Source organism: Mesoplodon bidens, assembly GCF_964165515.1.
Source record: "Mesoplodon bidens genome assembly, chromosome: 17".
NCBI classification, from domain to species: domain Eukaryota; kingdom Metazoa; phylum Chordata; class Mammalia; order Artiodactyla; family Ziphiidae; genus Mesoplodon; species Mesoplodon bidens.
Window position 1 is genome coordinate 3,465,546 of NC_138174.1, and position 144,179 is coordinate 3,609,724.

Genomic DNA, 144,179 nt, shown 5'->3' on the forward strand with positions numbered 1-144,179 from the left:
ATTCCATAGGCTATGTGTGCTCAGGTTTTTTAAATTGTTGGTCTTTCCTATACTTCCATTCCTTTAATGGAAAACTTATATAGATAAAGAGTTTCTTTTCTTCCTAGTCCTAAGTGCAGTCTGCATCCATGGTCTCTACTTACTCTCTCCTTCAACTACAAAGCCGCTGAAATCTGATTTCTGCCTCTGCCATCTGATATTGAGACTGCTCCTGCCAGATGACAATGGCACAGAGAATTTCTACTCCTTAAATTAAACGACCTCTATGTGGCATTTGACACAGTGAATAACTTTCTGAAACTCTTCTCACTGGAGCCTGTCTCTCTTTGGTTTTCCAAAGCGTGATCTCTCCCTCTTGCTGTGTTTCCTTGGGCTCCTGTTCTTCTGTCTGCTTCTCAAGGTGTCGTTCTCAGATCTGTCTCATGCTAAGACCTCCCGATAAATTGTAGACACACCCTTAGCTTAATCCTCCACTACCAACCAGTGGCTTCCAGGCTTCCCTCTCTAGTTGAGGTCTCTTCCCTTCATACCAGTCCCATGGTCCAATATTTATAAAATATCTCCACTTGGATGTCCCATTTCCAGTGTAATATACCTAAACCCAAGAGCTTCTTTCCCCCACACACCTGCTTCTCCTCTTCTTCTCCTTACCTGGGTGAGTGGTGGTCCCCTGCAACCCAGGGACCCTACGAGAAATCTGGAAGTCACGCTGACTCACATCTGTGCACAGCCCGGGCCCTCAGCAGGCCCTGCCTCTCCCAGCCCTTCACCTGCTCGGCCCCACCCGCTCCACCATCCAAGTCTTACCTCAGGCCTTCATAACTGCTCTCCTGCGTGATCTCAGCAGCCTCCCTTTGACCCCCTCCAGTCCAGAGAAATCCTTCTGCAATGCCAGTCTGACCTCATGTCACTCTTCCTTCAAACTGCCTTTCCATCTTCGCCAACATAACATTCAACGTCACCTCTTTACTAGTCTCTCTCATCATGATTTTCATTTCGCTCACATTCTGAGCTACTTACAATTCCCCACAAAAGCCATGATCTCCCGTATTTCTGTGCTTTTGTTCTAAAAGGATAACTTTTTTCTTGACCCGGCCACAACCTACAGGTTCACCCCAAGCCTACTCCAGTGCACAAACAGTTCAAAAGGAAGCCTTTGACGACCCCTCCCCAACCTGGGTTAGGATTCCTCTAGGCTGTAACGGTAATGATTTGCAGCAGCTGCAGCAAAAAATAACAAAACAACAACTAACATTTACTGAGGGCTAATCAGTCCCGGCGGTTCTCAGACCTAAATGTGCCTAAGAAGCACCTGGAAATATGTTCACTTCCAATGTTCAGACTCATCCGGTGTGGAACTGGGATCTACCTGTTTAACAATGTCGTCTGAGCGGCTCTGACGCAGGTGATCCAGGGACGATAGTCTGAAAAACACTGAACTCCTGGCTCCCCTGCAATTCACTCAAAACGGTGCCGCCTAATTGATATTCATGAAATAGCTTTTGTAATTTTAAAACATCAAGTACTTGGCACCAAACGTGCTTCACACGTACCTGTCAACTGTGTTAAACCCAGTGAGGCTGCTATTATCTATACATAAAGGGACAAAAGATTACAGAGATTAGCTGGATCAGACTCACGCATGGGAATGACAGGGGCCGAGCCTGGGCCTCGTTGCAGGTTACCGTCTTGGGTCATTCACTCCTATACGAAAGCAGTAACCAAAACTTTCAGTGCTGTCCCCATGACAGTCAGCTGCATCAAAGCCTTGGCCTGATGGACATATATACACTACCAAACATAAGGTAGATAGATAGTGGGAAGCAGCCGCAGAGCACAGGGAGATCAGCTCGGTGCTTTGTGACCACCTGGAGGGGTGGGATGGGGAGGGTGGGAGGGAGGGAGATGCATGAGGGAAGGGATGTGGGAACAGATGTATATGTATGACTGATTCACTTTGTTATAAAGCAGAAACTAATAAAAAAAAAAAATCCTTGGGGCTTCCCTGGTGGCGCAGTGGTTGAGAGCCCGCCTGCCGATGCAGGGGACACGGGTTCATGCCCCGGTCCGGGAAGATCACACATGCCGCGGAGCAGCTGGGCCCATGAGCCATGGCCGCTGGGCCTGCGCGTCCGGAGCCTGTGCTCCGCAACGGGAGAGGCCACAACAGTGAGAGACCCGCGTACTGCAAAAAAAAAAAAAAAAAAAAAAAAATCCTTGGCCTGGATTTGAAGACCCTTAAGAGGCTGCCCCTATGTGATAGTTCTTTTTTTTTTTTTGCAGTACATGGTCCTCTCACTGCTGTGGCCTCTTCTGTTGCGGAGCGCAGGCTCAGCGGCCATGGCTCGCGGGCCCAGCCGCTCCGCGGCATGTGGGATCCTCCCAGACCGGGACACGAACCCGTGTCCCCTGCATTGGCAGGCGGACTCTCAACCACGGCGCCACCAGGGAATCCCCCGTGATAGTTCATTTTATGTGTTAACTTGACTGGCTAAAAGATGCCTAGATAGCTGGTAAACCGTTATTTCTGGGTGTGTCTGAGGGTGCTTCCAGAAGAGATGAGCATTTGAATCCATGGACTGAATAAAGCAGGTGACCCTCCCCAGTGTGGGTGGGCACCATGCAATCCGTTGAAGCCAGAATAGAACAAAAAAGTGGAGGAAGGGTGAATTCACTTTTTTTCCTTCTTTGAGCTGAGACATCCATCCTCTCCTGCCCTTGGACATCAGCTTGGGCCTTTGGACTCAGACTGGGACTTACACCCTCAGCCTACCTTTCCCCCTTTCTCAACTGGGACTTACGGCCTCAGCCTACCTTTCCCCCTTTCTCAACTGGGACTTACGGCCTCAGACTACCTTTCCCCCTTTCTCAACTGGGACTAACGGCCTCAGCCTACCTTTCCCCCTTTCTCAGGCCTCTGGACTCGGACCCAATTACACCACTGGCTTCCCTTGTTCTCCAGCCTGGAGACGACAGATCTTAGGGATGGACATGTCAGCCGCCATGACGGTTCTGGTTCTCCAGAGAAACAATACAGATTTTGGTACCGAGAGTGACTCTAGAGGATCAGAATTTTAAGGATAAGTTTTCTGAATTGGTTCTTAGGATTCTGGAATCTTCTCTCTAATCTGACTAGATTTAAAGATGCTAATGAGTCTATTTCCGGTAGTAAAGAGAGCACTGAGGGTCCATGGGGTGAACTGTTTATAGAGATATGCAAAGTGCCTGCATTGCATATGCTTAATCAACCACTTCTAAGAAGCAAGGAGCTAAACGGCTGTACATGATACTTTCAAATATGTTCGGAAATCCAAGGAATGTAATGACACTGGCGGGGTCCTCCTACTGTCCAGGCAAAGTGGTGAGAGAAGAAGATGAGGTCCTTCATTCCCAGCACACCCCGCCCTGAATGCCCTCTGGTAATTCTCTCATCCACACCCCCTTTCCTCTTATATTGTAAATCTCTTCTCTAATGCCTTCTTAACTAGCACAGGTACTCAGCTCTTCCTTAAATAAAATCCTAAGATCTTACAGCTATCGGGTACTTGGTAAGATGGCCCTTTACCTCATAGGTGAGGAAACTGAGGCTCCGCGCAGGGAAGGGCCTTACCTGGGGGCACAGTGGCCGAGCCAGGACGAGGTCCTGGTTCTCCTGGCCTGAGGCCAGGGCCCCTTCCACACAAAAGACAGACTCCCTTCACTAAGCTAACCAACAAAATAAAATGCCTTGCTCTCCCTGAGGAGGAGATGTACAGAGCGATGGGAACGTTCTACGACCAACTCGATAAATTTCCTGAACATCATTGAATTGTGGACTTAAAACGGGTGAGGGCTTCCCTGGTGGTGCAGTGGTTGAGAGTCTGCCTACCGATGCAGGGGACACGGGTTCGTGCCCCGGTCCGGGAAGATCCCACATGCCGTGGAGCGGCTGGGCCCGTGAGCCATGGCCACTGAGCCTGCGCGTCCAGAGCCTGTGCTCCGCAACGGGAGAGGCCACGACAGTGAGAGGCCCGCGTACCGCAAAAAAAAAAAAAAAAAAAAAAGCTATCAAAAAAAACCCGGGTGAATTTTAGAACAGGTAAATTGGGCCTCAATAAAGAATGGAAGCTCACCCTAGAGAGTGGGGCAGACCGGGAAGTGAGTGCAAGCACACGGAAGGCAGACAGCCATGAGCCGCAGTTACCATGACTGCTTCCTCCTCGAGCTGGGGGTCCCCGTCCTTCCTGTCGTGTCGGCCCTCTTACTTGCTGCACTGGAAGGTAAGCTCCCTGAGGGCAGGGTGGGGACCCTCTGGGCCTCGTCCTCTCCCATCTCCCCAGCTGCCCACGGCAGGCCCTTCGAATATTTGCCAAATGAATGAATGCATGGGAAGCACGCAGCCTGTTTCTTACCATCCACTCGTTCCGGCGCAGAGAATCTGGCTTCTCCCCCCGGCAGGGGCTGACGGCCTGCCCAAAGTCCACAGATGCGGAGGGGCTTCGGGGCGGAGCTGGGATCCTAACCACTGCTCTCCACTGCCTCCCATAAGCCCCGAACGCATGTTAGCTGGTGTCATCACCAAATCTGCAAATAGCTAGACTACCTGCATCCCAAGAGACAGCCAAATTAATTTGCATCATTCCTTCATTTAAGCGAGGCATGTGTACATTTTTTTCTAAAGCATAAGAAGGGTTTAGGAGTAACAGAAAGAGTGTGGATTTTGGAATCAGAACACGGAAGTGTGAGTCCAGACTGCTTGGCCGTGTGACGGTGGGCAGGGTCCCCAACTGCACAAAATGAGGAAAACGCCACCATCCTCGCAGGCTCACCGTGAGACTTTAAGGGAACAATGCCTGTGACGCACCCAGCACCCGACCTGGCACGCACCCCGCCCTGGCACTCAAGAAGGGCCAAGCGAGACCCGGGGGAAGTGCATCAAAGGGGAGGAAGTCAGAAGACAGCATGGGTGAGAAAAGGCAGGGAGAGGGGTAGAAAGTGGGCGGAGTACATCTGTGTACGTTTAAAACACACACACACACACACACACACACACTTGAAGGGCGAGCATCCTGAGAGGCACGATAGCTGCATTAAATGGCTGCTTTGCGGGGACTGGAAGGAATACAAGGGAGATGAGAGGGTCACACAGAAAGAGACCGCGGCCTGTGTGAGCAGCTGGTGACGTGCGACCCCACTCACCACCCCACAGAGCTCTCGTTCGCGCGCACACGCGGGCAAGGGGGAGGGAAAGAAAGGCCAGCCTCTCTGCCCATCGACTTCTGTCCCCAGACTCCCTGATGTTCTCTCTCCTGTCTACCAGCTGCTCACCCACTCTCCCCCCGCCCCCACTGGCTCCCACGGGCCTAAGACCCTCCGCAAATCCCCCCGGCCCTCATCTGCCACAAACGACCCAGCCACGGCCCTCCTTCCCCTTCAGAGGCCAAGACCGCCTGCCAAGGGCTTGTTTCTTGACAGTCTGCCCGAAGTCTGCTATTTCTAAAGACCGTGTCATTGCACAAACTAAAGGCTTCAGGATGTACACCTTCCTACAGGAACTGTCTTACGGTTGGATCATGTAAGAACAGAGGGCAGGAAAGCGATCCACTTCATCTGGGAAGCTTTGGGAAAGTAAACAGAGGAACAGATCTGGACAAGCGAGACCCCACTGCTTAGGTTTCTGCTGCCCCAAACAGGGAGGCACATGTGGCTCTTGAGCACGTACGGTGCGGCAAGTCCAAGTTGGTAAGTGCTGTAAGTGCAAAGTATACCAGGTTTTGAAGACTGAGCACCAAAAACTATGTTAAATGTCACATTTATGACTTTTACCTCAACCACTTGTTAAAATGATAATATTTTGGATACACTGGGTTAAATAAAATATATCACCCGTTACTTTTTAAAACATGGCTTCTTAGAAATACCAAATCCTTGGCTCACACTATACTTCTATTAAAGAGCACTGGTCTGGACCCCTCACCACTGTCTTCAGTCACTGCTTTACCACAGGAACACCCTCTGATAGACACACAGGGCAATCTAGAAATCTGAATAACAGCTTCCCTCTTGCCCAATTTCATACCCATGGTATTCAACACGTCTCCAACTCCATGTCTTTTACAGTATTCTGCCTTTGCTTTCAGATGGCTAGAAAGAGTCTAGAATTTCTCATGTATTTTACATGACCCTTTTAGCCAAATTTATTTTAATTTTCACATTTTTGGTAACCACATCAAAAGAAAAATTTAAGATGAGCTGAAGGATGATGGCTCGGTTTATGAGTCTGAGAAACGCTTTTCTGTCCTCTTCCTCGCTGGAGTGTCAGGTTTTCATGGTGGTCACTCTTCTAGTTTACCAACGCATGTCAAAAGTCAACCATAAACAACAGCTGGGCCAAAGCCAAAGACACGGTAAGAAAAGAAACTACAGACCAATATCCCTTATGGACACTGATGCAACAATCCTCACCAAATACTAGCAAACTGAGTTCAACAGCACATTAAAAGGATTATAGACCATGACCAAGTGGGATTTATTCCCAGAAAGCAAAGATGGTTCAACGTACAGAAATCAATCAATGTAATATACCACATCAACAGAAAGAAGGAAAAACCCACAGTCAATCTTAATTAATGCAGAAAAATCATCTGACAAAATTCAACACCCTTTCATGATAAAAAAAAAAATACACAACCAATTAGGAAGAGAAGGAAATTTCCTTAATATGGTAAAGGCCATAAACGAAAAACCCATAGCTCATACCGAAAGATTGAAATCTTTCTCCTAAGATCAAGAACAATATAAGGATGCCTGTTTTCACCACTTCTATTCAACATAGGGACTGGACATTCTAGCCAGAGCAATCAGGCAAGAAAAAAGACACAAAAGGTATCCAAAGTGGAAAGGAAGAAGTACAACTATCTCTGTTCACAGGTTACATGATCTTACATGTATAAAACCCTAAAGATTCCACATACAAAAATGGTTAGAGCTAATAAATGAATTCAGAAAAGTTGCAGGATACAAAATCAACACACAAAAATCTGTTGTGTTTCTATATGCTAAAAATGAAAAATCTGAAAAGGAAATTAAGAAAATAATTCCATTTCTAATAGCATCAAAAAGAACAAAATACTTAGCAATAAACTTAACCAAGGAGGCAAAGACTTGTACTCTGAACACTATAAAATGTTGCTGAAAGAAATTTTAAAAAACACAAATAAATGGAAATTCCTTGTTCACAGATCAAGACTGAATATTAAGACATCAACAGTATCCAAAGCAATCTATTGATTCAATGCAATGCCTATCAAAATTCCCACAGCATTTTTGCAGAAATAGAAAAGCACATCCAAAAATTCATATGGAATTCCAAGGGATCCTGAACAACCAAAACAATCTTGAAAAAAGAAAAAAGTAAAAAGGCAACTACTGGGGGCTTCCCTGGTGGCGCAGTGGTTGAGAGTCCGCCTGCCGATGCAGGGGACACGGGTTCGTGCCCTGGTCCGGGAGGATCCCACATGCTGTGGAGCGGCTGGGCCCATGAGCCATGGCCGCTGAGGCTGCGCGTCCGGAGCCTGTGCTCTGCGACGGGAGAGGCCGCAACAGTGAGAGCCCTGCGTACCGCCAAAAAAAAAAAAAAAAAGGAAAAAAAAAGGCAACTACTGGGATACAAATCCAAATATATAATTACCAAAAGAAATGTTCTAAAATATTTAAAAAACAAGACTACATAGTAAGAAGACAGTAATTATACAAAGTTACACTAAATATACTCATAATAAAGACAGTAAAATATGGCAGAGCTGGGCTTCCCTGGTGGCACAGTTGTTGGGAGTCCGCCTGCCGATGAGGGGTACGCGGGTTCGTGCCCCGGTCCGGGAGGATCCTGCATGCCGCGGGGCGGCTGGGCCCGTGAGCCGTGGCCGCGGGGCCTGCGCGTCCGGAGCCTCTGCTCCGCAACGGGAGAGGCCACAGTGGTGAGAGGCCCGCGTATCGCAAAAAAAAAAAAAAAAAAAAAAAAAAAAATATGGCAGAGCTAACACCAGACACGAGTCCATGTTGATTATAAATGAATGAATTGAAATTTTGATAAAATATATCAGCACATTATATCATAGGGAAAGGGTTAGTCTCCCTAAAATATAAAAAAAGATCTTAAATAAAGAAAAAAACCACTACCACCTGTTAGGGAAAATGAGAAGACATGGACAGGCAATACACAGAGAAAGTAAAAATGACCTTAAATATATGGAAAAAGAAAAAACAAAATCGATGCCTTACCCACCAACGCTACAATATCTCCACCACACACACATACACACACACACATATATTCACACACAAATACACACACATTTTGAACTATTTGGGTAAAAACACAAATTAAAAAATCACAATTTTGGAACACCCAGTGAAATAACTGATTCAGGCAAATATCAGTGGATAGGTTGTCAGGGAATAGGATATCCATTTTGATGCCAAAACATTACGCTGCAGAGCATCTGCTAACTCCAAAGGGAAAAAATGTACCTTTATATTGGTGAGATCAACCAAGCGACCAAATTCAGCACCCTAAAAGTGAGCAGCCTGGCATGATAGCCTCCTGAGGGGTTCAATGTGAAGTACACGGCATTTTTCCTGAAACGTTAATCTGAATCTCATCTCGTGCCTACTTTACAGGAGGTACAGCAGAGAGAGAAACGAGCTAAACCACACCACGAGGAAACAGCTAGACAAGCACAGAGGGCGGGGTGGTACTTCACAGCTGGTCTGGCTCAAGGAGTCAATGCCAAGGGGCAAAGGGGAGGCGACTGTTGGACATAAAGAGAGGAAAGAGCTCTGGCCAAACACGATGAACCGTAACCAGACACGAGTGCGAGCGCAAGGAACAGGCCACCTGAGGACAGTGAGGGACTGGTCTTCAGATGAAATCAGATTCGTTCCCCTCTTAGCTGTGCCCGTGGTTTCATCGTTCAGGATGGATGGACCAGGTTACCCACAGTAACAAACAGCCCAGACTCTCAGTGGCTCAGGACGAAGGTCTATTTCTCACTCCCACCCGTGAAGCACCGTTTCAGAAGCAAGATGCTCCCCATCTACTGCTCTTCATACAAGACAAATTCAGCTTTTCCTTTGAGAATGAGAGATGCCTACTGATCAGGGCAGGTGGCTGCAGGCAGGGCGCCTCAGAGAGTGATTCTCCTGCCATTTTGCATCAGAATCTCCAAGATATTTTAAAATGCAAATGCTTTATCGCTATGTAAATGCTTTTTTAACCCCCCGAGTCCCAACCAACACTTGCTGAATCAGAAACTCAAAGCTGGGGCCTCAGGAGTCTACTACTAAGTCTTACAGCTCCTGAAGGCTGCTTTCAGTTACACATCCCACTATTTTATAAAAGTTGCTGTGCAAAGGATATTTTACTTGCTCAGTGATAACTAGAGTAGCATTAATACTGTTTATAAAAATGGCAGAAATTCGTGTTTTTTTTTAAATAAGACGGCAAGCACTATAGTATACTCTTTTAGAGATAATCAACCATTCTAAATTAGTCTTTTTTCTAGTACGGGTTCCTAAACCATATAGTGACTTTTTTTTTTTTTTTGCTGTACGCAGGCCTCTCACTGTTGTGGCCTCTCCCTTTGCGGAGCACAGGCTCCAGATGCCCAGGCTCAGCGCCCATGGCTCACGGGCCCAGCCGCTCCGCGGCATGTGGGATCCTCCCGGACCGGGGCACGAACCCGTGTCCCCTGCATCGGCAGGCGGACTCTCAACCACTGCGCCACCAGGGAAGCCCTATAGTGACTTTAAAAAAAAATTTTATTGGAGTATAGTTGATTCACAATGTTGTGTTAGCTTTTGCTGTACAGCAAAGTGAATCAGTTACACATATGCATGTATCCACTCTATTTTAGATTATTTTCCCGTATAGGTATAGTGACATTTTTAAAAAGAGGTTCTACATTTTATTTAATTAATCGAGGTATGCTAATGCCAAATGGACAACTACACAGAGCAGCTAACAAAATAGCTCAAACCTGGGTCATGAAAATGGACCGCTGTCATTAATAGGCTGCAACTGCTCTGTGTGGAACTGCAGGTGACTGCAGGCATTTCATCCAACTTGGAATGCCAACTGGAAATTGTCCAGTATTCTGAAGCTGACCTTCTGCACAAGGAAAAGAAGTCAGAAAACACTGGTTATACATCCATAAGAACGGCCAAAATCCGGATCACTGACACCACCAAATACTGGTAAGGGTGTGAAGCAGCAGGAATTCTCATTCATTGCTGGTGGGAACGCAAACAGTAAAGCCACTCTGGAAGACTGATCAGTGGTTTCTTACAAAATTGAACACACTCTTACCATACAAGCCAGCAATCATGCTCCTTGGTATTCAGCCACGCAAAAATCTGAACACAGATGCAGATGTCTATATAGCAGCTTTATTCATAACTGCTAAAACTTGGAAGCAACCCAAATGTCCTACGATAGGTGAATGGATAAATAAACTGTGGTCCACCCAGACAATGGAATATTATTCAGAGCTAAAAAGAAATGAGCTACCAAGCCACGAAAAAACATGGAAGAACCTTAAATGTATATGACTAAGTGAGAGAATCTGTAACCAGTCTGAGAGGTTACTTACTGTATGATTCCTGCTGTATGACCTTCTGGAAATGGTAAAACTATGGAGGCAGTGAAAAGATCGGTGGTTGCCAAGGGGTGGGGGAAGGGGAAGGATGGTGGAGCACAGAGGACTTTTAGGGCAGTGAAAATACTCGGTACGATACGTAAAGGTCATTACACGTTTGTCCAAACCCACAGAATATACACCACCAAGAGTGAACCCTAAGGTAAACTATGGACTTTGCGTGATTCTGATGTGTCAGTATAGGTCCACTGATTTGAACAAATGTACCATCTGGTGGGTGATGTTAATCATGGGGGAAGCTATGCGTGTGGGGGGCAGGGGTATACAAGGAAATCTCTGCACCTCCCCTCCCATTTTGCTGTGAACCTAAAACTGCCCCCAAAATAATGATCTTTAAAAAAAAAAGATGCTAACCTGACACTACCCCCTACCCTGCCACCCCACCAAATAAATTTAAAAAAAAAGAGGTCTTGCAGCCATCTTCATTTAGCCACGATTCCCCAAGCTACTTCTAGCCTAACCAACTTGTTCAAATAAACCCCCATAGAAAGTCACACTCTTCTCTGCCAGGCAACTTCCTGTTCCTGATCATATCCAGGCCTGTCTCTGGAGAGACACTGCACCTTAAGTGTACAAATTCGTTGGATACCACCTTCTATCAACAAGTTGAGAAGGACACAATAAAATACTGATACAACAGCAGGAAGTGACAGGATCACACGAAAATGTAGTGACATTATCAACTGCATCTGCTGAACCTTTTAGCGCACTATGCTTCTTTTAAATATTTTGGTAATTACTTCTGTATAGAATAGTGATTATTTATCAACATCCCCTTTTGAAAAATTAACTGCTCAAACCGTATACTGTGATGACTGGTGTCATGTGCAGGTCCATTTGCCTATGTGAGGGAGAAAAAACCCCACCACAACTGGATCCCATTTGTTTTTTCAAATAATAAGAATAATAATAATAATTCAATGTAAAACATGAACATTTAATGACCTTTAAACAATGTATGTAATAATGTACATGCTATACAATCCCAAACACACCGAACGCAAATGCGATCTTATAAGACATATACACAACCCACTTTTTGCCAACATATACCCTGTAGGTCACTTAGGATGTTAGCTGATTTCTCAGCCCATGTGTAAGCATATAAACACACATATATATGTGCCTCAAACTGAAGATTAAGATAATAAACCAAAGAGTTGAATGTAAGAAGTTTGCCGTGGAAGATGCTAAAACCACAATCAGAAACTGGAACCAAGTAACAAGGCACAATAACTTCCCTTTGTGGTCACAAGGCTTAAGTTTCTCGTCCCAGTGCTTAAATATGGAAATAGAAGTGGCTAAATCACAAACTCTATTTTATAGTGCATTTCCGTCACTGTTTAAAAAGAAGTCTTTTTCTTATTACATAATGCATTACAGAAAAGCATTGGAAAAATAAATAGGATAAGCTCATACAATAAAGCCTTTTTTTCCATTTGAAAAAGTTATTTATGTTCAAAATTAATATAACAGATGTAGGTGTAATAAAAAGCATAAGGGATCCTATGCAGATTTCCTAGTACCCTTGAATCATATCTTGTGCCACCCATGTTAAATTGTCCATTTTAAAGCCAGCTGGGTGATACCGTCAACTGAAAGTCATTTTCTTTCTTTCTTTTCTTTCTATTTTTTTTTTTGGTGCTTTAATAATATGTACTAGTACAGAGAATAAAGTTATCAATAATGTGGCAAAATGAAACTCTTCCTAGCATTTAAGTTTTTTTGTTAAACATTAACTTTGTATTAGGCTATCCTTAATTTTCCTTTTTTTCTTCTATGTTAACAGAGAAGAAAAAAATGTTTCACAGAGAAAAATTCATGCAACCAAGCAAAATCTAAACTATCCGTATTCCCTTTTTTTAACCCCAAAATTCTTGGGTAAATTGAAAGTTTATTCTAGGAAGAACAATTCATTGAGAGATAAAACAGTTTAAAAATATACATATATGTACTATTCATTGTTTCTAAGAACAGTTTAGAGCTTTAGCTTCGTAAACTTACATAGTTATCAAAGGAATAAAGCCAACCCCAAAATAAGGATCAACAGGATGCAGTAATCCATTCATAAAAGACAGTCAAATGTGCTTACACATATACAAGAAATCAACAATGTAAGTTGTAAATAATAAGTCGTCAAACGTAGCACTCAACAAATTGTAACCAGAACAAAACCATCAGTTTCGTTATTTTGACCATGAATGTGGGACCAGCCAAACCTGAGCTTGGCAGTGCCCTTCGACCACCGTTTTGTTTCCACAGTGGCACTGCAGCATGCAGCTCCTGCGGGGACCAGAGCAGCTGCTCACAAATACAACCAGACTGACCAAGGGAAACACAGAACCAACCATCTTGCTCTAGGCTCTAAAACTGAAGAGTAATGTAATGAATAAACTGAGACTTTAAGGCTTTCTTAGAAATATTTTTCATGGCACTTCAACAATAAACACCACTAATAGGCAAAATTTGCAAATATTCATAGTTACACAGTTACATAATTGAAAGTACATGCCATGTCAATTGTTAAGTAAGGGACCACTTTGTCAGTTTTGTTTTCTGGCAATCAAATTATACTTATGGAAGGCTATTCCTATTTGGCTGTAATTAACATGTAAATCATAGACATGTCAGGTCACTAGTGTACAGTACAAACTGGCTCTGGAGTAAACTGGCCAGTACCACGTGCTTCTTAAAGAGCTGAAGGTCATTCATTTCTTGCTAGAAATGCAGCTAAACTGCCTTCTCTCACAAGAGCAGTTAGCATCCTGACTTCAACTATCAACCTACTGGTAAACTCTAAGATCATCATCAGGCAAATTCCTTGGGTCACGCACACAGACCGTCCTCACAATAATCCACTTCTCGCACCGCAGGCAGCCAGAAAACTCTCTCTGAGTCTAACACGTCATTCTGGCCACGCCATACTCTGAGCTGACCACAGCAGGCTCCGCTTTGGAAAACTCGTCCGCGTACTCGCTGTAGCGGTTATCTGCGGGGTTGCTGCCCTCTATAGTTCGGAGAGCATCATTCACGGGCAGCAGAGTCTGCTCCTTGAGACTCAAGGAGGTTTTGAGGGCAGGTGATTCAGGACGAACCGAATTTAACAATTCCTTGGTGAGAACTCCATCTGTCTGCTTATTTTTATGTTGCTTAATTTGCTAGAAACAAATCCAAATTTGAAAAAAATTACAAACTGTACACGCTACATGTTCAATATATGTTAGATGAAAGTAGACAAAAATCGAGCTTTTGCAAATGTTCTCTTTATGTACGATGCAAAATTAAATCTCAAAAAATTAAAATCTAGTGTAGGTGAGACATGGTTGAGAATCCCAACTGTTTACAACTTTTGTGATGGAAAACATATTTGACAGAAGATGATCACTAGGACTTCATATTTGAAAAGCACATACATTTCCTAGAAAATTTAAAAAGTAAACATTTTATAATGAAAGAAATATATATGTGAGACAGTCACCCTGAAAACATAGCTATATAATGTAACAAACACACTCATTTAGTTGAAGGTGTGACGGCCTGAAGAGCTTTCTTATGTGGTTTTCCTACAATGGTTTGGTAGGTGAGCACGACAGGCTATAGAATACAACAGAATTTTTTTGATTTTAACAGATTTTAAAAGGATTCTTTGGCAGAGTTCCACACTCTCCAGATCCTTGGACTGATCTCCAGACAACCTTCTTGTACCGTCTATATCTTGGGCTTGCCTCTCCTACAGGTCACTCAGGCAGTCATGACCTCCTTATCTGAGAGGTGACCAGCAACACTCCTGTCTGAGAGGCAGACAGGACAGTTTCACTGAGTTATAACAATTGGCCAGGATTCTTTAAAACATGTACTTACTGATCCTTTTTGTTACATATAATGGTAAAGAAACGTCTTAGGGTGGAGAAGGATTTCTTAAACAAGATATACAAAAAGGCATAGGGCTTCCTTGGTGGCGCAGTGGTTGAGAGTCTGCCTGCCAATGCAGGGGAGACGGGTTCGTGCCCCGGTCCGGGAAGATCCCACATGCCGCAGAGCGGCTGGGCCCGTGAGCCATGGCTGCTGTGCCTGTGAGTCCGGAGCCTGTGCTCCGCAATGGGAGAGGCCACAACAGTGAGAGGCCCGCGTACCACAAAAAAAAAAAAAAAAAAAAGGCATAAAACATAAAGACTGATCAATTTGACTATATTAAAATTCACAGTAACTATGTGAAACATACCATAAAGAAAATGGAAAAGACAAGAAAAGACTGGACAAAGCCATTGGTGATACATTTAACTAAATAAGAATTAGTGTGTGGTATATAAAGAATTCTTATAAATCAGTAAGAAAAAGGCAAATCTGCTAACAGAAAAATGGTTTGAATAGGCCATTCACAGAAAGGGAAAAGCCAAGTGGCCAAAAAGCATGAAAAGTCATTCAACTTCACTCATCATGGAAATCCGCTGCAAATAACTGAAAGGTCTAGCATAGCTGAATTGAGGGACTGTGATACAGTCACACAAGAGAATACGATACAGTAGTTACTGATAAAACAGATGAATTAAAGCTACGTGTATCAACGTGGATAAATTTCAAAACAATGTAGAGCAAAGTGAAGCATGACAGTGTGACAGCCTTTGTATAGTTTTAAAACGTGGTTTCTTAAGCAGAGTGAAGCGTACCTGGGCATTCGTGTTGTTTGTTGCCCTTTACGTCTTATACATAACTACTTTCTTTTGTATTTTTTCAATATATAACAAAGCTAATATTTCAAATCATATGCAACAATATTATAAATTATTTGTGGATATAAACATATACAGAGGAAGTATAAAAATATGCACAGTTGGGCTTCCCTGGTGGTGCAGTGGTTGAGAGTCCGCCTGCCGATGCAGGGGACACGGGTTCGTGCCCCAGTCCGGGAAGATCCCACATGCCTCAGAGCGGCTGGACCCGTGAGCCATGGCCGCTGAGCCTGTGCGTCCGGAGCCTGTGCTCCGCAACGGGAGAGCCCACAACAGTGAGAGGCCCGCATACCGCAAAAAAAAAAAAAAAAAAAAAAAAAAAAAATATGCACAGTAATGACTAACACCAGATTCAGTGCAGCAAGTGTAGTGGGGAAGACTCAGTAGGGCTCACAGGGTCTGCAAATAGATCGATAATGTGTCTTCCCTTAGAACAGAAACATGAAAGGTCTGAATCAAATACCGTAAATCTTAAAACCTCACAAAGCTAGGTGGTGAACACCCTGATATTATATCTCCATTTCTCTCTATATTATACTGCAACTAGTTCAATATATTTTAAAATTCAGAGAAAGCGATTTAAACTGACCTATCCAAAGCAGAGGAGGCCTGATTTTGAAGCAACCATGAGTACTTACAAGATTTCTATTGATATGTATACTACATTTACACTGAGAGCACAAGTAAGGAAATAAACTAATTTAATATTCCAAATATATTACATTAGATACTTCAGAATACTTACAGATTCTAAGTCTTTGACATCTTTCTGTAACTGCTTATTTTGCTCATTCATATTCATAATTATATTAAACACAGACTGTCTAGGATGCAATGTTCGATCAAATTGGTGGTACATGTTTCTCCAAAACCTTTATGACAAAAAAAGACAAAAAAATACTTCAATAAATTGTGTTGGAGAAAAATTGAGTATAAATACTTCAATAATGCCAGCTTACTTAAAATTGAAAGATACTGTATTTGGCTCCAAAACTGCCAATTTCTGAGATGCAGAACTGTAGAGAGGATTGAAGTACTTCTTCTGGTCATCCAAAAGGAACGGCCACAGGGAGTAAGTCTTCTCCTTTAACCTAATGTGATGAGAAAAACATGAAGATCTTTCCCAGAGATGCTAATGCTCGCTTTTATAAAGCAGGCAATCACTTCCCATGTAGATTTAAGTTTTAGTTTTTACTTCTATTCACAGTCTAGCCTCACCTCTGAATTCTTCACACTTACACTGTACATACTTTTCTGTATGTATGCTACACTTCAAAACAAATTTTAACTATTAACCCGAGAGTGTGAGGGGTACTCAGAGCATACTCAGCTTCAGAAAAACAGACAATAAAATCTTTACAATAAGACTCAGTTCTATATCATACTGTCAAGATAGTTTAAGTTCAACTATGATTTATGTTAGACCTCAGCTAAATAGGAAAGAAGAAAGCCCATCTCAATCAACTGTCTTACTTGAGTTCTTCTCTTTCCTTCTGACAATTTCCAATAAAGTTTCCAAATTGGCATGAATGAATATGTTCATGGATCTGAAGAAGAAACGCTTCATTGAATTCGAAGGCTTGTGGAAACTGTTCAGTCAAATGCCACACACATTCCAAGAACTGAGTAAACACCGGTGAAACTTCCTTTGGGTCACCATCCAAATGGCCACACCTAACCCCCCAGAAAGTACAAGCTTTTGAAAATGCCACTGAAAGAGGTCAACTGTTTGGGTATTGTTAAATTTAAATATATATCCCCCCCCAGAAAGTACAAGCTTTTGAAAATGCCACTGAAAGAGGTCAACTGTTTGGGTATTGTTAAATTTAAATACATATCCCCCCCCAGAAAGTACAAGCTTTTGAAAATGCCACTGAAAGAGGTCAACTGTTTGGGTATTGTTAAATTTAAATACATATCCCCCCCCCAAAATCCTAAAACATTGTTACATTGGAATTAAAAAAAAAGACTGTCATGTTTTTATTGAAACAATTTACACCTATGAGGTTTTCAACCACAATTTTAACGGGTCTGTTACATTCTAACTACTACAATGCACACAAAAAGGAAGGTAATAAACTGCTATGAAAATTAACAAAAGTATCAGACTTGAAAAAAATGACAGAAAAAGAGTTAAATCGGTCTTCATACAAAAAAACACCACTCTCACCTCCCATCAGACATGGGAGTTCATGAAGAACAGGAACATTCAGGTACTCTAAATTAGTTCTACTAACTTTACAAAGTACCTAAATGTATAACTGTGACTCACCTCTCCGAATATTTATGTCCAAAGGAGATCCAATCTTTTTCTATTAAAACCTTAATGAGAAAAAGTAAAATCCATTTTGTAACCACAATTCTTTTTTTGTTTAGAATGGATTAAATCCTATTATCTTAAAAACAGCATTTACACTTTTAATATATGGTGGCAAACAAAATGAAATTTTTTAAATTACAGGCAAAAGACAGCAAGAACCTGGGTTAGAGGCTGGCTTAACAAGGAGTGAAAATGATACATAAAAAGAAATACGGTAGTCTTGTGACTTAAATTTACTTCAGTTGCATTCATTACATTTTAAGTGAAAAGCGCATGTTATAAAACACTATTGCATTTACATTTTTTGTATGTATGATGATATATGCACAGAAAAAAGGTTAGGAAAATGAAAATCAGAAGGTTACCAGTGGTTACTGGGTGGCAAACTGGGGTGGATGTTTAAACCTTTTGGCTTACTTGTACGTTACTTCTGTAATACTTTAAAAAAAAAAAGGATGGTAAAGAAACCAATGAAAAGTTTATATTCAAATTCAAATGTTGATATGCAACCTCCTGAGTGCACTCTTTCCTGTTACAACTCTACTGAAATAATAGGTTTCTAATTATTTTTGGTCTAATCTAAAAAACATTATCTTCTTAGTATTTACTATACTTTCTAATTTCGTTATATAATCACCAAGTACATTCTTTCCAATGTCAAAATTGCCACTTTTAGCTCCTCTGACTTTGTCTTGAATCTCTCCAGAAGGTCATGGCACGTGTGGGTAAAGACGCAGATTCTGGAGTCACAGTGCACGGGCTCAGACCCCAGCTTCCCCACTCCCACACAAGGCAACCTTGGGCACGTGGTCTGGGGTGCAGCCTCGGCTTCTACCGTGGGCCCTGTGCCATCCTGCCACACACCCACGTCTGAAACGTAACTCAACACCGCTCTCACTCAACTCACTCCGCCGCTTCTCTCAGCACGGTCCATCCTGGCAACTGCGCGCAGAGCCTGGAAGCAATCTGAGAAGAGGCCTCTTCTCCTCCACCCACACCCAGTCCGTGAACAACTCTTACTCCACTGTCTCGCCCTCCCTGGAGGGGCCCGTCGCCCACTCCTCCATCCGCGGGGCACTGCCTTAGTTCTGGCCCTCTTTTCTCTCCTAAGTCATCCTAACGGCTTCTATGCGGGTCTCCTAGCCTCCATTCCCACCCCTCTGCCTTCCAGACACCATCTTTTTAAAAAGATGAGCTCTGAGCATGTTCCCGTTTCCCGCGTTTGAAGCCTGTTGCTGGCTCTCACCCCCCAGGAGGGGGACGTCCAGTTGCCTGCCAGACTTCTCCTCCTCGGGCCCTAGCCCACCCCGTTCTTCTGTGCCAGCCTCACCCCTCACACAGCCTGTACCCTACCCATCACCCGCCGGCTGTAGTTGCCTGCAGGAGCCACACTTTAGTCCTCACCGTTCCTCTAGGCTGCGAGGCTCCCACACGGTCGCCGGTCACTTACTGCACGCTTTCATCTGGACGCCCGCCGGACAGTGAAAGCCAAACATGGCCAAGGAAACACCCCTATCTCACACGCTCAAGGCAAGCGGAACCTTACTTTATTAGAAGCCCTTGCATTTGACCTGTCCCAGATGCAACATGCTGGCACCACGAAAACAATGGTTCTGAAAGGGGTCTGGCTGTGTTAAACCTTCCCCTGCTTTAAGACAGCACTGTGTTTCATAATTCTAAACTAATAAAAACTGCCTACCAGCTCTTCATTTATTTCACCTGCCCTGAGTTAAAACATAAATTGTGAAAACAGGAGTTAATCTGATCATGCTCATGCATTAAAAAGCACACAAAACCTAGGAGCCGGGGCTTTAGCGCCACAAAGCAGGAAATCTGCTCAACTAGAAATTTCATCTTCAGATTTAAAACATGCTCCCTAAAGTGTAGTTACAATTAACAAGTGAAGGTGTTTTAAATAGAAAGTTTCCTCTAGAATATAATTTATAAGTACTCTTATCTATGTCCTGTCTTACTACATTATTTACATTTGTTAGGTTAAAAATGAGGGAGAAATACTGAATATTTCTATTGCAACATTTTACGGGGGGAAAAACCTTTTAATCTAAAACTTTTTGTCAAAGAGATGGCACAAGTGGAAATTAATCTAACTCAGAGTTTCTCAACCTCAGCAGTACTGACATTTGGGGCCAGGTAATCCTCTGTTGTAGGGACCGTCCTGTGAGTTATAGGTTATTAGCAGCTGGCCTCCACCAGCTGGATCCCAGGTACACCCTTTCCTTTAGCTGTAACAATCAAGATGACTCCTGGGGGGGACAAAATCACTCCTATTTGAGACCAGTGGTCTGGCCAAACAAGCCCTTACCATGAATCCTCTGATTGTCCTGTAGTAGGGATCCAACAAGAGAGAGCCCAGGGAACAGACCTGGGAAGTCCGGTCCCAGCCATCAGAGCAATGTACCAACACACTTGCGTTTTCAACCATTATCGCCTGAAAAGAAAGACCACACACTTCGATTCTAGCAAAATCCATTTTAGGTAAATCAGTAAGTGCTATTTACTCAAAAACCAAAGTAGCAGGTATTGCGTTATAAAGAAGAGCTAGGATTGCAATGATTATGTTGTCATAGCATAATCTCCAAGGAACCGGACAAAACACAAAGCGAACGAACAAAAAGCACAGACAAACATGCTGTTTCAATGTGTCGGGGAATTTCTTTTGAAGTTCCTACATTAAGTGCTACATGATATTTTCAAAGTTAAAATTAAAGTGAACCTCATTAAAGAGGTAAAACATAATAAAAGTTATCTGGCAGGAAAGGATACCAGCACCCGACAGAATAAACCCATTCCTTCCCGACCAGTGAAAGCCCAGATCAAACATGAGTGAAGAAGGGTTACTTTGGCTAAGAAGATTGCAGCGTCCATAACGGCTTTGATATGGCGCAGCCATCCTGCGTTCTCCAGACCCGAGTAGAAATCACTGACGGAAAGCCCTTTGGTACCGTTGACTGCAAGGGGAAAGACATTTCAGTTAGAAAGGAGCTTGAGTGCCCACTTCTATTCAAGAGACCCCGAGGGGAGCGAGGTGGGGAAGAAGACAAGAGGACAAAATAAACAGGCAAGACTCTATACATGAACACGTGCTATTAAAAACTCAATAATGGAGTTTTAGGTACATTTCTCTGTCACTCCTCGTGCTTAAAAAAAAAAAAATTGCTCCAATACCCTTTTTAAAAAAATTTTCAACACAAATGTGTAATTAAAAATAGTCTGAGGGGCTTCCCTGGTGGCGCAGTGGTTGAGAGTCCGCCTGCCGATGCAGGGGACACAGGTTCGTGCCCCGGTCTGGGAAGATCCCACATGCTGCGGAGCGGCTGGGCCCGTGAGCCATGGCCGCTGAGCCTGCGCGTCCGCAGCCTGTGCTCCGCAACGGGAGAGGCCACAACAGTGAGAGGCCCGCGTACCGCGAAAAAAAAAAAAAAAAAGTCTGAGATTTCAGTTTTTTAAATTCCACACCAAGACTGGAAAGATAGCTTAATATTTAAATGGAACACTGTCACAAATTAATCTTCACTGTACTGACTAATCAAGAATATCTAACAGGGCCCGTGAGCCATGGCTGTTGAGCCTGTGCGTCCGGAGCCTGTGCTCCGCAACGGGAGAGGCCACAACAGTGAGAGGCCCATGTAACGCAAAAAAAAAAAAAAAAAAAAAAAAAAAAAAAAAAAAAAAGAATATCTAACAATAGCAATTTTTTGTAAAACCAGTAGAATTATACTGTCTAATAAATATAGTAGCCGCTACTGAAATACAGCTATTAAACACTTGAAATGTGGGTAGTCCACAGTAAGATGTAAGTATAAGAGACACACTAGCCAATTTCTAGGATTTAAAGGAAAAGAAGCAAAATATATCATTACTAATTTTTTATACTGATTACATGTTAGCATGTTTTTAATACATTAGGTTAAGTATATTATTAAAATTAATTTCAACTGTTTTTTACTCTTCTGAATGTGACTACTAGACAATTTTTAATTATATAGTTTTAAATTTTATAATGTGACTAGCATTACATTTCTGTGGGACAAAGCTGCCTAGAAGGTAAGCAACAATCGTACCTTCCAATAATTTCTGAAGGCTGGACCGCATGACATGAATATTTTCAATTCCAACAAACTGAAATCTAATATTAGAATAGTTGTCTTCATTTTCATAACCTTTTCCAGCTGCTCTGTTGGCCATTGCGTTCAGCTAAAATTTTAAATTTTAGAAATTTAGAGACAAATTGCTTTTATCTTTTAGTTTACCAAAATATCATGAAAACACTAAATAAACCACAATTTAGCTAGCAGAGTTTAAAGGAACTCATCAAAACTGAATATACTACCATTTTTTAGTAAGTGAAAAGTGTCATATGTTATTCATAGTACAGAAGGATCCTATAAAATAACAAAATGATTGCTATATAAGAATCAGATAAGAAGTTCCCCACATATAATTCATGAAACTAATTCACGTATGTATTTAGTCAGTTTTCCATATGTTTGTAATATTTTAAAATTTAAAAAAAGAAAGAAATGTCTCCTGTCCAAACCCTATATGATTCAGTGTTGAGCAGAGCTGGGGAGTTTTTACAGAATGAACTTACAAGATTCACTTCAGAACAAGCCTAGAGCACTTAATCATTCAGAAAGCCACAGGGACCCTGAAAAATCACATCTGAAACATGCATCAGATTGTTCCAGGTCCTCCATATTCAAGGTTACTGGAAGCCCACACCCTATACGACACAGCATATGATGAGCTAGCCTGATACATCTCCAAGAATTTGGTCAAAAATAGCCCAGTTTCTAGGGAGAGAAGACTGCCTATAGGCCCACGGTCTTTGGTCTATTAGATCAAATGCTATCAGAGGTTAAGATTTGGCATGTTTAATTCTTTCAGACTAGGATTTCATATGGTACGTCATGATAATTTGCTAAATAGTCTTTTGAACTTGGATGAAACAGAACCTAAGTTGGAAGAAAAAGTTGCTTTTCATGCAGTGGATTGGGGCCCAGGTTGGTAAGAAGAATAGTTAAATTGTGTCTACTGACCCACGGGCCATTCAGCACCTGTGATGGCTAAGGCAAAAGTTAGGTGTTTAAATGCTTCCACATTATTACCACTTCAGTTTAACTAGTAAAACGAACCAATCAAAGAAAGATCTATTTTCTGTGTAGGAGTCAATTATTTAAGTAAGAGATATGAGGGCCTGAGAAACAAATCACCCTCAGACCTCATGTTCAGAAAGTCTTACATTACAATCACCTTTTTATAGCTAGTATTACCTAAAAGTAGTTCTAAGCAATTAACCCACCCAGATTATACAAGGAAGTAAACTAAAATTTTTCTTACAAGAGGTATCACCAACACCCTTGAATTCTAAGAAAGTCTTTTTTAAAACAAAAGAATATCAAATTATCAATGTCTAATTTTTAATACTTCTTAATTTATGCAGATTAATCTTATCTTCTGTTTTCTCCATTATCTTTTGTGAAATTGCATAATGATGAGAATTACTTCTAAAAACAACTACCATTCCTTTCAACAAAGCTGCCTAAAATTGTGTTCTGTATCGCTCACTCGCTTTTTCCCATCGCTTTCTCTTATTTTCTCAACATTCCAGATTTTTGAAGAAATTCTCACTATAATTCTGCCAATGTCCTTTTGTGTAGCCCACCAGCTCTGCATGCGATGCTATAATAAAAATTAAAAGTAATGTTAGCTATTACCGTTGAGGATTTTAATTACTTTAGTTTCAGTATCTTACATAAATTGGTTGTTTAACTATGCTTACAAAAAGAAAAAGGGATTCTAACATTTGTTCCAATGATAAAAATTTATCCTGACATTATAGATACCTAACAGAACAACTATTTACTGTTCACTATTTATAATTCCCTAGTTCAATATTTCCTAAGTTAGCTCACTATCTATTTTCCTTATTTTCTTGAATATTCCAAATTACAGTCCATTATTTTAACAGCGTTTTGCCAATTAAAAATTCCACCAGAAAAAGTAATAAGAATTTCTATTTTTCACAACACATACTATTCAGTATTTCTTCACAATAACATAAGGCTTATGTATCATCTAGAGCTCCCAATAGAAAATTCAGGTTTCCTAAATTTGTATATATATCAGAAGACATAAGAAATCACCACCTGGGTTATTGGGAAATTGGTCTCCTAAGTTGGTATCCTTTAAAAGATTGATTTCCTTAGTATCATTAGCCTCGGTTAACTTACAACTAGGATTCAGATATGCTAAATATGGACGAAGTGATCAGTTCCCTCTAACTGAATTAGCAGAGACAAGTGAACTGGCAGACCATTCTAGACTTAAGACACATACTCTGGGCCTGGTGTCCATGACATACATGTAGCGGTTGGCTGGGTTGGCTTTGCTGATGGCCTGAAGCAAGTGTTCGTCCTCCAGGCACCGGGCACTGAATCCTGAAAGCGGTTGACTACATCGACAAATGGCAGCCTAGTTTTAAAAAGGGAAGAAATAGATTATCCACAGATGTCTAAAACATGCCTCAAAGACATGCTTAAAGGAAAAAACCCACAGTTAAAATTAAATGTGCCATCTATTTAAAAGTCAGGGAACTAAGATCCCGCATGCCTCACAGCACAGCCAAAAAACCAAAACCAAAACAAAAACAGAAAGCAAAACAAAAACAAAAAAACAACAAAAAATGCTATAGCAAAAATAAAGGAGCCGGGAGATGGATTGGAGATATGGTTGAGGGAATCTTTTAGAATGAGATAAAGAGGAGAGAATTTAGAGGGTAATGGTTGAGGGAATCTTCTAGAATGAGATAAAGAGGAGAGAATTTAGAGGGTATTAACTTCCTAGCATAGCAAGTTTATGCTAGGAAGCCCACTTGTCCACATACACACACAAAAGTACAAAGAAAATTAACACAAGAGAGGAAGCAACCAAAGAAATAGAGGGGCAATTTCCCAAAACTGAGTCCTGAGTTTCCACGTAGAATTTAAAACAACATGCCAAGGCCTGAAATCACTGTGAAATTTCAGGACACTGGGGGAAAAGAAAATTCTAAAACCCTCTCAAGGAAAAAAATCAGGCCACAAAAGACTGGGAGTCAGAACTGGCATCCATCCCTCAAGTTACCAGCTGTGAGGACAGGAAAATGATTCACCCTCTCTGAACCACAGCTTCCCCATTTGAAAGGTACAGGGAATACCCAGAGACTACCTTATAAAGTTATATGAGGATCCCATGCGTATAAGGCATTAAATATGCAGTACCTCCTGGCCTTCTGTGGAGACCACAAAGGTAAACTGTACCCGGACAGGCAAGCCCAATTACAGAATCTCAGTGAAAAGCCTCCTCCACCTCTTCATACAGCAAAGATCCTTCTGATCTGAAGAGCTGACTATTAAAATGCGAGCCTGAAACACCCTTGGCTCTCTCCCTTTTCTCAATAGTTGGCTTTTCAAAACTATCTGGTTTCCCCCAAAACAAGCAGGATCAAAAGAGAACCACGAGAAAGGAAGAAGAATCTATCTGTCCACAAATCCTGTTATTTTCACGTCACTACTAGAAGGAAGGAAGGAAAGGATGAGAGGGAGGGGAGGAAGATCACAAGTATGAAAGTTTCTGTGTTTCAGATAATTTTGTTTTAAAATTTCAAAAATGTAATCAAGGTTTTGAAAAGCTAGCCTTTCTCTATCGGCAACACTGTAACAATGACCTCTAAATGTAAAAATGAGTGTTCTTTTGGACACAATCTGAAGAGGGGTTACACTCCACTTGTAAAATCAAAAGACAGCTTCCTACCTCCTTACTCTGATGATAGTAGGAGAGAACTGGGAACCTTCCCTTGCTCCGGAACTTGGAACTACCAACAATGATCGGTTTGCTTGCTATTCGGGGAACATAAAGTTCTCTGGGATAAGTTTCACAAATCTGTAAAAAATCAAATAAAACATAACCATTCTACTCATAGTTCAAAAACCAAGAGGTTAAAAATCACCTTTAAAAACCACTAAAACTTATTAAATGCAAGAACAGTGCTTGGCAGTACATAGACAAGTCACTGCCATGACGGTCTCTGACCCTCCCCGCTCTAGTATGTTTTCTGAGCCCCTCCAACAGGTGACAACGTTTTCTGAGCCCCTTACCTTGTAGTCGCGGTTGGCGTCGGACAGCTGCCAGTTGGAATTCGGCAAGCCCATCCTCTTATACTCTTCAGCGAGGTCGACGAGCTGCCAACCTCGCAGCCTTTCTGAATCATTTTGTTTGGGATTATAAGAGAATGCATAGAGATCTTCATATTTTGCTATGGTATACAAAACACACGAATGTCAAAATGCAATTTATAGGACTTAATACACTACAAATGAAAGAAATTTTTCAGTTTTATCCCTCCATTTAAAAAAAATCTTCAAATAGATAGCTAATACCTGAACATACTTGAACTTAATATTTTCTCAGTTCTTTGATGCAGATGATTATACCTAAAGGCACACATACTGATCTGAGATTCAATTTACACCATCAGCAAAAGCTAGTAAACAGTACAGACTCATACATTAAATACTCTACTGCAATATTTCCTTTTCTTAAAAGTAAAATTTTAAAGATACAAGTAGACCCTTCCCACCCACCACTTTTCCCAAATGAGATGTAAAATGGAAGCCCACTGCTTTAATGGAAAGCTAGAGGTGGCATACAGAACCTGAGATTGCATATACACCCCAACAGGACAGTGTGGGCCAAAATCGTCAAAGGCTGCTCAGAGCTCCAGAGAGCACCCGCTTCTGAACGAGGCCAAGCTCCAAAGTCACAGAACCATCCCCGCTGTAAGGGCTGCCCTGGGGACAGTGGGACCAACAGCACAGGCTTCCAGGGTTACGGGAGCAGAGTGAGCGTGCACCTGCTCCCAGACCACTGCGACCCAGGTGTTCAGCACAAAGGAACATTCAGGAACTGGTGCGCTTTGCCTCCAGAGACAGCTGTGGAGTCCAGCACGTCGGCGTAGGGGCGTAAGATCTCAGGGGCGTAAGCAGTGATGCGATTCCTCTCTAGGGCCGTGTCGCCCTCACTGCCGCCTCTGCTAAAGCAGGGGTCACCCTCTCTTCCCTTTGCTCAGCCCCTCAGGCTCCACTCCCTCAGACTAAATGTACTAGTCCCACTGCTACCAGAGGAGCCTGACCATCCTTAACTTCTCGTTCAGGAATCAATTTCCAAGTCATTGCTCTCAGGTGTGGGATACCACTTAAAAAAAAAAAAGCTGTGTTACTGGTTATCAACTTTAAAGACGTCCACATAAATCTACGGTTTTTCAAGTCTGTACTACTACAAACGTTTAGCACTTTCCTTCTTATTATCCTTTCTTTCCTTATTATTAAACCTTCTTCTTACAATTCAGATCAGAAGTTTCTCATTATCTCTAGGCCAAACTTTTTGGAACACAGTGCACAAGACCTTGACTTAAGAGTACTTAAAGTACAAAACAACAATAATGAGATATTTTTAAAGTATCTTAGATAATACATCTCATTTGAGCAAGTAAGCTTTGGTCCTGAAGAACAGTACCTTGTTTTGACAGCTGTAGCAAAGAGTTGTAAATATCGTGGCAGTCTCTTTCTCTGGGAACAATGAAATGCACAATCCGGAAGTTCTTGCACTGGATCACAAGAGGGCATCCAGAAGTCGTGAGGGCTAGTTTCTCCACCAAGGCAATATGGTGGTGCAGTATCTACAGCATGAGAAAACGTTTGACCATCATGATAAACAAACACTAAGTATCTTACTCGCTTCCCAGAGTGCATAAATGTTAGAAACGCCCTCTTCAAATAAAGCCTCAAAGGTCATACACTGCACACTCGAACTTAAACTTTTAAATGACCAAATGCCCAAGCCGGAAACACACCCTGATACCTCCCCAGCGCTGCACGTGTTCCACACACCATCAGACCCCGAGAACGGCATCTCTTAAATACCTCGGCACCATCTCCTTCTCTCCATCTCCACTGTCACGGCCCTAGTTGCAATGTCCCCACTGTTTCCCACCTGAATTACTGTAAAGAGCCTCCTGAATGCTCTCTCCACACCTACTCTTGACCCTCTCTAAGCCATTTTCTACAAGGCAGAGGAGTGACCATTAAAAAACAATTAAACAGTTATCATACGATCCAGCAATCCCACTCCTAGGCATATACCCAGAAAAGATGAAACCTCTAATTCAAAAAGGTAACACGCACCCCAATGTTCACCGCAGCACTATTTACAACAGCCAGGTCATGGAAGCAACCTAAATGCCCATTGACAGACAAATGGACAAAGAAGATGTGGTACATATATACAATGGAATATTACCCAGCCATAAAAAGAATGAAGTAATGTCATCTGCAGCAACATGGACGGATCTAGAGATTATCATACTAAGCAAAGTAAGTCACAAAGAGAAAGACAAATATATCACATATCACTTATATGTAGGATCTAAAATGTGATACAAATCAACATATCTACAAATCAGAAACAGACTCACAGACATAGAGAACAGACCTGTGGTTGCCAAGGGGGAGGGGGAAGGGGAGGGAAGGAGTGGGAGTTTGGGGTCAGCAGATGCAAACTGTTATACACAGGACGGATAAACAACAAGGTCCTACTGCAGAGCACAGGGAACTATATTCAATATCCTGGGCTAAACCATAATGGAAAAGAATACGAAAAAGAATACGTATGTGTGTAACTGAGTCGCTTTGCTGTACAGCAGAAATTAATACAACATTGTAAGTCAATAATACTTGAGGCTAGGGAAGTGGGAAATAACATGACTAGATGGCTCTCTTTTAATTGCTTTTTAAAAATTTTATTTATAAAAATAAAATAAAATAAAAAGCAATTTAAAAAAATCCACCTAGGGGTGGGATAGGGAGGGTGGGAGGGAGACGCAAGAGGGGGAAGATATGGGGATATATGTATACATATAGCTGATTCACTTTGTTATACAGCAGAAACTAACACACCATTGTAAAGCGATTATACTCCAATAAAGATGTTAAAGAAAATAAAATAAAAATAAAAGTAAATAAATAAACAATAAAAAAGCCATCTAGTCATGTTATTTCCCACCTCCCTAGCCTCATTTCAGGTCCCTTGCCACATCCCTAAGTTCTGGTGACAACAGCCTTCCTTTGGCTCTTCCAATGCACCAAGCTCCTTTACACAGCACTGCGGTGCTCCTACCTCTTCACCCAGGAACTTCTAGGGTTATTTCTGGCCTTTGCTTAAAATTCATCACCGAGAAAGGATGCCACTCCACATGACATCATTGTCTTATTAAAATAGGAGGGTAGGTGTGAACGTGTGACTTTGAAAATTTTTTGGTTGAGACAGATAACCAACGATTACAATTTTTTGTGCATATTCAAAATAAAACATGAGCTAGACCATGTCCAATAATATAATTACAGTAAACAGCACAGCAGAGGTCTTCCTTACCCAGGTTTCTTTCTGATGAGAGTCTATAAACAGCAGATGTGTAGCCGTGAGATACAGGGTTCCTGTTAACGACTTGTTGCTCGTACTGAATCGGTCAAGCAATTTCACTTGCTCAACCTGAAAAAGAGAAAGGTGTTATTTCTCATTTCAAAAGTCGTATAAATTCTTTTTCTGTTATCCCAGCATTTAAATGTACATTTTCAAAATGTTTTCTCCTTCTGTTCAAAAACCTAAGTTTATTTAAGATTGAAAGTTAAATTGCACATATCTTGGGGAGCATATATATAAACCACCAACAATATAAATATTATTAATATTTACAGTGACAAATATAACCAATAGAGAAGAACTCTGTAAAAAAGGTAACATAAATATGGAAGGGAATGGGCTTCCCTGGTGGCTCAGTGGTTAAGAATCTGCCTGCCAAGGCAGGGGACATGGGTTTGAGCCCTGGTCTGGGAAAATCCCACATGCCGCGGAGCAACTAAGCTTGTGCGCTACAACTACTGAGCCTGCACTCTAGAGCCCGCGAGCCACAACTACTGAGCCCACGCGCCTAGAGCCCGTGCTCCACAACAAGAGAAGCCACCACAATGAGAAGCCCGAGCACCACAACGAAGAGTAGCTCCCGCTCGCCGCAACCAGAGAAAGCCTGCGCACAGCAACAAAGGCCCAACACAGCCAAAAATAAAATAAATAAGTAAATGAATTTATTAAAAAAAGAAATATGGAAGGGAAGAGCAAGGATATGGTATAAATAAGCATAAACGTTTTTTGTATCCAAGAATCAATATCTTTTATTTAAAGCTGGCAAGTCAAGAAATAGATAAGTTTATTATCTAGAGTCAGGAAACTGAAATACCAGAAAAAAATCAATCAGGAAACGGTTAATAGGTTGCAACCTACAACTTACTCTGCTCACCTCTGCACCCAGGATACTGTTCTGTGTCCAGCTCTGTGCTTTGACTCACCCCTTTCTCCCTGCCAACAGTCTCTCCTGCTCAGCTAAGTGAGAGGCATTCTTCAGGGCCCACTGATGTCCTGTCTCTTAATAGGAAGGCTTCTCAGTTAATTAATTAATTACTAATGTCAGCTTTGTATTTCTTCCTGGCTCTGGACTCCCTTGCATAGATTATGTTGCATGTTGCTCCCTCGCCCTCTACAGCTGAGGCAGTGATAGTACATCTTTATTGACAGTACACACACACACACACACACACGAACACACACACACACACACACACGAACACACACACACACACACACACACACGAACACACACACACACACACACACGAACACACACACACACACACACGAACACACACACACACACACACGAACACACACACACACACACGAACACACACACACGAACACACACACACACACACGAACACACACACACACACACACACACACACGAACACACACACACACACACACACACACGAACACACACACACACACACACACACACGAACACACACACACACACACACACACACACACACACGAACACACACGAACACACACACGAACACACACACACACACACACACGAACACACACACACACACACACGAACACACACACATACACACACACACACACACACACGAACACACACACATACACACACACACACACACACACACGAACACACACACACACACACACACACACACACACGAACACACACACACACACACGAACACACACACACACACACACACACGAACACACACACACACACACACACACGAACACACACACACACACACACACACACGAACACACACACACGAACACACACACACACACACACACACACACACACACACACACGGGTGCCACTGAAGAGAGGGGTTAGAGTTGGCCAAGAATGTGCAGGAGACCACTGTTTTGAAAAGACAGTATTTATTACTATTCATTCTTATGGGGGGGAGTAAAATAACCATTACCAACTTAAAAACATTAATCCACAGAGATAGCAGCAGGTTGTAGACCGTTCTTTATATTTTGTGTTTTCAAAACCACATAGCTAACCATTATCTCATTAATTCTATGCCTTTACCTCATATATATTTTCTTTTCTCTTACTAAAACTGAAGAAAAAAAGTGCCCATTATGAAATTATGATTTCCAAAATAATCAATAACTACCATTTAAAAGGCTAATCAGGGACTTCCCTGGTGGTGCAGCGGTTAAGAATCCACTTGCCAAGGCAGGGGACATGGGTTCGATCCCTGGTCCGGGAAGATCCCACATGCCGCGGAGCAACTGAGCCCGTGCACCACAACTACTGAGCTTGCGCTCTAGAGCCCGCGAGCCACAACTACTGAGTCCGCGTGCCACAACTACTGAAGCCTGCGCGCCTGGAGCCCGTGCTCCGCAACAAGAGAAGCCACGGCGATGAGAAGCCTGCACACCGCAATGCAGAGTAGCCCCCGCTCGCCGCAACTAGAGAAAGCCCGCACGCAGCAATGAAGGCCCAATGCAGCTAAAATAATAAATAAATTTAAAAGAAAGAAAAATAAAAAAATAAAAGGCTAATCAGCTCCTCCTCCAAGATATTCAATGCCATAGTTTTTTTTTTTACTTATAACAGCACCCATTCAAATAAGTTAAAATTTAAATGTAAAATTAAAATATCTGGTTTTGATACAAAAGTTTATCTGCATGGGTACGGCAATGAATTGAGTTTTAACCCCTTGCTCTGGAATCTTAGACGTGATCTAACTCAATGTATTCTAGCTCCGGTCCGATAGCTGATTTGAGGGACAAAAACCGTCAGATCATCACACACTGTCCTTTAAGACAACAGGAAAACATCCTTCTTACAAACCTGAATGAAGACTGGAAATCAACATCTATTTCATTGCTCAGGACCATTTCTCCCATAAATAAAAATCTAACTTTATTATACCACATTCCTCTCATCAAAACTTAAACACTGTTAAAACAATGGGATCAACTAGTGTGGACTCGTTAACTGTATGAGGTTCGGCTGCAAGGAAAGTCCGGCCAACCAACAGCAACCCCAGAAATATACATCTCACCTGTCTTATTTCCTGCAGCAATTAAAACAAAGTGTTAACGGCTCTAGAGGAAAGAGAACTGATGAATATATATGGAAATAAAGGTTATCATAAGGTATCAACTCTACTCAAGCAAACAACCTGTGCCAACATCACTTGCAGAACTTCAGATACCCCCAGAGAAGAGAAAAAAGTGTACTGACAAGCAGTTTACGAAGGCGGGCCGGCGGGGTGGGGGGGGGGCTGATTTTATTACCACGGAATTAAACAGTAAGTTTGTTTTTTACAAAAAAGTCCACATGAAGGGTTTAAATCTGTGGATTTTAAAAAGATCATAAATATTTCTTGTCCTCCAATCACAAGCCTTAAATAATAATAATTTCTCTACAAGGCACAAAACCGTGTACACAGGATTCTCTACATGCAAAACAATCACACCCTCTTCATTTGGACCTTGACCCTCTCTTGCCCACCCCTTACTTGCTACTACTACTCTTCAGGGCTCCATTCTCTATAGGCAAATCTCAACCACTGTCACTGTTGGAGTCTGTATGTTAACGACTCCCAAAACCGAACGTCCAGCTCTGATCTCTCCTGAGTTCACACTGTCTGCTGCACACACAACAACAAGAATTCCTGACGTGGTACTGAGGTCTTATCATATGCTCAGTACTACAATAAGTGTTTAAATGAATATACGTGACTTTTTTTAATATTCACAACTCCCGTGTGGTAAGTACTATTACTATCCCCACGGAAACTGAGAGGTAGGTTAGGGAAATGTACTAGCATCAGCTGGTGAGTGCAACAGCCCAGTCCTAACCCTACGTCATCGGTCTGATTCCCACCACTCTATTCTGCTCTACTTGGACATCTTAAGGGGCACGTTAAGCATACTGAGAACGGAACGGATTTCCCCTGCCCTCTCACAGATGTGTCCCTAATGCTGCATTTCTGAACTGAGTTAATGTTACTCCATCCTCATCCAGCCACCCACGCTAGAAACCTCAGATCCACCCTATGACTTCCTGACCCCTAACATTCAGTGAATCACAACGTCTACCAATTTTATGGCCCGAATATACATATACATATATATATATATATATATTTTTTTTTTTTTGGCTGTGCCGTGCATCATGAGGAGTCTTAGTTCTTAGTTCCCCAACCAGGGATCGAGCCTGCACCCCGAGTGGAAGCGAGGAGTCCTAACCACTGGACCACCAGGGACGTCCCCTGGCCTAAATATGTTTAAATTCTGCCCCATCCACCATTATTCAAGTGTTCCCACATTATAATGAAAGTATCTGTTCAAGGGTCCATCTCTCCCACCAAGGCTGTAACATGTTCCAGGGCAAGGACTGTCTCTTATTTGTGTCTGAATACCTAACGGCTAGCATAGCACCGGACACAGTAAATGTTTGTTGAACTAGGGTGAACTGCCACAGAGAAATTCCCCACAGGGAGAAACAGAAGGTGCCCGAAATTTACCAGTGGTCTCTCTTGCTGAAGTCATCCAGGCATTTATTAAGTGGAGTTCTTTATAACATTATACTGTTCCTCACGTCTCTCTGCCACCTTTTCCCTACAAAGTAGGTGAACGGTAGACACCCATTCAGTAACTTATGAACGAACAAATCTAAAGCAAGTATACAAATGACTAACAGAGTGTAGAGTTACAGTTCAGTTCCTTTTTTTTTAAATAAAAGTGTGGACTCTCAGCCCTCTACCACACTCCTCATTTCCTCCTCTAGGGCTGTACAATATTACATGCTTCTTTCTGGCTGGGTGTCTATCGAGATTGGAAATTCAGGTTGATAATACTCTTCCTAATGCTTTAAGCCTATTTCCTGATTCCTCCTCATTTCTACATCCAAAATTTTCTGAAATTCCCTTGGTTAGAGCTTTAATTTGGGTTAAACATACAAGTTTCAAAGCCTAGCTGTGCATCTGAATCATCTCCGAAACTTTACAAAAGGACAAATCCCACCTCCCACCTCACTCCACAGAATAGTCTCAGGACACGGAGACCAAGAATCTGTCTTTTTAAGGAACTCACCAGATTGTTCTCGTGCACCTGATCTTCCTTCTAACGTTAACTCCACATGAATCCCTCTTGCTCTTAACTCACGTCAGGTTCTGTTCCTTCTCTATCTTTGCACTCTCTCCCCAAACATTTAAGGCTCTGGCTTGCCTCATCCTCCCATTTGTTAAAAGAGCTTCTTACAACTTTGGCCATTTAAAATATACCACTGCGTTCCGTGTGCATGCACACACCCCACACACATCTTTGAAGAACCTGGGAAGAGGATGCACATAAATATACAGAAAGAGAGTTTGCTAATTCGCCCAAAAATATACTGGCTATCAACTGGAGGTCAATCTGTCTGCGTCTCATTTTCTTTATCTGTAGAATAAGGACAATAATCTCAACCTCAAGGGCTGCAGAAAGGCTGGATAATAAATGTCAGGGACCTTACCCCAAGTCTGCTTGACAGATAGTAAGCAATAAAGTGCTCAAATAGATGTTTAAAAAATTACTATTGTTAGTAAGCTGATAAGCTAAGTCGAGCCCTGACAGTCCTCTGTATTAAACTACTGCCCAGTTAAGTTCAAACAGAGAAAGGAAGGAAGAGGTACATGGACTTCAAAAGCAAACACACTATTCTAATGTGCTCTATTGGCAGAAAAATCTATGCTTTCCTAACGTAAGTGTCAAAAGCAAAGATCAACAAAATTTTCTTGACTAATCCAGAGAAAACACAGAATTCTCAATACAGGACGAAAAATGTAAAAGGGGAGACATAATATCTTACCTGATGAAAAAGAAACACCTGTAAAGGTAGAGAAACTGAGGTAGGTAAAAGGACATGTGTGGAGGATTGTAAGCACGGCAGTCTGTGCTCAGATGGGGGTTTTAAGAAGACCTTTCCAATGGCAACATGGAGAGAACGCTGCGTTGGGAAGAGTCTGCTAGGGCTATAGCCAGGTGAGAGGCTGATGAAATAACCTAGGGGTGCCTGGGAGAGACCTGATATGGGCCTGGAGGATAAAGAGGAAGCCCACCTGGGGACAATAACTAACTGATGAGAGAAGTAAAGAAGGAGAAACAGGGGCTTCTTAAGATGTTAGCTTGTCACTGGTGGCCATTCGCTAGGATAGAGGATCAAAGGAAATGTAAGTGTGAGGGGAAAGGGAGTCTATCTCAACTAATTATCTGAGGGTTATTCATGACCTTAGTCAATGGAGGGTCCTACTCCAATCAAGGCCATATAACAGAAAATCGTTGCATTTCTCCTTCCATATGGCAACCTCTATATGGATGTGGCAGATAATAAACCTGAAGTTATTCAAACACATTTATTTACTATTTAAAGTTCTGGAGGATGTAAAAGATGCTCCGAGAAAACACAGAGTGTTCTGCTCTTGGCTGAAAATCCTAAGATAAATATTAAAAACACAGAAATCGGATCTTTTTCTTCGCTAAAATCATCAGCATACAAATTTCCAACCACAGACGTAGCCAGTTTCTCAACACCAACTGCTGCTTCTTATTTCTCCCCTTCACCGGGGAACTGAGAGTCCTTTACAGACGTCGCTACAGATTTTCCCAGTGTGTTTCTGGAAGTGTTTTCAGTCAGGTATTTAGGCAGCACGTGTCCCTCTCCCCCTCCTCTCCCCACCCTCTCTCTGTCATCACTAGCCCTGAGGAAATGCCGGCACCATCACGTTATGGGCCACTAGGGGGACTGTGGCCAACTCTGGGCCTGCAATAAAAGGTGGCCTAATGGTCTCTACGGCAAGTTCACATTTCAGCTGACGACAAAGCTGGAAATGAAAAGCACAGGGAATCACACATACGCAGAATCACATTCTGAAAAGTCACGATACCTATCTGCCCCTAAGAGGGATAAGCGGGCCTCTGGGACAGAAGGGACCAATGGCCTCCCCCGAAGTTCTGTGACCACCAGCTATATGTACCCACTCTACAGCTACAGGCCGAGGCCACTGAAGCAGGAAACGCCCTGTCAAGGCCTCTCTGGCTCCGCGTGGTCCCTCCTGATAGCCAGGCATCCACCTAGGACTCCTGGAATCATTATCCCACACTCAGAGCACTGACATCGTGCCAGGAATTAGCTGTCAGAAAGAAAGAGCATCAGGAGGGATGGACTAGGAGTTTGGATTCACATGTACACACTACTATATGTAAAACAGATAAGCAACAAGGACCTGCTGTACAGCACAGGACACTGTACTCAGTATTTTACAATGATCTATAAGGGGAAAGGATCTGAAAAAGAATACATATATATATATATTATATACACACGTGTACAACTGAATCACTGTGCTATACACCTGAAACTAAACAACGCTGTAAACCAACCATACTCCAACTTAAATAAACAAATGAAAACAATAAAATTTTAAAAAAAGAAAGGGCGTCACGTTGCCTTTGTGAAGTGGAAGGTAAGCATCAAAAGGGCAGAAGATTTTTACCTTTTTTTTGGCCACGTATTCCCCAGCACCAAACGACAGAGTCTGGCTGCATAAATCACCAAACGGAACAGACCAGAAACCCAGGGGCACTTTCCAGCCCCGGCCTACTCTGCTCTCCTGCAGCGCTGGACGGGCTGCACTCGGGGTCACCAGCTCTGGAAGGGCGTCCCTAACCACCTCCTTCCAGCTGGCCTCTCCCAGGCCCGGCCCGGCACCCTCCACAGGATTTTACCACCATCCACCATGGTATATACCTGACTGATTACTTTTGTGGATTGTTTTGCCTTCCCCAGCAGAACATGAGTTTTCAAAGGGCAGGGCTTTTTGTGGTTGATTCAGCACCATTTCCTCAGTACCCAGAACAGTGCCTGGCCCTGGGAAAAGGAAGGAGCAGGGGGCGGGAGCAGGGGGGCAGGGGGAGCAAAGAAGGAAATGAGAACCGGCGGGGCTGTGCCCGCCCGCCTGGGGCTCTCGTCTCCCCTCTGTCCCTAACGCTCCCTTCCTGGCCCCTTGAGGAGTACCCCCAGGGCTCGGCCTTCACACTCTCCTCCGGTCTCTGCACGCTCTCCTGGCATAAACGCACCCTCAACGGAAGATCTCAGCGATCCCCTAAACGCCCACCACTCCGGAGCCTACATCTCCGGGGCACACCTTCTCCCCGACTCCAGACCCTCGTGATCAGCCACCTGCCAGACACAGGGCTCGTCCATCCCCCCTTACCCTTCCTCCTCTAACCTCCTGACCTGACGCAGGCGAGTGACAGCTAAGACAACAGCACAGACCTGGACTCAAGTTCCCGGCTCCACCTCTTCCTCGGTGGAGCCAGCTGTCTGAGCCGGGACAGGCGATTTCATTTGATCTCTGGGAAGAGTCACTCTTCCCAGCTGTAGAAGGGGATAATATCAGGGGCAGTCAACGTGGCACTCTGCGCGGGGAGCATTCAGGCGCCCCTGAAAACGTGCCGGCTCTTACTTCAAAGACAAAAGATCATCGGTTTCCCTGCTCTTGATCCGTTCTTAGTTTTGCACACCCTCGCTCTTCATGACACACAACATATATTTGTACACACACACGTGTGACTGATCTCACACTCTAACGACAAAAAGGGGGAGCAAGCCAGGAACAAACTGAGCATTACTTTTGAGATAACTCAACTTGAGTCCCAATGGGGTCAGCTTTTCATGGGATAGTCCATGCTTTAACCAGCTCTAGGAAGCAGTCTTTCATACACGGATAGCTGAGGACAACATCCTTCCATTCCATTCTGTGAAGTTCCATTCACAGCAGAACAATACCATGGGCATCAACATATGATGTCAGCCAAAGCACCGGAGCCTGGCGGGGAAAGGAGGAAGACACACAGCTCCCATTGTTTCTTGGCAAGACTCTCTCCTTAGGGCAAAGTGAGAGCTCAAAGTCAGAGGCAGCAGCTACGCTGCTCATACGAATAGCCTGGCAACGCACGTGCACAAGAGCAGATTCAGACTTGACATCTTTATGGACGCCGCACAGTTGTAAACCGAATGTGAGCAAAACACGATGATGCATCTGTTCCTGCAGTTTAGAACTATAAAGCCATTTAATTAGTAGTCAACTAAAATACTTCATCTGATATATCTCTGGTTAGTAAGCAATAATCTTTAAAAGTGACTAAAAACAGTACAGAAAAACAATAGCATATAAATATGATTTACTTATGTCAAGAAGAGGTTTGGGGAAGGAAAAGTTCTTAGAATTATTAAGATTTCTGAATATTAATACATTTGAACAAAACAGACCGAAAGCAGAGAGATAATGGAAAAGTCATTATGTAGACTATGGAGCAGACAAACCTGGATTTAAATCTTGGCTTTACCCCTCATGAGCTAAGTGGGCACTCAAGCCGAGTTCCTCCTCTGTAAATGGAGATAATGTCCCAACTGGCAGCGTTAAGAAATCAGTGATAATTCTGTATAAATTAACATATTTGTGAACTGTAAATACTGTGAAATCATCCTGTAGGGTTGGCTATACTGACATACAGTTGCTCAATAAATGGCAATTGTTACTTTTCAAATACAGTGGTCTGAACAACACAGAACAAGTCACTAGTTACACGGCACTACAGTCAATTCTTGATCGTGACTAAACTACACAGAGTTCAAAACAGCTAAGTAAACTGAAAGAAATTCGTTTTTAGTTTTCAAATACGATTACTTTCGCAGCAAATTAACTGTCCAGGTGAAGGCTATGCATAATAGAAACAAAAAGTTGGCTATGTTCAAATCAATCTTTTAAGAATAAGTTATAATTTAGGAAAATATTATAGTCTACACAACAATTCTCAGAATGCATTGTGAGGGCCATGCCTGTCCTGCTCACCTGTCCTGTGTGCCTGTACAGTGTCTGTAAAGTGCCTGACACATAACAGGTACCTAGTAAATATTTGTTTAATTGCAGTCTACATACAGCCACTTAAGAGAGCAGGAGCAGTCTAATGCTAGAAAAATAACCCAGAGTAATAAAGGAGCACAGTAGAAAATTAATCTTAATGTGAAATTAGGCAGAAATCTTTTAGTCCTTAAAAAACATCATAAAAAGACCTTACTAAACCACGAGCATGGGCCCACTGTGAAAAGGTAAGACTAAACCAGAAAACTAAAGAAAAGTCCATCAACTGGTAGTTACAGAGGAACATCAGGCCAAATGAAAGTCACCAGAAAGAATCGTAAGGGAATAAGGGAGGGCTGCTATAACTATAGAAATAAAAACAAAGATATATACTCATCATAAATTTCAGGTGGAAAGACTTAAAATAAGCCAAGGGAGCCTAAAGATTTTCTAACATTCTGTTCTCTCTTACCGATCCCGAGGAATGGGGTTTGTTCTGATTAAATTCAGTTCACTTTTACTGTTTTTCTATTACATGCTCTGCACTGTAGCAAGCATGATGAAAGGTGCAAAGATGAGGTTTCATTTGGCGCAGAAGGAAGTCAGGTGCATACAGCTCCTATCTGTGTGCAGAGATAGTACAAAGACATCTGGAACCTGGGAACCGGGACCAGACCCTGATCTGATGCCTACTCCAGTCCTCTGCATCGTCTACTAGTTTGGTTATTTACTTAGTCACCCTTCTATCTTCAAACTTTAAGCGGCAGCAACTTGAATTCTAGAGTTACTTTACCTTTCTGCTCTTAAAGACACAAAGAGAAACTTTTTAAATGGGGTTACTTTTTAGCATCTTTAATTTTATTAGATATAGTACGTCCTATATTAAAAAAAAGTTTTAATATAAATCCATGTCCACCTTAAAAAAGTTTGTGAAACATCTGAATGACATAGATCTCACGTCTTCTCTGGAACAAATGAAGAAGACGGATGTCTGCTCTTTCCCTAAATGAGCTATAACTTGAGGATGGGCAGCAACTGACCGATGGTTTCGGCAAAACCCGGAGAGTCAAGGTTCACAGTGGTCCTCGTCCTGATTCTGTTAGGCTCCGCGCGGAGCTTAACAGCATGCTATTCAGTTCTTCTGGTCTCGACTTGTTTCCTGCCCTCCCAAAGTGGAAGCTGAACTTCAATGTCGTCGGTAAAGTAACTTGGCAATATTTTGAGGTCACTTCCTTCCGTGTTCACAGTTGTACCAGAATCATAAGAATATTTGTTTGTTCTCAAAGTAAATGCACACAAAACTGAAAATCACACACAAAACTGAAGCACGGGATTTAGTCAGCTCAGCTGGAGAGCATTTCCATCACCCGTCCTCCGTAACTCGTCTGCCCAGCTGACTTGCCACTAAAGACACCCAAGTGTGAAGCGGAGCCGGAAACCCCAAACCCCCAGGGAAGTGAGGTGGAGCCGAGCGCCGGTCCCAGCTCCCCCGACGCCTGCACCTTGCATCCGTGACCCGGGACCGCAGGACCCGAGCAGGGGAGGTGCACCGGCGCCCAGGTGTGCTCCGGGCTACCAGGCCGCAGCAGCCCCGACTCCGCCCGGGAAGCCGCAGCGCTGAGGGTCGGCCGCCGGCCCCACGGAACGGACCCCAGACGCTCCGCACCCAACTCCGGACCAGAACCCCGCCTCACGCCCGCCCAGGCCGCCCCGCGTCCCCGGCCCATCCGCCGGCCAGCCGCGCCCCGCCGCCCACGCCAGTCAAACCGCCCAGCGGCGAGCGGCCCTCCGCGCGCCCACCTTGGTCGTACGGATGTGCTCCATCCCGAAGACGCGTCCGCCGGCGGCCGCAGCACCTGCGCACCATAGAGCGGATAACCCGGGCCGCGGCGCCTCTGACCCGGCAGGCACCACCTCCAGCCGGCCGCGCCCACTGCGCACGCGCAGCTCGCTCGCCGTCTCCTGGAAACACTTCCGCAAACCGGGGCCGCCGAGAGGGCGCGGCACGGTGGGCAGAGCGGCGGCGGCGCTGAGAGAGCGGCTACGGTATCGCCTGGGGCCGCCGTGAGGACCACAGCGCCTCCTGTCGGTGGAGGCCTTCCAACCCCCGAGAGAGCGCGGTCCTCTCCTGGGAAACTGGCTAACAATTCTCCCCAGTGGACAGGGTCGTGTGGACGTACTGTGCGAAGAGAATTCGGTGGGTGAGGGCGAGACAGGATGACACCAAATTTCAGTACTTCGTCTTTTGTCTGAGCTGCAGTTCTTCTCACAAGAATCTACTCTAAGGAAATAATCAGATGTATTTATTGTAGCCTTACTCGAATCCATCACAATCTCCAATATTATGGGATTGTTATGTAAAGTGTGGTATGTCCATACACTGTTGATATCAGCATACCTTAAAAATTATGTGAGTAGGGACTTCCCTGGTGGCGCACTGGTTAAGAATCCGCCTGCCAATGCAGGGGACACGGTTTTGAGCCCTGGTGCGGGCAGATCCCACATGCCGTGGAGCAACTAAGCCTGTGCGCCACAACTACTGAGCCCGCGAGCCACAACTACTGAGCCTGCGTGCCACAACTACTGCAGCCACGTGCCTAGAGCCTGTGCTCCGCAACAAGAGAAGCCACCACAGTGAGAAGCCCGTGCACCACAACGAACAGCAGCCCCCGCTCGCCGCAACTGGAGAAAGCCCATGCACAGCAACAAAGACCCAATGCAGCCAAAAATAAATAAATAAATAAATAAATTTAAAAAAAATTATGTGACTAAAAGTAAAAGCTGAACAAACTGAAAAATCAGCAACTTTATTTAGGTCTATGAAAGAACTGAGGTCACAGAGCAAACCACTGACCCCCAGATTAGAGAGAGAGAGAGAGAGAGAGACAGGCAAGTACAGAGAACAACACGTTATGGGAGCAGAAACCCACCAGCAGCAACCTCCCTGGGAAACAGTGCCGGACAGGTCGTTTCACCCAGTACATCGTATCCGACTATCCAGGAGACAAGACATACTAAAAGGCAAAAACACAGTTTGAAGAGAAAGAGCAAGCCTCAAAACCAGACTCAGCTGTGGCCCAGATGTTAAAATTATCAGACTGGGGATATAAAACAATTAGGATTAATAGGCTAAGGGCTCTGATGGGTAAAGTAGACAGAATGCAAGAGCACACAGGCAATGTGAGCAGAGAGATGGAGATTCTAAGAAAGAACCAAGAAGAAATGCTACAGGTAAAAAGCACTACAACAGAAATGAAGAATGCCTTCGATAGGCTTATGAGTAGAACACATGTGATGCAGGAAAGAATCTCTGAGCTTGAGGATACCTCTATAGAAGGCTCCAAAACTGAAAAAGAGAAAGAAAAAAGACTGACAAAAACAGAACAGAATGCCCAAGGACTGTGGGACAACTACAAAAGGTGTAACATACCTTTTGTAATGGGAATATCTAAAGGGGAGGAAAGAGAGAAAGGAACAGAAACAAATATTTGAAACAATAATGACTGGAAATTTTCCCCAAATTGATGTCATACACCAAACCCTCAGAGAACACCAAGCAGGATAAATGCCAGAAAAACTACAATCGTTCTTGAATCACGGAAAATCAAAGATTAAGAACAGAAATCCTGAAGAAAGCAAAGGCGGCAGAAACCCTTATCTATAGAGGAGCAAGGAAAAGAATCAGATCTGACTTCTCTTCAGAAAGCGTGCAAAGCAAGAAGAGAGGGGAGTGAAATAACGTGTTAACAGAGAAGTCCACCAACCTAGAATTCTGTGCCCTGTGAAATGCTTACATATAAGTGACATTAATGACAACAATGAAACAAGGGGTGGGAGGGAGAAGTTAAGATTAGTTTATTAGAAAGTACTCACACTACAAAAACAAGTTATGCTCTAGAGGAACATTACATAACAAAAGTGTTGATGCTGAATTACTGAGTGAAAAATAAACCGGCTATAGAATGGTAGGTTCAATGTGAGTGTGTTGGGTCATTTTTATTTATTTAAAACGAAATACTGGGGCTTCCCTGGTGGCGCAGTGGTGGAGAGTCCGCCTGCCGATGCAGGGGACATGGGTTCGTGCCCCGGTCCGGGAAGATCCCACATGCCGCGGAGCGGCTGGGCCCGTGAGCCATGGCCTCTGAGCCTGCGCGTCCGGAGCCTGTGCTCCGCAACGGGAGAGGCCACAACGGTGAGAGGCCCGCGTACCGCAAATAAACAAACAAACAAACAAACAAAAAAACCGAAATACTTACATTTCTAGATGGTTAGGATAACAGGTGACTTTTGTAATTCCTCTGTTTCAGCCATGCTGAAGTGATTTCAGCCTGGAGTGATTTTGCCCCCAGGGGACATTTGGGACATCTAGAGACATTTTTGGTTGTCACAACTAGGAGTGTGTGTCAGGCGGTGCTACTGGCATCCAGTGGGTAGAGGCTGGGTCTGCTGCTGAGCACCTTAAAATACACCAGACACACCCCGCCCCCAGCCACCCACCAAAGAATTATCCAGCCCAAGGTCTCAGTAGTGCCAAGGCGGAGGAGCCCTGCTCTATGTTCTCCTAGTGTTGTGTCCTAAGCAGCTTCACTATTTTGTAACTACAAAATGCTATTTTTAAAACATCATCACCATTTTTACATCATCTTTCTTACTATGTTTGGCGCTACAAAGGCCTCTCTACCCTCTAGGTTTTCTTTTCTAATTAAAAATTATGTTTTATTTTGCCAGTGTTTCATTCATTTATTTTATTCAAGTCTTCTTGGTGTTGCTTTGTTTTGAGTGCAGGCTATTTTTCAGAGAGATTTTCAAAGCAATGGAGATACTCACGGGGAATACATAATGAGGATAAGATTGCACGACCTAGAAACCAGCCTCGTACAGTATCACATCCAAAAGACACAAATCCGGCTAAAAAAAATTTGAAAACTAAAGCAGGTCTTTTCCAGAAGAGAAGGGTGAATTATATTGCATAACATACATCAAGACTTCCTTGATAAAACCTCTTTTTGTATTATTTTCCCTCAGATTTTTGTCATTTTCTCCATTCCACATCCCCAAACACGTTATCCTCACAACCCTATCTCCCTCTTCCCTTAGCATTTCTCACTTTGTCTCTTTTACCAATTCTCATAGAAGGGTAATAATAATCATAACTAACGCTTAAATGATTACCAGGTGGCAGAAACAGTACTAAGTGCTTTACCTGTACTATGGGGAAAATACTATTACCCTCCTCATGTTAAAGAAGAGGAAAGTGAAACACAATGAAGTTAAGTAACTTGTCCAATATCACACAGCAGATAAAGCCTAGATTCATGACATAAAGCCAGACAGTCTGTCTCTAGATTCTGTATTCTTAATACTATTCTATATCGATTTGTTTTTCAAAATCCATATAAAAGTTTCAGTTATGGTAATATGATAGGCTAGGAAATGACTCTGCTTTTTTAAAAAAGTAAAATAGTATCTAAAATAGAAAATCAGGGCTTCCATAGTGGCGCAGTGGTTAAGAATCCACCTGCCAATGCAGGGGACACAGATTTGAGCCCTGGTCCAGGAAGATCCCACATGCCACGGAGCAGCTATGCCCATGAGTCACAACTGCTGAGACTGCGTGCCACAACTACTGAGCCCATGCACCTAGAGCCCATGCTCCACAATGAGAGAAGCCAATGCAATGAGAAGCCCGAGAACCACAATGAAGAGCAGCCCCTGCTCGCCACAACTAGAGAAAGCCTGCGTGCAGCAATGAAGACCCAACACAGCCATAAATAAATAAATAAATAAATAAATAAAATATATTAAAATAAAATAGAAAATCAAATCCTATAAAGCACCTATAAAGTAACTGAGAAGAGAGTGAGGACTTACAAGTGCAAAATATAAGGGAAAGTGTGTACCCAGAAAGGTAAGCAGGATACGGAAATTCCTGCAAGAGGACCATTTCCAAATCAGGTGAATTTAGTACCTGTTTTGATGCTCTCACAGGACATAAAGTCCAGAAGTCAAAGTCTAGAGCCCACCCCATGGAGGAAGTACAATGGGGGACTCTCCCTACATAAAGCCTGGGCCAGAAGGAAATGCAACCAATCCAATGCCCAGAATACTGTGGGAAATTCCCCTTGACATTAAGAAACAGGAGGGGGGCAATAATCTCCTGTCTTGCAAATATTATGACCACAAAAATGTTATTAGATGAATTTACAACTTAGATTCATACCACCTAAAAAACTTTCAAAAAAACTTCAAGTTGTGAATATAGTTTTAAAAGTTTGGGATTAGGGCCTCCCTGATGGTGCAGTGGTTGAGAGTCCGCCTGCCGATGCAGGGGACACGGGTTCGTGCCCTGGTCTAGGAAGATCCCACATGCCGTGGAGTGGCTGGGCCCGTGAGCCATGGCTGCTGAGCCTGCGTATCCGGAGACTGTGCTCCGCAACGGGAGAAGCCACGGCAGTGAGAGGCCCGCGTACCGCAAAAAAAAAAAAAGTTTGGGATTAGTAGTGCCTAGGAATGTTATTAAAGCAAACTCAAATCCTTTTTGGGTGGAATGCCACTCTACAATAGGTTTTAAATAATTCTTACAATTAACTTTCCAAGGAAAGTTGTTAGTCACAATAAAAGATAACTAGCACACAAGGAAACAATTCTCAAGAGATAATTTGCAAGAACAGCATGAGCAGCAATAAGAGCTTTTATAACTATCAGGCTTAGTTTATAAAACAATTATGCTCAATGCTCATTATGTTTAAAGAAATGAGACATGATGAAAATATCTGCAGTGTATGGGAAAAACAGTATCTTAATGAGCAGACATGAAGAAGAACCAAATAGAACTTTTATAAATGAAATGCAAAAATTGAAATGGAAAACCCACTGAATGGGTTTAACAGATTAGACACAGTAGAAGAAAGAATTAGAAAACTGGAAGTTACTTTTGAATTACCCAGAAAGGAATACAGAGAGACAAAAAGGTTGTAAATAGGAAACAAAAGTTAAGAGAAATGGAGGATAGCATGAAATGGTCTAACATAAGTCTTGCCACAGTTTCATGAGAAGAGAAGGGGGAGAGAGAGACTGGGGCAAAGATAATATAATACCTGACATTTTTCAGAATGCATGGAAGACACCAATCCACAGAATATGGAAGCTCAATAATTCCAAGAGGAATAAACAAAAAGAAATCCATATCTAGACGCACCAAAGTGAACTAGAATCACTATGGTGAATTCACTATGGCAACACCAAGGACAAAACTGGAGAGCTTAAAATCATCCAGACTAGAAGAGGAACAAATTACCTCCAGTTGATCAACAATTAAACTGACAGCTGACTTCTCAGCAACTGAGGAAGCCATATAACATTGGAATAGTATCTTCAATATGCAGAAGGAAAACAATGACAATCTAGAATTCTCTTCCCAAAATATCTTTCAAAAAATGAAAATGGAAAAAAAAACCCGGACATTTTCAAACAAAAAATACAGATGGAGAGTTTGCCATGACCCATATTAAAGCAAATTATTCAAAAGTATACTTAAGGATAAGGAAAATGATAACAGATGGAAGATCTAAGATAAAAAAGAGGGGCTTCCCTGGTGGCGCAGTGGTTGGGAGTCCGCCTGCTGATGCAGGGGACGTGGGTTCATGCCCCGGTCCAGGAGGATCCCACGTGCCACGGAGCGGCTGGGCCCGTGAGCCGTGGCTGCTGAGCCTGCGCGTCTGGAGACTGTGCTCCATGGCATGGGAGGCCACAGCAGTGGGAGGCCTGCATACCGCAAAAAAAAAAAAAAGAAAGAAATGAAGTTTTTTTAATGTAAAGAAATTAGTAAATGTAAACAAATATTGATGGCACAAAATCTTAATAAAGTTTTAAGAAGTTTAAAAAGAAAAGAATTCAAATATATGAGTTAGGCATGAGGTAAAATACTCTAAAATACTTGTATTCTCTTGGAAGACTGTAGGAGTGTTTGTTAATTTTAGCCTTAAAAAGTTATATTTACATACGTTTTAATTTCTAGGGTAGCTGCTAAAATATAGAAACAGTACATAAGTTCCAAGGTAGTATAAGGAGGAAATGGAATTTTAAAAAGATGTATTTGCCACAGCTTAAAAAGAATATCAATATATAAGTTTAGCAAAATGTGTATAAGATCTCTATAGAGCATGTTATAAAACTACATGGATGGATGGATGGATGGATGGATGGAAGGATGGATGGATGGAGAGATAGAGAGTTAAAGAGATAGATACATAGATAGGTAGATAGATATTACACACACACACACACACACAAGACCTAAATAAATGGAGAGATGTACTGTGTTTACAGAATAGAAAACTCAATTTTGACAGTTTTTTGGAATACTGGTCAGATATTTTGTTGAATGCCCCTCTACTGGAATTTGTCTAAAGCTTTTCGCATAGTTAGACCAGGGTCAAGGGCTTTGCGGGAGAAGACCAGACAGATAAAATGCCATTCTTATCACATCATATCAATATCAAGTCATATTGTCAATATAATTTATCATTGTTGTACACCTTGATCGCCTGGCTGAGGTAGTGTTTGTCAAGTTTCTCCATTGTAAAGTTACTATTTTCCGCCATTTCTATCCTCTCCTCTCTCAAAGGAGCTCACTATTCGAAGTCCATACTTAAGGAGGAAGGAGTTATACACCCCGTCTTTGAGGGCTGAGTTTCTACATACGTTGTTTGAAATTCTTCTGCACGAGAAAATGTTCTGTTCTCTCCCATTTACTTATTTACTCCATCATTTGTTTATGTCAGGATGGGTTCATGAATATTCATTTCATACTTCAGGCTATATTCTGATAGCTCTTCATTTATTTTCTTGCTCACATTGTTCTGGTTTTGGCCATTAGCAGCTCTTTCACTTGGCTCCTCTATCCCTTTGATATACCCCCATCAATACTGGGGGTTTTGTTTGTTTGTTTTTAGCACTTCCTTACTTTCTGGTGCTACAAGAAGCTCCCGCCTCATTTTGCATCTTTCCCACCCCAGCCCTTAGAATTAACTATTTCTCCAAAGAGCTCTGGTCCTTTTATTGAAGAATGATATTAGAATCCAAGGTCTGGGCCTTAGGTATGCCTTTTCCTACTGGAATGTTAGCAAGAGTTCTTATTTTTTTTTAATTTGTTTATATTTGGCTGCGTTGGGTCTTCATTGCTGCCCACGGGCTTTCTCTAGTTGCGGTGAGCGGGGGCTACTCTTCGTTGTGGTGCGTGGGCTTCTCGTTGTGGTGGCTTCTCTTGTTGCAGAGCATGGGCTCTAGGCGCACTGGCTTCAGTAGTTGTGGCTCGCAGGCTCACTAGTTGTGACACAGTGGGCTTAGCTGCTTTGCGGCATGTGGGATCTTCCTGGACCAGGGCTCGAACCCGTGTCCCCTACATTGGCAGGCGGATTCTTAACCACTGTGCCACCAGGGAAGCCCCAAGAGTTCTTTTTGTTTATATACATTTTCTGTTTGTTTGTTTTCTTTTCCTATCACTTTGTTCTGATTTTGTGGATCTCATCTCTCTAGGTACATAAGGTATTTGTTTGTTTGACTGTTTGTTTTTGCTTCCCCAATTATCTCCATTCCCTCAAGGTTTCTTTCTAGGTTTGTTGTTTTGGCTTCTGACTTTCATGTCAGAACTCTCCTCTAATATCTGATCAGCTTTGATCATCCTTTCAAGTAGTAAACAGTTAATTGAGAACAATCTTTGTTGGAGAGCCTGATAATTGGCCAGGATTGCTACAGAATGCTGGGGTGGCGACGTGGCAGTTTTATTGGGGGTCTCGCACATCACAGCTTGAAGGTCTTGTGCGTGGGAATGGACACAAGGAGCCCTGGGAACAGATGTTCTGTTAGCAGCAGTAGCAGAGCCTGAGTAGAAGCCCCAGTTGGACACCACACACAGGATGCAAATGATCCAGACCATCTGCTTCTCTGTTGCTGGCTCTCCCCCTGGTGAGAACTACAAGATAACAAAGAGCCCCAATTCCTCTGTCACTACGAAGGGGTGGGTTCACTCAAGGGAAATGAATAGACACTATAAAGGAGAAGAGTTTTGTTCGCTGAGACTCATTTTTATTCTTACTAATGTTCCTAAAGCATAGGGTCCAATTTAAGAGGACCTCTATGTGCAGCAGTGTCCCTAAATTCTAACCTTCCCTAAAAAAGTTGGATCAATAAAAATTACCAGATTAAGTATTTTCTGCTGTCGTTATCACATTACTTACACAAACAGGTCACTTAATACAGTTACAGCACCAAGGCAGGAGTCCCCGAGACTTATAAGCTAACCTGAGGGAAGCCCAGCCAGCCAAGAAGAGTTCTGTCTCTTAGGGTTAGTCAGACTGGTGAATATCAAAATACCAACTTGATCATTGACCATGAGAAACACACGTTAAAGCAGACAGCAGTGAGAGTCAGCGTATTCTCTTCCTATAAAGCTAAGTGGACACTCTGCATTGAGAAGCTTGCTTAGTTAGCATGAATTCAGGCAAGAGAAATGACCTAAATGATATGACAGGCTGTTGTCATTCAGCCAAGATCCTGATGCAGCTGTAAACCCATCTGTAGTTGTGATGTACCGACTACAAGACAAGAGAGCAGTGTTTCTGGGCCAGGAAAGCCTCTGGGGGCAGCCCTGATGTCTCATTATTATAGGGGTATGTTACATATCCCCAATCTAGTTTCTGAACATCTCTGCGCTGAGACCCCATTTCTTTAGAAATGCCACCTTGTCTGCTAAGTTCCTATCAAGATGTAGCCTGGAAGCCATGCTGTCTTTTGGAGGGAGTCTTAAAACATCTGTGATTTGCTTAATTTTGTCTTGATGTGTATATTTATAATTTTCTTTATTATCCAACTTCTAGGAGACACCTAGATTTTGCCTTATATGTGCCTACAAAGACTACTTAAAATAACATACTAGTTATTGATGACTTTAATAAAATATAATTTTCTTAATTGACCTTACATTTAAAAATGGAGGGTTTTTTGCATCAAAAATTAACAAATACACAAAAAGCAGTAGGTAAACAATCATGATGGTTTGAAATAATGAGGAATCAGTCTTCCACATTCATTTCTCCCTAACGCTTAGTGTTTATTTTTACACTTTTTTTTAAAACCCACTTAGTTCCCCTATAAAATACACAAGAGATGTCTGATGCTATGATTGTCATGTGAGAAAACATTTCATATATTAAAATTAAACGTTAATGCTTTTATAATTATATTTACTGCTTACCGTCTAATGGGATATTATGAAAGCAATCACACTTCCTAATCTGGGTGTTTCTTAAATAGAAATAAATCATTAAAAGAGCAAGAATATTTCACTTGGCTGCATTTCTCAGCTTTTATTTTTAGGTGGATTACTGCAGAAGCTGAAGGCTATGCTCAGAATTCTTTCTGGAATCAAAGCTGTTTGAATTCAGATCTCATATCTGCCCCTTATTAACTGTGAATTTAGTAAAATTATTTAACTTCTCCAACTCCTGGTTTTCTTTTCTGTAAATAGCAATACTTACCTTTATCCCCTCCATGGAGTTATTTGTTTTGGTTAAGTGAAATAATGAACCAAAATCCATTAAGCAGAGCAGCTGGCCTTAATAAATTCTAGAAATAACAGTTGTGTGTACGTGTGTATCAAGCAGAGTGCATCTTGGAATCCCCAGAGGTATCTGTATACCTCCTGATCCTCAAGTTAATGCTGAGTTCAGAAATTTATTTGGATCAGGCTGTGTTCATTTGGGGAGACTGAGTGAAGGATGAAATATTTGTTCTTATCTGAGTGCACTGCATACTGTATTCCAGTGATCATATTTGGTATTCTATAACCTGTGATTGAGGAGGCCCAGCCAAGTGCATACCTCCAGATGAGGCCACGTACAAGGCTGCTTCAGTCTCATGCTGAAGTTGAGACCTAGTATAATGTTTCCAGGTCAATGTGAACCTCACTCTCTCAGGATATGAGGGTTTGGAAGCTTGTCCCTTATTCTGTCTTAAAAGTTATTTGTAATTTTTCTGCTTTTCCTAACTGTGTGACCTTCTCTCTGAATCCTTTAGATAAGTGAATCTTGGTGATTTACCCCAGGGGCATATGTGTCTGCTCTTTCTGTCCATTTGTAACCGCTCTCAACTTTGGTCTGTACAGTGGCCGGTCGTGCCCTACTCTGTGTAACCACTTTATGGAACACTGGGCTCTTCAGGGGTGAAGTGGGCAGCAACTTTCTTTTTGTCCACGGCTGCCCTCCAAGCCTGCTTTGTCAGCTATCCTTTACCCTCTCCTCAGTGGGAGCTTGAGCTTGTAGAGAAGGACCGGTCACTCTTGGGTTTTAGAACAATCTGATTTTTAGGAGTTACAGGCTCATCCCACTTTCCCCCCATTTGCTTGCTAGCTCCTGCCTCTGCTCCCTGGGAATCAGGTCTTACTTGGCTGGCTCCATTATAATCTGGCATCACTGATGTAGGAAGGCCCCCTCTTTCTCCCTCGGGCACTCAGTCAATTAGTTAACCCTTCACCCATCCTCTGGGACCTCCAGACCGCCTCATTCCCTGAAGGAGCTACCACCCTCTCCAGTTTGTTTCTTAATGAGCTAGCTCTTGGTTTCCGATATACCCACGGGCTGGCTATTCCTCTTCTAGATTCGCTTGAAACTTCTCAGTATCTGTACAATATATCTGTCTTCTTATGTCTCCCCAACACGTACATACACTTGTGCTTGAACTCCGTTGAGAGGATTTCGATTGCTTGCAACCAAAAGAGGCCTAATTAAGGTATGGGAAAACGGATCAAAGGGAATTGGACAGGCTTGGGGGAAATTTTATCTATGCTATGGGAAGTCTTAAGAATGCATTCCTGCTTCACAGAAGTGGATATTGGTCTACGAATATGTGCCAGAATATTAAATTAATGTCATTAATATCAATTAATATTATCAATATCAAACAGCATTTATTGTTATATTCCAGTCCTATAGATGTTCTGGACCTTGGTTCATCTTGGATATTTCCTATGTTTCTCCAGTAACACGTGTAAAATTCATCTTTTAGTGTGGATTCCTACTAAAGATGGTATCCTAAATTTAGAATAATAGGGACTCAACTATAATGGCTTAACACAGAAGTTGATTTTTCTCTGAAAGTAAGTCAGATGGTAGGCAGACCAGGGTTGGTTCGGTGGTTCTATAATATCATTGACGACCAGTGTTCATACTGTTTTTCTGCTACATCCTCCTTAGCGTATGACTTCCATTCTTAAGTTCCTCACGGCCCAAGATGGCTGTTGGAGAGCCAGCCATGTGTCTTGAGTTCCAGGCAGCGGGAAGAAAGAAGGAGGAGAAAGGCAAGAGGGATGTATGCCAGCTCTCTCCTCCTCTAAATGAGCCAACGCTCATCTCATGTCTCCCACTTACATCTAATCAGCCACATTTACCTGTAAAGGAAGCTGGGATTCTGGTTAGTGTGCCACCTTGAACAAAATTGGGATTATTATTATTTTTTAAATAAATTTATTTATTTATTTACTTTTGGCTGTGTTGGGTCTTCGTTGCGGTGCTTGGGCTTTCTCTAGTTACGGCAAGCGGGGGCTACTCTTCATTGCGGTGGCTTCTCTTGTTGTGGAGCACGGGCTGTAGGCGCACAGGCTCCAGTAATTGTGGCTTGCGGGCTCTAGAGCGCAGGCTCAGTAGTTGTGGCGCACGGGCCTAGTTGCTCCGCGGCATGTGGGATCTTCCTGGACCAGGGCTCGAACCCGTGTCCCCTGCACTGGCAGGCGGATTCTTAACCACTGCGCCACCAGGGAAGTCCTGGGATTATTTTTAAGGAAAAGGGGAAGAATAAAAATTGGTGGCGACAAGACAGCTTCCCTCGTTTATTTTATGCTGACATCGCCAAGCTTCTTCTCCTGATCTTAGCTTATCCACTATGATCATCAGGTCAGGAAGGCGAGTTTTTCAGGCCCCATGCCCCACAGCCACCCATAGGAAGGATGTAATTTCAAAGTAAATGACCACACTTTGAATTAAATATATTTAGCTTCATGGAAAACTCCCTATAGTTCTTTCACTTTTCTCATTTGGGGGATGATGGGTGAAAAGTTTATCAGGAAACAGATCATCACTGTTCTGATCTGTTGTTGGGAACTTTTGTTTTAGCTTTAGTCTTTCCTCCCCAACTTTACATTTTGAAAAACTTCAAGCCTAAAGAAAAGTTGAAAGAGTAGTACAGGAACACCCATATACCTCACCTATAGAGTCACTGATTGTTAATATTTAGTCACAGTTTCTTTATGGATCTATCTCTCTATAAATTTTGTTGTTGTTGGATCTTTTGAAAATTTAGTAGGATTTTTAGAGGAAAAACACTATCTAAATCTTTAAAGTCAATACAGCCCTTCTAAGAAATTCAAGATAGAGAGACACTGGTTATAGATAGTCTCTAAAAGATAACTTCTAACTTGGATATTTCAGAGGATCAAACCGTACTTATTACAGATCCCTTTAAATAGGCTTGAGAATTTCACTTCCTCTCTGTGTTAGACCCTCTTAACTTCTCAAAGGGTTATCCTGATCTCAATACACCACTAAAACAAGCCTATTTAGGTATTTTAATGCAAATCCAAATTAGAATTTTTTACAGTACTATTGCCTTTCAGATAATTCAGCTTGATTATAACATTAAGAATGTCATCATACAGCTAGTAAATCAGCAAAAGATGGGGTATCTTAACAGAATTTTCACAATATAAAAAACAAGGTGGGGCCTCCCTGGTGGCGCAGTGGTTGAGAGTCCGCCTGCCGATGCAGGGGACCCGGGTTCGTGCCCTGGTCCGGGAGGATCCCACATGCCGCAGAGCGGCTGGGCCCGTGAGCCATGGCCGCTGAGCCTGCGCGTTCGGAGCCTGTGCTCCGCAACGGGAGAGGCCACAGCAGTGTGAGGCCCGCATACCGCAAAAACAACAACAACAACAAAAAAAAACAAGGGGAAGCAAAATGGCTTGCTGTCGAATTTAGAATTCAAATCACTAGCTTCATCCTCAGAAAGAAGCAATTCACATAGAACTGATACATGGGTTCAGGTCCCATAATGCCCAGTAAGAGTATTTGGAAACATGCTTTGGAATAGGAAGTTACTCTTGTCAGGAAAGGAAGGTAAAGCCAAATTCCAGTGCTCCATGGTTTTGCTTGGCTGGAAGGGGTTTTATCTTACACAGGCATGAAGCTTATGTTATTGCCACCTTACTGTGAAGTTTTCAATTCAATAAACAAACAATTGGGCTTACAGAAACTGCTTTCTTTGGAATTTTATTTCTGTAGAGCATACGGGTGAGAATTTCTTTTCTTTTTGCTAATAGGACAAACAGAAGAAGGCATATAAGATTACAAAGCCTCTTTGAGGTCCAGTCTTACATTTGGTGCCTCTAGAGGCATGTGGTAGATTGTAATACTGTTTATCAAATATTTCAGTTTCCATTTCTGCAGTGCGCCTCTGTGTGGGATTTTGGGGTTTCTGCAGCAATAACTTAAACTACTCTGACAGATACAAGACAGAAATGCTGTACTAAAATTTTTTAAAAATAAAGTTTAAAAAATAGGTTGTCAATTTGAGTGGCTCCCCTCCAAATTCTCTTCTCTGAGTGATTTTCTTACTATTTTCTTTTATAAACTTATTTTTAGAACTGTTTTCGATTTACAGAGTTATTACAAACAGAGTTCCTATATACCCCACACCCAGTTTCACCTATTATGAACGTCTTATATTAATCCCTACTACATATTTACATGCTCTTTCCATCCAGCTAATCTTACATGTGTTGGTAATTAACATATATGCATTTAAGTGCCAGGAATTTTGCTCTTACTAATTTTATGTTGGTATTCTTCAAAAGTTTTGGAAAGAATATGCAATGGAATTAACACATAGGTTGCCACTTTCTACCTTTTTACAAAAATCATCTGGATCTATCTTTTCTTGTTTCCAAGTCAAAAGTACCCTTTGATTTTATATCCCCAGCTCTCTTAATGACCATCCTATACTCATCACTGATAATAGCATTCTCTAGACCACTGAAGCTCAAAAAACCCACAATATTTTTTCTCTTCCTGTTTAATCACTATGAACTTTTTCTTTATACAATAGTTCAAATACGTCCCTTTTCTTTTTTATCATTCCCACAGTGACTGCCATAATATTTGAAATGCAGTTAATTTTTAAATTATACACAGAGATGGTGTATTAGGCTGCTCAAGCTGCAATAATAAAATACCACAGACTGGGTGATTAAACAACAGAAATTCATTTCTCACAGTTCAGGAAGCTAAGTTCAAGATCAAGGTATTCATGGGCTCTCTTCCTGGCTTACAGAAGGCTGCCTTTTGGATGTGTCTTCAGAGGCAGAGAAAGTGAGTTCTCTGGTGTCTCTTACTGTTAGGGAACTAATCCTATCATGAGGGTCCCACCCTCATGACCTCATCTAAACCTTACTACCTCCCAAAGGCTCCATCTCCAAATACCATGGCATTGGGGGGTTAGGGTTTCAACATGTGCATTTTGGAGGGAAACACTTCAGTCCATAGCAGGTGGCAATGCCCAAGCTCAATGCAGGAGAAAGTGCTGCATTAAGGGGAGCTGTGAGACGTCAGGTTAGAAAGATCCGTGATGTGTAAGACTCTGAGCGCCACACGGGAAGTCCCACGGTTTCTGATCAAGCAGTGTCCTGGTGGGAATTGTTTTAGGAAAGCAAATACGGTGGTTGCTTATAAGATGTATTTTATTGGAAGAAATCGCAGGTAGGAAAACCCTCTGCAAGAGTAATGTAACAACCCCTGATGGGAAAATAAGGATCCGCATTATGAAGGCAGCACCTCGAACTCACCACCGCCCGCAAGCCTTTCCTCATCCTCCCGTCAGAGGGAATCTCCTCTTTAAAGCCCCATTTCCCTTATGTTTAAGGGTTGCTCACGAGGCAAGGATATAAGCAATAACTGAGATTAAACAGCCATAATGCAAAAGTTACGTCAGCACAGACGCCAAAACAGGAAGAACCGAGAGAGACGGTCCCATCAGGATCTCCAGGCACCGCCCCCTCCCCTTCCCCCTCCTCTTCCCCCTCCTCTTCCCCTCCCCTCCCCTTCTCCCTCCCCTCCCCCTCCTCCCCTCCCCTTCCCTTCTCCCTCCCCTCCCCCTCCTCCCTTCCCCTTCTCCCTCCCCTCCCCCTCCTCCTCTCCCCTTCCTCCCCTCCCCTTCCGCCCACTCCCAGCGGCCCCTGCGTGGCTGTCGCGGTCCTGGAGGTTCGTGTGGGCGGCCGCAGTATACGCGCGCTGCGCCATCTCCACACCGTCGGACCGGTCTTCGCGTCCGCTGGGCTCCGCGTTCGCGCAGGGTCGCGGCTGGGTGGGAGCGATGCTGCCCGGCCCGCTTGGGCCTTGAGGCGGGAGCGGCGAGCCGAGCCATTAGCTTGCCGACTGCGCCAAACCCGCAGCCATGTCCGGGGGGTTCTCCTTCGGGAGCAGCACGCTGGGCTCCTCCACCGTGGCCGCCAGCGGGAGCGGCACGGGCGGCGGTTTCTCCTTCGGGACCGCGGCGTCTAGGTAACCGCGAGCGGCCTCCTTCCCGGCGGGGCTGGGGGCGGGTGGCCTGGGGGTCGCGGGCGGCCGGGGCAGGGGGCGCCGGCTTCCACGCGGAGGCCCGGCCGCGGTTTCGCCGCTTCTCTGGGCCCATCCCGGCGCCCGGTGAATGTCGGAGGGATGAATGGAGCTAAGGTTGTTGGATCTAAGCTCTTTTTAGAAAAAGAGACTTAATAGGAAATTGTAAGGGGGACAATGACAAGTTTCTCCCCGATAATTGAGACGCCATTGCAGGATATATGTTTTGGGACATTAACGATTTCATGGTTATTTTAAACGCGCTTTCAAACCTTTTGTGCCTTCTGGGGCCCTATCTGTTCTCTTGGTTTTTTTGTTTAAAAATACTTGTTACAGCATTTTTTGGTGGTAGTTTTGAACAGTATGTGCAAATTAGTGTATCACAGGTGAGGATATTGCGGTGACTCTCATTGTCTTTTACTTAAATTGTGAAATGTAGGCGCCATAGTCATCGTCTTTGTGCAGCCTGCTAATACCTCACCTCTTCAGGTGATAACAATTTGGCCAGCAGACGTCCAGAAAGAGGCAATTAAAATAAAGATCATTTCAATGATGCGAGGTTTGCTCTTTAGAGCTCAAACTTCTGAAGATAAAAATGGAGATCATTAAGTCAAATAGTGTGCCTAGAATGAGTTACAAGATAGCTCCCGAAGCTGGAAGATCAAGGCAAAAAACCCTTCCGTTTTGTCTGTATGGGAGGGGGTAGGGTGGGCAAAGACGACACAGTGAAGTCAGAAATCTGGAGTTCTCCTTAATAGCTCCTGTGTCGTCAGTCTGTGCGCTTAATCAGTAAGGCCTGATCATTTTAATGCTTTACTTGCCATTTGCTTCATTTCCAGGGCCACCACCCTGTTGCAGGCTCTTGTCATTCGTGGAACAAATATTTGTTGAACGCATTCCTAAGTAGTAGGCTCCCCTTTAGGTGGTAAGATAAATAAATCCTGCTCTCCTGAAGCTTACATGAAAGATCGTAATACTTAATGACTCCTGCCAGCTTCTCAACCAGTAACCTTCTCCTGTTAGATGAAAACTGCTCCCATCACCTCCTACTTTGATTAGTTCCCTGGAATCCCAGTTGCTGTCTCAACAGCTTTTACATCAACTTCTTTTTTTTTTTACAACGTTGTAGCCAAATTAAAAAAAAAATTCCCATTGCCTCCCTTCAGTGATTTTCCACTATCCTTGGAATGAAGTAAAAATAAACCTTACCATGGTCTGCAAGGCCCAGTCTGGAACCTCTTCAGACATCCTGAGCCCATCTTCTCATTTCTGTTTGCTCTAATTCAGTGATCCAGACCCAACTGTAAAAAAAGAAAATAATAACATCTACAGGCATACAAATAAGTAACTGAAACAGTTTCAGTGAAAGATACTACCCTTACTCTTTGATATTTTCTATGCACTTTGATATTTTCTCTTTTTTTTGGCCTGATATTTTCTATTCTGTTCCGTTTCCTTTTTTTAAAATGCTGGTTGTGAGCTATTAAAGTGATTTTTTGCTCCTCTCATGGGTCCTGATCTTAGTTTGAAAAACACAACTTGGGCTTTTTCTCAGTTCCTCAGGTGAAGGCCAAACCCCTTCCCACTTTAGGGGAGTTCCCTCTGCCTGGAATTGCACTACAACCTCTTGTGCTGAGCTGATGCCTGCTTGTGGGACTCACGTGCTTACATCGGAGGGAAGCCTTTTCTGACCTGTCAGCGTAGAGAGGTTTCCATCCCTTACCCTGTACCATAGCACTTACCACAGTTGGATCAGTTCCTTACATTTTTTGTTGACTTGTTTACGCTCCATGATGGTGGAGATCTTTTCATGCTTGTTTTCCAGGAGACACAGTGGAGCTCAATATGTATTTGTTGAATGCATGAATGATTGATAAATCTCTTTCTCTGGTTGGAAACTTCCTGAGGGCAGGGCCTGAGTCTCATCTGCCACTCCGAGTCCCTGTGACAGTGCCTAGCAGGGCTTTTATAAATACTTGTTGAATGATTGAGTAAATGAATTATTAGCAATAAACTAGAAAAATTTATACGTGCTGTAGAAAGGCTTGGGAAATTAATAAAAGGAGAGACGGTCTGACACCTGCCCATTGGAGTACTGGTTTGGAGGCCTAACGTTCTTTTGGTAAATGCACCTAGGTTAGGTTAGCTCCCAAGTCCACGGTAAGGCAAGATTCCATTCCTCATGTGCCAGGGTCTGCTGGCTTTTCAACATCATATCCTTGTTGAGGAACTGGCAGATAATATTGGTTGAGGCAATAATTGGTTAGGTCTGAGGTAGCTTTTTGTTTTTCTTTAAGTGAATATTTCTGCCACAGAAATTTCTCCTTTGCTTCTCTGGTAAAGTAAGATTTTACTTTGATATATTTTCTCTGGTAATGTTTTCAACTTTATGAACTTGTGAAACACTTCATTGTCTTAAATTGTCAAGAAATTTTAAATACTTTGTCTTAAAAATACATACTTTCACTGTATATCTTTTGTGTATTTATGGAAGAGCAGTACAAACATGGGTTACTGACTTGTTTGGGAGGAAGGGTAGCATAATAAACATTTCCTTAATTTGATTCTTCATAATTTGCCAACAAAATGTTTCTTAAAAATACGTTTTGGTTCAGTTGTGCTTTAATTCTGGGTTAGACCTTGCAGCCCTGCCCTGCCAGCCCCCTGTGCTTATATACACAGAGGGGCACGTACACACGTGCTCATAGGGAAAGACACAATTAGGGTGCAACCTCTCCTTTTTCCTGCTCAGTGTTGATGACTGGTTTCAAGTTCTCCTTCCTTAAAAACTCCTCCCTCTCCGTTCCCCTCACAGTGATGAACTGGCATAGAACCTTGTACATGATATGTTTAGTTGAATTTATAAGTGCTCCTTATGATAACAGTAGCAACAGCGTTTATTGAGTGAAGTTCATTTGCCCTTCACAATCTCTAAATCTTTACAAAAAGTCTTAGGTGGGTACTGTTATTCCCATTTTGCTGATGAGGAAATAGAGGCCCAGAAACGTTATGTCGCACAAGTACCAGCACGTTGGAGAGCTGGTACCGGAGCCTGGCCAGAGCATTACTGCCTGCCTCTTCCATTGAAATGCCGCAGGCTTTGAAGCTTTTTTAAAAAACTGACATGCGGTTCCACCATGGTGTTTATGTCTATGTGGAAGGCCAGGGAGAGAAGTAATAAAGATACACATATAGCATGAACGGGATTTCCCATTATGTTATACGTGTTGTAATCTCTCTTAACTCTCCGACATAATTTTTGAAATGTCAAATTGTCAAGATTTTTTGGCTTGTTTTCGTAATTTGTTCTACCATTTATAGATAGCAAATTTGAGCCTCTGCAGCTTGCTAAGAACAGTTGAAAAGCTGTAAACTTTGTTCACATCGCTTGTTATCATCAGCTGCTCTTTTTTAAGCTTTCAGAACCTCTGAAGAGGGTTTCTGCTGATCTTACACAGTCTTTGCAGAGGGTAGCTTTGCTTTGCAGCTTCCTCGTGCCAGGGTATGTGTATTCTTGTCCCTCATCCCCACCCCCAGGGCTGGCGATACAGCAACAGAGAGGTGGCGGGGACAGCTTCGAGTAACTTTCCTATTTCTGGGCACGTCTTTATGTTAGCAGTCGGGGAAGAACAAATTAGCTTAGCAGTGTGAATTGTACATACATAGTTCAGTAGGAAGATGATCCATATTTGTAGGATTTCCTATGGCTGTTTTAAAATACGCTAGCTTTCAAACAAAAACTGGTGAAAGCAGAATATATGTGATCTTGTTTATGATTCCTTGGCATCTGAAATCCTAATTGCTATAGATTCTGCTTTTCTTGAAGACTGATGTTGCATTTTTAAGAATAATTTTGTATGTGGATTTATTTTGATAGAGAACAGAAAAATATTTGAACGTGGTTGGTTGAAGGTGAGTTGTGATTACTTTTGTATCCTGTGGAGATGTGTGAGATGCTTAAATGGAGAAATAGTTAACCTCGAAGAGCTAACTTGCGTTTCCCTTAAATAAGTATTGGCCCTAGTAGACTTTGTTTTGTGTTTTCTATGAACAAGCAATCCTTCTGTGGGGCTCAGTTTTGGGAGTCTCGGGAGCACGGCAACTCCAGTGACAACATCTGCTCCTTCTGGTGGTTTCGGAACCGGGCTCTTTGGATCTAAACCTGCCACTGGGTTCACTCTGGGAGGAACGAGCACAGGTAAGGAGGGTTGTCAGATTCTCGGGGAGTGGGTTTGGGGTCTTCATTCTTCGCAGGTTCTGTCCGGTGTCTCCTCCCTTTACAAGGATCGTCACTGGTGTAGACCTAAAAAATGGTAAATACTGAGATGAAAAGGCAGACAGGAATATGGGATCAAGGGTCAGAGATAGGGCCAGCCATTAGCTGTGACTTACTTCAGTGTAAGGAAGGACAACACACACATAGATCTAAGAATTAAAGGAAATAAATCTATTTAAAAGTAATGAATTAAAGCAATTCAAGTTTATGTTAGATTATATAATGCAGTGTTTTATCTTGGTGAAGATTGAGTCAAGTTTACAGTTTGGACATTAATTAATTTAGCATATGGGGCAGTCAGCTTCCTATTTTGCTATAACATTATAATTTACATTCCTAAGAGATGTTTCAGATTTTTAAAATTATTAAAACAATTGTTGCACTGGGAAAAGGGCAGGAGGTAAAGGTTTCTGGTAGACATTTCAATAATAAAAAGTTTTTTTAAAAAAATACAGATATTTTGTTATTATAAGCCAAGAATATGCTTCACTGGATCCACCGTTTTGTTTACTTCCTTATTTACCTTTATTCTTTGCCCTCAGAGTCTCTTGGTCTGTGTTACCACCTTTTGCATTGAGCTGCCAGCCTTGACTGCAGCACTTTCCACAGCTACACAGAGACCGTGGAGGAACTGCAGGCGTAAACGTGAGACCAGCCAACGTGCCTCTTGAGACAGTGCCGGTGTTTTGTTTGGACTAGCTTTTTTTCCCTCCTTGCCGGGTTTTGTTATAGGCAATAGTTGTTTGCATTTTACAACTCTTTTTTTTTTTGCGGTACGCGGGCCTCTCACTGCTGTGGCCTCTCCCGTTGCGGAGCACAGGCTCCGGACGCGCAGGCTCAGCGGCCATGGCTCACGGGCCCAGCCGCTCCGCGGCATGTGGGATCTTCCTGGACCGGGGCACGAACCGGCGTCCCCTGCATCGGCAGGCGGACTCGTAACCACTGCGCTACCAGGGAAGCCCTGCATTTTACAACTCTTAATCCCTAATTGATCAAATTATACACAGCCTGTGATACGAGAACCAGTGCTATAGAAGGAACGCTGTGTTAGGCAGTGGTTGTGGTGGAAGATACTGTGATACCCGTTAGTCTTACCAGCAGTGTTAGCACTCCCTGAGGGTGATTCCAAGTCTTGCCCTGTTACAGGCCAAAAGAATGCCATCTGCCACTGATGATTGAAGTTTATTTCTCTTTTTGTCCCCAGGAATAGCAACAGCTGTAACTACAGGATTAACTCCGAGTAAGAATTTCTGAGGGAAGATCCCAGATCTGTGGTTTTTCTACTCTTTCCTAATCTCTCACAGAGCTGGGCTATAGAAGAAACATATAAGGAACTGAATATAGATCATAGATACTGACTTTTCAAAGAACCGTTCAGTATTTGACTATTTTTAAAAAATTGATGATTATTTAATCCTTTTTTAGTTCAGAAGAAAATTTTTAATACAGAATTGTCTTTTTCTGTCAAAATTTATTTCACATTTATATTTTTCAGTCATTTAAGCCCTTTTAGTGAAAAAAGAACCAAACTTTAGGCCAGAAGTCTTGGAATTAAGCGCTAGTTTTACCTCTAAATAATTGTGAGGCCTTAGATGGTCATATCTGGCAGCTTTTAGTTATCTGTCACATGAGGGTATTGGAATAAAAAGTTTTTGAATTCCCTTCCAGCTCAAAAATATCGTGGTTCTCTATCGTGATATGCTGCAGGGAATGTGGGTAACCAGGGTGCCTTGACTTGGATGCCAGGAAATAATGTGAATGGACAAGAGGACAGTGAGGAACCTCAATTAAAATTACTTAATTTAATTAAATATAAACTTAAAATTGAAATAAAGATTGGTGAACTTTCTTCACTTAGATGCCGCTTACCTGTTATCAACAGAAAGCACGTCTGTCTACCACCAGAGTTTCGGACAGGACTGGTTACAAGGGCAAGCAGTTGGATCCTGTCCTGAGATTTTAGAGCCTATGCGTGTTTTCAAAGCACGTTACTCTGGCAGGGACTTCCACTTGTGGCAAGGACGATCCAGAAGCATAGTTTCTGACTTCTTTTCTCTGAGTGCCTTCAGGAGAAGCCAAAATGCAGGTCATTCATAATTTCTCCGTTTAGTAACTTTGAATAACTACTACTTCTTGGCTGTGGCCGTGAGTCTATACAGTGCCTTGATCACGGATTATCAGCCGAATGTGGTGGAGGACCCTGATGAGGGCAGGGGCCCCTGGTCCCTGCGCAAGACCTTCAGCCTGTTGTGAGGTAAAGGGAGCTGGCAGGCAGGACGATGGGTTCTTGTGTCATCTGATACGCGCTCTAGACGCAGGAAAGGCACTAGGAAGGCTGAGGAGGAGGAGAGAGTTGTTGATTGGCGGGGCAGGAAGCACTGTTCCAGGCAGGAGTGGAGAGTGCGGAGGCCCAGTCATTAAAGGATCCAGGGAAATAGGAAAGGTACTTTGCCCTTGGAGTTCAGGGTTCTGAGGGTAGGCATGGTAGGAAGAGGAGATTGGCGGAGCGGGTTAGGACCACATAGGAAAGGGTTTGGGGTACCAAGCCTTTAGAATCTATTTTAAAGACTAATGTATAGACTTAGTGGGAACCTTAAGTCGGGGGAATCACCAGCGTATTATTTTGTTCTTTTTTAAAGTAACTGAGATAATTCCAAGAGTAGATTAGAGGTTGGAGGAGACTGATCGTGGAGGTTATTGTAATAGTTCTTGAGAGAGAGATGGCCTGAACTAAGGTTTTTGAGGATGTTTGTAATCCAGGGATAGCTCTGAAGTAGAATTGACAGGACTTGTACTGATAGAATACAGGGGAGCGAGGGGATGTCAAGGATGATTATGATTTCTGGCTTGAGCAACCAAATTGACCCTGGGGGATTTAGGAAATTTTTTTATAGGGAGATGTGTAGGGGTCCAGAGGGACATCCAGGTAGAGCTGGTCTTTGGAGACTCAGGTAGATGTAGATTTAGACCCATGAACCTATAGTGAGATCCTGAAAGTGGGTGAGATGTTTCAGGAAGTGAGGGAGCAAGAATGGAGCCATAGGCAATATCATTTAAGTGAACAGAGATACACAACTAGTATGTGTAAAGCAGATAGCGAGGACCTACTGTATAGCACAGGGAACTAGATTCAACATCTTGTAATAACCTATAATGGAAAAGAACCTGAAAAAATATATATGTGTGTGTGTGTGTGTGTATGTATATATAAAACTGAATCACTGCTGTACAGCTGAATCACTGTAAATCAGCTATACTTCAATTTTAAAAAAGAGGCGAGGGCTTCTCTGGTGGCACAGTGGTTAAGAATCCACCTGCCAATGCAGGGAACACGGGATTGAGCCCTGGTCCAGGAAGATCCCACATGCCGCGGAGCAACTAAGCCCGTGCGCCACAACTACTGAGCCCACATGCCACAACTACTGAAGCCAGTGCGCCTAGAGCCCATGCTCCACAACAAGAGAAGCCACCGCAATGGGAAGACCATGCACCAGAACGATGAGTAGCCCCCGCGCGCTGCAACTAGAGAAAGCACGCGCACAGCAATGAAGACCCAATGCAGCCAAAAATAAGTAAATCAATTAGAAAAATAAAAAGAGGTGAACTGAGGAGGGAGACAGACAGAAGGGACTGGAGGGCACTGACAGACACAGAAGCAGAGGAGGAGGATTTCAAGCAGCAGAGAAGATGTTTTAAATAGTCTTGGAGAAGAAGGACTGTTTTCTGTTGAGTATAAAGGAGAGGAGGGGGAAGTGCCGTTTTAGGTGTATCTAGAGGTAGGGCTGAAATTGAATTTCAATATTACCACATAGATGGGATTTTCGTCTTTAGTACGCACCCTGATGTGTTGAATGGCTTTTCTCTCTCAGTATATAAGTACATAGACCTTTGTTCCATCTACGAGAAGTAGACCTCTAGGTTCCAGATTGGTACCTGTATAATACACACGCGGCTACAGTAAGCTGGGCTGTTTTTTTACAGGCCCGCCGACCACCACCTCTGCGTCCACGGCGGGCTTCAGCTTAGGCTTCAGCAAACCCGCAGCGTCCGCCACACCCTTTGCGCTGCCCGTCACGTCTGCCTCGGCTGGCGGTCTCACGCTCTCGTCCGCTCTGACGTCGACTCCTGCAGGTGAGGCGTGTCGGGGAAGGGTGGCATTTTCTGGTTGAGTTCTTACTTCACTCGGTCAGTGAATGTAGGTATCCACCTTTGGTAAAGATAACTTCAGTTGGGGAGAATTTTTATTTCAGTCATTCAGCAGTGTTGACCTACTGAATTACTGGTTTGTGAAGACCAGCCTTGAGCATTAAAGCAGCAGAGGCCCTCTTGGAAGTTGGTCTCTTTACAGAGCAAAGCAGGGGAGCGGGTGAGAGGGCACATGTCTCCGTTGTTTTCAAGGTGCACTTTGGTGACAGGGAAGGGTAAAGAGTTTGCATAAACCTTGCTTGGCTTAGGATTCATCCGGTTTTGAGTGTGGAGTTGGTAGCCTGGGTTGAAAACTCTATTACTGTCTGGAGTCACTTACCTGATACCATGCTGGTATTAACCAAAGCCCTTATTCCTGTCCCTGGTTTTTGCTTTAAAGGTATTATTTCTTTCTGTTCTTAAGTATGTATAATGTTAGCTTTAGTGAGTGGTTTTTTTCAAGAGCCAAGTTTATCGTGACGTCAGTTTTTAAGAAAGCGTCTTGTGTTTTCTGTGTTGCTCGCGCTCTCGGGGGCTCACGGGCTCTCTGTTTATAGCGTCCACAGGATTCACTCTCAGCAGCCTGAGTGGGACGGCAGCCGCAGCCACCACCGCACCGGCAGGCCTCTCTTTAGGGGGAGCCTTGGCGGGTTTGGGAGGGCCACTTTTCCAAAGCGCAAGCACAGCGGCATCAGGTAACTGTGATATTTACTCTCCAGAAGAGTAAATATTCATGTTTAAATTTACTCTGTCTTTGTTTTGGTCTTTTGTGCAGATCATGTGGTCTCTTGAACCTTTATGTTTTCCTTTTAGTGTAAAAACTGAATTATAAAATAAAGTTCATACATGATTGCCATATTTTAGAAATGCATTTTCTCAGCATTGACTGATAGGTAAGGAGGCAAGAAAGAGCCTGCTTCCGGAGTCAGTAAACTGTTCTAGAGAAATTTGTCTTTTTAATAAATGGCAGTTGGATAGTCTTGAATCCTTTAGCCTCTAAATTCATTGTGGCACAACTTGACCTCATAAGCCAGGTTCTGGGAATGGCTTTCTGTTATAGATGTTAGGAAAGGGTGTTAGAGTGCTTTGAAGTCAGGACATTAAAAACAAGCATTAAATGATTTTTTTATAGTGAATTTTGTAGGTGTCTTCTAATAACCAAATGATTAGATGACTATAACGTACATTTCTTTGCAGGATAAATATTTAAACATCTTTCCCAAAGATTCCCATGGGAGCAAAACACAAAAATAATAGAAACAAGAGTTAGAGGGTAGTTTTTATGTCTCGTTATTGAGTTTTTAGGTCTGTTCTGATTTTTCTTAGGCTCTTTGACACAATATTCAATGCTTACTTTATGGTTATGTTAACCTAAAGGTGCCACTGATTTTTTAAAAATTCATAACATTTATTCAGCTCTGTTTTTTCACACATTGTCAGGATTTAAATCCAGTTTTCATTTATCCCATGCTCTTATCCAGTATATCCTACTGTTTCCTGTTTTTAAAGTAAGTAGCATCTTGTCTAAAAAGAACACAATTGTGTCAGCTTGAGAATGCATGGACTTATGTGATTTACCAGTGCAGGATCTTTGAAATTTTGCTACTTGATTCACAGGTACACATTGATGACTTAAGATTACTAGAGTCTTGCTCCAGTTCCTTTTGTCTGTGAAGTAGGATTTAAATAAGTGAAGTCTACTTTTTTTTTTTAAGTTTAATGGAAAAAAACTTGAGAACGTGAAATTTTGATGTTTGAACTTCAAGTCTTTAATTATCAGTTCTTTAAATTTCATTAGTAGTAGAACCGTTTGCTTTATATTATACTAAAATCTTGTGAAATCATGCTAGATTATTTTATTTATTTTCCCCCAGCTTTGTTGAGGTATAATTGACAAATAAAATTGTGAGATATTTAAAGTGTACAACATGAAGATTTGACTGTATACATTGTTTCCCCCCCATCAAGTTAATTAACACATCCAGTACTAGATTATTTTAAAAGTGTAGAATTCCAAAGCATGATTGGAAGACAAGATGTATTCACCTGAAAATATGCAAACTAAAACTGCTTTGATAGAGAGGGTTTACAAACAACAAATAAAATCAAGTATCCACAAATATCCATGAACAGATATATTCTGGCCGTTTTAATAAATAAAATCACATCATTCAAACTACATATACCATTGAATCCAAGCAAGATTATCAGTCTTTGTCCAAAGCCTGCTCTAGACTTGTATCTTACTATTTGTCTAAATCAAGAATGAAAATAATCTGGGATCCAACTTAAATGTATTTGAGTGCTTTGGTCAGTGGGGAAATCATTATAAAGACTGAGGAACTTCATGAGTGGCATCTGGCTTGCTTGTAGGACTTGGACAAAATGCTTTAGGTCTGTCTCTGGGAACTGCAGCAGCTACTTCAGCTGCTGGCAACGAAGGCCTTGGAGGTATAGATTTTAGCAGCTCATCGGATAAAAAGAGTAAGTAATGTTACTCTTAATTTCACATTCTAACAGTCCTGTTGAGGGAACTTAAATTCCTATGTCTGGAAGATTGTTAGTTAAATATTCAATAGTAAAGGTATTATTTTTAAGTTTGCATTATATTTCACAAATTTTGTGTGTGTTGTGCATTTAAGATTTTATTTTTGTAGACAACTCAGATTTGTATGTGCATATGTCTTATGTAACTGTCTTAATGCGTGTTTTAATATGCATTTTAAAAATCGGGACCATGTACATGTTTTGTAACCTGTTCTTTCTCGTGTAATATATCACAAGTTTTCGTCAGTGTCCGTAGTTCTTTACAAATATTTTAATGCTGCTTCATGTCAGTTTTATGAATGGATGTGTCATCATGCAGTCAGCCATCATCCTGCTGTTAGTGTTTGTTTCCAGATCTTCGCTCTGGGAAGCATCACTGTATTGGGTATCCTTGTAGAGAGAGGCAACCTAGTGTGGTAGTTAAGTGTCGGCTCTGTAGCTGGTTTGCTGGCTGCAGATCCTGGCTTAGCTGTTCACAGCCTCTGTGACCTTATTCAGGGTATCTCGGTGCTTTATAAAGTAGGGGAAATAACAGTCCCTGCTTCATGGGGTTGGTTTGAGGATTGCTGTTTGTAAAACCTTAGGAGAGCCAGGCATACAGAAGATGCTGTGTGCTTTTATTATAAATTTTGTTCATATTTTGGTTATTTCCTTAGGGCAGATACCTAGAAATTGAATCATTGGCTTATAGGGAGGGACATTTTGGAGTGTCTTGGCATATATTGTGAAATTGCTTTCCAGAAAGGTTTTACCAGTTTATTTACTCACCAACCAGTATGAAAATGCCCTTCTTGCTGTGCTCTTGGCATGCCTAATATTCTTTAAAAAATTTTTTCCAACCCAAATTCATTTTGCGGTTTTTTTGTGGTTGTTGGTTCTGTGTGTGTGATCTGCTTGTTTTTTGTTTCCCAACACCTGTTCTGTTTCTGGTGAAAGCATGTCCAGCTGTAGTGCGTACATACACACTGCACTGACCATTTGGAAGGGCTTAGAATGGCATGATGCCTGAAGCTGTAAAATATTCAGTGTCCTATGTCTATATAGGGATTTAAAAAATTGGACATGGGTTTTATTGTAGGAGATACTTGTTTTAAAGAGTGAATTACTATCCTAAAAGTTGGTAAAATCCTTTTAATCTTAGAAAATTTGGATTTATTTCTCTTTGAATGAAAAATTTTAAACATAAGGTCCTGTCTCTTGGTTTTACTTAATTTTCTTTGTAATAACTCCATAATTCAAAAAATAGCCTTAGATGTTTTAGCAACTTACTGTTTTTTCTCAGGTGGAGCAGCCTGTTAAGAGGGCCTTAAAAAGTGTCAGATAAAGCTCTCAGGAGTTAAACTCCTAGGCAAGAAGATTTTTCAGGGAAGATAGTTGAAAAAGGAAGATTCTTGCCCTTGAAAGAAATAGATGCAAATCAGCTACATAACTGTGTTTATGTGTACATAAAATGTCTGTAACATGCTGTGTTTAGAGTTTGTGACAAGTCGTGACATCACATGCTGTTTAAGAGGCATTCTAAGAAATCCTTAACAATTTTTATTTATACCTTAGTTTGTGTTAACTTAAAATTTGTATTTGGAATACATTGATAAATAACCTGTTTTTACACGAAGCTTCTTGAATTTTCTAGGTGATAAAACAGGAACAAGACCAGAGTAAGTTTACAATTTGACTTTTAAAATATTTTAATTAAAGAGTTTTACTTATTAAACTATAGGCCAATGTATGGTTGGAAGTAAATGGAACCTTATAGGTATTTAGAAGAAAAATTCTTTTAAAGTTTTTGTCAAAAATGAAATAATAAGCATAGGCTCTGGAGAGATTATGGAAGGTCAGATCTTTAAGAAAATTTATAGCCATTTCTTTCTAGGAAATAGTTGGCTTTTCCCCAAATAATACAAATAAACACAAATATATGTATGTGTCTTTTTAACTTAGTAAATGTTGAGCAACTCATGGAACTTTACTCTTGGAACACTTCTTATTTATATATACAAATTAAAAATGTATATATACTGTTTATTTTATATATAAATTACTGTCCCAGCACCATTCACTGTTGTTGAAGAGGGAGAATAACCTCCATGTACATCATATATACATTTGAAGATCATTATTTTCTTGCCGATTGTATTCTCACATAATTTCTGTTACACTAAATAAAGCATTTTTAAGTAAATGACGAAGCTCCCGCCTCCCAAACATCTTGTGTGTATTTGTTACATAAATGGGGAGGCAGCGAGAGCCTGCCGTTTGCCCGGGGTTATGTCCCCGAAGTACAGATCTGCGGCTCCCGAAGTACAGATCTGCGGCTCCCGCCATTACAGCCCAGTTTGATTTATTGCTGTCTTCCTTAAATAGTCATCAATCCTTTAAGCTACTCCTAGGTCTTATTTTGTTGAAGAACAGATTGAAGTTGTAAAATATTGTGAGCAGCTCATTGTGAGAAGTTTTGCAGACTTCCTTTAGTGAATGCTGTAATATTTTTGAACTGAAGAAAAGTCAGTCATGGAATTTTTGAGCTGGAGGAACTTAGATTAATATTTCATCCCGTCTGTAGTATTTTCTTATTTTGTTCTTAAACATTTAGTCAAATGCACCTACGTGTGCTTATTATAATAGATGCCAATCTCCTTAGAAAAGAAACCTCCATGTCAGATGAATTGTTAGTTATTTTGTAGATCACGAAGTTTATTGTTCTTTATAAAGAATTTCAAAATCATCCAAGAAGAGTGTAAATGGGGATTATTTGCTCTGTTTTCTTGTATCTTAACACATACTGTTGTAGAACTCAGCTGTCAGCTTTTTTTTTCTTTAACATCTTTATTAGAGTATAATTGCTTTACAATGTTGTGTTAATTTCTGCTGTACAACACAGTGAAGCAGCTATAGGTATGGAAGACCTAAAGAGACATTTCTCCAAAGAAAATATACAGATAGCCTTCAGCTTTTTATGATCTCTGGTGTTAATGCGCCTGTGGCATCTTTCTTAGGGATAGTAAAGCGCTGAAGGATGAGACTCTACCCTCTGTCATCTGCCAGGACGTGGACAACCTGCAGTAAGTATGTGAGGTGTCATCAGTAGATGAATCAGACTGGAGTGCCGGGAGGTGTTTCAGGGGGACCTTCTCCTCCTCCTAAGCGTTTTAACTTGGGGAGCATCGGGGTGCTTTTAGAAATCAGGGAGAACGCAGGACAATGGAATTAAATAAATAAAGGAATTTAAATTCTGTAACTGCCATTCTGTGAACTTTAGGTGAATTTTTAATAGTTGCTTCTTAAAACACCTGGACTTAAAACTCTGACCAGCCTACTTTTTTTTCTGTATAAAACCAAAGGTGTATTTTTTTAAAACTCAGTTTCATTTATTTTTTTTAGGAAATTTGTGAAGGAACAAAAACAAGTCCAAGAAGAAATTAGTAGAATGTCTTCAAAAGCAATGCTTAAAGTGCAGGAAGATATTAAAGCTCTGAAGCAGCTTTTGTCATTGGCTGCCAGTGGATTACAGAGGAACACTCTCAATATTGACAAATTGAAAATAGAAACTGCTCAGGTAAACTGTCATTTTATTGTAGGATTTTTGTTTATTTTTTTTCAAATAGAAATAGGTCTTTTTAAAATTATGACGTTTCATACAGACATGCTATAAGACAACTGTGTAGCGCATTTACTTTTAAATCACTAATAGTTACTGGGTTTTATCGAGTGCTTACTAGGTATGAGGCAGTGTTCTAAGCAATTTAGATGTGTTAACCTAGTGCTTTTCCACAGCAGCCCTATGAGGTGGGTACTGCTATTACCTGAAACACGAAAGCAGAGAGCTTTGTTTCCAAGAGCATAGATTCAGACCCTGCTAATCCAACTCTAGAGCTTGTGCTCCGGACTGCTTTGTGTCATAAGCGTGCCTACTGCCTACATTATTAGACAAGAGGGAAAAACACATTTTTGTAATCTGTCAGTGGTTAAACATAACTTATACCATGCGTTATAGACCTTACGTTCCAGTGACCTGCTGGCTTCGTTAGGTCTTAGTTAATAAAGGTGGTAATGAGGCTAATACCTTGTGTCACTAACGTCTACTTGCTTCTTGTCCCGGCGGTATAATACATAACGTAAAATATCTTCCTTACGTCAGTGCGGACAATGATGATAGGTGATGTACTTGTTTCATATTTCACAGTTATGCAGTATACTTGATCTGATCATGGCAACCTAGAGATCTTTCCCTAAAGTTTTCCCTGATCTGTTAATGAACTTTATGTGATAAGCCTTTTTGATGGGTTGATCAGAGTGCTATGCTCTTCATAAATTCAGTGATAATATTTTAAGTAGAAATTTTTAAAGTGCTTTGTGTCTTTTTATTGAAATGTAGTTGACATATAACGTTACTAGTTTTAGGTGTACAACATAATGATTCAATGTTTGTGTCTATTGTGAAATGGTGACTACAAGGAGTCTAATTAATACCCATCAGCACAAATAGTTACAATTTTTTTTCTTCTTCAGATGAAAACTTTTAAGATCTACTGTCTTAGCAACTTTCAGGTATACAGTGTAGCATTGTTACCTGTTGTCACCATGCTGTAGATTATGTCCCCAGGACTTATTTATTTTGTAACTGGAAGTTTGTACCTGCTTATGTGTCTTTAAGTCAACTATTGGAGAATACTTTATGACATTTTTAATAAATGTGTTACCAAAAAAAGCTAATCTAAACTATGATACTTAAAGAGGATTCAAAGGCTTTATTGTCTGCTTTTACGTTTCCTGGTCACTTACAGATTCTTTGGTTAAATATGAACAAAGTATTCCCCCATGTTTCCTTCCCAGTTATTCTTCCCTTATCATCAGATATGTATTTCCTAGGAGGAACAGAATGTTACTTAAGCCTTTAGACTGTGGAGAGTGTCTTGACTCTGATTAAACATTATAGGAAATTCTAAATTTCTTGCGTGAAATTTTTATGAAATTACACGCACAAGGTCATTATCAAAGTAATAGAGGAGGCAAACTCAAGGGAAAAAAATGAACACAAGAATGGGAACCATTGTAACTCTCACACTGGGTGATTCCATCCACAAGCACTTGTGAGACACTTGTCACATAACCAGACTTGTCTTTCAGAGACAGAAGAACTCCAAAGTACTAAAGTCTGGTGGGCTAAGTGAAATGCTCAAAGATTGAGAAAGAAGAGGGTAGGAGTCGAGAGTTCCCTTAAGGGAAAATGGCTCTGAGTTGAGTTGAGGAAAGTTTATATGAGAACTCAAAGGGGTTTGCTCTGTGGTTTCTCTTATTTCAAATACACAGGAATTAGTGCTGTACCCACAGTCTTGTGAAATGGCAATTGAAAACAGAAACATTCTGACTCCCTTAGTGAAGGAGTTACCCATCTTACTAAATCCAAAACCTTTTGTTCAAAGAAAGCCTTTCTGGGAAATAAAAGCAATTCTGAGGTAAGGAGCAGCGTTGAGATTGTGAAGACCAGAACCTTATGGAAGTGAAGTCTTTCACATGCCCCGTCTGGGGGCCATCACTTAAGAGTTCAGATAAGTCGCGTGGTTAATGTTTTCTGTGGGCAGGGCAGGTGCCACGTGGTTCGTTGAAGTTATATTGCTGAGTCCACAAATTCAGAGAACCTTTTTAAGCATCTGTTATGTGCAGCACACTTCCTCTGGCATTTGGGATCAAAACACCGTGTCCTAGGGAGAGTGAGCTAAAGCAGTCACGTAAGTGTTCCAGGGACAAGGTGTGACGGAGTGCAGGGGGCTCAGTGGGCGCTTCCAGCCCCCCTCCGGAGCAGGATGGAGCGGTAGTGGCACACTCAGAGTTGAGCCTTGAGAGCTGCGGCGGTGGCTCCCAGGCCGCGAGGAAGGGGCAGGGTGGCGGGATGGCGCGGAGGCAGGAACAGGGCGTGTTGGAGGACCCGCAGGCTGGTAAGCCTCACGGGAGCCCCGCCTGGCGCGGCTCGGCTCTGGGCAGTCCAGGCTCTGGGCCCGCGTCCGGAGTCACAGGACGGAAGCCTGAGGTGGAGGGTCACACGGAGGTGGAGGGTCACACGGAGGTGGAAGGGCCAGTTAGAGACCGTTAGAGACTTCACAGCTGTGCAGTAAAATGAGGGCGGGAAGTTGCTGCAGGGGACGTCAAGTGAGGATAAGAGACTCCTTTTTAAATAAGGGAAAATTAAATAGACGTTGAAATAGAGGTTGCAAGAGCAATGAAATGATAGGAATGTGGAGCGTAAGTGGGTTAGATGCATCATGAGTCTTGAAAAACCATTGGCTGGAAGATAAGAGTGGCCCTGAAGAGGAGTGGAAGGGAGGTTAAGTGTGTGAGGCATAAACAATGGGGCCCCTAGACTCAGGTCTTGGGTCTTCCAGCTCCGTGGCCTTGGGCATATTACTTAATGTCTCTGTCACTTCGTCACCCACTTTATAGAGTTGTTACTGAGGAGTGACCGTGATAATAGGAGAGCCTGTAGCACAGGGCTTGGTACACAGTAAGGAAGCACCCGGCGTGGTAACCGCTGCTGTCCTCAGCCTCAGGGTTAGTACTACTGCCTTGCTTTTTTTAAATAGTGTTTTCTGTAGTTGTATTATTACAGATTTTAAAATAGTAACACCGTCTTTAACTGTGGATGAATTGACTCCACAAATCCTACAGGAATCCATGGTTTCTTAAAATAGACCATAAATTTATTGTAAAGTTTGTTAAAAGTGTAGTTTGTCTTGCCTGGAAGGAGGTTTTAGCACCTTGTAAAGCGGCTTCATCCATAAGTTCTCACAGCATATGAAGCTCCAGGAATGGCATCGTTGAAGTTTCAGTCCAGAGGTAGTTGGTATTTTTAGCCTAACTTTTAATTGGCTTTTTCTTTTTCTTAACCTCTATTATATCAGGAGTTAAAAAATGCTGAAATAGCTTTAAGAACCCAGAAAACACCACCTGGACTCCAACATGAAAATACAGCTCCTGCTGAGTAAGTTAAACAAATGTTTCTCTCTTTAAAAAAGCAGAACAGGGCTTCCCTGGTGGTGCAGTGGTTGAGAGTCCGCCTGCCGATGCAGGGGACACGGGTTCGTGCCCCGGTCCAGGAGGATCCCACATGCCGCGGAGCGGCTGGGCCCGTGAGCCATGGCCGCTGAGCCTGCGCGTCCGGAGCCTGTGCTCCGCAGCGGGAGAGGCCACAACAGTAAGAGGCCCACGTACCACAAAAAAAAAAAAAAAAAAAAGCAGAACAGTAAAAACAGTATACAGGGTAGGGATTTTTAGTTTACTTTGTAGCAAGTCTGGGCACCTTATGTGGATTTTTAAATTTAATTCTCATAATAACTCTGAGAGGGTATATCATCCCCATTTTATTGAAGGGTAAGTGAAGGCTAAGGTCTGAGGTTTTACCCACTATTATGCAGTTGCACTTCATATTCCTTACAGGGTCTATTCTACTTGATTACATTGTGCAGATAGTAGAAACTTATAATTATACCCATAAGGACTTTCAATTAAAAAATACTTTATGATAGTCCATTCCTTAAACAGGGCATACTAAGTATAGTTTAACTCTTTCACGTATTTCCATAACTTTTATTTGCATACATAATAAATCTTCAGGAAGAAAAATTACGAAGTGTAGATAAGTGAACCTGAAAAACCCGCCTGTACCCAGCTTGTATATTCATGTGGTTTCCATGCCTGTGGTATATGTCTTGTCTGTGTTGTGCAAGAGAGTAATAGCTGATATTCTCAAATGCTTGCCATATGCAACGCAGTGCGCTTGGCACTTCACCTGCTGTATCTGCTTTCCCACAAACCCTCCACAGCTCTCACATTCCAGTTTTAGAGATGAGGAGCCTGAGGCTTGAAGGGGGGAATCCTGAGCTGCTGAGGAGTAGGGGTCTGCTTGACTCCTGGACCCTCGCCCTTTTTTTTTTCCTCTCTTTATTATAATTTCAGATTTACAAAAAAGTTTCAGGAATGAAACAAAGAATTCCCATGTATCTTCCATCCAGATTCCCTGCATGTTAACATTTCTACTGTAGTTTTGTTCCTTGCTCTCCATATTTGTAAATACATTTTCCCCCTGGACAGTTAGAGTTGTTTGTAGACATGATACCCATTAATGCTTGAGTACGTTAGAGTGTATTTCTTAAACATAAGGATATTCTCTTACATAACCGTAGTACAGTGATCAGAATCAGGAAATGGACAATGACAGTGATACTCCTGTTATCTTATTCAGATTAGCATGGGATGTGGTCCTTTGCTGGGCTTCCTCAGTATTTTATTCTGCTGTCTTGTTCTTCGTGCCGCCATCAGAGATAATTCTGAGATGGGTTGAATTGTGTGATTTTCCACTGGGAAAAGCTTTCACAGTTCCCCCTTTCTTGTGGAGTCATGTTCAGACTGCGTTTTGTGCTATTCAAGGTCCCTTTTTATCTTTCTAGCATTTTCTTGTTAAATTTATCAGAATGGTGATTATAATTACATACTCTTTCTGTAGCACACTGTAGTGTTTTCAGTTTAAATATCAATAGTATTTCAGATTATAAACATAAGAACTATAAGTATTTAGCTGTAAAATCTAGTTGACAATTGAACAGTTTTTTTTTTAACTTTTTCTTTTGAATTTTAGACTTACAGAAAAGTTGGGAAAATGGTAGTACAAAGAATTTTTTTATATCCCTTACCTGCTTCCCTTACTGTTAACGTATTACATAATCATAGTATAATTATCAAGAACAGGATTAACATTGGTACTATATTAACCAAAATACAGAATTTATTTGAATTTTACTGTCTTTTCCACTAATGTACTTTTTCTGTTCTAGGATTCTTTTCACACTGGATTTAGTTGTTATTTCTCCTTAGTCACTTCCAATCTGTAACATTTATTCAGTCTTTCCTTTTCTTTGATGACCTTGACATTTTTGAAGAGTATTAAGTTATTTTGTAGATTATCCCTTAATTGGTATTTTTTCATGATTGGAGTAAGGCTGTGCATCTATTTTTGATACCTTGATAACTTACAAGTTTGGGTTTTTGTTTCAATAATACCTCTGTCACTTAAAGATACATTATGTCATCAGACTAATTCAAAGGCCCTACTTAAACAGGGGCATATTTTTGTTGGAATTTTGAACATAAAGGAAACAGTGTTTTAAAACTGTGATCTGACTTGGTAAATGTTATTGTATAGCTACTTCAGAATCCTGGTTCAGCAGTTTGAGGTGCAGCTCCAGCAGTACAGACAACAGATTGAAGAACTGGAAAATCATCTTGCCACCCAAGCGAATAATTCGCATATCACCCCTCAAGGTAACATGCTTTCCGTGGTCATTTTTTTTTTAATAGCACTATTTTTTCAGTTAGAGAGCTTAAGCTGTTGTTATATAGTCGATATTCTAGATTATTACTAGTCGTTGTCTTCAACTGCCATAAGACAATTTCCTTAAAAGTCCTCGATTAGATCTTTATTTCCTATAAATGTAAAATGCTTTGCTATGAATTGTTCTGATGTAATGGGCAGATGTCCTAGGGCACCCCCCACCCCCCCACCCCCAGATTACTGATGGAGGAATCCTTCCCTCAGTCTGTTCTGCTGTTTTCTCTCATCCATGGAAGTATTGGTATCGTTTATTCATCCTGTACATTAACGGTACCAAAAATTGGACTCAAGTAATAGAAAAATAATATCGATTGTGTCGTATACATATTTGTGTGATAATATGATTTTCTTTTATAGATTTGTCAATGGCTATGCAGAAAATTTATCAAACATTTGTAGCTTTAGCTGCACAACTTCAGTCTATTCATGAAAATGTGAAGGTAAGTTCTCATTGCCTGTTCATCTATCTGGACGTCTACACCCAAGTGAAGTATTTATTTGTTCATTCATAGGACAGAAGTATCCATGCTTATTACAGAAATCGCTAAAATTATATGTAAGTGAAAAAGACTAAAACTAAAATAATCCGAATCATGCCCAGACACAACCATGGATAAGACCTTTAAAAAAAAAAAAAGATCCAAGTGTCCTATGCACTCTGTTATTTTAACTTTTTTCATCATTGTGAACCACATTGCACGTTCATACACGCACTTCTTCACCATCATCTTTGGTAGTCAGGATTTCACTGCATGTGTGTGCGTAGTTTGTGTAACCCGTTGTCTTCTGTTGGACATTGGGTTGTTTCCATGTCTTTTAGTTTATTTCTTTAGAAAGTAAACAGTCTTAGTAGCAAAATCATGTCTCACTGCTTTAATTTTATGTGTGTTTTAAATGTTTATTGATCCCTGCATAAAAAAACTTGCTAACAACATTTGTCCCTTTTAAACACAGGAAACTGTATTTATTAAAATAATAAAAATAAAATAATTTGTCACTGAATATTTTGAACCTTGTGTAATATGTTCATTTTTAGAAATTATTTGGGTGAAATGTTAACATACATACTTTTTCCAATCAAGCAAATATAATTAAAAGTCTTTCTTGGAGTTACGTATAGTCGGAGAAAACCTTTAAAATCCAAAGCATCCAAACCTGAGTCTAAATAAATTCTTAACTGTAATAGAATTTCATGGAGATTACCAGTATTTTCATGTTTATTTTACTTTGATGCATGGTAATAGAATTTTTTAAGTTATAACCTCGTAAATCATACAGCTTTTGAAGTGATAACACACTTCAGACCTTTTGCTTTAATAGATTTAAAATTTCAAACCAAATCTTTAAAATAATTTAGTTTTAAAGGAGGAATTTTTATTAAATTCTCCTGAAACTTTGTCTGTAATTAGTGTTTAGTTTTTTCAAGTGCTAAAGGTGATCCTCTGTTGGCACTTTGAAGTCTTTGTTCTGCAGATGTTTTTTTCCCGTTAAGTTTTCTTATGAAAGTTTTCAGATATACACAGCAGTAGAGCACTAGTACACTGAATGCTCCGGTACCCGCCCCCCAGCGCGGGCCGTCATCAGGATCCTGCTGAGGTGGTTCTATCAATCCTCCACACATGCTGTTTTCCCCTGGAGTATTTTTTTTTAATTAATACATTTTTATTAAAAATTTTTTTTAATTGAAGTACAGTTGATTTCCCTGGAGTATTTTAAAGGATATCTGAGACACATCATTTGTAAATATAGATGTTTTTTCAATGGCAGTTTCTTCTCTCTGGTTTGAAAACTACCTTTTTTGGTAACAGGGCCATAATACAATGAGACAGAGATTTGCACAAAAAGCTCCAGTTCATGTTGGATAAACTTTATCTGAAATTTTGACCTACTCCTTTTTTTTTTTTTTTTTTTTTTTTTTGCGGTAGGCGGGCCTCTCACTGTTGTGGCCTCTCCCCTTGCAGAGCACAGGCTCCGGATGCGCAGGCTCAGCAGCCATGGCTCACGGGCCTAGCCGCTCTGCGGCATGTGGGATCTTCCCAGACCGGGGCACGAACCCGTGTCCCCTGCATCGGCAGGCGGACTCTCAACCACTGCGCCACCAGGGAAGCCCAACCTACTCCTTTTTTTAATGCACATCCCAAGAACCAAAGGATTGGATGTTCCATGATCAGATTTGATACTTATTTTCAGCTGCGTTTAGTGAACTGTACTTTCTAGACTTGTTCACCTCCTATAAGAGGTTTTTTTTTGTTCCTTTTGTGGTGTTATTAACAACACAGATAGCCTGTTGAAACAGGCTTGAGCCACCTCATCAGCCAGGCCTCCACAACATGAACAAAATTAGGTGTAAATTTTATTAATTCTGTAGATCATGGCTGGTGTCAGTTTTTTGTGTTTTTTTTTTTTTTTTAAACTAAATGTCTTAAGTTTCTAAGGTAGGTCATTATTTCCCATTATCTGAAGTAGAACTAGAATTTACGGGCTATTGATGTCACACACTGCATGGTATGTGCTTATAATCGCACAGAAAGAGGGAGGATGCGTTTGGGGGAGATCTGTTCTCGTAAGCTGTGGTTTCTGATGTCACAGACCCACTTCTGAGTGTATTTCCCCAGTTTCCAGCTCTCGGCAGGCCCACTTGCATACGTTGCAGAGGTGGGAAAGCTTGGGACTGGAGCATGATACACTGACGTCCACACGGAAGGGGGCGATAGCTCTCAAATGCTGGAAATACCTATCACAACCCAAAGCCTCACATTTACTAATTTCCGCTAAGAACAGGTTGGAAATACGAAAATCCTACGTCTCTTCAAAAGTAATATAAAACTGATCTAAACTAAGCTAAACCCTTAAAGTATTTAATAATTCTAAGGTGAAACAATCCTTCCTATTAATGACCTTAATTAAGGCAAATGTTGTATTGGGTAATCCAGCCCACTTTATGAACTTGGTAATTTTTCTTTCTTACTCTGAAATTACAAACTCTCTCTTTTCTTTTCCCCCCAGTTTGGTTACATAAGCTCAGCATGAGTTATTCTCATTATAAAATAAACAATGTTGATCAAGTAAGAGCCCTCTTTACACCCTCCAAACTCTCTCTGCTTAGGTGACGTCTTATTTTAGTATGTGTCACCCATGCCTTTTATTATTTATTTATATATACCGATAATAAAAGGTATTTAACAAATATATATTTAGTGGGCTTTTTTTTTTTTTAAAGCTCTTTGAATCTAAAAGTTATCCAAAGTTTGGCCTTTGGAGGGGAAATTTTCATGAGAAACTGGAATTTAAAATGGAATTTTAGATATTACTTTGCTTGTCTAAAAGCTTAGCTAACTTATTTTAAAGGGGGCCTCCTGAAGCCAGAATATGTTAGGCAGTTGATCGTAAAGACATATGACTAAAATAGGGAAGACAGTATACAAAGGTGTGATAGAACGCTCCGATCCATCACTCAAATCCTTCTGATTTGAAGGTTAGATGAAGTGTGTAATGTTGGCAGTGTTTTTGACCTGTCTTTGCTAACTTATTTCATGGTTATATTCATCCTTATATTATCCAAGTCAGCACAAAACTTGATTAACCTTTTCTTTTTTTCATTCCTGTAGGTGCTCAAAGAACAGTACCTTGGCTACAGGAAAATGTTCTTGGGAGATGCTGTGGATGTGTTTGAAGCCAGGCGAGCAGAAGCCAAGAAGTGGCAGAATGCGCCCAGAGTCACTACTGGACCCACCCCTTTCAGCAACATGCCAAACGCAGCAGCCGTTGCCATGGCTGCAACACTTACACAGCAGCAACAGCCTGCTACAGGTCTGAATGCATTCAAGTTATAGCTTCTTACTGTTAAAATGCAGAGCATTTATGTGCATTTTTATGAGTCTTCCTTTTGTGTTAGCACTGAAGAGATTTCTATGAGTAGCTGTTCCAATACAGTCTAAAAATTGTGATGGACACAATTATCAACATATACCTGATAAAGATGCAGGGTAGTCTTAGCAATAATTATACATCAATTAGATACTGAATATTGTGAATTAATGTTATTTGCTGTATTGCTATAAATGCCCTTTAGAACACGGTGTTTCACTACTGAATTACATTTAAGAGCAACAGATTCTAAAATTGTGACTGTATTGTATATTGTTTTAAAGTCAGAGGTAAACCAGCCATAGGTTGCATTTTTCGTACCTGATGCTGACGGGTGGTGTGCTCTCACATGCAGTGGTTACAGAATGCCCACACTCAGGATGAAGTATGTCTTTGTCGACTGAAGGTGTATTGAAGATCAATAGGTTTGTTTGATCGGAGAACAGGCCTTCTTAACCAAATTTGGAAGAAGGTACATGCTAGAATTGTTTGTACCTTTTCAAAATGAACAGAACAGAGGCGAGAGCAGGAAAAAATGTTATGAGATGCTTTGGATTATACATGAAGAAGTACGAGCTGGGAGGTTGAGCAGATGAAAATAACTTGGTCCTTGGTTCAATTCCACTTCTTACGAGAGAAACATTTTTGTGGTCTAGTTCTGCAGTGTTTAGTTTGGTCTTGTGTCTTTCAGAGATGATTACTTATCTTTTTACTCCTGCAGTCCCTATTTTGTCAGGCTTGAAGTGGGACATAGAAAAATATAGTCTTAATGGATACTGATTTTTTTTTTTTTACTTGTTCATAAGTTTTTGTGTAGTGCTTATTATTCTATAGCATGTGTGTTTCTGAGAGTTCCTTATAGTCCAGTAGTAAATTATAGTACAAAAAAGTAAAAAACGTACATCTCTAGATTGCGTTCAGGCTGCCTCTACTAGGGAAGCATTCTCTAGGTTTCACTATTGGCAGTTTAAAAAATTGTTCTTCACGTTTGGAGATGACAGAATTGACTTACCATCAGTAAATGGTTGATGATGGATTTATGTGCCAAACCCTCCACGCTCCATGGCTGGACCCATGTGAATAGAGGCTGACATAAGGACTGTGTAGTAGTTCTCTAGCTGGCTGGAGGATAGGGTTGTGTTCTCCAGTTACAGAGGGAAAAGAAGTCACTATGGAGTTGGTTCCTATCAGGTCATTATGGGATGGATAGATACCAAATCAACCCCATAATGACGATCATCAGTTCTCATGATTATTTACCCAGCTAATCAAACTAACTATAGTACCAGTTTACTTTTTAGAGTTAATATTAATCCTAAAATAGATCAGAGAAGCGGGATTTGGTTAAGTGTTCTTTAAACATAAGGGATTTCTATTCTAATCAGTAAAACTTGAGAAAAGTCAGTTAACTAAACTGCTATGCTGTAAGGGAATTTAATTATGTTCTGCGGTGTACAGCTAAAATTGAGGCGGAACCACCTGTTGGATTTTTGTTTTATACACTTTGTTACGTAGGCAGTTTTGAGGGTTTGTAGGTTTTCACTCTCACATTTTGGGCTCATGGGCATCTGAAGAAATACGTTCATTCTATATGAGTGCCGCCTATGTGCTGGGCTCCAGGGATATGAAGGTAAACAACGGAGATAACGGTCTTTGCTCTCTGTGGTGGTGGAGAATATTAGCTGAATTTAGTCATCATCTTGAAGAGACTTTTGCTCTCATGCTTTAATTTTTTGTGGACTTTCACCAGGCTTTGGGGAAACTGACTCCCTTGTACATTCCCTGTAGTTGTGAAGCCCACATAAGGGCTTTCTAATCAGGTGGCAGGAATTGTAATTTATTAACTTAAACAGTCTTACAGTGTTTTCGTTTTGAGTTGTATGGATTTTTGGAACTGAGAAGCTAAACAATAGCGATCATTTTGTATTGTCTTCTTGTTTCCCACTTGTTTCTCTAAAGGTCTCGCACGCTCCACAGCCCATCCCTTTATGTCTCTCCCCGTCAGGATTAGCTATTTTAGTCCTGTCACCACTAGCCTGAGACGCAGCAGCTCTGTTAGATGCATGCAGCCCATTTAGAAATGCCCCTCTTTATTGCATTGTGCTCCGTACCCAGTGACTTACTCCTTCTGTCCTGTGACTGATGAAATCTTTTTAAGTGCCAGTAACAAATTTTAAAGACCATCTAGATGAATCTGGGTGAGGCTTGTGTGCTGTTTTTACACAGCCCTGTCGGTGTGTGCAAGGTTTGAGTTGTCGGGGGTTTTGCTTCTCTTTGCATGTGGATTCTTGACTTTTTTATGTAAAAAAGCAGACAGCTTCTTAGGCTGATACCTTCTGAAGGTGCTTTCTGTGTAGTCTTTCTTGGAGGTGGAAGTATGGACATAAGTGACTTCTTGATCCTTCTTCAATGTCTTGTAATGAAAAAAATATATGATAGAACTTAGGCCTGTGTGATTTATGGTTATTGCTTCTGAAGGCTGAAGAGAACTGATGAAAAACTCCGCAGGCTATTTATGTATGAAATAAGCATCATATGTGGATTACATGATGGTAGATCTGGAGTACACTTGTCCACCAGTGCTTCTGAAGCCTCTTAAAAAGCTTAAGACATTTACGTTAGGCTTTTCGGTATAATTTTAACTTAGGATAGGTTGTTTTAAGCTAATGTACTGGGATTAAGTTTTGCTGTTGTGTTTTGACACTTTTAAAAGTTCTTGATGTTTACATAAAAAGACTTCTCATGTGACTTAGCTGCTGTTTTTAAGGAGAGCTGAGACATTTTGTTAGGAATTCCTACTTTCTAGCTTTTAGTGTAGGTTTGGACGTTTAAGGTGTAGTGTTAAATAGGAAACTTCTTCATTTTAGTTTCTTGTGGTTTTATGATTTTGTTATATTTAATAACCAAAGGACATTCCCCATTAAATCAGTAAAATTTTTGAAATTGGGGAAGACATTTTTTGTTTTTTAAGAAAAATTATTATTTTAAAAAATATGACTTAGGAATAACCATGCTAGTGACATTAGGTATTTTGAGTGATCATTGAAAATTATAAAAAAAAATTTAGCACTTTAGTCCTTTTCCTGTGAATGCAGTTTTACTTTTAAGAAAGTAGAATTTATTCTGGAAAATACGAATTACAGTGCTAAACTTGATTTTGTTGTGTGTGAATATATTATTCAGTAACTTTTGTAAAATGTTACTCTACATGAAGATTTCACTTTGGGCAATCACTGGGATATGTTACTACTAACTTGGTTTTATTTATGGAACTAAGAGCCTCTCATTGAATGACTAACGACTATTTAGATTTTAAAGCAAATTTCTTGAATTGTTTACGTAACATTTGCCTGAAGGATGTAGATTCTGCTTTCTAATAGTGAAAATAATTTATATGGTGGCCAGAGTGTAATATATGCTGATACTTTGGCATGGGAGATATTTATCATGAGTTTTTACTATTAAAAATGTTATACATTTGCCTACTAGTTTTATAAATGATGTTGCCTTCAGAATTTGTGTGAAGGTACAAAACTCAAAATATCATGTACCTGTTGTGCAATGGAAAGTCTTGTCATCGTTAGAGTTCTTGATTACCTGGATCCTGAATCTTAATGACTAGAGTTGCTCTTAAAAGCAGACCCGCACACAACACGAAGCATGTTACTTGAGTAACTCTTAGGACTTGTAGGGCTGAGGGCTGTGGTGTGCATTATGCTCTAGGGTCTTCCACCAGCAGTGCCTCCTGTGAACATGTGACACTTAAGTCTCTCAATGTTAAAGAAACTGGACGTGTGTTTTCTACATATTACTCTCATTAGAAATAAGAGGGTAATAGGCTTAGTTTCTTTTTCCTGTAGTAACATTTTACAAAAGAGCTGCTAGGCAGGTATTTTATTCTCAAATTGATCTCAAACTGGATGTAAAAATTTAAATCTTTTTTAATTTATTTTTTAATAGTGGTGTAAGGGCTCTGGCTGCTGTTAGTCCTTATCCTTTATTTTCTGGGTAGAAGCTATTTGGAAAGTCCAGTTTCTGTCCCAGTGTAGCAAGATGTAGTTCCTTAGTTTCTTTTTTCTTTTCTTTCTTTTTTCTTTAATGTTTTATAATTTTACACTACCTTTTTGAATATACAAACCTCATTCTTCATTGAACAACTTGAAGGCTTTGATTTCTTTAAGAAGTCTAAATATCAATCTGTATATTACTTTGGCAGTTCCCTCGACTTTGAGATGCACTGATCACTGTGCTTGAAAAAGACAAGACTGAAGATTGTACTATGAAATTTATCAAATAATTTTCATAAATTATTTATCAAATATGAGAGATTTATAGATTTTTGTATTCTGCTTAGTTAAAAAAAAAAGGTAGTTAAAAAAGAGAGGCTAGTAAGTTTGATGCTATTCTTGCCAAACAAACTCAGCCAAAATCTTTAAAGTAACAAATGGGAAAAGGATGACTAATCGTTCTGCATCTGAGTACATTTTCCAAGATGTTGGAAAGAAACTTCTGAATTGAAATCTTGAATGTATTGAATCTGTCAAGGTACACAGCGGTGCCTTTGTAAATGTTCATTCTCTATCTTATTTAATCAGGTGATAAGTGGTGTAATGTAGCAGAGCTTAACAGTAGAATTCAGTTATCACTCTTTGTGAACAAGTTGGAATTGTCATGTTACTGTGTAATTTGCTTTAAGATGAACAATAAATTTAATAAAATAAAACATTGTCTTGTTTTTTATCTATTTATTTATATATCATTTATATTTACTATAAGAAATCATGCCTAGTTTTTGGTACTTACTCTTATTAAGTAACATGATGGTTTTGCATGTTAGTGTCAGTCTCTTTTGATCAATTGAGACTTGACTCTAACAGTTAAGGAGCTTATTTTAAAAAGAAAAAAAGTAAAAACGTTTACTGAATACAGCAACTAGTTTTATCAGAAAACAAGCGGAGAGATCTAAAACCATTCTGGAAGTAAAACTAAAAGAACTATAATTTACAATACATTAAAGATTTCAAATTATTTAGTAGGTTAAACTAACACTCATCTTTCCATGTGGTAAGCCTCTTTTAATTGTCTAGTGTGAACAAGTTAATTTTTTTAAAATTTATTTTTGGATAGGTAAATCAGCTGGGACAGATAAATTAGGCTGGGGAGACATCCTGAAAACTTAAGCTTTAGCAAATAGAATTTGTTAAAAGTAATCACTGTTCATTTTAAAAAATAATTTCATAAAGTAACTTTAATCTTGAAAGAGTAAGGCAAATTTGTTTTTTTTTCCCCCCCCCCATTTTTTTTTTTTTTTTTTTTTTTTTTTTATACCAGGGCCACAGCCATCTCTGGGAGTTAGTTTTGGAGCGCCATTCGGCTCAGGTATTGGCACTGGCTTGCAGTCAAGTGGCCTAGGTTCTTCAAACCTTGGAGGTACACTTTAACTTTTCTCGTATTGCATTGGACTGTGATACATTTGAATTGCTACCAGCCTGTAAACACTTCTAAGAGGATCTGCTCTTTGGGAAGTTAAGGTTCTATCTGGCAAAAAAAGGATTCTCCAAACATAATCAGTGCTTTCTAGTGTTAGATTTAGAACTTAAAAAATCATTTCATGTCTGTGAATAGTAAATATAAAAATGTATTAAAAATCAAATGGTAGGAATGTTCATATTTTCAAAGGAATATGCTAAAATATGAACTTGAAAATTACTTAGTTTTATTAAATTAACTTAAAAAAAATGAGCTGGAGTCCAAACTACTCCTGGACATACATTCTCCTAAGCATCTTCTCTTTCTGCAAATGAACACTTTAAATGGGGAGATAATTGTATTATAAATGGAACAACTTGGCTTCTGTCCATTCCTGAGCACTTTTGGCATATTTGCCTTTATGCATACTTGTATACAAGGGCAAGTAAGTTTATTTCAGTAGACTCATAAGTTAACTCTAACTAGTACGGTAAGTCTTCTGCAAAAACATGCTAAATACAAATGCATTTCCAATTCTCTGGTGTGGATAATTGAAGGTTGATTGTATTTTGACAGGTGCATTGTCATGTAACTAATAAGATTCCCTTATTTCCATTAAAATATATCATTATAAGAGGGAAAGCCTATAAACTATTATGGTTATGTAATATATTACACTCTAATAGGGATTATTAGGATTATGGCAGACAGCGTAACTCCTATGATCTATATTCCAGTTTGTCGCCATATTTCATAGAGTTACGGGCAATAATACTGTCAGGCTCAGTATTTTAGATAAGCTGTTGCAGAGTAGCTGAAGATGAATCGGATTTCATTTTCTGAGCACTTGAAACCAGTCTTCCAGCACTTGGCAAATTCCCCTCTTGCACTCTATGATGAAGACACGTGCTTCATTTAAATTGTGACCATAGTGTTGTTAGGAGAGAAGCCTCGCTGCTCCCCTTCCACTTTCTCAGCATTGCGTTGCTGGTTCTGTGGCAGGGGGCTGCTCTTCCTGAGTAGCTGTAGAGTGACCGACCCTTGTGTAGTCACGCAGGGTTCCAGTGGTAAACTCCGTAAGTGAGAATGTCTTCGCAGAAAGCAGAGTAAAATTACTGTGTGGTACTTTGCATTTAAACTGTTGTGCGTGCCTTGCTTATTTATGAATTTAGTCTTTTTTTTTTCCCGAAATGAAATATCCTTAAGTAGATATGTGTCTATCTGTTCGACTAAAATCATACTTGAATGGTCACTGAAATTTCTAGTCCGTTTGGGAGAGAAAGTACTAATATGATCTTGTTTTTTATGGCTTTGTTCTTTAAAAATGATGGATGGGTCATAAGCTTAGTCTAAGTAGATCTAAATGTTTTATTTCAGAATTGATCTGGTTCTTCCAGAAGTCTTATGCAAAGGAGTAAAGCAGATCTCCTTAGTAAGGCCGTGGTTCTCAACACTGTTTATTAGACCACTGATAATTTGGGTGTTACTTGTCAGTATCCTTTCACCTGTGTTTTTACCTGCCGTGTGTGTCTCTCTATCACCCCCACTAGGCTTTGGAGCTAGCTCTGGTTTTGGATGCAGCACCACAGGGGCCTCCACATTTGGATTTGGAACAACAAATAAACCCTCAGGAAGTCTTAGTGCAGGTTTGTGTGTTTTGGCCTGAACTTCAGGCAGATTCAAAGGTGCACATTATTTAATTTTAAAAGTATAAGTGTTGTTATTTCCGGTATCCAAAAAAGATCCCTGATTCAGTTTCTACCCACTGGGTGAACCTGCAAGCCTACTAATCATATATAGCTTTCTCTCTCTCATATGCTGAAGGTCAGGTTTGTAGAACATTTCTAACAACTTAAGTTTGATATAATAAATAACTACATCTTCTTTTTAACTAAGTAGAGATTATTTTGAACCCAAAGACTAGTTTTATGTTTAAACAGTTTTCTTCATTAATTACAAAAATGAACCCCTTGCGAAAGTTTTATCATTATTCATTCAGGAGAATAGTTTCTCTTCTAAAGAGGTGTTCTTTAGTTATAAGCCCCCCTGATTTTAAGAATACCAGTCTTAAAAAAAAAAAAAAAAGAATACCAGTCTTACAAACGATGATTAACTGGATTCTTTGTTCATTTTTGACATAGGTATAATCTCTTGACGCTTCTAGTAGAAACTTCCAGATTTCATCTACTTTTGCATTTGTTTCTATATTTGTAAATAATGACTTGTTTTAATGTGCAATTCTTAGGGATAAATAGCATGCCTAAAATAATAGTACCAATTAAAGTTTTTAATTGCGGGAATTTGGAGGAAATTCCATTTAAAATTAAGTGGTTTAAAATCAGTAGTTCCTAGGGAGTAAGATAATAGAATTCAGTGGTATCAGGATTATAATATGTATATATTAATATTAGTTAGCTAGGCAGTAATAGTATTTGATCCTAATTATTTGAGGGCTCTTATAAAATCAGAACAGTTGGTACTACTCTTCTGTGTATTCATTGTCCTGAAAATTGTGGGTTAAGGCTTTCTTGGAGGACTTAGAATTGCAAGGGTGGGTCCAAAGGCTGTGAAAGTCTCTTCTTTACATTTTGATAAAATGTTTCTGGAGGGCTGAGGAGGAGGGTACCTTGGCATATTTAATTAACACGAAAGTGGCTGCCAACTTGAAGTTTTCTGTCGAGTTCAGTTATTTGTGTAAGGTTTCTCTCTTGGTCTGGATCACTAAACTTCTGTCTGTAATGGTGCCACTTAGTTGTCAGCTAAATTATTTTCCTGTAAAATTCCATGTCAGAAATTCAGGGCCCTAAGATATTTGCTATTTGTATAGGTTATATATTCTTTCAGCTAGACACTTACCTCTCATCCCCATTTTTTATGTTTGTTTTTGTGATTTAACTTCTGATATGAATATTTTCTTCCCTAAACATAAGGCTTTGGCAGCTCAAGTACATCTGGGTTTAACTTCAGCAATCCTGGCATCACGGCATCAGCTGGTTTGACATTTGGGGTGTCCAATCCTGCCTCAGCAGGTTTTGGAACAGGAGGACAACTCCTTCAGTTGAAGAAACCTCCAGCTGGAAACAAAAGAGGAAAAAGATAAACATATGGGTTGATGTGTTGAGAGGATCCATAGCAGCATCGTTCATTCTCTGAATCTATTTTTCTAAAGTTGAAGCAGTAATTAAATTGCAACCCAGGAGATTTATAAAGTTTTGATAGTTTTTCCTTACTTCTGGAATTTGAACTCTGTTCTTGTTTGCCGTGCTAAACAACTTTTCTCTTGTGTATTTGAAACCTAGTTGTGTATTTTTCATTATTTTCATTCTCAGTGTAAGAAATATTACATTGCTGATTGGTAAGACCTACTACTATTTAACCTAGTGTTTTAGCAATGTTTTTGTTGATAAGGTTTACATTATGTGAATATATGCACATTTGTTTCTTATATAGATGGTATGAACTCTAGGGCCTATACCAGAATCACTTTGTTCCTTGATAAAAGGCCTTTTGAACTACACTGCAGGGCATCTTGTGAATATGTATGTAAAATATATACAGGATAATACACACAATTGTGTGCATATAGAATATATATTTACAGACCTACAACTCTTGCCTCAGACTGTTCCCCTTTTCTAAGGGTATTCCATTTTTCACCTTTTATGCTTCAAATCCTCAGTGCTTGTAGAACAAGGAGCTAAAGGTACCAAGTCATTGTAGTTATTTGCTTAAAGACTTAGTGAAATGGTTACTGGTGTAAATATTGACCAACTCAACGTCATCGCCCCCAGTCTTTGCCATTTTTGTTTCCATGTTAATCTTAGCAGCTACTCCGCATGAGGGCTGCTGAGACTCATCAAACCAATTTCAACAACTTTATTATCCTATGTATCCTCATATCTGAAATGAACCTTTAAGAGCATATTTGAACTCCAGACTGGTGTTCTGGGGGCAAAGAGCTATTAAGCCAAATTGATTCTATGCAGGTGAAGGATGCACTATTATTTTAGTGGAAACTTCTAGCTATTCCAATAGAGTTCTTTCTTATAGGGCTATGGATATTGACACCAAATGGAGTCGCTTATCAGCCTCTTTTATGTCTTAAGTAAGTGCTTAATTTGGAATAAAGAAACAGTATATTTTAAGAAAAAAAGTATTCTTTGTAGCAACAGTAAACTATCCCCCATTTGAACAGTGAACAGAGCTCCAGGTAATAACATATATAGACATGTCAGGTTTCATCTGTGTGTTATTTGTATTAGTATTAGTGACAGAGAGTGGGTGAAAAAGAGAGCCCTTGGGAAGAGAACTGCCTTAGCCATGATTTCACACACAAACCGTTACGTAGACCTATTTCATCTCTCAAGTGCAGTTTTCAGATGGGATGTGAACATGAGATTTCATTTAAAAAAGTTTAATTTTTTTCTATAGAAGGTTTTGTACATCATGTGCATCAAGTGAATATTTTCGGAATCATTTTCACCAAGGCACCTTTTTTTCTAAGCTAGGTGTTACGTATATACACACACATACACATATTTTGGTGTCACGTTCGCTGGGCTTGATTGTAAGTGTTGTCAAATCTGTTTTATGTATCTGCATAGAGCGATGATTGGCTTTGGGAATTGAAATTTCTGCGCCTTGATGCATTAAAACAAGGAAAATGCTTTGTTTCTGAGCATGAAAGTTGTTTTCATTTTTGCATACTTCCCTAATACTGCAGTGCCCAGATCCAGGTTTTGGGGAAGGGCAGGAAAACATGTGGTTTTGTGTTTTGAATTACTGTCAGAATTAAATACACATTACAACAAACTTTTTTTCAAAAGGACATTGCATTGTGCTGCAAAAATCTGGATATTTATATTTCTTGTGTTTTTTTCTTTATATATTTTACGTTTTAATATGTTGACCATTGGGAATTTGTAACAGATCAATTTGCGGCGGGAGTTTAAATGTGTCGTCACTGTGTCCATTGTCTCCACTTTGTCCAGAGCCTGTCATTATGTAAACAATAAAATGTACTGTGTCAGTTGCTTTGAACCTTTATAGGTGTCAGTAGTTGTTATTCATATGTAATTTTCTTGTTATTCCTCTTCTGTGCTCTGGTTGGTTTTTAGTGTTTCATTTTCACTGGTTTATACATCTTGCTTTTTTTAAAAAAAACAAAAGGCTGAATACAAGATAGCAAGTTCTTTGTCACTTGCTTTTATCTTCTCAAAATTACAAAAACGTTTTAAATTATACACAAAAATATTGAGTAAAAAGTGCAAGTTGCCTTCAGCTCCTGGGCCCCAATCCCACTTTCTTCCCCACAGTGTCTGCTCTTCGTGGTTTTGTGTGTATCCTTTCGGATCCTTTTTAAGAATGCCTTTTCAGCATGTGTACAAATGTTCATTCTTTTTCTCTCTCTCATTTTCTCACATTTATTGTCTCTTAGATTCTTTTTCTTTTTTTTTTAAACAAATGGGTTAACAGTCTGTGTGTTCTGTGGCTTGCTTTTTTTCCCCCTTTAGTGGCGTATCTTGGACGTCTCTGCGTGTTGGTCCGTGGAGATTGACTTTTTGCTTACTGTCCTGTGGCATGGACGCCCGGTGATATGTTCCAAATGTTCCCTTTTCTTTCCAGTATTTCGCTTTCACAGAAGAGCTGCAGTGAGTATCCTTGAACATGACTCTTGGTGCTTACGTTTAATGTTTCTCTGGGATCGATTGTAGAAGAGGAATTGCTGAAGAGGCATACATACTGTATGTTTTAATGTCAGATTCCTTTCCAAAAATGCTATATAAACAGACACTTCTGTGGTATGTGTGAGTACCCACTTCCTGTCTGCAGCCCTAGATAGTATCAGTCCTTAAAACAAGTACATGTGAAGTTGAACTTTTTATAGCATGCATGTTAGCCATTTACATATTAACCTAGTTGCGTGGTAATGTCTTGTGTCCGTTTTTACACCAGATCATTTAGGAGTTTCTCCTTATGGTCTCTGTAGACACTGTGTGCTAGTATTTTTCTTATGAGACAGGTTGGACTTCTGGAGCCAGCTGGGCCCAGACCCCTGCCTCGAACCTGTGTGGTGTTGGGCAAGTTTCTACACCCCAGCTTCAGCACCTGCCAAGTGAGGACAGTAAAGGCAGGTGGTTGTGTGAAGGTGAAGTCTACCTAAGGCACTTGGGTGCAGGACCTCTGACGCTGCAGAGGCATTTACTGTTCCCGCTCCGGTTCCCCAACTGCTCACTATAGCTGGTTGCTTTATATCGGTTCCTGACGGGGAAGCTGCCCTATCTTCTTTTTCTGTTTTTTGTTTTTGTGTTGGGTGGCTATTCTATGACGCTTATGCTCTTTAGGATGTATCTATTTTGTCAAGTTCGATTTTTCTTAGGAAAAATCCTACTGGGATTTTTTATTAGGTTTATACAAATAAAATATATATCTGGGGGAGAATTCACATCTTCATATGTACAGCATGGTATATGCATTTATTAGGTCTTTTATTTCAGCAAGGTTTTACAGTGCTTGTTAGATCCCTGGTGGTTTTCCCTGTCAGCATCTTAATTTCATTCCTCAGTGAGGATTTTTATCCTACAGTCAGTACAAATGCAGCTTAACTGTTCTTTTTTTTTTTTTTTTTTTTTTTTTTTTTTTTGCGGTACGCGGGCCTCTCAGAGTTGTGGCGTCTCCCATTGCGGAGCACAGGCTCCGGACACGCAGGCCCAGCGGCCATGGCTCACGGGCCCAGACGCTCCGCGGCATGTGGGATCCTCCCGAATCGGGGCACGAACCCGCGTCCCCTGCATCGGCAGGCGGACTCTCAACCACTGCGCCACCAGGGAAGCCCTTAACTGTTCTTTTGTGATAACACAGTAAGCCCAAATTAATGTACTACTAATCTCAAATAGAGATTGTTGTTTTTCACAACGAGGGAAGCTGAATAGTGCCTTTAGAAGTTTTGCAGTGGGATACTTTCGTGTGCAACATATTTGGGTTGGAACAGTCTATCGCGAGATAGGCGGCATCCCCTTCCTCTGTGCCTTGCCCCCGCCTCTCACTGTGGGTAAGTCTGGCTGCAATGTGCCTTTGGGAGCACGCCACACAGTGTTGCTCAGGGGGCACGACTCGGGGGCTCGCTAACGTGGGCCCGGGGGTCTCATCTGATCTCACTCACGGTCGTGTCTTATTTGTTGTGTGTAGTCTGTTCGGGCAGCACACTCAGAACTCTATATACTTGACCTTGTTCAGTCTCAGTATTATCCTAGAAAGCAGAAATCTCCCGTGTCTAGATGAAGGAACTGAGGTTTAGGTTAAGCAGTTTCCCCAAGGTCACACAGCTGTTAAGTCCTGGAGCTGGGGATTTTCTGTGAAACAGGAATAGCAGGCTAACCTTCATGCCCATCCTCTGAAAGGCACCAAAGGTCATGTGGTTCCATGATTTATACGGGGAAATTGCACACATACAGTAGACTGGATCCCTGCAGGTAAGGGAAGTACCAAGGGCCCTGGGGCCTGAGGGAGAATAGTCAACCTCTAGGGTGTAAGGAGTGTTAGGAAGACATCCCAGCTCCTGGCATGCAGGGTGGTCTGTCCACCTCGGACAGGGTAAGGGGAGTAGTTTTGGCTGTTTGAATCTTGTAAGAAGTTTAACAGGAAAGCCTTTCCAGGAAGGCTCGCCTGACCCCTGTAACTGAAACGAGCACCACAAACTCAGACCGAGTGCGGCCGGATCCTTTTCTTGCCATGTGGAGATGCACCTCAGTGGCCCAAGGAAACCATGGAAATGGGCCAGAAGCTGCAGGGGCGGAGAGACAGCAGCAGGTGGAGGACAGGGTAGGGTCACCAGAAACGCTGGTCTTGGCCCGGACGGAGTATGTTTGCCTTTCTCCTTCGTTCAGTGCCCAGTTTTCTCTTCTTCTTAACCTGTCAAGTCAAACAGACAACCTACCAGGTCACAAAGGTTGCAGTGCTGAGGGTAGGCTGTAGATTTAAGTTGCAGAGAACTTGCTTTTGTCATCCTCACCCCTCTGAGTCCCCTGGTAGCAGGTCCGTTTACTTCAGTAAATACTTAGATTTGTCACGTGTGAGTCGCTGATGGGAGCTTAGAGGGTACAGATATAACTTCTTGCCGTCAGTCCTGTGAGGTGGATACTATTATTCCTTTTTTACAAATGAGAAAACAGGCACAGAAGTTAAGTAACTTAATGGTCACTCAACTAGTAAGTGGATGGGCCAGAGTTCAAACCCAGGCAGTTTTCTCAGAGTCTAGACTTTTATGCAAATAAGTATAATGTAGGGTGGGCTCTCTTATTAAGTTATGGGATAAAGATACAAAGAAAATTCTTGAGAGCACGGAATAGAGATTCTTCAGGCTTGGGGGAGTCAGAAATTTATTGTACTAGAAAGTGGCTTTGAGCAATGAGTATGAATATGATTTATTTTTTAAAGTATTTACAATTTGAAATTAAACATTTAATTAAAAGTAATCATAAATAAGTGTGAACAGCATAAAGGGATAAAATGAAAAGCAACCAATGGGCTTCCCTGGTGGTGCAGTGGTTAAGAATCCGCCTGCCAGTGCAGGGGACACGGGTTCGAGCCCTGGTCCGGGAAGATCCCACATGCCGCGGAGCAACTAAGCCATTAAAATTGGGGGCAGCCAACTTTAAAAAAAATAAAAATAAATAAAAGCAACCAATACCCCACTCTCCAGAGGAAGTTCCTACGTTTCTTTTCATCTTGATTCTTGTTTTTCTTCATTCTTTTTAACAGCTGCATAGCGTATATGTCTATATCCTGTTTAACTAGTTCCTTTGGTGAACACTTAGATGGTTTCTGGTTTTGGGGGGCTATTAGAAATGATTCTACTAGGATAGGTGAAAATAGTATCCAATTTTATTGACATTTCTTTATGTGAGTTTGAACATTTTCATGTGGGTGTTGGCCATCTTAATTATTTGTAAGAGCTCTTTGGATGCAATCACTTTCTGTAGAAATGTTTGGAAAAATGAACAATTTTAAATCTTTAGTCTTGGATCCATGTGACTGTTTTTTAAAAATTTACATCACCCCATTTCATGTTGTTTTTAAACATTCTTAATATTTAAATTACTTGTCTTATGTATGGCAAATGTTTCACAGTTAATCTTTTCACGTCTGTTTATGCTTACTTGTTTTTGTTGTGTAGAAATTTTAATTTTCTTATGTTGCCAACATGTATTAGTCTTTTTGAAATGACTTCTGGGAATGAGTGAAAACTCGGGAGGAAAAAAGAGAATAAGACATTTTAAGTTATACAGTTTATAAAGTCATTAATATTTCATTGACACATCATCACTGTATGAAGATGCCTTTACAAGATTCAGCTGGGTGGCTGGGGTCAGATTGTAATGGGCGTGTCTGGACCGAAAGGAGGCTTCACACTGCGAGGAAGTTTTTGAGCCCTGCAGTAACATTAAGGCTAATAATGTTAACCTTAATAATGGTACGGTAATTTCTCTTTTACAGATGAGGGAAGAAGCTAAGTAATTTGCCCGAAGTTAGGCAGGTACGAAGTGATGACGCCAAGACTCAAACCCCAATATCATAGGTGTCATTCTAGTGAAATCCTCTTGCAACAGGTGACCATACGGAAAGCACTTTCAGCCCAGTGTCAGATATAATTAAAATCACTCATATATGAGTAGAATAAAATGTCATTGACAGTCATCCCTATTTTTGATGATACGTAAATATTTAAAGATATAGTTTGTATATCAATATTTTGCCCCTCTATTTGACTTTATATTATTAGTCCAGGGAATTTATTAGCCTTGAAAATCGCAGGATTTGTCTTCATTTTTTAGTTCTTATTTTTTATCAGAATCACATGACAAAGTTTAAAGAGTCAGATGTCTCTCTAAGGTTCATTACAAAAGCAGCACTCTCCCCTTCCTCTCCTTTTTGAAGGGGCTGTTTTGACCTTGTTAAGCTTTCCGTCAACTCTGTTTCCAGTCCCGCCTCCACTGCTCTTTGCAGAAATACAAAGCCTTCCCCACTGCAAGCTTCACATTTAGCTTTCTTGATTTTGCTGAGTCAGTTATTCCCATTCCAGTTTCTAAAATGTCATTGCCTCTTTTCCTATTTTCATTGTCTCTGTGGTTTTAGGCCACTTTTAAAACTTTAATCTTTTTATGGTGGTAATTTTATTGGAAATTCATTTAATTTAAAATTTCAATTTTCTTTTCTGGAAGTTGTAATTGGTCCTTTAAAAAGTATGCCTGGGTCACCTTTTGGTAATCTCTTATTCCTTATTTACACTTTCTTTTCTTTATGTATTATTCAACACACTTATTTTATATTTGTCATTGGTAAGTCCAATACCTAAAGTCAGTAGGGTCTGATTTTGTTATTTGTTTTCTCTGCTGTCTTTTGTTCCATGTGACTTGTCTTTCTCCTTGTTTCGTAATTTTTATTTGTGAGCTCGTCTTTGATAGGAATTTGTCAATTCTTTGAGGCCGAAGATGTGCTCCTCCAGACAGGAACTTCTGTCAGGCCCCTGAGGGCATGGCCAGCCCGGGTCCACTTTAATGTACCGTCTCACTCTGAGGATGTTTTGGACCATGTATGAAGTGTGACTTGAAACCATAGTCCCTGCTGAGAGTCAGCTCTAAGCAGTGAATTCTCAGAGCAGAATTTTCTTTCACTTCAGAGAGCCAAGGCTACAAGAGGCAAGTTTTCTTTGTCAGATACTTTATCTACATATCTATTTGCCTCTCCTATCTATCATCTGTCTCTATCTATCATCTATCTCCCTCCCTATCTCCCTCCCTGTCTCCCTATCTATCTATCTATGGTAGTGCTAAGAAAGGGGTTGGCAAACTATAGCCTGTGGGTGAAAACCAGGCCACTTCCTGTTTTTATAAATAAGGCTTTACTAGGGCACAGCTATGCCCACTTGTTTACTGACCATCTGTGACCGCTTCTGCTCATCCACAGCAGAGGTAGGTAGTTGGGACAGCGACCGCATGGCCCGTGAAGCCTAAAATAATCACTATCTCTGGCCCGCTGGAGAGAATGTCTGCGGACTCCTAGTGTAGACCTTTGACAGCCCTGTTCAGAAGGGGTTCTTTGATCTCCCTGCCTCACATGGCTTGCATCACTTAGGGTGTGGTCAAGCTGCTTTATTAGAGGACTCAAGGTACAGTGGCTTAAAGAAGATGGTTTCTCTTTCACATGGTGGTGCAGGAAGCTGTCTGGGGGTGACATGGCTGCTCGGGGGCCCAGACTCCCGACAGTGTGGTTCTGCCCCGTCTGCGTGGTGGGATGGATTTGCACTCAAGCTCCTGGAGGAAGGAAAGGGTGGAGAGGAGAGGGACACTTTTCCTCTGCAGAGTGTGATCCAGCAAATCCTCTGCAGAGTGTGATCCAGCAATTCCTCCGCAGAGTGTGATCCAGCAATTCCTCCGCAGAGTGTGATCCAGCGGTTGCATATGTCGCTTCTGCTCATGTCAGCTGGCCAGAACCTCCTCGCAGAGCTGCAAGCGAGGCTGGGGATGTCTTTTGGTGGGTTGGTCTCACACTCCCCTAAAACTCCTGTTGGTAGAGAAGAGGGAAGAAGGGTTCCTGGGCCTCGGCTTGACTCTTGAACAGCTGCTAAGACTTGGGATCAGGGGCCACTACCAGTCTCAGGGCCCCCCTTCCTCAAGCTTTGACTTCATTTCTGGCTTCTAAGAATTTACCTTACTTTTGTGCTAACTCAGCTGTGAGTTTAAAAATTATATCCATTACTTTCAGCTGTTTTGTAGCTGTTTTGTATTTTTGGACATCTAATCCAAATATAGTTTTAAATAGAGGGCCTTGACTTAATTTTTATAGGCCTACCTTCTGTTGAATCTCTCTTATTCCTGATTTGGGTGTAAGCGGACCTAGATTGCATCTGAGCTCCGTAGTGATTCTAGTCTCCTTTGTCCATGATCTAGTCTATATTATTCTTTCTTCAGAATAACTTTTCTTCTCTTGGCTTTTACTTTTTCACTCTGTTTCTGGTGTTGCTCTTTAGTTTTGGCTTCTGTAACTTTATGTTCAGAGGTTACAAACTAGAGGGCTGCCACGTGATCTTTCTAGTCCACAGAATGCTGATTTTTAAAAATCAGATTTTACATCAAATTCCAGATCTCTTCCTTCTGAGCACTCAGTGGAGGCATCTGGCAGCAGTGCCTCAGCCTTCCTGCAGAGGGAGCCGCCCCTTCAGCTGTCACTCACCCTCCAGTTAGCCCCACTCCCCACCCCTCTCTGCCGCCTCCTGCACTCATATCACTCTACTGACGGAATCATCTGTTTCCCACTGGCTTTGTCCACCCCTTCTTCCTGCTTTCATTGCCACGGGGGTCCTCTCCACACACTCCCCACCGGTGCCATGACTTGTAGGAGGGTGGGGAGGTATTTTCTCCATTTCACGATAGGGAAAACCAACTCACACAGGGCAGGTGTCAGGCACAGGCGTTCAAGTTCCGATGGGCAGTCTGTTCACAAATAAGCCTTAGGAAGGAAAACGTACTCGTGTAGTAAATTCCTCGGTGCTGGGAAAGCATTTGATGTCAATCACTCTGAATGCGGTGAATCTGAAACTGGGGCTCTGCAGAGCAGGGCAGCTGGCAGCAGGGGCAGGAGGGGTGGTTTCCTTCCTATCCCAGGGCGAGTTATAAACGCTGCACAGGTACTCGGCACACAGTGTATGTTTCCTAACCTGTTGTGTTATGACAGCCTTCTGTAATGAGACGTTTTTTGTGTTTTACTCTTTTGTAAGTACGTTAATAACAAGGAATGATTCTTTCCAATCATTGTTTACATCTTCTGTATTAGCTGCACAAAAGATTGGTCTAAAGAGCAAGGTTCTTTTAAATAATTTAGCCCAAAACAGTAATGTGCTGAGTATTTATTCCTCCTGGTCTCAGAAAGAATTCCTTCTGCTCCAAAATACTATGTTTTATTTACAGTTGGTTTAGAATGAGTGATTCTTCACTTTTTAAATCCTATGTTTGCAGATAACATATTTTTGAACACCTATTTTTTTTTTTTTTTTTTTTTTTGCGGTACGCGGCCTCTCACTGTTGTGGCCTCTCCTGTTGTGGAGCACAGGCTCCGGACGCGCAGGCTCAGTGGCCATGGCTCACGGGCCCAGCCGCTCCGCGGGCATGTAGGATCTTCCCGGACTGGGGCACGAACCCGTGTCCCCTGCATCGGCAGGTGGACTCTCAACCACTGCGCCACCAGGGAAGCCCTGAACACCTATTGTAAGCCAAGCAGGCTTTAATCTGTGCTGTCTGAAGTGGTGGCCACTAGCCATATGTGGCTACTGAGCACATGAAATAAGGCCAGTGGGACTGGAAACCTGAATTTTAAAATTCATTTGAATCAATTTAAAATTTTAAAACTGATGTTCAGTTCAAATACTGGGCAACATTTAAGTGTGTCTGGAACAACTTGGGTACATGAGTCTACTTTTTCAATTGTAAATTTTACAAAACCTAAATGCAAACCAAGTAGTTCTAAGGTACATTTCGCATCCAGATTGAGAAGCATTTGCGTATAAAATTCACACTGGATTTCAAAGATTTAGTGTGAAAAAAATGTAAAATATTAATATTTGTATATTGATTTCATGTCGAAAAGATAATATATTGAGTTAAATAAAACATGATTAAAGTTAATTTCATGTATGTCTTTTACTTGTTTTAATGTGGCTAGTAGAAAATTTTAAATTACATATGTGACTTTATATTTTTGGGACAGTGCTGGTTTAGATGATACTAACCATGGTCCTGGGACCATATATGGCTTAATTATACACCAAAAAGAGAAATAAATTGCAGATTTTTAATTTGCTTCTTTTAAAAATAATCTCGAGGTCAATCGCTGTAACAGCCTCCTGCCTGGTATCCCTGCTTTCATTGTCTCTGCCCTCGTCCACCAGCAGAATTCCTAGTTACCGTCTCAAAACGCACATAGGATTATGGAAAGCCAATCTCTCTGGCGCCCTTTGTTGCAAACTCTCTAGCATAAAATGCAAGCCCCTCACAGCCTGGTCCTTACTTTCACCCGCCCTTTGGGACACCGTCACACCAAGGCCCTCCTAGAACTGCACATCCCTTCCACCCCTCTGCTTGTGCATGAGCTGTTTCTTTGGAGTAAATGCTGGCCTTTCAGTGCCATCTTGCCTCATCCTTCCCAGCTCCTCCTGCAAATTGAATACACACCTTTGCACTCTGCTTAGACTTTGGGCCTCAGAGGGCAGGCTTCCCACGTCATGGTTTTGTTACTTGATGGTCTGTTTGTCGCCCACGTTAGATTGAGTAATCCCAGAAGAGGAGCCCTGTCTTGTGTTTGTTTTGGTTTGGTTTTGTATCCTCAATACTTATCATCCAATTGGACTCCATAAATACCTCTGAATTAAGTAATTAGTGCAGTGCAGTGGGAAAAGGTTAGTTAACTCAGTGACCCATTGCCAACCTATCTGTCTAGATGTTGGAACCATGCTGCTGGGGTAGAATCTCTCCTCCACCACTTAGTAGGTGTATGACCTTGGCCAAGTTTAACATCTTTGTGCCTCTTTAGTAAAATAGAGTGACCAATACCTGTGTTCCAGGTTGATTGTGCAAATTGAAATGAGTTAACTTATGCAAGGTGTAAGCTAAGCATGTAGTAAATATTAACTACACTTCTCCTAATACAGTCTAAACTATTTTTCTTTTTCTCTCAGGCAACAAATCACGGGTTTTAACTGGATTTCGGAAACCCAGTGTTGTAGAAACCAATGAACTAGGAAGAAAAATCCAGTTCTGAGCAGGCATTGAATCAGCAAATATCTACTTTGCAAGGAACTTCTGATTATCATTTTGGGAATCTCATTTAAGAACACAACTACATGTCGTAGAGTGTTTGGTCAAGATTTTTAGAATTCAGGAAAGAAAACTTGCCCCTGTTGTTTAAGGACAATGTAATGGAATATATACGAGATCCTGGGAATGTTTAAAGTTGCAAGCGGCCCACTAATCCAGTGTATGGAAGGAGTAGTGGAAAATTCATAGATGGAACAGGCAAAGTTGATACAAGAGACAACTGGCCAAGTAGAGTGAATTAAATGTTTGTAACTTTATGCAACTCATTCTTTTTTAAAAAAAGAACTTCACTGAGATATAATTCACATACCATACGTTGAATGAAGGGTGCATTTCAGTGATTTTTTAGTGTATTCACAAAATTGTGCAATGTCACAATCTAATACTAGAACATTTTTGCCACCCCAAAAAGAAACCCCATACACATTAGCAGTCACTCCCCATTCCTCATCGCCACCACCCCAAGCCCTAGGGAACCATTCATCTACTTTGTGTTTCCACGTATTTGCCTATTCTATTCATATAAATGTGACTAGCTTCTTTCCCTTAGCATAATGTTCCCTAGGGTCATCCATGTTGTAGGATATATCAGTACTTTATTCCTTTTTGTTGCTGAATAATATTCCATTGGGTGGATAGTCTATAATCAATAAAAAATGATCAAATCTGAAGAACAGAAGAAAGATTGAAAAAATATGAATAGAATTTTAGGAACCTGTGGTATAAAATTTATAAATCTAACCTTTGTGCGAAAAGAGTCCAGAAGAGGAGGAGATAAATGTTGGAGCAGAGACAACATTGAAAGAAATAATAGCCAGAAACGTTCTAAATTTGATGAAACACATACCTTTACAGATTCAAAAGGCTCACCAAACTTTGGGCAGAACAGATTCAAAGACAGTCTGCTAGATATAGTCAAACTACGTAAGACCAAAGATAAAGAAAATAATATTTAAAGTTACTAGAGGAAAATGACAATTTGCATAATGATGGAGTTCTCCTGAGAAACCATGAGTGCCAGTAGAACCACATCTTTAAAGCACTGAAGGAAAATGTGTGTGGACGTAATGCTTACGATGACTCTGAGGCCAAGGGCCTTGGGGGAGGAGGAATCGGACCTCTGTGGTTGCAAGGTTTCTACAGTTCATTAACTCCAAATAGATTCGAAAGTTTAAGGATGTATATTATAATCCCTAGAGCAATCACCACTACCAAACGCAAAAATACAAGATACAGCCAAAATGCCAAAAGATGAATTAAAATGGAGATGGAATGCTAAGTAAGCTCAAATATTGAAGAGAAGGCAATGAAGGGAACAGGTGAAAACTGGGGTGAAGGAAATGTTTGTTATCTTGACTGTGGTCATGCACAGATAAAGGCATTTACCAGACCGTATCACACTGAACACCACGTGTATGTGGTCTACTGTACACCAGTTTTACCTCAGAAAAGTAAAAGAGAGAACGGGAAGAAATTAGGGCAGCAAGAAAAGGCAACCCTTTTGAGGAGATTCTTGAAAAGTAGGGTAAGAATTGGAGGGAAAACTAGAATCAAGAATTTTTTTTCAGATGCTAGAAATCATGGTCTATTTGTATGTTGACTGAAAAGACCCAATGAGAAGGGAAAAATTGGTATGCAAGAGAGAGAGGAGAGAATTGTTAGAGAGATGTCCTTGAATAAATCATGGGAGAGGGGGGTCTGTCTTAAGATTGGAGACAGCAGATCACAGCCACTCAAGGGGAGCGGGGTTTACGGGCATCCGTGAGGAACGTGGGAAGACCAGGTGAGCGCTTGTGAAAGCTGAGTGGTGATGCAGGTGGAAGTGTGGAGGGTTGAGAGAAAGTTATGAAATAATCACCTCATGACAGCGAGAGAGTGAAGAGATAAGATGGCCAGGCAGTACTGAGTACCCTTTAAGGTCGGCGGTCATGAAGTCAACAAGCCCAGTCAGCACAGTGGGCATTTTTCTTCTCCATGTTCAGATGTTCAGATTTTAGTGTATAGAAGGTAGAGACTTGCACAAAATCGGGTTTTAGGTTAGCCAAGCAGGTACGATAAAGGTAGAGAAGGACAAGGGGTTTGGGATTCTAGAATTGAAACTGGATAAGGAGGGAAATGAAGAGTTGAATGCAATGAAATTAGAATCAGTGGGTTTTAGGTCCTATGGCAATGGAAGGGTTATTTGATATTCAAGAGAATGTGCTGGAAAACTAGATGGTGGAGGAGGATGTGATGACTGAGGTTGAGATCCGGGAGGTTTTCCAGTTGCTCGTGATGACCAAGTCTAGAGCTGCGCTTGCCAACACAGTAGTCACCAGCCTCGGCTAGTGGTTGCGTAAATTAATTAAAAGTCACTAAAAGGGAAAATTCAGTTCTTCCGTCACACTAGCCACCTTTGAAAGCCGCATGTGACAGATGACCACCATATTGCACCGCACAGATACAGGGCATTTCCATCATCGTCGCAGCCCTCCCTACCGGACAGTGCCGGGCGTGTGCCCGTGGGAGTGGATGCTGACAGAATGGGTGGAGAAAGGGAAGCTGAGGAACCCTGAGGCCGGGGCGCCGCATGGATCACGTGCAGAGATATGGAGTCATCCAGGATCACAGGAGGAGTAGTGCTGGAAAGAGTGGGAGTCACTCAGGAGCTGAGTCTTTGAGGAACGAGAGAGGAGGGATGACGCAGGGTAGCCAGGGGAACAGCCCGATGGCCTGAACTCTGGAGCTCAGGGGTTCTTTGGAAGAGGAGAGAGACTGGCCCGGAAGCAGCCATGAGGGGGAGAAGGACAGGTCGACTGTCTCCTGGCCAGGTGCAGGGGATGAGGGGAAGGCTGGAAGAGATGCAGTGCCCTGGGGGAGAGGTGGGTTTCCATCACAGCCAGAAGGCGAGGGGTCTTCAGAGCTGAGGCTCTAAGGGACTTGCTGATGACTGACCTCCATTGCCGAGGACGCTGAATTCAAGAACTGCGGGAGGGTGAGTGAGGGGACTAGGGGTCAACGTGCAAGGTGTAATGTGTGTGCATGGGGGAGTTGAGGGGTAAGTGGGGGCCCTGGGGTAGTGCGGGTCTGGCAGGAGGGTAAAGGGCATCTCGGGCTTCGTGCTGCTGGTGTCAGGGCTGCAGGGTTGAGTGGTGGGACTGGGAATCCAGCCTGGAGCTTGCAGAATCCCAGTGAGCCCCTCAGGACCTGCCAGGGGAGGTCTGCGGCCTGGGGCAAAGCTGTTCTTACTTTGAGCACGTGGGGCTCCCTCAGGACTCTCATACACGGGAACCTGGACCAAATCTACAGTTTTCTTCACTTAAAAAATGTATCATATAATCTTTGATACATACAGAAAAAGGAAGAGCAGTTTACATGGGATAATAACAAAATGCAGGTATCCTATAAGAAGTCTATAATAATAACAAGCATATGATATATAATAACCATCTAGGATGCATAATACGTATAAATATAAAAATAATAAAAGTGTAAGTTATGAGTAATAATGATAAACACTCATTAAATCACCATCTAATTTAGAAACCAGAACATGGTCAACGTTTCTGAAGCTGTGTATTCTTACCTGACCCCATCTCCCTGGCTCCCCACAGAAGTAACCACTGTTCTGTTGTATTCTCCCTTTTTCCTTTGATGTTTTAAACGTAATTTTAAAATCCCATATGCATATTTCCCTAAACATTTCCTTTTCCTTTTTTTTTATTTATTTTTATTTTTTGTTTGCGTTGGGTCTTCTTCATTGCTGCTTGTGGGCTTTCTCTATTTGCGGCGAGCAGTGGCTTCTCTCGTTGTGGAGCATGGGCTCTAGGCACGCGGGCTTCAGTAGTTGTGGCGCACGGGCTTAGTTGCTCTGTGGCATGTGGGATCTTCCCGGGCCAGGGATCGAACCCGTGTCCCCTGCATTGGCAAGCAGATTCTTAACCACTGCGCCACCAGGGAAGTCCTTTGCTTGTTTTTGAGTGTTATAAAAATGCTATCTTGTATGTAGTCTGCACATTGCTTATTTTCACTCAACATTATATTTCCAGGGTTTACCCATGCCATATCTAGGCATATCTAGGTTCATGAATTTTCACTAAGACATAACGTTCATTGTGTGAAAGTAATTGTCACATCTCCTTAGGGTGGGCACTTTAGCATTCCTACACTGTTTTCTATGACAAACCCATGAACATTGCCACGTGTGTTCCTGACACACCGTGTAAGAGGGTCTCCAGGGTGGTGTTTTTCAAACTGTGGGTCACGATACATTAGTAAGTCATGAAAACAAATTTAGCAGAATGCAACCAGCATCTGTAGATTTCAACCAGATCTGACATCTTTTAGTAATCTCCTGAATGGAGAACAGAAGAGGTACAGAGGAGGGGGCCTGGTTAAACACATGGGAATCCACAGAAAGGCCATACTCTGGACCAGGAAATGTAGCCCGTTCTAACAGAAAGGCCTCACAAACATTACCATGGCAAAGCCGGGAAGAATCCAGAACATCAAACACCAGGTTTCTGAAACTGTTGGGTCAAAGAAACTTAGCAAGAGAATGAATGTGTGATTTGTGCATAATTATTAAGCACTCAAACGAACAGAGGGAGCTTCCAGGAATGTGAAGAAAAATGATCCGACACAAATGGAAGTGGAGAGAGAGACACCTGGGTTCAGGGGAGCACCAGCCTGCTATGCCCAAAACAAGTGCCTTACGGGAGGCCCGAGGTAAGAAGTCTAAGCTGCCGGGTTAGATTCAGTGCAGGGTTGGTATAAAAGAAGGGAAGACTTCTGTATGAAAAAACAGAGCCCATCAGACTGTATCACACACAGAAAGAGCCAGCACTGTTTTTGTAAGCACGTGGGTATACTGGATGGGGGTGTGAAATGTATTATTTTGTGCTGAGAGTCCAAAGGCGCGAGGTGGCCCCTCTGTGGAGTGTTTGAGTGTGTAGACGGTCATTGTTGTCACGGGACTTGTGTAGATTTCCATCCCCAGCAGCAGTGTGTGTGAGCCCTGTTCTTCCACATCCTCACTAGCATTAGGAAAGAGAGATTCCTTACTTTTTGCCAATCTAATTGGTATTCAGTGGTACCTCCTGGTGGTTTTAATTTTGTTACTAAGTGACTAATAAGGTTGGAAATATTTTCATATGTCTATGGGCCATTCATGCTTTCTTTTCAGTTAAAATACCTGTGATATTTTGCCAATTTTTCTATTGTTTTTTTTCTTATTAATCCATAAATTCTAGCTGTTCATCCTTTGTTGGTTATATGTGTTAAAAATATGTAACCACAGTTTGTGGCTTGTCTGATAATGTCTTTGGATGAGAAGTTCTTAGTTTTAAAGTAGATGAAATCATTCACCTTTTTCCTTTATGACTCATGGATTTTTGTTGTTCTTTATTTTAAAAGTCTTTCCCTATTAGAAGTCATAAAGGTCACTCCAACTGGAATTGACTTGTATATGGTGTGAGAAACACAATCTCATTTTTTTCACTTGGAAACTCAACACTGTTTAATCATCTATTATTTCCCCACTGCCTGGAGTGCAGCCTGTGTCATAGGTCAAGTTTCCTGTGTGTGTACATCTCTGGCTCACTATTCTGCTCTGTTGGTTTCTCTCTCCCAGTATCAATTCTACACTGACTTAACTGTTATAGAGACTAAATTATGAACCTAATTTCTGTAACTTCATAATAAGTCTAGTAGGTTAAATTCTCCTACTTTGTTCTTTTGGGGGTATCTTGCTTATTCTTGGCTCTTATAAAGTTGAAAATCTACCTTTCAAGTGTCATGAAAATTCCTATTGGAAACTTGTTTTAAATTTGATCAAATCTGTGGATTAATTTGTGGATAATGACATCATATAACACTGAGTTTTCCTTCCAATGAGCATTGTATAGTGGTCTATTTTGGGGAGGTCTTTTTAATATCTTTTAATAAAGTTTTAGAACTTTTTTCCATAATAGTACGTGCACACTATTCGTTAGATTTATTCACAAGACCTTATTGCTACTGTAAGTGGTATCGAGTTTTTAAAGAAAACAATTAGCATTTCTTATTGTATAGCAATGCAATTGAATTTCATGTAATGAATTTGTATTCAGCAATCTTGCTAAATCCTTTATTCTAACAATTTATCTGTATATGTTTTAGAAATTTCTACTTTGACAATCGTATCGTCTGCAAATAATCAGTTTCGTTTCTTCCTTTCCAATCCTTTGTTCTTATACTTGATTTTATTCTCTTACTCTCCTGGCTGGGTGTGCTGGTACAATGTTGAATGAAGTGGAAATAATAGCATCGGACTTCCCTGGTGGCACAGTGGTTAAGAATCTGCCTGCCAGTGCAGGGGACACGGGTTCGATCCCTGGTCCGGGAAAATCCCACATACCACGGAGCAACTAAGCCCGTGTGCCACAACTACTGAGCCCACGTGCCACAACTACTGAAGCCCGTGCGCCTAGACCCCATGCTCTGCCACAAGAGAAGCCACCGCAATGAGAAGCCCACCCACCACAGCTAGAGAAAGCCCGAGCACAGCAACAAAGACCCAACGGAGCCAAAAAAAAAAAGTCACATCCTTGTCTTTTTCCTGATCCTAAAGGAAATGCTGTATGTCACCATTAAGGGGCTTTTTGTTTTGTTTGGTTTGGTTTGGATTCTCTTTATCTAGGTAAAGAAGTTCCCTTGTAGACAGTTAAAAAAAATCATGAGTAGGTATTGGATTTCTTGCTTTTTCTGCATCCATTGAAATGATAATATGGTTTTCTCCTTTAATCTGTTAATGTGCTAAATTGTATTAACTTATTTTCTGTTAAACTACCCTTGCATTCCTAGGATAAGCCAAACTTGGTCTTGATGTATTACCTTTTTTACAAACTACCCTCTCATCCTCTCTCTCTCTCTCTCCATGCCCACATTCCCCCATCCCATGCAGTTTATCTATTTTATTAGTCTTTTGAAGGACTAATCTTTTGACTTTGTGATCCTCTGATTTGTATGTTTCTTTCCTATCTCATTAATTTCTGTTCTCATTTTTAGTACCTTCTATCTTCTTTGGGTTTACTCTGTTGCTCTTTTTTCTATTTTCTAAAAATGGACATTTAGCTAATAAATTTTTGGGTTATTTTTCATTTTTTTTTCTAACATAAACACGAGGTCTCTAACTTAGCTCTCTGTGTCAGTTAAGCATTATCCCACAAGTTTTTTTTTTGTTTTTTGGGTTTTTTTTTGCAGTACGTGGGCCTCTGACTGTTGTGGCCTCTCCCGTTGCGGAGCACAGGCTCTGGACACACAGGCTCAGCAGCCATGGCTCACGGGCCCAGCCACTCCGCAGCATGTGGGATCTTCCCGGACCGGGGCACGAACCCGTGTCTCCTGCAACGGCAGGCAGACTCTCAACCACTGCGCCACCAGGGAAGCCCTATCCCACAAGTTTTGATAATACTTTATTTTCATTAATGTTCAGTTCTAAGTATTCATTTTCAGCACGAGTTCTTTGATTTGTGAGTCATCTAGAAAGAAATCTACATTTTCAACCATATTCCTTAAAATACGTATATTTAGGGCTTCCCTGGTGGCGCAGTTGTTGAGAGTCCGCCTGCCAATGCAGGGGACACGGGTTCGTGCCCGGGTCCGGGAGGATCCCACATGCCGTGGAGCGGCTGGGCCCGTGAGCCATGGCCGCTGAGCCTGTGCGTCCGGAGCCTGTGCTCCACAACGGGAGAGGCCACAGGAGTGAGAGGCCCGCATACCGCAAAAAAAAAAAAAAAAAAAAAAAAACGTATATTTATTGTTGTCATTAATTTCTAACTTAGTTGGATTGTGGTCATAGAATGTGGTCATCTGAATATTCCATTTTTTGAAATTTTTGATATAGCACTTGTTCTATTTTTACAATGTGTACTTGAAAAGAACATTTATTCTCTTGACCGTTGAGTATGAGGTTTCAATGCCTATTAAAAATTAAACTTTTAACTGTGTTATTTAAATCCTCTACCTCTCTTGTTTGTTTGTTTGCTTTTGGTCCACTTGACCTATCAATGATGAAATAGCAGTCATAGAGCATTTGCTATGTACCAGGCAACGTTCCAAACTCTTTATATTAGTTACTAGGTAGTTATCTTAACTGTCCTGTGAGGTGAGTACTATTATTATCCTCATTTTACAGACGAGGAAACTGAAATAAATTGAGTAACATGTCCAAGATCACACAGCTAGTAAGGACCAGGGTGAGGAATCACACGTGGCCTTCTGGCTACAGAGGGCATGCTCTGAGCTCCCACAATATTGGCGTAAGTATTTTACACTAAAGTTCTATCAGTTCTATCTTAGTTCTACTAAGGCTATTGTGGTAGGTAAATTGAATCTTTTCTCATTAGGCAGAACCCTTTTTGCCCCTAGTAATATTACTATTATCTACTTCGTCTCTTATTAACATAATCACTCCTGCTTCCTTTTTGTTAATATCTGCAAAATGTTGCTTTTGCTTTCAACCTTTCCGTGTGCTTATATTTTTGGCTTGCCTCTTATAAACAGCATTTAGCTGGATAATTAGTTTATTTCAATTTTTATTTTTCTTGGTATACGTGTTTAAGACTACACATTTTATCATTATGTTTAACAGTACGTCATAGATTCTGATACTTAGTGCTTTTCAATATCTTGATTCTTTAGAAATTTTGTAGTTAAAAAAAAATTTTCCCCTTTCACCTAAGAGTTTGTTAAAGGCAAGGTTTTACTTTTCCAGTGGAAGGACTTCTTAAAAATGCTTGTTTTGCTGGGACTCTTTAAAGGGAAAGAAGCACACAGACATACTCACACTCAGGCCCACTCTCTGACTTCAATCTATTGGGTGTGCTACGTTTGGTGAAGTTTCATCAAATTTCCCAATATGAAAAAAAAATAACCAAACTAAAATGGATGGAAATACTGAAATTGAGATAAATATTTCTTCTCAATTTTTTAAAAGATTTTTTTGATGTGGACCATTTTTTTAAAAGTCTTTGTTGAATTTGTTACAAACTGCTTCTGTTTTATGTTTTTTGGTTTTTTGGCCACAAGGCATGTGGGATCTTAGCTCTCTGACCAGGGGTCGAACCTGCACCCTCTGCATTGGAAGGCGAAGTCTTAACCACCGGACTGCCAGGGAAGTCCCAAGAGGCAAATATTTCTTGACTGCAGGAACCATTAGTTTCCAAACAATTTCTTTCGTATGAAGGTAAGACCATGAAAAAATAATGAGAGGCTACAGTCTTTATACTATATATATATTTTGAAGCATGCGTTAATTTTAAACAGTGTTATTAGCTTCCTATTGTGAAGGGTGAAAGAAAGCCAATAACCCCATCTCAGTCCTCTCACTTCCCATCTTTCTATACCCAATTTTTATATTACAAGAGTCATATTGCTATTTTTTGTTGATACGGTTTACATCACTTACCTTTCCAGAACAATGCTTCCACAGTTATTTAGTTGTAATTATATAATCATTTGGACTTCACCAGTCTTTGTTGGTTTGCACTCCATTTTGATTCCTCTGTTGCTTGCTTGGATTTCATCTCTAGCATTTTTTTTTTTCCAGAAAGCTCTATAAGTGCTATGTTGACTAGTTCTTACTTCCTAATTGCCTTATTTTCCTTTAAATTCTTTGTTATTATTGTTTCCTTATGTTTTTCCAGTTCTCAAAAATAGAGTCAAAGCTCTCCTATCCCCCTTTCCCTGCATATCTGCTTACTGAAGCATCCACCATGTTGCACCAATTTAGATCAATTTCCATTTCCACACACAAATGTCATCTTGGGATTTTCCCCCTTAATCTCCTGGGTAAAATCTATGATTTCCTAAATCCTGTCTTCCTTTTTTTTAATTTAGTCCCTTGTTTTTCTGGAACACATCCTAAAAAACTCTGGTCACTTCCTGATGAAGGATGTATAAGAGGTAAACTTTATGAGTCATTGCAAGTCTGAAAATAGCATTATTTTACTTTCATTCATCTTATGTAAAGGCTTGGTTAGTATAAATTTTAGGTTAAAAATTGTTTGCCTCAGAAATTTGAAGGCCTCATTCCTTTGTTTTCTAGCATCAAGTTAATGATGAGGAAAGTTATCTCCGTCTGTTTAAATCTCATTTCTTTGAGTAATTTGCTTATTCCTTTCTGTGAGCCTGTTGCTTCTTCCCTTTCTTTCTTGATATTCTAAAATTTCACAATATTTTGTATAGATGTAGAGTTTTTAGTTTTTGTTTTCGTTTTTTTTAATTCCCTGTGTTAGGCACTTGACTGGTGCTTTTAATGAGAAAACCCTTGAACACAACTCCAGAAATAACTCTTTAAGTTTTTATAAAAAGTATTTTTCACCTATTACTTTTTTCAGTTTTCTCTTCCTGGAACCCCTATTAACGATCAGATTGATGTCCTAATTTTTTTATCCTGTTTTATTTCTCTAAACGTCTGGTTGCTGGAAGTTCTGTGCATTGAGTAGGCAGGTGTGTCATATGTGTGTTGGGGTCTGCGTCTGGGTTTGTGTCTGTGCTTGTGCATGTGTGTACAGGTGTGCAAACGTGTGCGTCCACACGTGTGCCTGCATAAGGGAGCGTGTGCGCACGGTCTGTGTGCGCACACGCTGGTGTGGACTCCTCAGGGTTCACTAACTCCCCTGCTGGCAGTTCTTCCATCCACTGTCCCTTGAGCCCGTGTTTCTGAGCTCTGAACCTGTCCCGGGTTCTGCTAGGCAGACAGGCTCTGTCCTCCACCCTGTCCCCCTCCAAGCCCACCCAGAGGCCGTGGGATCTTCCAGCCCTCAGAGCCCGGTCCCTGGAGTAAAGGATGGTGTTCAGGAATAGCCGTAGGTCTCTGTGGGAATCGTACGGAGTAAAGATCCACATTACAGGTGGTGTCGCCCACGAGGAAGAAACGGCTAGTCCAATAAATGGTGTGGACAACTCTGCCTGCCTTTCAGAAAACAATAAAACTGGACCCCCCCGCCTCTTAGAAAAAGCAAAAGAAATTCCAGATGGGATGAAGATTCAAATGTGAAAGAGGCAAACACAAAAATACTAAAATAAATGGGTCATTTAAAAAAAAAAGTATAAGCTTGAGATAAAGAATGCTTTCTTGAAATGTCATGAAATCCGGAAAGCTAAGGGCTAAGATTAGAAACAATTTGACCACCTGAACCCATGGGGCTGGCTGTTTCTGCGGCCTGGGTGGGCGGGCCCCGCCCCCGCCCATCCCCGCGCCCCCTACTGCCTGTCCACCGCGGCTGGGCTGCTGACCGACCCTGGGCCACTGAGACTCCGCCCCCAAGTGTGAATGTGGAGCTGTGGACACGGGGACTGAAACGGGACGGTTCCCTAAGGAAACACTCCAGTGCCTGGACCTCGGAGCGCAGGGGCTTGTCCTGCCTGAGGCTCTCCACCTCCTTCTTCTACCTTTGGTCTTCGAGGCCGAATTCTCTTTCTGCTGAAGTTAGCCAGGGTCAGTGTTTATTGCTTGCACTCAAAGGACTCTAGTGAATTAGGGACCTGGATGGCGGGGTGGAGAGGGGAATCCCCTGCCCCCCTTCTCCCTCTCACCCCATAAAACATTCTAAAGCAGTTGAAAGAAAAATACCAAACTGGAAAAACATTTACAGTAAGGATAAACGCTCAACCAGAGAAAAATAGACGCAGAACGTTCATGGCCAATTCACAGGAGGAAAATACCAATAAACATATGAAAGGATGTTTAACCTTTCTAATAACCAAAGCTATGCAAACTCTAAACAGTCACGTATCTAGCACCTCTTAGATCTGCGCAGCGGCAGAGACAGCCACGGGCTGCGTTCCCACGCTCTCGGTGTCGCTCTCAGGGAAATCTTCTCGGTGAACATCCCTCTTCCCTTACCCTGGCTGGCTGTGTGGTTCTGTCTCCCCGCTCCCTGTTTGTCGGGTACCCCTGGCCCGCGCGGCGCTCTCCGCTTTCTTTAAGGCGTCCGCCCCGCATTGGAGAGACCTCCCGAGGGCCGGGCCGGGCGTGCGTCAGGACGCGTGCAGCCGGGTTAACGCGGGTCGGCGCGTGTCTGCCCGGGGCGCTCAGCTCGGCCTCCGCCCGCCGCCGCGCGCACCTGGGCGGTTCTGTTTGGGGAGCTTTGCCGCGGGTCCCCTGAAACAATGGAGGGCGCTGCTGGGGATGCCCAGGGTAAGAGGGGGCGCGGTGTGGGCCGGAGGGGAGGGGAGGACAGGAGGGAAGGAAGGGCACGGGACAGGGAGGGGAGACAGCGCCCAGGGCAGCCCGCCATTAGGGGGGGCGGGGGAGGAGAAGCTTACCTGCGCAGGTGAGGGGTGCGCGCGACCACGCGCGTGTGGAGAGGCGCCAGGAGGAGGGCGAGGGAGGGCGCGGGCGTCCAGAGAGTGGGGGGGGGACGGGGGAGGCCGGGCGGGGGCGAGGCCGCGGAAGGGCCGACGGCCTGTGCCCGCGCTCTGCCCTCCCTCCCTCCCTCGCCTGTTCTTCTCTCCTCCCTTTACCCGGTCTGTCTTTCCTGCCTCTCCAGGCTCCGACAGTCAGATCAGCGCGGGGGGGGGGGGGCGGAGAAGGCGGGGTGAGCGTGTGTCCGGGGCTGTCCTGGGGCGCGGGACCACCTGTTGGGAGGCGCCCCAGCCTGAGCGGCTCTACGCACCCGGGTACCTGCGCTTAGCGGCAGGGTGCTCTGTTGTATCCATAAATGCGCACCACGTTCTCCATCATCTGAGGGCGCATTGGATGGGCTTGTTTTCCGAAGTTCGGGCACAAGTGGTGCATCTTGCCGCTTCTTCGGGTGGATGTAAATGGGTCTACGTCAACCGATAGCTCACCAGCAGGGCTGCGCGCCCCTGAGACTTCCGCCCTCCAGCCTGACCTTGCGCCGTCTGGGTCCCCTGTCCCCTCGCGTCCCCACCCGCGCCCACCTGGAGCAGCCTGGGCGGAGCCGGCTCCCCCTTCCTGACCCTCGGGGCGCGCGGTGGCCCGAGTGCCCGGGTCACTCCGTCAAAATGCAGCCCAGAGCACTTGGTGGTTGAACAATTCAGGAAGAGCCTCGGTCCAAACGTTCATCTGTCGTGGCCGCTCCTTTTAAAACTCCGAGCAAAAAAAAGTAGAAAATAGTGAGGAAAGAAAAATGTTTAAAATGAACGTTATATGAGCATGAATGTTTGTAAAATATTTTTAGAGGTGATGAAGCAGATAGCAAACCAAATATTAAACGTTAACTTCTCAAAAGTTAACGAACTTTATTTTAATGTTTCTATTTTTTCATAACATATGTATTGTTTTCATGAAGGTTGCTCCATTAGGGAAGGATGTTAGGAGCTTTCCCCGCCCCCATGTAAAATTGTGTCTTTTGAATCCCGTAATTTCAAGCAGCCCGCTGTTCCCGTGTCTCAGCAACACTATTAACAGAATCGGCCACACCTGTAGCTCTGACGCAGCAGAAATAAGCCCTGGGCTTAATCCCTTAAAGAAAGGGATTCCTGTGATTTGAGAAAAGAGATCATCTATCAATGGTAAGGCATAAGGTCCCTCATCCATTATAAAAACGACAATTGAAAAGATGATGTGCAAATTCAAGAACATAAACTAGCCAGACCTCCCCCTCGCCCAGGGCGGGACCGCACCCCACCCTCACCTCTTTCATGTTTTTGTGTCCCTGGATCCTGAGTCTGTGCTGCAGGAGCTTCTCCATGTGGCTAAGATGACAATCACGGTGTGTATAGTAGTTTACTATCATAATACAATTAGCCATAAAGAGTGAGCGGGTCTTGCTACTCCATTTACTCTCAGGGAAGCAAAGCACATTATATTTCTGTGCCCTTTTCTTTTTTATAAGGGTTTTTAAAAATTTTTTATTTATTTTACTTATTTTTGTCTGTGTTGGGTCTTCATTGCTGCGTGTGGCCTTTCATTAGTTGTGGCGAGCAGGGGCTACTCTTCGTTGCGGTGCGTGGGCTTCTCATTGCGGTGGCTTCTCTTGTGGCGGAGCATGGGCTCTAGGTGTGTGGGCTTCCGTAGTTGTGGCATACTGGCTCAGTAGTTGTGGCTCACGGGCTTAGTTGCTCTGTGGCATGTGGGATCTTCCCAGACCAGGGTTCGAACCCGTGTCCCCCTGCATTGACAGGCGGATTCTTAACCACTGCACCACCAGGGAAGTCCCTTGTTGCCTATTTTTAACTTGGGTTGTTTGTCTTGTTGAACTGTTCTGTATAGTCTGTTGCCAGATATATGATTTGCAAATCTTTTCATAATGGCGTTTTTTGGAAGTGCAAACATTTTTTATCTTGAGGAAGTCAAGTTCACTATTTCCTTTTTATGGACTGTGTTTTTGGTATCCTATCTAAGAATTCTTTACCTAATCCAAAGTCACAAAGATTTTCTTTGTTTTCTTATAGAAGTATTATGGTTTTGGTTTTTATGTTCAGCTCTGTGATCTATTATGAGTTAATTTTTTTACGAGGTGAGATGTAAGGGTCTAAATTCACCTTGGTGTATATGGGTATCCAATTTGTTCCAGCATCCTTTGTTGAAAAGTATTCTTTTAAAATGTATGAAGTGAAAAGTCATTTACCTTATTCCTAGGTACTATGTAGATTGATTATAGTGTCCTCACTGAGTTTGTAAATCAGTTGGCATGTCCTGTAGTCGCATTCATACCTGGTTATGTGGCTGTACTGACCGTGTCTACTTTTAACTAAAATAACACTCAGGAAGTTAACAGTTGCTTAAAAAACTGAGCGTCGAGAATCACAGCAGTCACCTGTTAATTGCAGATTGGAAGCAAACTGCCATTGTTTCTACAAGCTCTGCCTTCATGGCCCAGCTCACACCATGCTCTACCCTTGCACTCTCTCTTTTTCACTGGACGCTCATGCTTTCCTTTGTGTCTCGTCTTTCTTGGAGGCAGAGAGGAGAGGAAACTCCTCTAAATCTTCCTGAGAAGCAGCTGGGGAGGGTCAAGACTGCCTTTCAGGCTGTGACTGCTGGTGGGAGGGGGGATGGCAGCTCCTTTTCCAAGACTGTTTGTTTCCCAGTGACCTGCCTGCCTTATAGTATGGCTGACGGAGGGGTCCAGGCTGGTTCTCCTCAGTTGGTCCCTGGGCTTTGACGTCCTGGATGAGAGGTTGTCTCTGCGCTCCAGGCCCCCCATCACTAGAGGAACACACACCACGCCTGAAGCAGAGCCAGCTTCAAGACGCTTCCCATCCTTGTGCACACGTGTATATGCAGGTTACCTCACAACCACACGTGCTCACGCCCCCACCTGAGTGCCTGCCTTTCTCTGGGCCTCCATACACCCACTCTGGTCACTCTCTGGGGTTCTTTCCGTCTGAGCCCAAATGGAGCAATTCTGACTCTTAGGTCACGAGGGGACAGGGCTGTGACCATAGTCGGCAACCCAAGCACACGGGTCCCATCCTGACGGGCCAACCAAATGAAGGGCTGCTGTGCTCTCTGTTTATGCAAAACACAGACAGTTGGATTGAATCTAAGGCAGTTTTCTCAGAATGGGGCAGAGACCATGCATATCAGAACCACCCAGAATGCTTGCAAAAAAGCAGATACCCTTGGGACTAGCATCCACAACTTACTGAATCAGGTGCGGGTGAGGATCTGCAGTTCATAAGTTCCTAAGTTCCTGGGTTTAGCAAGAGGTGCTTTTCTGTGCAGAAGCTTTACACCCACTGGTCCAAGGTACACAGAAGGCCGTGGACAGCTGTCCACAGTTGACTGCTGTTGTGAGTGCAGGTATGGCTCTAGAGCCTTTATACCACATGGACTTCATTATTTTTGTAATCATTGAATTTCAGAGTTTAAAGAGACCTACGACTCATCTAAATAAGGCCAGTGGATACGTAGTGACTTGGCTGAGAAACCTATTTTTCTTTATTCCACTGTGTCTCCTTAACAGCACATCCGTTCAAGCTGCCCAGATGGGACAACAAGCCTTTCACCGAAAGGTAGAATGCAACTCAGAGAAAGAATTGTGGAAGGAAAACAGGGAAAAAAGAATTACATATTAGTTATCTTTCACATTCATCTAAACATGGAAGGTCAACTTCCTCTGGTGATAGAGAATATTCTGAGATCAATTAAAAATGCTGCCTGACACAAAAGCAAGTCTGTAAAACTTGTTTTACTTGGCCTTGTAACTGAGTTTAAATTGTGAAATCAGATCTTAGTAGAAATCACATATTTAAAAGTTTTTTATAAGTCTCTGAAATTTCCTCTTGATATTTGAAATTTATCTTAGCTAGAAGGCTACTGCTTGGCTATTTAGACTCTGAGCCCTAAATTTTCTCTAAGAAAAGGAAATACTTGAGAAAGTATTTGAGGAGCTGTATCATCCTTGAAGTTAGGAAGTAGTTACCTGATTTATGGAGAATTTTGTAAGTGACAGTGAGACACTGATGGGGAATTTTTAGTAGATAGGCATTCTCTATGTCCATGGTCTTAATTACTTCCCAGTAGAGCATCACACAATGGACCTAAGAAGGTCCAAATACACATAGGATACAAGTTTAGGGATTTTTGGTTTTAGTGATGGGAACACCATGGCCAATATACCAGCTGATGCTCACAAACACATTTTATTTTTGAAGTAAAAAAGTATTCTTCGTCTAAGGACTTCCCTGGTGGCACAGTGGTTAAGAAAAATCCACCTGCCAATGCAGGGGACACGGGTTCGAGCCCTGGTTCTGGAAGATCCCACATGCCGTGGAGCAACTAAGCCCGTGTGCCACAACTACAGAGCCTGTGCTCTACAGCCCACGAGCCACAACTACTGAGCCCACGTGCCACAACTACTGAAGCCTGCGTGCCTAGAGCCCATGCTCCACAACAAGAGAAGCCTCTGCAATGAGAAGCCCGTGCACTGCAACGAAGAGTAGCCCCCGCTCGCCGCAACTAGAGAAAGCCCACACACAGCAACAAAGACCCAACTCAGCCAAAAATAAATAAATAAATAAATATATAAAAAAAGAAAAAAAAAAGAAGCTTTGCTGTTTTAAGCTGACACTCATTCATCTACACACAGCATGTTCCAAGCAAATTTGATGACAGAGAGCAGAAGAGATGCAGAAATGGTGCAGGGATTTGTATTAATCAGTAATATTTTGGTTGCAAGTGATACTAACGTAGCTGGTTTCAGGAGCGGCTTGGGGAAAGTTTAGTTCCCCGCCCCCGTTAATCTCCATGATCCCCCCCCCCCCAAATCTACACTGTGAGTAATGCAGCCTTTGGCATAGTTCAAGCTATGTTCCCTAACCCTTTCCTCCCTGAATTCTTCCTGTGTAGAACTTTTGCACACTTACCTGAAGTGCATAAAAAAGGAATTTATTCAATCACATGAAGTCCAGTGAGTGGCCTGGGCTTCAGAAAAAGCTGAACCGATCAGGTCAAACAGTATTATCAGAGGGACTTCCCTGGCAGTCCAGCGGTTAAGACTCTGTGCTCCCAATGCAGGAGGCCCGGGGTTTGATCCCTGGTTGGGGAGCTAAGATCCTGTAGGCTGCATGGCGCACCCTCCAAAAAAAACCCCAATGTTATCAGAAATGCATCTTAGAAATGCTCGCTAGACAGGGTCTCTCCCAGTGGTGCCAAGATGGCTGCTGGAAACCCCCAACTCATGTCCTCCTTATAACTTCCTACAGCCCCTCTGTCCTCAAGTGTCCCTCTGTAAAGCCCTCTGGCTTCCCTGCTGGGATCACCCTTTCCCCTGGAGGTAAAGCCCAGTTTCCAGGGAGACTTATTCTGGTTGGCCAGCACTCCTCTGATAAATGGAATATTTATAAATGGAATATTCCCTGCCATATCAGTAAACAAAGGATGTCACAGTCATCAACGATTGCAGCCCTCCAGCGTGAGCCGGTGAGCCCTGAGGAAACTCAGGGCTGGAAAGAATACCTGCCATCTAGCCGCCATCAGACTGCAGCCAGTCGCTAGGTGAGCGCTGAGGAAACTCAGCATGTGAAAACACAGGACACTGGCCCCAGAGAGCTGAGGTGCACATCAGTGGAATGGTGTCAGTGAGCCCGGACTCGTGCATCTTCCTGTACATAGAAAAGCGCTGAATTCCTTAACTCGAGATATCTGGTTTTCTGTAATTAACAATAATCTTTTGATGTTCCCAACTACCTGCCCTTTTGTTGCAAAACTTCGATATAACCTGGCTCCCCCCCTCGCCCCCTCGGAGTGGTTTCTCAGAGTTATCTGAACGCTGTCTCCCGGGCTGCAGTCCTCATTTTGCCCCAAATAAAACTTAAGTCGCAACTTTCACGTTGGGCATTTTTTTAAGTCAGCACCACCCAGGGGTAATAACAGCTAAAGTTTTAATACCTCTCCTTTTAGATATGGATATGTGTGTGTGTGTATATATATATATACATACATATATAATATATATGTGTATTTAAAAATAGATCACAACATATACAGTTGCATTTTCCCTTTGTTCATTTAACATTTGACATTCATTTAACATATTATGGTTTCTCAAGCAATTAAATAGTCTTCAAAAATTTTGCTTTTAAAGAGAATCATTTTCTAAAAAGAATTGTAAATTATTTAAATGCTCATTCTTTTGCCATTGGGCTTGCTTTCCAGGTTTTTGCTATTATAAATAACATTATTATGAGTATCCCAGTACAAGCATTTAAAATTTTCACTTCCTTTATTAGTATTTTAATTTTTTTTTTTTTTTTTTGGCCACGTCACGCGGCTTGTGGGATCTCAGTTCCCCAACCAGGAATTGAACTTAGGCCATGGCACTGAAAGGCTGGACTCCTAACCACTAGGCTACCAGGGAACTCCCCTGTATCAGTATTTTATTTTATTTTATTTATTTTTTTGGCCGCACCTTAAGGCTTGCGGGATCTTAGTTACTCGAGCAGGGATCAAACCTGTGCCCCCTGCGGTGGAAGTGTGGGGTCTTAACCACTGGACCACCAGGGAAGTCCCTTTATTAGTATTTTAAAAGTTGAGGTATAGTTTACAGTGAAACATGTACATCTTACCTGTACAGTTTGATGAGTTTTGAAAAACACATACACCCAATATCTACTCCTTTATAGAAAAAAAGAACTTTTCTATCATCCCAGGAAGTTCCCTTGAAGTTACCCTTCCCAGTAAATTTCTACACCCTGGCCCTGAGATATATTTTTGTCTTTTCTTAAACTTCATTTAAATGGAATTGTTAAAATAAAAATTTTCACAGACATTTTATAGATCAGTTTACTAGATCAAGTAGGCTTTTATCCAACAATTCATGAATCTAGCAGCATCCAATCTAGCAGATGGAAAGGAATCCCAAAGAGCTGTACACGGCGAATTACTTAGACCTTCTAGATACAAGTCCTTGTCAGATGGATGCGTCGTGAATGTCTTTTCCCGGTCAATGGGTGGCCTATTCATTTTCTTGGTGGCGTCTTGATGAGCAGAAGGTTTATTTTGGATGATGTTCAATTTATTAGTTTTTCCTTTTATGCTTAGGGCTTTTTACGGTCCTGCATAAGAAGTATTTTCTCCTCCATTTTCTTCTAGAAGCTCTATGTGCTTAGTTTTTTACATTGAAATCTGCGATCCAGGTTGAGTTCACTGCTGTGTATGGTTAAGGGGTCAAGGCTCCTTTTGTCCCTGTGGACGTCAAGTTGTCACCGCAGCATTTATTGCAGACTCCTTTCCCCTATTGCATGGCTTTAGTGCCTGTCACAATCCTTTCCCTCTAGTGCAGGCGTCTGCTTCTGGGCTCTGTGCTGTGTGGTGCGCTGTCTAATTACACGTCCACATCACAGCGTCTTGATTAGCGTCAGCATTAGCCTAAGACCTGAAATCAGGCAGTGTAAGTCCTTCGGTTTTGTCCTTTGGAGCCCAAATGCCTTGTTTTCAGTGTGGAGGTCTTGCATATCTTTCATTAATTTTTCCATAAGTATTTTATGATTTTGGTACCATTATAAATAATTTTTTTTTTTTTTTTGCGGTACGCGGGCCTCTCACTGTTGTGGCCTCTCCCGTTGCGGAGCACAGGCTCCGGACGCACAGGCTCAGAGGCCATGGCTCACGGGCCCAGCCGCTCCGCGGCATGTGGGATCCTCCCAGACCGGGGCACAAACCCGTGTCCCCTGCATCGGCAGGCGGACTCCCAACCACTGCGCCACCAGGGAAGCCCTATAAGTAATATTTTATTAAAATTAAAATTGCTTCTTGCTAGTTTTGGTAGATTGTACTTCCCAAAATGGCTGCAACAGTGTTTCCAATCCTCACGCTCTTCCAGAATCTTGCTGCTTTTCCATCAATAAATGGGGTCTCTTTCCTGTCCTCTTGGACTGATCCAGCCTTTGTGGCTGCCTTAACAAACAGGATGTGGTGGAAGAGATGCTGCATGATTTCCAAGGCCAGGTTAGAAGGGCTGACATAGCTTCCACCCGCCTCCTCTTTCCTGGCACCCCTGGATCCAGCCACCATGGTGTGAGGTAGCCTAGGCTACCCGAAAAGGCCATGTGTAGGGGTCCCAGCTGCAGCCAGCATCTCACGCTGGATGTGAATGTGAATGAGTGAATGAATGATTGAGGGGGACAGGGTCTGTGACAACTGCCCCCTTTGTCATTGGAAAATAGATATTGATAGTTCTACTAATAGATATCAATAGATATTGATAGTTCGATGTCCAGTTTGGTCCACTCTCTCTAAAAACAGTGTGTAAAAATGAGAACAATCTGGAGAAGAGTCATCAGAATGCATTTGCAGAGTGCTTAAGGAGACCACCTAAGGAGAATAAAGATTTCCACTAAATGGTCTTCCTTCCCAGACCCTTTGCCCAATCCTGTCAGAGTTGCTCTTTAGTGTGTTAGTTTGTAAATAAGGACAGGAAGGAGGCCTTATTAAGAAAGCCTGAAAGGAAATTGGTCTGGGGACAGAGGGAAAGGAAAGGGATTAGGGACTGTTGGCTTCCACTGAGTCTATATTGTTTTGTTCCCTAAACTGGAGAGTAGGGACATGCGTGATAGCTATATGCTTATCTCTACCTTTTTACATGCCATATATATGCCATTCCTTTAAAAATGTCTATAGAGGGACTTCCTGGGTGGCGCAGTGTTTAAGTATCCACCTGCCAATGCAGGGGATGTGGGTTCGAGCCCTGGTCTGGGAAGATCCCACATGCTGTGGAGCAACTAAGCCCGTGTACCACAACTACTGAGCCTGCGCTCTAGAGCCTGCGAGCCACAACTACTGAGCCTACGCTCTAGAGCCCGTGCGCCACAACTACTGAGCCCGCGTGCTGCAGCTACTGAAGCCTTCGTGCCTAGAACCCGTGCTCTGCAACAAGAGAAGCCACCGCAATGAGAAGCCCACGCACCGCAACGAAGAGTAGCCCCCGCTTGCCGCAACTAGAGAAAGCCCGCGCACAGTAACGAAGACCCAACGCAGCCAAAAATAAATAAATAAAATAAATTCATTTAAAAAAATGTCTGTAGACATGGCAGACATATATATAGACATATAAAAGGTAGACATGCAGATGTATACATGTATGAACATTTTAAAAAGGAAATGGGGTTTTAGTTTACGGTAAAGAAGGGCTTAAGAAATGGCTTAAAGTCTTCTGTATAAATTTATAAAGAGAAACTCATTGCTAGGAACTTTTAGGATCACCCTCAGCATCTGTGACGACCCACTGAGGAAACATCTTCTCCCGCCCTGAAGCTCAGCTCAACAATTTAGAACATTTCTTCTTCCTCAACTTCCTGCTGAAGACTCATTTCTTATCAGGAACCCATTTTGTTTTGTTTTAGGCCCAAGATAGTCAGGCAGGAATCCTACTTGAAGCTGAAATTGTCAGCCTACAGTTTTCAAAGCAAGTTGTCCATCCCTTCTGCATTTTTTCTAAGAAGATGCGAGTCAGAGGCCAGCGGAAGGGGAGCCTGGGGCCTCAGGGCTGTGCCTTCCCGGGCAAGGATCCCCTCTGCTGAACCCTACTCTCCTGTCAGCCCCTGATGTTTAACTTGTGTTCAGTGAAGCTTCACGATCACATCGGTAAACGCAGGGGCCGGCTCTTACTTAAATTGGTTTTTTGTGTGTGTTCACTCTGAGGTCAGAATTTTATCAGATATTAAAAAGATGCAGCTTTTTTTTTTCTTTTTTCTTTATGGAAAGGTGCCCAGCAGGACCAAGCACAGTTTCAAAATTAACATTAAAGTAACAAGCAAACGTAGATCAAGTGACCTTGGACCAGTCACCTCACCTCTCAACGATTCTGTTTCTATGGAAGAAGGTGTGTGTGTGTGAGCGCGCGCGCGCTAAGTGATGCCCAGGATTTCTTACAGCGTCAACACGCCACTAGCTAGAGGTGTAGGGAGGCTGCAGTGCTGGGGCGGGGAGTCCAGAGGCCCAGGACTGTCCTGAGTTCCAGGCCACACGGCAGGCACCGTGGAAATACCTGGTCGCAGAGGTCCCACCGTACTGGACATGGAAGGACAAACTGCGGCGGGATAAAAAGCGAAGTAGGAGCCCGAACGACTCCCACCTGCGCCCCCTGACACGTGGCAGGCGGGGCAACCAGGTAGCAGATGGGCACAGAGAGAAACGGTCCCTGAGGGGCGCCTGGCTCCTAGGCGAGCCCCTAAAACACCGATCCCGCCTCCCGCGTGCCTTCTCCGCACCTGAAGGCGCCTCGGCCTGCGCGACGTTCCAGAGGCTTCCCCGGAGGCCGCCCCCCCCCACCTCCGCCCGCCCGCGCCCGGAGCCCGCAGTCCCGGCGCCGCCGCACTGGGCGCTGCAGCTGCGCGGACGACGCAGCCCCGCGCAGGAGGCCGCCCGCTCCTGGCCCGGCGCGCCCCCCATGGCCCTCGGGCCGCCGTCCCCGCGCCCGGCCCCACGCCCAGCCCCGCGCAGCGCCCGCGGGGGTCGCGATGCCCAACGGCCCCGGCCGCGGCCAGATTCTTAGGATGTCCCTGACCCGGAGGTCGCGGACCCGCGCGTCCGTAGGTGAGAGCGGGGGCGCGGGGAGGGGGACGGCCCAGGCGGGGGGTGGGGAGAGGGCGGGGCGGGGTGGGGTGGGGAGGGGATGGTCCGGGCGTGGGGGGGAGGGGGGACGGTCCGGGGGGCGGGGCGGGGGGGAGAGAGCGGGGGCGCGGTCAGCAACCAGCGCCCCGCCCCTCGCCCTCCCCATGCGCCCCCGCCCCCGCCGGGGGCTGGGCGCCGCGACACCAGGGAGGCCTGGGCCGGGGGTGGGGACACTGACGGAGCCCGGGCGCCGGGCAGGTGCGCGTGAGGGCGGCCTCCGCCCTCCCCACCCCCCCCGCCATCGTCCCCCCGCCGCCGGTGCCCGTCCGCACCGCGGTGGGTTTGGGGCGGTTTGCGCACCAGCCTCTCGCCCCTTGCGCCTCGCCGCGCGTTTTGCTGCAGAGCTGGGGGGTGGGGTGGCGGGGCACCCCGGGGCGGCGGGGCACCCCGGCTTTGTGACTCCCTGGGGCCCCGGGGCCGCGCGTAGCGACGCTCCAGCCGGTGACCCTCCCCCCTCCCTGGGGACGCCCGGGCTGGGCCTCGGAGGCCGGTCCTTTCGAGCCACCCGCCCGGTGCCCCCAGGGCGGCATCCCGTCCGCTCGCATCCTTAGGCGCCGTGTTGCGTTCGTTTTGTAGCATGTTTAGGGACCCCAGCCTTGTTGAGCTGGATGTCACGTGATTGTGATACATGATGGGCTGTCGACACCCTTAGGGAATGAGAGATGGAAAGGGAGCTTCAAAATGATTCGATTTCATGCCGTTTCAGGACTCTTGGCAAGTTTGTAGGTCCATCTCTGATACGAGGAAGGTACAGGGTTTGCGGTTTGGAGCTGGGGTCGCTTGGAATCGTGGGTTTTGTTTGCTCGCTTGGAGAAAATAGGCCTATAAAAATAAGTGACTTTCCTATTCCTGTAGTTGAATAATCTGAGAGGAAAACAACTTATCAGACAGTTTAGACCAGTGTTTTGTAAACCTGAGTAACGTAAGGGCGCCTTCAGAGGCATTTGCGGAGAATCCCAGTATCAGAGGCTCCCAGGGCTGACGCGCTCCGGCTAGACCTGCTGCGGGGAGCCTGGTTGGGGGGCGGGCGCCGTCCAGGTGCCAGATGGTCCCCGCGTCGGTACCAAGGTGTGCGTGAGGGCACAGCTGCCCTGTGTTAGGAGGTACAGCCCGCAGTATTTGCTCATGCTCGGGCTGTGGGGTCTCAGTGGGAGCGGAGATGCAACGATGGCTCGGGGGGTTTTGGTCCGAGAAACTGGAAGGGTGTACCCCTTACTGAGATGGGGAGAGCTGCAGGAAGAGAAGGGTTCTCATTTTGGCGGGGGTGATGGTCAGGAATTTGGTTTTGAACGTGTGAAGTGCCTACCCTAGAGTGGAGTCAGGCTGGTGTCCAGACCAGAGAAGGACGTTCACGATTGCCCACGGGCCCAGCAGGACGGGTTCTCAGGACGGGTGTGTAACCACGGCTCACACGGGCCCCAGTCTTGGAAGAGTCCCGAGTTTGTCTTCATGCTCTGCTCTTGCTGTGTTGGGGGTCTTACTGATTTTTGAACAGGGGGCCTGCGTTTTCATTTGCCACTGGGCCCTGCCTATTACTTGATGTGTATCCACGTGGCCAGAAAGAGAGGGGTCCTTGTGCAGAGCCCTGGGCACTCCAGCATTTCAAGGTCAGGGAGATGAGGACAACAGCAGGGGGGCTGTGAGGATGATCAGTGAGCTCAGAGGGAACCCGAGAGGCGGTGTCCAGGAAGCCAGGGTGTCCAGCTGGGCCTAGCATTACCGAGTGCTCAGGACAGGTGAGGCTTGAGAACCGCCCATTTCTTCAGCAGTGGGGAGGGGAGGACATCGGTGACCTTGAAGGGAGCTGCTTGTGTGTAATCACAGGGAAGAATATCTGTAAGAGCAGCTTCAGGAGAGACTAAGAGAACAGGTATTGGAAACAGCATGACCGGAAAACTCTTTTGGGTGAATTTTGTAACTGGAGGCGCGTGGCGGGGAGCACAGTGAAGGGTCTCTGAAGGAGGATGTGAGTTCTAGAAGGCTGTTTTAAGGCTAATGCTACTGTTGTGCATTTGAACTTGGGTAAAGGGCCTGCTGGGGTCAGTTCAGACGACAAAGACAGCAGATGGAACTTGGGGAGGAATGTGAGGGCTGCGAGGGAGGGTCCTGAGCGCTGAGGCCTCTTCTTTCCATTCAACAGAGTGGCGAAGCCTGGACAGGGCCATAAGCAGGACCAGCCCTCAGAGCTGAGGGCACTTCCCCCAGCCTGGAAAGGTGTCTTGGCTCTTTTCAGCCCTGTACTCCTACACGGGTTTTTTTTGTTTGTTTTTTTTGCGGTACACGGGCCTCTCACTGTTGTGGCCTCTCCTGCTGCGGAGCACAGGCTCCGGACGTGCAGGCTCAGCGGCCATGGCTCACGGGCCCAGCCGCTCCGCGGCATGTGGGATCTTCCCGGACCGGGGCACGAACCTGTGTCCCCTGCATTAGCAGGCAGATTCTCAACCACTGGGCCACTAGGGAAGCCCGCGCCTTCTTAACCATGAATGTGGTATCTCTCACCATTTCTGTATGTCTCCTTTTAGGTCTTTTGTTCAAGTGTTGTGATTTTCTCCATGAGGTTTCTATACATTTTAAAAGTCTTACTCCAAGATACTTCTATTACTAAAATGAATGGGATTATTCAAAAATTACATTTAAAAAAGAGTATTTATTTTTGGCTGCGTTGGGTCTTTGTTGCTGCACGCGGGCTTTCTCTAGTTGTGGCAAGCGGGGGCTACTCTTCGTTGCGATGCGCGGGTTTCTCATTACGGTGGCTTCTCGTTGCGGAGCACAGGCCATAGGCACGCAGGCTTCAGTAGTTGTGGTGCGTGGGCTCAGTAGTTGTGGCTTGCGGGCTCTAGAGCGCAGGCTCAGTAGTTGTGGCACACGGGCTGAGTTGCTCCGTGGCATGTGGGATCTTCCCGGACCAGGGCTCGAACCCATGTCCCCTGCATTGGCAGGCGGATTCTTAACCACTACACCACCAGGGAAGTCCCCAAAATTAACTTTTTAATTGGTGTTGCTGGTGCCTAGCAAAGCTTTTGGGGTTTTATATTGATTGTATACCCAACAACCTAGTGAGCAGTCTTATGAATTTTGATAGTTATGGATTCTCTAAATTTTTCAAGTGTAGACATTCTCATTATCTGCAAATAATAATTTCATTTCTTCCTTTATAATTGTTATAACCCTTATTTTTCTTATCTGATTATATTTGCTATTACTGCCAACAAAAGTTTACCAGAAGTGCCATTTTTGCTTTGCTCTTAGAACATTAAAGGGAATGCTTCCAGAATTTCGTGCCTCTAGAGTATGATATTTGCTCTGAGAAGTTGGTAGTTGTATTACACTAGGGAGGTACTCTCGTATTGCTACCCATTACTCAGTTCATTAAGGGCAGAGGCTGGTTTATTGTGTACCTTGAAGATAATCATAAGGGACCAGGAAGATACTAAAGATTCCTGGTGGCTGTAGAGGGTGTCTTCCTTTTGTCTCTGGATCTTTGTGTTCATTAAAAGTGAATCATGGCACACCTGTCGGAATGGCTGTAATGAAAAATGGTGACATCACCAAATCCTGGCCAGGGTGCAGAGAAACTGGATCCCTCATACGTTATTGCTGGTCAGGTAAAATGGTCCAGCCACTCAGGAAAAAAGGTCGTCAGTTTCTTACAAAGCTGAACCTGCAGTGACCATTTGACGCAGCACTTGCGCTCTTGGGCGTTTATTCCAGGGAAACAGAAACGTATCTTCACACAGAAACTTGTACATCAACGTTCACAGCAGCTCCGCTCCTAAGAACAAGAAACTAGGTGTCCTTCAGTGGCTGGATGAGTGAACAAAACCCGGTGCATCCACAGCACGATCGCTGCTCGGCAATAGACGGGAACCAACTAGAGCACCTTGGGTGGAGCTCCAGAGAACTGTGCCGAGAGAAAAAAGTCCAGCCGCAAAAGGTTACAGACTGTCTGGTCGCATTTATATAACATTCATGAAATGACAACAGTGTAGAAACGGAGAGCCGGTTAGAGCTTGCCGGGGGGGAAGGAGGATGCTGGGGCGGGAAGGATGCGAGGATCCTTGTGCTGATGGCGACGTTCTGTGTCTCGACTTCCTCCATATCGGTGTCCTGGCTGTGATGTCGTCCTGTAGTTTTGCAAGACGGTGCTGTTGTGGGAAACGGGGTAAAGGGTACACAGAACGTTCAGTGTCATTTCTTACAACTGCATGTGCACCTGAAATGATCTCAAAATAGAAAGTTTCATATACAAAAGTAAAGCACAGTCATTTCTCATCAAATAAACTAGTTAACTGTTATGTTTCAGGTCTTGTAGTATACTCCAACTGAAGACATATGAGTTATATCATTGTAATTTCATTGATAGGATGTTCCCTCAGGGCCATTGAGTTGTAGACCACCTATTCTGAGCCTCTGTGTTGGATGGATGTGTTGGATGGATGTCACCCTGCCCGTCCATCTCTTCTGCCCTCTCCTGGTCTTCAAAGGTGGTTTTAAGTTTTCATTTTAATTTTGTTTCGTTTTAAAAAGCGTTCCTACATGGACCTAGTTTTCCCCTAACGAGCATTCCTACTGGTCTTCAAAGGTGGTTTTAAGTTTTCATTTTCATTTTGTTTTGTTTTAAAAAGCGTTCCTACATGGACCTAGTTTTCCCCTAACGAGCATTCCCACTGGTCTTCAAAGGTGGTTTTAAGTTTTCATTTTAATTTTGTTTCGTTTTAAAAAGCGTTCCTACATGGACCTAGCTTTCCCCTAACAATCTGACCCAAGTTTCAAGGGAAGGATGAGGAGAATTGGGGCAGCTGAAAGGGTGAAGCGCTCAAATGTCAGGGCTAGAAGGGCTCTCAGCGTTTATCCCCTCATTTCACAGAAGAGAAAAACAATCCAACTGTGTCTTGTTTGCTGGTCAGCTTCGGGCAGGACCAGGTAATTTCCGAATCCAGGGTGCTTTCCACGATTTCCAACCTGCCTAGTTCAATATCAGGCCTGCATTCACAGAACAAATTCATTCATTCTATATTCTTTTCTGTTCCTCAAGTGGAAATAAAGAACTGGGTCTAATTTCTTCCATTTTCTGTACTATCTATCCTGTGGGTACTCAATAAATAAAGATTTGACCGAGCTTTGTCATGGATTATTTTTGGACTTGATCTAAGGGTCTAAGATTATGTTTGGAAGATTCTTAGAGTTCGTGTATATGGGGTTTAAAACATCAGGCTCTCGTAGAGAAGTGGATTTAAATTTTGACACCGCCCTTTGCTACCTGTATGACATTTAAAAGCTTCCTCTACGTCTGCTACCGATGAGGATGAAAATAAATTTTGTATTTCATGGGATGATTGTGATTAGTGAGTAATGTGTATAAACGTGCGTGCATTCATTACTCGACCCAGTAAGAGGCTTTATGATACGGTCGAGCTCGTATCGACATGTCTGATCTTTCTCATCAGCTAAGGTCAACTCCACCACCTGGATACTTACCCTGCAAACAGCAGAATTGGCAAAACTTCAGTTGTCACTCTTTTCCCGTCTCCATCGTATGATGGAGGCCTAACTAGGAGATGACTGCATTGTCATCACTGGAGAATTTGTGTTCTTTTTGTGTCATTGTCGGGTGTATGTGATTACCCAGCTAGCGCTCTGATTATGGATAGAGTTTCCATCCTCTGATGTCTCTGAAGGTTGTCACCTGCTGTTAGAAGTAGTCCTGCCTCCAAGGCCATTTTTTATCCTGCAGGGGTCAATAAGCACCTCAGTTGATGGCTTCCGTTATTTCATCATTCATTGATTTTACTTTTACAGTGAATGTTTTATCTTAAACCCTCATCTGACCGAGGTGCCAGCTAGACAAATTAAAATTATTCTCTAAATAATTAAGATTAAGTTAAAAATAAAGTTAAAGTTAGAATTATTCTCTAAAAAGTTTTCAAACATTTATAGGAGGATTTGTACAGAGCCCCTTTAAAGATGGGTCTGTTCCTTTCCTCCCTGAATCTTGACATTGACTAAAGATAACCTCTGGTCAATATCACACTGCATACAAGGTATTATTTACATCCATTTAGGTGGTAAAAGTGCTTAGAGCAAATGTTAACAACCATTAAGAAAGGCTAAAAATAAGAGTGATCTCATATCTGTGCCCTGGGAGTTTCTCGCCATCATCAAGGGGCAAACGCAGAAGCAGGACCTTGGAGAGAGCCCTCGCCTGGAAGTGAGGATGGTTGGTTGCACCTGCAGATACCCTGACAGCGCAGAGGGACACAGTCCCACGGGCACAGCTGCCTGGGTCTGCCCGCTAGCTGTGTTCCCCAGAGTGCGTGTGCTGTTCATTCATCAGCAGTGGTCGTCGAGGGCTCACTGTGTCAGAAGTGTGCGTGCGTGCGTGTGTGTGTGTATGTGTGTGTTGTTTCTGTGTGCAGGTCTCTGGCTCTGACGGTTCATCTCTTACCTTGCTCACTGCCTCTCTGTAAGAATGGAAATCTGATGTATCATCAAATTTCACCCTAAAAAGCAGTCTAATCCTGATTAACTTTGATCTAGAGGTTTTACATTTGCAAGGACGTTTTCCAGTCTCTTGTCATCTCATGCCAAATAATAAGCAAATGGCACATTTCCCACATTTTGATGGAGCGTTTGGGAGCCCCTTTCCCTTTTCTGTCTCCGTGTTAGCCTTCAGTAGCACTGAGGATGCCAGGATAACTGCGGTATTTTAAGCGCGTCACCGAGACTGATCATATGGGGAACCAGGGTGAGCGAACAACACGTGGAGTCAGCACGTCTCTGTTCTGACGTTTGAAATCTCATTCCAGACCCTAAGCACAAAGACGCTTGCTTTTTCCCCAGCTTAGATGACACCTTCATACCAGGGAGATGTTCATTCAAAGCGGAAAACAGCTCACTGCTGGGTGATTTATTCAGGTCAGGGCGCTGCAGGATCAGGCCTCTTATCAACTATTTTTAGCCTCATCATGATTATCCTTGTTTAAGACTCTTCTCCATTTTCTTATTTTCTGTATTCTAAATGCACTGAGGAAACATAACTTTGGTTTTAAAGCTACAGAATTAAAAAAATTTTTTTTATTGAAGTATAGTTGATTTACAACGTTGTGTTAAGTTTGCTGTACAGCAAAGTGATTCAGTTATACATACTTATATTCTTTTTCATATTCTTTTCCATTATGGTTTATCACAAGATATTGAATATAGTTCCCTGTGCTCTACAGTAGGACCTTGTTGTTTATCCATTCTCTCTCTATATACTAGTTTGCATCTGCTAATCCCACCCTCCCCATCCTTCCTTCCCCCACCCCTGTCCCCCTTGGCAACCACCAGTCTGTTCTCTATGTCCATGATTCTGTTTCTGTTTCACAGATAGGTTCATTTGTGTCATATTTTAGATTCCACATATAAGCGGTATCATATGATATTTATCTTTCTCTTTCTGACTTACTTAGTATGACCATCTCTAGGTCCATCCATGTTGCTGCAAATGGCATTATTTCATTCTTTATTATGGCTGAGTATATATATGTATATACCACACCTTCTTTATCCATTCATCTGTTGATGGACATTTAGGTCGTCCATCTTTAAACCCCCAAAGAGGTCGTTACTATGTATCTAGCGAACAAGCTGCATGATTGTCTGTCCTCTGGAATCTCAGGGGACTCACTCAGCAGTGGAGTGTAGCCTGACAATTGCTAGAAGTGTACGATCATGCGGTTTCCGTTGTGTCCCCTGCCCTACCTGTCCCTTCCCCAGGGTACCTGAGCTGTTCAGTTTTACTGGTTCAGATAACAAATCGATGCTCTGGGTCCATTCTGCGCTCGTGTTCACGTGGACCCTTCCTGATGCTTGGAAATGTGTTACTCGGCTCTGATTCTGAGTTAGGGTTCAGGCCCGTTGTTTCGGGAGGGGAAACCCCGGCATGGGCAGGTGACTGAGGAGGGGCCTCCCGTGAAAATGAATCGGGCTGGATGGAAACACGGGATAAGTGAAGGTTGCGAACAAAGCGTACAGTTAGGGGCTGCTGCAATATCCCAGGTGGGAAATGATGATGGCCTGAGCCAGGGCAACGTCAGAGATGAAAAGGGAGCGTGACTATGGAAACATGAGCTGGAGAGCTGAGACCAGGCAGGTGAGAGGCGAGGGAGGAGCTTTCTGATGGTGGGCAAGTAGGAAAGCTGTGTTTCCATCTTGCTGGTCTGGTATTTGTCCTTCAGGGGGCTCAGGATATCTGCACAGAGTCAGACGTTATCAAAGCTGAAGGCATCCCCCTAGGTCTGTGCCATCCAGTGTGGAGCCGCCGGGCGCACAGGGCTGCTGGGCACAATGAATGTGAGTCAGAAGCCAGCTTCTTATAAGCGGAAAGTACACGTGGATTGTGAAGACTTATGACGGAAACGGAATGTAAAACATTCATTAATAATATTTTATGCATGTTATATATTGAAATAATATTTTGGCTATGTCAGGTTTAATAAAAAATATATCATTAAAATGATTTTCCGTGTTTCTTTTTTTAGCGTGGCTACCGGAAAATTTCAGATTGCATATGTTTAAATGTTGCATTCTATTTCTGTTGGACGACACGATGATAGATCATCTTGTCCAAACAGTTTTGATCGACTGTTCATGGAATTACAGACTTTCAGGTATAAAATCATCCAGCAGTCCATCACCTGCATTTCCAGGTGAGGGAAGCAAGGCTGGGAGGGGTGAAGCCAGGACCCGCCGGGGCTCCAGGGATGCTGATGGAGACCACGGCCTGTGTCTTCAGGCTCTGGCTGTGTTCTTGTCAGGGTTGTTTTGTCTTCCTCTTACACTGAGTAAAAAGCTCCCCTGGGCACAATCTAAGATCCACCTAGAATTAATTTGGAAAACGAACTGGGTCATAATACTGCAAAGTCCCACTGTATTTCTTTGAACCTAATGTCTCATAAAACCTAGTTGCTTGAGAGTCTTCGTTGTCAGATATTATCCGTTGATCTTTGCAGGGAGGATCTTCAGACATTACAGACTTGCAATTTATGGTTGAATGAACTTCTGACCACGTGCTGCTCTGTCTGGGGCGAGCAGCTGGTACATCAGCCTCCTTCACAACCAGTGGCATCGTCTTCCCAGAGGCCAGTCATTAATTGGCGTTGAGTTGGGTTTTTTTTTTTTTAAGCAACGCATTTTTAAAATGTTTCTCTCTTAGTGTCTATTTTCTCTGTAATGTATTACTTTCTTCAATGAGTGTCCCAGAAAACATGGAAGAAGTAGATACGAAAGAAAAAAAATCCAAGTAGGTAATGTTCAAACACCATCAGGCTGTTAGTGGTACTGAGTCTTGTTGAGAAAACAAGGTAAGTTTTATTACGGGGGATGAAGTGAGACTTTTTAGGTTGTTCATGACTTTGAGTTTTTAGGAATTTCTTCTAAACTACATTGATGAAACTTTGGGCTGTGATCATATGTACAGTGCTGGTAACCAGGATGATGCTTGTGTTGTTATTGGTGGTCTGATAAATTGCATCAGTGGTGTGTGGATATTTTGCTTTAGGGATATCATGTGACTCTTAGTCGGTAAGTCTGTGTAACGAAGAGCTGTGTGATCTGCAGTATGTGATTTCAGTAGAGATCTGGGCTTTATGGGTGTGTCTATGGAGTATTGGCAAGATGCTCAGGGTGGGAGTGGTATTCTGTGCTTCTGAGTCCCTCATCCGGGCTCTTCTATGCAGGATGGTGTGTTGACAGGACACACCAGGATAATGCCAGCGGTATTATACTGAGGCCGAGGAGGTGGCATCTGGGATGTGATGACGTGTGTGTTAACTCTGAAGTTAGTGCTGTAGTGTCACATGGTGACAAATGTGTAGTGACATGCATCACTGCCCGCTGTGGTCCGCTAACTCAGTCCCCTCCGCCACCCCCAGCCCCTGCCAACCAACCACTGATCCTTTTTACTGTCTCCACAGTTTTGCCTTTTCCAGAATATTCGTTTGTTGGAATAATACAGAATGTAGCCTTTTCAGATTGGCTTCTTTTGCTTAGTGATATGCATTTAAGGTTCTTTTCATGGCTTATAGCTCACTTCCTTCCTCCCCCCCATCCCCTCACCCCGCCGCACAGCGTGACTTGCAGGATCTTAGTTCCCCCACCAGGGATCGAACCCACGCCCCCTACAGTGGAAGCGCAGAGTCTTAACCACTGGACTGCCTGGGGAGTCCCTCCTTCTTTCTTTCTTTCTTTTTTCAATAAATTTATTTATGTTTGGCTGCGCTGGGTCTTCGTTGCTGCACACGGGTTTTCTCTGGTTGTGGCGACCGGGGGCTCCTCTTCGTTGCGGTGCGTGGACTTCTCATTGTGGTGGCTTCTCTTGTTGCGGAGCACGGGCTCTAGGCCTGCGGGCTTCAGTAGTTGTGACGCGGGCTCAGTAGTTGTGGCTCGCGGGCTCTAGAGGACAGGCTCAGTAGCTGCGGCGCACGGCCTTAGTTGCTCCGTGGCATGTGGGATCTTCCCGGACCAGGGATCGAACCTGTGTCCCCTGCATTGGCAGGCGGATTCTTAACCACTGTGCCACCAGGGAAGCCTGTGGGCAGCCTTTTTTGTCTGGCTTCCTTCACGTACTGCCTCTGTGGTTCACTCCTGTCTGTGGTTTCATGCCTGTGTATCACTGACAAGTATTTTCTTGCATGGATGTACCACAATGTGTTTATCCGTCTACCTGGTTATCCTCAGTTAGGTCTCAAAGGCTGTATAGATCTAGATGGAGGTGGTGGTGGGGAGGGGACGGGGCAATTTGGAGGTAAAGCGGCATGAGATAGAACAGAATGAGTTTCTGAGGTACATCCTGCCTTTGGGCAGAACCAGTAACAGACAGGAAGACTCTTGAATGTGAGGATTAGTCTGCATTTTTATTACTGATAAATCCAGCTCGAGCATTTTCTCCCTCTTGTACTCCAACCAGCAGTAATTGTCCCCTACCCTGAACTCCTATTATTCTGTCTATTCTTTGCCCATCCATCCATTTGTCCATCCATCCATTCTTCCATCAATTATTTACGTATTCTAAAGCACATGAAAAGATATTCACCATCGCTAATCATTAGAGAAATGCAATCAAAACCACAATGAGGTATCATCTCACACCAGTCAGAATGGGCATCATCAAAAAATCTACAAACAACAAATGCTGGAGAGGGTGTGGAGAAAAGGGAACCCTCCTCACTGTTGGTGGGAATGTAAATTGGTGCAGCCATTGTGGAAAACACTATGGAGGTTCCTCAGAAAACTAAAGATAGAATTACCATATAATCCAGCAATCCCACTCCTGGATATAAATCTAGACAAAACTGTAATTCAAAAAGACACATGCACCCCTATGTTCATAGCAGTGCTGTTTACAATAGGCAAGACATGGGAACAACCTAAATGTCCATCGACAGATGAATGGATAAAGATGTGGTACACGTATACAATGGAATATTACTCAGCCATAAAAAAGAATGAAATCATGCCATTTGCAGCAACATGGATGGACCTAGAGATTATCATACTAAGTGAAGTAAGTCAGAAAGAGAAAGACAAATATCATATGATATCACTTATATGTGGAATCTAAAATATGACACAAATGAACCTACCTATGAAACAGAAACAGAATCATGGACATAGAGAACAGACTGGTGGTTGCCAAGGGGGAGGGGGGGTGGAAGAGGGATGGAGTGGAAGGTTGGGGTGAGCAAATGTAAACTTTTATATACAGGATGGATACACAACAAGGTCCTACTGCATAGCACAGAGAACTACATTCAATATCCTATGATAAACCAAAACCGAAAAGAATATATACATAAAAAAGAACATATATATATATATGTGTAACTGAATTACTTTTCTGTACAGCAGAAATTAACACAACATTGTAAATCAACTGTCCTTCAATTAAAAAAACTATTTAGTTATTCTGTTTATTCATCATTCAGTAACATTTGTTGAAGGCCTCCAAAGTGCCAGGCGCTGAGCTATGACCGGGTTAAACAAACTAAAAATCATAATCCCTGACCCGTAGAAGTTCTTAGTCTAGTGAAGGACATGGCAGGAAAGTCAGTTAACAAAACGCTATCCTAGAAGGATTTAAATTACTCAACTCTCCTTGTGGGTCCTTGAAGGCAGGAGGCTCACCTTACCTCTCTTTCAGTGCGTTGAACATCTTAGGCATTAAACAAGTGTGAAAGAGAATTTAAGTTGAAGCCCTTTGGGTTAGTTTTGCTCTTTGGGGAAGAAAAGAAACCTACTTGTATGATGTTTACATTCTTGGCCCTTGCAGGATGCTGTGCAGGAGGTGTCTTGGCCATGGTGGGCACCCTGGAGCAGCCTGTGTTAGGAGATGCAGAGCTCAGGGAAGATCACAGTGGGCCGCAGGGACCTTTTCCTCAATGCCTGTTCGTGGTTGAGAATGTGGTTTGAAAAACGCCAACAAGCAACCATCTATCATAATGTACCATATATAAGTACACGGATTAAAAAATAAAGCTACCAAATTCCGTTGCATGGAGGAGTAGCCAGCATGTCCCTGGTTCCACTTTTTTAGTGCTGAGTCCACACAACGTGAGGTGTAGTCAGGCTCAGGCCCCCATCTGGGGAACAGAAACACTGGCCGGCTGGCGCCGTGGATTCGCCGTGGAGTCTGGGGTGTGGTGCTGGGGGCTGGACGGTGGCCGCCACCGGGTAGGGTGAGGAGAGGAGGGAGATGTGTGTAGATTTAGGTCCCATATACAACGTGATACGTTTTATTGAAAGCGTGGGGAAGGTTACGAGGTGGCAGTCTGGGTGCACGTGGGTTCTGTTACTGCCCGGCTCCACGATGGGTCTTTTATTATTCAGTGTCTCTTTCTTATTACCACGTCCTCAGCTGTCATTAATGGTTGGCTTCTATTCAATTCACTGAACAACTGCTACACTGGGTTTTTACAAAGATAAATCGATTAGCACATAGTGCCGCCCCGCTGGGAAATGAGACGGGGTCCCTACCTGCTGTGAGAGAGACGCCTGTTCTTTCCGTAAAATTTGAATATGTTATTGCCCTTCCAGTGTTAGCAGAGTCATGAGGATAAAATGAAACGTACGCAGAAGCCCTTTAAAATGGTTCAGTATTATACAAACGAAAGGGATCGTTGTTCTTTCTACTGAAAGTGTTAAAACTGGGATCTGCAGATTGCTGGCATGCTGCTGTCAATAGAAGCAGCGTTTTCTCCCAGGCTTTGCCTCGCCGGCGCAGCTGCTTGTGTCTCTCGGGTTCTACATCGCATCTGGAAAAAAGGCTCGCAGCAATATTATTAATAAACGCTTGCTCAGGCTGTGATAGGAGGCTTTTGTTTCCTTTAAGAGGCAGCCCAAAGCTTTTTTCTCCCCAAATAACCATTTTTCGTCTCTATTCTTCTGCTTCAAGCTGTTCTTCTTTTTAGCAATGAATACACTTTAGGCCAGATTGTGAGTGACAAAGACATGTGCTTTTTGGTTCAGGGGGTAAAGGCAGCGGATGTGTGTGAGAGCCAGGAAAGCAGCCACGAGCAGGCGTCGTGGCCGCGGGGCCTCTGCGTGTTGGGGGATGTGTCTTTCTGAGTGGGTGAAAGGGCAGGATTGATTGAACGTGCCCTTTACAAATAGCTCGTCTTCCCCGTTGGTTTGCCGGGCTGCTGGTTCCTGGGTCTGCATCAAAACAAGCGGAGGACTTGTCTCCGCTGGTCTCATTCTTTCTCTGCCTTTCAGTAGAGGGTGGCTGCTGAGTCTGGCTGGGTGCCAATTCAAGACTCCAGTGGAAATAGGGTCCTCTGAATTTTAAGTTGCCCATACCCACCTAGAGGGGCTTCCTTGGTAGAATGGTTCTTGTTCCATGAAACAGTCCATCTTGGTTAGTAGGACTGAGCTGGAGCGGACTGGTGCTGGAGAGAATATGGAAGAAACATCACTAAGCAGAATTCAGGTTGAGCTGTGTGGCTTATAGAGTCTTACCTCCACCTTTGCCAGGAGCTCCCTGGGTGACCTTGCATCAGTTTTCATCACCTCTGCATCCAGATGTTTTCTTTCCAGGCCAGCTTTCTCTAGAGCAAGGTGGGGACTTCCCTCTGTGTGTGTGGCCACCATATTTTCCCAGGACCCAACGGGAACACATGGTCTTGAAATATATTTTTCTAACATATACTTATTTTTTAAGGGACTATCGCCCACTGATTTGAGGCATTTCCTAGCTAGTTGCAGCCATGACACTTTGAAGGTTAGGGGCTTAGAGGAGTGGAGACCTTGAAGTTGGGAGTATCCAAGAAAATCCCACGTCTATGATTCTATGACCTGCATGAAAGTCATCAGTTCACTTTATTGAGCACAGATGATAAGTCTAGAAGCACAAGGGAGGGAGGGGCCGCTCATCTGTGTTCTCCTCCATCCATCGGGACGCTTGTTGATGACTTGCTGTGTGCAGGCCCTGATGATGTGCTGGGGGGCTGGGAGGATCCAGATGAGCCGACAGGCTTGTTCAGAGTGATGCGTAGGTGCTGTGGCAGCGGGGGGAGGGGAGCCCGGGAGGGGGCACCCAGATGTGGCGGCCAGAGGAGGCTCCACGTAAGCCTGAGTCGTGTGAAGGAGGGTGTGGGGGACACGAGGGTTCAGGGCACCGGAAACAGCCTGAGCGGAGCCCTGGAAGGAGAGCCTGCGGGATGGGGGGTGCTGGGCGTGTCCAGTCTGGGGAGCGGGAAAGCCCAGCCCCTTAAACAACTTGAACTTCATCTGCAAGGTGGTGGAGGATCCTTTGAAGGACTTTAAGGTCCCACAGTGGGATTTGCTCTAGAGAGTTTTGACTCTGGTTCCACTCTGGGGAAAGGCTCGGAGAGGAAAGGGATGATGTCCAGGAAAGGGTTCACGGGAGAGGAATGCATGGGGGGCACATCCGGGCATGGCAGCGAGGGCGGAGGGATGAATGCTCACAGGAGAGACTTGATGAGGTGTGGGCATGCGGGGGAGACAGGAGGCCGGCCAGCCAGCCGCGCAGATGTCTGGTCGGGCACCTGGGTGGGTGGGGAGCACGGTGTTAGATGGGAAACCGATGTTGGCAAAGGCTAATTTGTAAGTCGCGGTGTTACCCCTGCCTACCCGGGGTCCAGGGCACAGCAGGTTCGCAGTGAACATGTACTAAATAAAGGAGAGATGGGAGGAACAGCAGTGTCCTCAGATTGCCGTGGTCAAACTACTGTGAAAGTTTAAGGTTTCCGTAGCAGTTGAAGCTTCCTGATCTTGAATCCAAGCGGGCCGCCCTCTCCCACTGGTCCCTCCAGAGCAGTCAGTGACCGGAGCCGCCGCCGTGGCTGAGTTCCTCTCTTCTCCGCTGTTAACTCCTCACCTGAGGACGCAGTGACATCTGTCTCTGTGGGCAGCCTGGATTGTTTTCACTACCCAGAACGCTCTGGAAGTCATACATCCTCAAGGACTGCATACTCTGAGAAATCCATGAGCTTTCCCTGTCCGTTTATAGGTGCAATCCTGGCTCTTTCTTGCTGGCCTTAATGTGTCTGGTTGCACCCTGATGGTTCAGGAATCGGTGCCTCTGTGAAGAAGCAGCGTCCTCCTTTCTGAGGGGCTTTGGGGGCCCCGATGTCCAGACCAGGCCATGTCAGGGGCGGGCAGTAGTGTGGTGACGGCAGAGGCTTGGGCCATCGCATCATGTTCTAGGTCCAAGGTCCCCTGGGGAAATGCAAACACTTCTGAAAGGATCAGGAGTGGGGATGAGATGCTGAGGGTGCAGGTCTGCAGGGAGCCGAGAAGGACGGTCCTTCAGCCTCAACACTTGGCATTTTTCCCCGCCCTGGGCCCAGACTCCCGAGGGAGGGGAAGGCAGTTGGGTTTTACGCTCCCCTTACTCATGACCAAGAGTTAAAATCCACCAAGCAAGGAAGGCGACTTAAAAAGTCAAACTCTTCCAGCTTTCTGTGTCTCGGAAAGTGCCATCCGAATCAGCTGTGGTAATACTGAAACAGGGTCTGAATTTGACACTTGTATCCCAAATTCCCAATGACGTCAATAGAATCTCCCTTCCTCTTGAGGTCTCGGGGAATGTACGGGATTGGGAAGTAGGGATTATTTCCTCTATAGGAGGCTTGTGCCAGGGTCTCACGGGGAAGACGACAGCAGCTGTTAAGACATTTTGCAGTGGGGACGTGATCGAAAGGCCTGGAAGGAAGCGGTTAAATTGAAGAGGGTATTTGTGGCTTCTGTCCCAGGAGATGTGCATTTGCACCGCTGGTGGGAGCTGCTGCAGACAGAGTCGGTGTCATCGCTCTAATTTTATTAACGCGGAGCTGGTGTCTCTCACGGCCAAAGATAACGTTCCCACTGACGCCAGAGGGGCGCCCTCTCCCCTGGCAAGTCAGCCCTGCCCCTCGGGTCCCGCTGAAACAGGATGGAGAGCACTGAAGACCCTGCGGGGAAGGCCCTGTTTCCGGGGCGTGATCACGCGCGGTGACGTGTTCGTCTTGCTGAGAGATATTTTTCCCAGGCTTCCGTCAGTGGATAATTACTTGGTCGCCAGGTTTGTAGTATAGCGAAGTAAAAACTCTCCAAGTATTGTCTTCGCGTCTTATGAATGAGTTCTACTTATGGGTTTTCTATACTAAGCCATTACCTTAAACTCTTCTCTCCCCTCAAATACTCTTGACCTGATTTTATTTATTTTTAAAATAATTTTTTAAAAAATTTATTTATTTTTGGCTGCGTTGGGTCTGTTGCTGTGCATGGGCTTTCTCTAGTTGTGGCGAGCAGGGGCTACTCTTCGTTGTGGTGCGTGGGCTTCTCATTGCAGTGGCTTTTCTTGTTGCGGAGCATGGGCTCTAGGCACACGGGCTTCAGTAGTTGTGGCTCGCGGGCTCTAGAGCGCAGGCTCAGTAGTTGTGGCTCATGGGCTTAGCTGCTCCGCGGCATGTGGGATCTTCCCGGACCAGGGCTCGAACACGTGTCCCCTCCATTGGCAGGCGGACTCTTAACCACTGCGCCACCAGGGAAGCCAGGGAAGCCCTCTTGGCCTTATTTTAAAAGGCAGTTTAATGTAGGGAATCCTCGTAGTTCTCTTGTGCTTTGGAACAGCTCTCATGGTTCCTGGAAACTGCTTTTCTGTCTAATAATTTTAATTTCTGATTAAAATTAAATCAGATGATGCAGAACAACACTGTGATCCTTGGAGTGTTGCACAAGGAACAGCTCAAATATAGAAATAATGGGCTTTCTGAAAACATGAAAAGAATTATAACACTTCAATAAAGCACTGTTTTGATGCTTGATTTTAGTACCTTCAATTATAGTTTGCAAATTTGTGTCTCATCTTATGGAATTGTTATTTGAAAATCGTTTTTTTTTTTTTTTTTTGCGGTATGCGGGCCTCTCACTGCTGTGGCCGCTCCCGTTGCGGAGCACAGGCTCCAGACGCGCAGGCCCAGCGGCCATGGCTCACCGGCCCAGCCGCTCCACGGCATGTGGGATCTTCCCGGACCGGGGCACGAACCCACGTCCCCTGCATTGGCAGGCGGACTCTCAACCACTGCGCCACCAGGGAAGCCCGAAAATCGTTTTTTTTTTTAAATGTTTTCTGTTCTCTGACTGTACTGGTGTATGCTCTTTCTTATTTTGATATTCCTGTAAAGCTCACTTTTTCTGCAAACAGCAATTTCTGGAAATAACACCAGCAGGCTAGACCCGCAGGCTGGCTTTCATCCTGTCTCTGCCGTGATACACTCTGTCTGCTGAAGTATTGACTCAGCCTGCAGGCTCAGTGCTAATGTCGATTGTGTCTATTTACAGAAAAGGGATTTGCCTGGGCCTCATTTCTTTTGGGGGAGGAAGGAGAAGGTTCCGACGTTTGTTTCTCAGTCTGAGCGTGATCATTACAGAGTGTGAAAAATACAAAACGAAAAGACGAGACCTCTGACATCCAGGACTCAAGATCTAAGATGAAAAATTCCAAATAGCATAGCAAAATAACTAGGTGGAAGTAAGACAGAGATGGTAAAATAGATAACCTGCAAGCGTAAATGGAGAAATTCAAGAGGATGATAATTTTTGTTTTTGTTTTTTAAAATAAATTTACTTATTTATTTTTTTATCTTTGGCTTCATTGGGTCTTCGTTGCTGCAGGTGGGCTTTCTCTAGTTGAGGCGACAGGGGGCTACTCCTCATTGCGGTGCGTGGGCTTCTCATTGTGGTGGCTTCTCTTGTTGCGGAGCACGGGCTGTAGGCGCACGGGCTTCAGTAGTTGTGGCACGCGGGATCAGTAGTTGTGGCTCGCGGGCTCTAGAGCACAGGCTCAGTAGTTGTGGCACACGGGCTTAGTTGCTTCACGACATGTGGGATCTTCGCGGACCAGGGCTCGAACCCATGTCCCCTGCACTGGCAGGTGGATTCTTAACCACTGCACCACCAGGGAAGCCCCGATGATAATGTTTTATTTCAGGTTCTTAGAAGGATAAATCATGACCTTCAGGAAGAGACAAAGGTTTATACCAGGGACGTTGAAACTTGGGTCTAATGTGGTCTAATGTGCCTCTGAATCAGAGGGTAAGTGGGGAAAAACATGGAAAATATTTTAAAAAATTAACATTCACTAAGGAAATAGGATGTACTGCCTTATCTGCAGGAAGGACTATGGGCCTTTAAGTTTGCCAACAGGGGTAGAAAAATTTTTCTGTTGCACCGACACCTAATCATTTTACAGCGAGTAGCAGGGGCCAGAGAAGCCGCCCCTAGGGCAGTGCTTTTCCAGAATAAATGCGAAGCTTTGTGCAGTGGGGCTTCTGTGTGGCCCCTCCGCAGGGCCTTGGTTCCCAGCACACACGGGGCTGTGGCACTTACACGTGCAAATGAGTTTGTGCAGATGGTGCTTGTCGGGCCTTCTCCCCCTTCGAGAGCATGTTCCCTCCAGTTGCTGAGTATTGAATTGACTTTGTCCTCAAGACCTGGCCAAAGGCTCTTTCCTCTGGGAAGCGTTTCCTCTCTCTTCTCATCAGTGTGGATTTAACTTTTCCCAAAAGCCCCAGTGCACCGTTGTCTATTTCTAGGAGTCGTTCGTTCACTCTCCTGTATTTATTTACACTCCAGTCTCTGCCACTGGATGCTGTATCTTCTTCTCCCTTCTGTTCTCAGTGTCCTGAGCAGTGCACGGCACACTGTAGGCTCTCAGGAAGTATTTGCTGGAGGACTAAATTAGTTCCAAGTAAACCGGAAAGACTGGTACCCTCATAAAGCAGATTGTGTTAAATCAGTCCACGGTTTTCAACTCCTCCAGTGAGCAGGGCGGGCGTGTGTTCTGCTAAGCCTGCCGTCAGGACTGGAGGGACGTTCTCTGCCACTGACCAGCCCTGCTGTGGCCTTAGCCTTTGTCAACAGGCTGAGCCAACGTCTTCCCAGGAATTGCACTTTGGGAAATTCCAGGAACCGGCTTTGCCCTCCTCCTGGGCCCACCACTTGCGTCCACGTTTCCCTGACTACTCCCTCCACCGTCCTCTTTCTTGCTGTTCTCATCTTCCCGTGTGGGGTCCTCCGAGGTCCATCCAGCTGTTGTCAGCATCCCTGCTTCCTAGCGACTCTGTCTTCCAGGAGTGCTGGGCTCCTATCCACCCCCCCGTTAGATCCTTCCCTTATCCCTTCTCTAGAAAGCTGCCCATCGGTCAATACTGGCCGAAGACAATGGCTTGTTTATAATGTTGTCAAACATATTTT

General features: G+C 42.9%; 2 protein-coding genes across 6 annotated transcripts; one reads left to right on the top strand and one right to left on the bottom strand.

Annotated features, from left to right (window-relative positions):
* Window positions 1-11,610: 11,610 nt before the first annotated feature.
* Window positions 11,611-41,344, bottom strand: MTMR6 (myotubularin related protein 6). Of its 3 annotated transcripts, XM_081214386.1 has the most exons (15): window positions 40,946-41,323; window positions 29,235-29,351; window positions 27,321-27,483; window positions 25,904-26,061; window positions 25,560-25,688; window positions 24,105-24,239; window positions 23,334-23,447; window positions 21,827-21,959; window positions 20,604-20,713; window positions 20,068-20,193; window positions 17,697-17,746; window positions 16,898-17,098; window positions 16,384-16,515; window positions 16,170-16,296; window positions 11,611-13,852 (listed from the first exon to the last, which is right to left on the bottom strand). In XM_081214386.1, exons 1-15 carry the CDS (start codon window positions 40,967-40,969, stop codon window positions 13,592-13,594), a joined length of 1,980 nt encoding a protein of 659 aa, XP_081070512.1. In that variant the 5' UTR covers window positions 40,970-41,323; the 3' UTR covers window positions 11,611-13,591. The 3 variants fall into 3 exon arrangements, with proteins under 3 accessions (XP_081070512.1, XP_081070511.1, XP_081070510.1); XM_081214385.1 differs by lacking the exon at window positions 23,334-23,447 and having other exon boundaries at window positions 40,946-41,300; XM_081214384.1 differs by lacking the exons at window positions 11,611-13,852; window positions 23,334-23,447 and adding an exon at window positions 13,867-14,485 and having other exon boundaries at window positions 40,946-41,344.
* A 15,080-nt stretch (window positions 41,345-56,424) lies between these two features.
* NUP58 (nucleoporin 58) lies at window positions 56,425-91,565 on the top strand. Of its 3 annotated transcripts, XM_081214505.1 has the most exons (15): window positions 56,425-56,745; window positions 60,855-60,997; window positions 65,057-65,206; window positions 65,818-65,955; window positions 67,634-67,744; window positions 69,441-69,465; window positions 70,804-70,869; window positions 71,189-71,363; window positions 74,704-74,783; window positions 77,001-77,119; window positions 77,547-77,629; window positions 80,798-80,999; window positions 86,388-86,486; window positions 88,076-88,171; window positions 89,456-91,565. In XM_081214505.1, exons 1-15 carry the CDS (start codon window positions 56,639-56,641, stop codon window positions 89,623-89,625), a joined length of 1,764 nt encoding a protein of 587 aa, XP_081070631.1. In that variant the 5' UTR covers window positions 56,425-56,638; the 3' UTR covers window positions 89,626-91,565. The 3 variants fall into 3 exon arrangements, with proteins under 3 accessions (XP_081070631.1, XP_081070632.1, XP_081070633.1); XM_081214506.1 differs by lacking the exon at window positions 86,388-86,486; XM_081214507.1 differs by lacking the exons at window positions 86,388-86,486; window positions 88,076-88,171; window positions 89,456-91,565 and adding an exon at window positions 85,273-85,791.
* Window positions 91,566-144,179: the final 52,614 nt, after the last annotated feature.

Bases quoted from the DNA above. Each gene is read 5' to 3' on its own strand.
- MTMR6 (XM_081214386.1), bottom strand. From the start codon at position 40,969: ATGGAGCACATCCGTACGACCAAG. The intron at 20,714-21,826 runs GTACGATTGTTG...TTCCCCTTGCAG, and splicing joins CCTTCAGAAATTATTGGAAG to TCAACGGTACCAAAGGGCTT. The intron at 13,853-16,169 runs GTAAGTATTCTG...ATTTGTTTCTAG, and splicing joins ATGTCAAAGACTTAGAATCT to CAAATTAAGCAACATAAAAA.
- NUP58 (XM_081214505.1), top strand. From the start codon at position 56,639: ATGTCCGGGGGGTTCTCCTTCGGGAGCAGCACGCTGGGCTCCTCCACC. The intron at 77,630-80,797 runs GTAAGTTCTCAT...TCATTCCTGTAG, and splicing joins CTATTCATGAAAATGTGAAG to GTGCTCAAAGAACAGTACCT. The intron at 88,172-89,455 runs GTTTGTGTGTTT...CCTAAACATAAG, and splicing joins CTCAGGAAGTCTTAGTGCAG to GCTTTGGCAGCTCAAGTACA.